The sequence below is a fragment of the Rhinichthys klamathensis genome, unplaced genomic scaffold (genome assembly GCF_029890125.1).
Source record: "Rhinichthys klamathensis goyatoka isolate OS25496 unplaced genomic scaffold, OSU_Roscu_1.1 h1tg000029l_1, whole genome shotgun sequence".
Lineage (NCBI taxonomy): Eukaryota > Metazoa > Chordata > Actinopteri > Cypriniformes > Leuciscidae > Rhinichthys > Rhinichthys klamathensis.
Genome location: NW_026606579.1, coordinates 5,091,794 through 5,230,000, shown reverse-complemented (window position 1 = coordinate 5,230,000; position 138,207 = coordinate 5,091,794). Strand labels below are relative to the sequence as shown.

The window sequence follows — 138,207 nt, the reverse complement described above, 5'->3', positions numbered from 1 at the left end:
CACTCTTCTTGTTCGGGCTTTAGTTTGCAAATGCCGGGAATATTCTCCACAACAGCGAATTGCATCCCGTATCTCCATATCCGCGGTCGTTTTCGATTTCCCTAACCTAAAATACAATCTTATGAGAGCGTCTACGTCCCGGCTCTCAGCCCGCCCTCTGTTCGTTGATTGGCCGGCTGTTTTCAGGCCGGAGGAAAACTGAGAGACATGTCGATGTCTCAGACTGAGTACAGAAGCGAACTGAAATAGAGCGGAAGTACGAAGTCTGACGCAGTCAGGCTACACAAAACCAGTCACAAGGGTCAATTTTTTTTAAATTGAGATTTATACATCATCTGAAAGCTGAATAAATAAGCTTTCCATTGATGTATGGTTTGTTAGGATAGGACAATATTTGGCCGAGAGATGTAACTATTTGAAAATCTGGATTTTGAGGGTGCAAAAAAAAACGAAACATTGAGAAAATCCCCTTTTAAGTTGGTGGATGGTAAATGGACTGCATTTATATAGCGCTTTCACAGACCCAATGGCCACCAAAGCGCTTTACATGTTGCCTCACATACACTCATTCATACACCGACGACGGTGTCAGCCATGCAAGGCGCCATCCAGCTCGTCGGGAGCAGCCGGGGTTAGGTGTCTTGCTCATGGACACAAATATTGCCACAAATACACCCGTCTGACTTGTGACTGGTTTTGTGGTTCAGGGTCACATATAATAGTTAATTGTGTCGTTAACAGGGCAGAGACAGGAACTCTGGAGAGAACGCAAGATAAAAGAGCTAATGCCAAACAGAAATGCCACAGAAAAGGTATGTGCTTAAATATTGATTCTTGTCTTGTCCATCAGTTGCTTATGTTGATATTTCAATATGAAAGGTTATTCCAGGTTAAATTCAACTTATGCTACAATACAATTTGTATTTCTATAGCATTATATATCAATATTAGCAATATAATATTGATATATTATATTGCCTGTAGAAACGACTCTCATTCGATTATGTTTGAGGGAGAGCTGCATGATTAATCACTTAAAAATTGAATAATGTAACTTGATGCTTCGAATAAAGATTGCATCATTACATTGTTACTCCAGTAAGTGGAGACGAGTGACTGTTCAAATGTATTTGTCATTGAACCAAGAGATTCGTTCAAAAACGCTGATTCATCCAGTAATGAAACAAGAGGAGTCATTGAATCATTCACTCAGAGTTTTACATTTTTTAATTCAAATGAATTAAATAATCTGCAGCAATTAAAATTTTGTCAGAACTTCTAGTAAATTACATGTTTTTTTGTGTTTAAACTGTTTATTCAGAATCGTGATCTCTATTTTAAACATTTATCCAGAATCGTGCAGCTCTGGTTTGAGGTGTAAGAGCTTTTCACACAGATTTGTTTAATAGTTGGTTACGTTTTTGAGCTTTGTATAACAGAACTGATAAACATTTAGCGAATTAAGAGCTTTCCAAAATAAATGTCTTTTTTTCCCCGGCAGGTGACTCGGATGCATCTGTGGATGAACACAGAAAGGTTAGTATTGCACTGTTGTGTTCCTCCTTTTGGTCTTTTTTTTTTTTGCATATGAATGCCAGGGTAAATGTGTTAAGCAGTGTTTATGTGTGCAGGTGAGTGGAGACTCATGCCACTCTCTTCTGCTCACTCAGCATTTTCACTCATCACTGCCAAGCCAACAGGGAGCGACGCTCGGCACGCTCACACAGATCATGTAAGTGAACACCATGTGTCTTTCTGTTTCTTTGTTGACTGGACATTGTCTCTTAAATTGACCTATTATGCTTTCTTTAGTGTGTAATGTTGCTGTTTAAGTATGAAAAGCTCTGCAAAGTTACAAAGTAATTCCCTGAAACTCCATTGTAGTCTTGAGTTTCTTCCGGGAACGAACACGTCACAATATTCCTCGTTTAAATAATTAATACGCAGAATGAAGGTCTTTTAATAAAGGAAACAGGCTTAGTTGAGTTAGTTAGTATTGTGTTGAAACTGGCGGTTATGGTAAGGGGCGGGACGTTTCCCAAACACACTTATAGGAGAATATATATACAGTTTTTTCCGGACTATAAGTCGCTTCAGTCGAAAAATGCGTCATGAAGAGGAAAAAAAACATATATAAGTCGCACTGGACTATAAGTCGCATTTATTTAGAAATTTATGACATTTAATCTGGAAAGGCAAGTTATTCAACTACACAATAGCACACTGAACAACAGGCTGAATAGGTGGGAGAACATTAACGTAACACATTAACAGTTATTCAGCTACACAATAGCATAAAGAACACCTGGGAGGCCTAGGCTAAATTAACATAAGCCAGCGAGTCCAACAAGTAAGTGACCGGTAAACAAGTTCCCCAAGCTCCCGATCTCATTCCACATCAGTGAATCCATTGAGTTCTTCATCCTCTGTGTCGCGTTTGAACAACTCCGCCAAGTAGAGCGCCCTCTGGAGACGCTAATGTTTTCTCTTGGTTCATCTCAGTCTGAATTAATTTTGATATATAAGTCGCACCTGACTATAAGTCGCAGGACCAGCCAAACTATGAAAAAAGTGTGACTTATAGTCAGGAAAATACGGGTATATGGAGAATATGGGGAAAATAGTGAACATTCAAGGAGGAAAACCTGTTATACATAGTTCCCACAGGCCAATTAATGTCACGTGACCTCCCCGGAGACGCCATCTTTGAGGGCATAAGCTGCTCTGTTTACAAAGTTTTACAAGCAAATTTCGAATATTTCTTTGTTTTTATAATTTTACGAAAATCATGAAAAGACAAAGTGACAGATTATAAAGAGACTATTAACACAAGACAGAGAGAGGTACAATGCGAAAATTTGTGTAATAAATGGTGTGGATCCGTATGCACTAACGAAGGAAGCACTGAGCACTGATTATGCAGCTTTGCCTCATACAGTATTATCATGTGTAACGTTACCATTATCTGGTATTTTTTACACATGTGAGCAATTCCGAGCCTGAAAAATCACTGGAGGCGTACAATCAGTTTGTCGAGGGTTGGGTTGGTGACGTTTGCTCAAGTGCAATCAATGGAAAAGTAGTCATCATAGCGAATGTATGTAGCATGATGCTAGACTATCTGTCTATTAAAAAGCCATAGCCTGCACAACTTAATTCCTGTTCCCCTTAAAACAGTCATCGGTGCTTTCTGTAATATGCATACTTATATGAATAGGGTTGGAACGGTACATTTTTCGTATTGAACCAAAACTGTACTGGCGTCACGGTTCAGTGCATGAATATACACGGTATAAAAATAAATAAAACTCGCGTGCAAATTAATTAATGTTTTTAATACCTCGTCATTTTGTTCATACAGGACATCATTCAAACTGCAAAGTGTTAACTTGTTTATCCTCGCCAGCCATAACATCCGTCGTTGTTCTGACAAAAGCTTAGTCTTCTCACATTCATGAAGTCTAAAGACGGGTATACTGTAAAATCCAAATTTAACTGAACCTCCGGCACGATTTGAACATCCATTGACCCAGCAGGAGATTCACTTTTTATCACGAAATTAACTCGTTTCAGCTTCTTCTTCTTATATTCTGCCCGCAACATGCCCACAGAAATGGCGCCGGGTCGGCAAATGCCCGTATGTTGTGACGTCATGTAGGAACTATGTATAGTAGAGCCTGAAAACATCAAGACTTTGTAAAAGGTTAAAGTGTTTTGTTTGTCATTTCTGTCTTGCGCTGTAGGGCAGGATCTGTTGAGGTTTGTGAGGAGGGGCCAGATGGCGTTCAGTGGAGGAGATTAGAGAGAAAACGCAGATGGCTTTCTGCCTCTGTACCTGTCCTCTCTACAGGTGTGCCCAGGTGAGAAGCATGTTTCAAACAGTCTGTTCACCGACAATCTGATGGATACTGCACTCAAAAATTGTGAAACGGCCAGGTCGAATCTCATTGCACGCATGACGTTAAGATGATCTCTTCCTGTTTACTAGGGTAGTTCAACTTTATTCTGATTCAGATTTTGTTTTTGAAATTACATACAAGTACCAATTATAGTACTTAGTCTATGGGTGTAAAAAAAAATTGGTACCATTTTCTTAGCTGCAATTTCCTTTGTGTGCGTGTCTCTTATTTTGTGTTATAAACATTTGTTTATTGACTTTTAGGGTGTTACTCCACTCACATCTGCTTCTGTCAGCGGTCTCCTCCTCTCTGAATCTGCTGCTTTCTGAACACACAGGTGAGGTCACTTGTTTGTTAGTTGCGTTAAAAGACGTGTAATAATCTGGTTATTATTTTGAAATTTATTTATTTTTCCTTTCAATTTGACTTACAACTTAGTTTATTTAATTTATTCCATTTCATTGTTATTAAATTTCATGTGCCCAGATGTAGGCTTTTAAAGTAGTTCGAGCATTTTTAATTACTCAAACTCATGTCTCGCCTCCCTCTGCCATTGTATGCTACCGCGACAAAGCACACACGTGACAAATGACGTCAGAAAAGCGTCAGTACATTATAATCGGTTATGGTCTATTACTGAACCGATACGATTCATTTCGACACCCCTAGTGCTAAATAGTGTTCTTTAAAAATTATTAACGCTCTTAAATTTCTCAGGTGGGTTGTAAAGCTTCCATAATTATAATAGTAAAAGTTTTATTATATATTATTATTATTATATCAAAATGTAAACTCAAATGAATTTGTGGCTGGGTTTATTTTCAGTTTCTCATTTTTCCTCCCTCAGTTATTTATTAGTTTTTATTTTCATTACAGTTAACACTTATTTTATCTCCTGTTTCTTAGTTCCTCATGGCATAGTTTGTGCCGTCACCTGTCCCAAAGGTGAGGAGAGAAAGGGAACCAGGGGTTCTGGGTCAAAGACCTCTGTGAAGCCAGAAACTACTGCGACCAGACGTTCCTCTCGTCACAATCGCGCTGAGGCGGAGGATTCCTCATCTGCGCAGTCGCAACCGACAGACTCGGACACAACCTCTTCTACACCACAAACCATAAACGACACTCCTGCTTCTACGAGCAGAGGACAGCAGGGGAACAACCCGAGGTCTGGAGCGAAGAGGAAAGGACGTGGAAAAAAGAAGGTTGTAGAGAGACATGAAGATGAGGAGGTTGGGAATCATGAGGAAGATGAAGTCAATAAGGAAGCAGAATCTGAGGAACCAAAAACAGACCAGAAAGCAAGTCCTGATCAGATTGATAGCGACCAAGAACCACTGGATACGGAGGAGAAGATGGAGGTGGAGAATGAGACGAGTGCTACAGAGGCCAATAACCAGGATGATGAAACGGTAAAAGTAGAAGAAATGGCAACTGAGAGTATGGTTGAAGATGAAGACGATCAGATACTTTCACGAGATGATAGCGAGAAAGAAGTGGAGACTGATGATTCAGACCAAGTTGAATTGGAGAATGTTCCACCAATAGTGGAGGACGATTGCCAATCTCGTTCCTCTGCTGAACTGGGAGAGTCTCAATCTGATTCCCAGGACGTTCAATCGCCTCTGCAAGAGGAACCAACAGCTGAACCAACTTCTGACCAGATTGTGGATGTGAAACCGGAGCTTGACACCGAGGAAGACCAATCCGACAAACAGGAATCGAGTTGCTCTCCACCTTTCCAAGATATTGTGGATCTGAATTCGGAGCCGGATACCACAGAAGACAATTCTGACAAGCAGGAATCAAGTAGCTCTCCAGCTCTCCAAGATATTGTGGATCTGAATTCGGAGCCGGATACCACAGAAGACAATTCTGACAAACAGGAATCAATTGGCTTTCCAGCTCTCCAAGAGTTTGCGGATCAGAAACCGGAGCCGGATACCACAGAAGACAATGCAGACAAGCAAGAATCGAGTAGCTTTCCAACTCTCCAAGAGATTGCGGATCAGAAACCGGAGCCGGATACCACAGTAGACAATGCAGACAAGCAAGAATCGAGTAGCTTTCCAACTCTCCAAGAGATTGCGGATCAAAAAACGGAGCCTGACACCACGGAAGACAATGCAGACAAGCAGGAATCCAGTACTTTCCAAGAGGATCAGAGCGCTGGTCCGTCAGCACTTGGAGAGATAGCTATTCCAGAAACTAAGGAGACTAATGCAAGGAGTCCTCAGGACAACACTGACCTCATTCCCATGGAGTGCGATTCTCCTGCATCCGAGAGTGAAGCTCATGCTGCTGAAGCTGAAATAAATCCCACTGCGAACGCGGGTCAGACTGCCGATCAAAAGCCCAAGATTGACAGCTGTAAGGAAGCGAAAGGCTCGGACAAGAGGGACCGGGATGGGCGATCCCGCAGGTCTCGCTTTCACTCGCCTACGACCACTTGGTCGCCTACCAAGGAGTCTAAGAGTGAAGGGTCACGCAGGTCAAGGTCTCGATCACGGGACCGTAGCCACAAGACCCGATCCACATCTCGGAGCCGCGAGCAGCAAGAGGAAGAGCGGGAAGGGCGGCGGAATCGAAGCCGTAGCCGTAGTCGTAGCCGGGAGCGAAGTCACAGGCGACGTAGCCGTTCCCGGAACAGAAACCGAGCCGGACGCCGGAGCCCGTCCCAGGAACGCTCGGATCACGGCGGACACTCTCCTCGCAAGAGGGAGTCTTGGGGAACGGATGGATGGCGGAGCACAGGTGGTGGACGAGGTTGCCGCAATTCAAACTGGAGGAACAATGCGGAAAAACCTGGGAATTCGTCAACAAGAGAGCATGTTTCATCTGACAACGGCAACTTCAATGAGGCGTCGCCTGATCGGAGCAGAAGCGAGAACCCGGACTGGGTAAAAGACAGGGAGAAGCTCTACCCGGATGCTGATGCTCGAGGGCGTGAGCAACGAAAGGATGAAAATTTCGGAGATCCACCTTCCGATTCCTGGTGTCGGGGGGGCTGGAGCGCTGGACGCGGGAGAGGAGGTTCAAACTGGTCGGCCAGCCAGCAGAGCGAGCCAGCAGATAATTGGAGGCAACGCACTTCTTTCTCAGGGACCGCGAATAACACGGATTCTTATAGCCGCTTCAACGAAAACAGAGCCGGAGGAAAGAGAAAAGAGTCTGATGGTGGCGAGACGGCGATGGATCGGTCGGGGTGGTCGTCGGCGTCGAGCTGGGCCGTGCGGCGAACTCTTCCCGCCGATGTGCAGAACTACTACTCGCGCAGGGACCGAGGCGGCGGAAACAATACCTGGAACAGACAAGAGGAGGATCAAGGTGCACCAGGTGTCCCAAAACAAGCAGGTCTGTCTTTATACAAATAATGGCTTGTTTCACCAACACAAACGTTTTTCACATAGGATTTGTATGTGACACCAATGCGTAAAAAAACAGCCGATGGGCTGAATGGAAATGTACTTTCAGTTTCTGATAATAGATGTAGGGCCCTATGAAATCAGTTTTATTTTATATCAAATTCAGTTTTTCCTATTTGAATTTTTCTGGATTCTGGCTTTCTCAAGCCAACATCAAAGTTTGTTCACAAACTTTAGCTTCTAGTTTACATTTTCTGGATTCCATTTTAACTTTAGTAATCAGAAAGCATGTCTAAGTTATTGAAATCATGAAACATCAAACAAATTATTAAAGGTTTAAGAAAAATGACATTTTTAGGGCCTTATAAATTTTTTTTTCTTTCAAATCTGTTTTTTTTTTTAGTTTACTCAAATTCATTTTTTTCCGCTTGAATTTTTAGATTCCCTTTTAGTGGTTACATTTAAACCTTAGCAATCAAAAAGCATGTCTAATCCATTGAAATCATAAAACTTTAACGATTGAATTATTTGTTTAAAAAGAATGCTCTGTTCATGAGCGCCACCAAGGCATAGTTCATTCCAATCAAAACATTTCGATTTTTTGCATTAGTGTGAATATCCTTAGTTTTATCCTTAAAGCATAAATATGCTAATTTTCAAAAGTGCATTAGTTCAAGTTCAAGTCTTTTTATTGTCAGATGCACAGAACAATACAAGGGCACTGAAATTCGCATGACAAGACACCGCATAGCAACCTGACATAACATAACATATAAGTACACAAAAAATAAATAAAAAAAAAGTCAGGGAGGGGTAACAACAGTAGTGCAATATTGCTATTTAAACATTATGAGTGTTCTTAAGCTCTTTTTCTCTAGTCATGTAGCATAAATTTCTATTACATAGACAGTCAAGTTTAAAGCAACACTAAGTAAGATTTTTTACCTTAAAATTTCCAAAATGGTTTCAGTGGTTCATTAAGTCGTAACAGGGTGAAAGGCACTTATGCCTCCGCTTTGGGGTCCTGTATCTGCTATAGCCACGCTATGTAAGATTGCCAGATCGGGTCGCGTTTCTGTAGTTCTAATGAGACATAAGAAAACTACAAATTTGACTTGCTTTACGTCAAGCGTTACAATTGTCATTATTTAGTTATGTCGCAATACATTATACTTTCATGAAATCATGCACCATACTCTACCTTGTCTGTGGACATCGTTCATTCCAAAGCCGGTGCTGGATAAACAGCAAGCGTGCGTGCGACAGTAGGATGCGCTAGGCTAAATTATTTACGACAGCGGTAATGGACAATTCCGCTTCCAACCTGTAGGGCGACCGCAGAGGAAAAGTTACTTGGTGTTGCTTTAAAGGATTAGTTCACTTCAAAATGATAATTATGTCATCATTTATTCACCCTCGTTGTTTCAAACCTGAATGAATTTCTTTTTTCTGCTGAACACAAAAGAAGATATTTTGAAGAATGTCGGTAACCAGACAGTTGATGGACCCCACTGACTTCCATAGTAGGAAAAAAAATATTGGAAGTCAATTCTTCAAAATATATTCTTTTGTGTTCAGCAGAAGAAAAATTCATTCAGGTTTTAATTTTAAACGACTTGAGGGTGAGTAAATAATGATGGAATTTTAATTTTAAAGTGAACTGTTCCTTTAATTAAAAGCCCATCTTTCCAGTGGTGAATTTCCCCTTTAATATGATTTGGTCACATTTACATTCATGTCCGTTTTCTGTATTTCAGATCCCCCACAGAATGAGCCAAATGCACCCCTGCCAACCGAGGCTGTTCCAGCTCTACCCCCCACCCTGATGCCCCATCAGCTCGGTGTGATGGGGGTCCTGCGTTACCCCATGGGTCCTCTTCTGCCGAGACCTCCAGCTGTGGGTCTACAGCCTCCTCAGTTCAGTTTACCCCCTCCGGGTCCAGTACAGCTGCACCCCGCCGGCCCGCTCCTTCAGGTCCCATCCATAGCCGTGCAGGGACTGCCTCCGCCCCCTCCACCTCCTCCGCCAGTGCAGACCGGCTTCACCATAGTACCGCCTGAAAGCCACCCATCTCAGGTGAGCACCAGGGTTATTATCGATAAAGCCGAGTTCACACTGCAGGATTGTAGGCCCGATTTTCATTTGCGAAATTGGCGACAAACGCCCGAAATCATATGCAAATCGATGCTCGTTCACGCTCGTCACACTGTGAATTATCAAAGACTCGATCTGAGAGAATCGCCCGATGAGTCGCCCACGCCCGTGAGATATTTGGCGAGTAATATAGAGATGGAGTAATATATTGTTAAATCCGAGTTCACACTGCAGGATTTTAGGCCGGATTGTCATAAATTGAAATCATAGATTTGCCCGAAATCATAGGCAAATGCCCGGGCGTCGGCGACTCATCGGTACTCATCGTCTTTGATAATTCACAGTGTGTGATTGTCGTGAACGAGCACCGATTTGCCTATGATTTCGGGCATTTGTTAGCCTGGGAAAACCCAGACAACTTCCAGCAAATGTAGATTTGCTCTTAAAAAGTTAGTCTGGCAAAGAGCTCATACAAGCCCATTTCCAATCCGTCGAAATCGAGGCACCAATCAGAAGCGTTGGGGCGGGCTTTACACGATGACGACAGCGCTGGGGTTTTGAAGCAGATTTTGTAGCCTACATTACAAAGATGGATGCCGGCGTCGAACATCACTCGTTCCAATCAGCTATCGCGTGTGTTTTAAGCCATTTGAACGTTTCCTTTTTGTTAAAAACCGAGCAAAGAACAACACTCGGCTCTGCATACGTCATCTCCTTCATCGCTCTGATTGGGTTTAGGTCTATCCGCGACGTCCGTTGGTGACGCCCCTCTGGAAATGATTTGTCTATGACGCTTTGCCAGACCATAACTCCGTTACAACTGAGAATGGTCTGGTTTTAACCCGGCTAGGCATTTGTAGCAAATTTAGCAAATGAAAATCGGGCCTAAAATCCTGCAGTGTGAACTCGTTATTAATGAGATATGCTAAATATCTGGACCTGTCAGCGATTCAAAATCCTGCTGTGTGAAATGTGTTCTGACTGACAATGACATCGGCGATGACCTACAGCCAATGAGAGAGCGAGATACAGAGGAGCGGGATGTTCGGGGAGGAGTTATAAACCAGTATTTTAATATATATATTTACAATTATATAGAACAGAAACAAAGCACAAACATTTGCTTGACCAGCAGCACATTGCAAAATGATTTATTAACCTACAACTTTCTTTGCAGAACACACAATCCTTGCTGCCCTCGTCTCCCCAACCATTCCCTCCTCCATAATCTATTTTCTTTTTTCTCCTTTTAAGCACACAGACAATTCTGATCGCAATGATCTTGCAGGCTTTAATTTTTAATAACAATTCAAGTCTCGCGCGAGAAATCTTGTATTATTTCCTTATCACTTCTCGCTTGTGTTAAAACGTAGTTTGCGGACCAGACAATATTGTCGCTATTCTTCCTATTTTAAAGTAATGCAATGTGAAACTCTCTGTGGCAGCATTCAAAGAACTGTGATCTGAAGAGTGTGAACTCGGCACAAGTAAAACTAAAACCATAAAAATTACATTACTTAAAAAAAAAAAAAAGCACTGAATTAGGCACCATTGTGAATATCAAGATTTGTATGTTTTGTGCAGTTTTAGTTGATTTGGTTGTAACATTTCCATATTTTACAGCAGGTGATGCCCAGTTTTTCTATACAAGGCAAAGCTTCTTTCAAGCCCATGCCAACCAAAGTAGTTGCAGGGCCACTTCATCCTATCGGGACGGTCAGCGCGTCCCAGCCGTCCTCCACCACCCAACCAACTCACAGCAAGGCCCACGCCGACAGCTCAAAGAAAGAGAAGGCAAGAGCTCATGTTCAGGCTAACGGCTCCATGCTAATGTCCATAACCCTGCGCTGCACCTCCTAAAGTACATGTTCCCCTTTCAAGCAGAAATTGCAGATCCAAGAGCGGGCCGTCAATGAGGTGAAGGCAGCGATTAAGCCATATTATCAGAAGAACGAAATCAACAAGGAGGAATATAAAGAGATTGTACGCAAAGCTGTGGAAAAAGTAAGTTTGGATTTTGAGTAGACCAAATAGGTCACACTAAAATAATATATTATTGTTCAATTTGGTAACACTTTACTTGAAGGGGTGTGCATAAGACTGACATGACACCTTCATAATCATGACATGACACGTTATGAATATGAAGGAGGGTTTATGCATGTTTATGACAACTGTCATTAAGTGTCATTCGTTCAATTATGACATTTTTAATGCAAATATGACATTGTTTGAGATGTCTTTGTTATGGCAACTTGACATAAACCAATACATCATAACCTGGCAGTGTCTTGGTAATGACAACTTGACATTACCAAGACAACATAAATTGTCATAAATATGTCATAAACATGACATAGCAGATTATTTATCAAACTTAAGAAACCACTTAGCTTTATAGGTTAACATTATATTAAACTGTCATGTGGTTGGTTTTGACATTGGCTGTCATAAGGCCATTATAACTGTGTCATGAATATTTTTCTTGACCTCAACTACAGTGGTACAAATTGAATTTGTCATTAAAATGTTATAATGCCTCATGACAGCCAATGTCAAAACCAACCACATGACAGTGTAATGTAATGTTAACCAATAAAGCTAAGTGGTTTCTTAAGTTTGTTAATTAATCTGCTATGTCATGTTTATGACATATTTATGACAGTTTGTGTTGTCTTAGTAATGTCAAGTTGTCATGACAAAGACACTGCCAGGTTATGATGTATTGGTTTATGTCAAGTTGTCATAACAAAGACATCTGAAACAATGTCATATTTGCATTAAAAATTTCATAATTGAGCGAAAGACACTTAATGACAGATGTCATAAACATGCATAAACCCTCCTTCATATTCATAACGTGTCATGTCATGATTATGAATTTGTCATGTCAGTCTTATGCACACCCCTTCAAGTAAAGTGTTACCCTCAGATCACAGTCGCACCTCTGCATATTCAGTTTGATTTTAGTGTATCTATTCCTTGAAGTCATATTCATGTGCATTGAAATTATGAATTTTGCACACGTGGCTTCAAAAACGCACCCAGCAAATGTCTTGCTCTGTCTCTCAGGTGTGCCACAGCAAGAGCGGCGAGGTGAATGCCGACAAAGTGGCCAACCTGGTGAAAGCATACGTCGACAAATACAAGCGCACCCGCAAAAACAAATCCGAGTAGAGCCGAGGGTCTCTGTTCTGCTGATGCACAAGTGCAATTCCTCCACCGCGGCGTCACTGACTGGAGCCGTTCTTAACACATTTGCATACAAGAATGAAGATTTTTCTAGAGATGACATATTTTGTTTAATTTGGATTTGATATAGTGCAAATGCCCTTTATTGGATTGTGTCTTATGGGTATGTGTGTGTGTGTGTGTGTGTGTGGGGAGGGGGGGAAGGTTATGGTCTATAATGGTGTCGCTATTATTGCATTTTGCTTCTAAGTTTAAAGAAGCAAAAAAAAAAAAAAAAATTAAGGCTAATGATTCAAGTGGTACGACTGGACCTGTCCTGTCTCTCTCTCTCTCTTTCTCTCTCTCTCTCGCTCTCATTAGTCATCCTTTAGACCTAAACTCCTTTTCTTTTAGAAGCATAGAAACAATCTTGAGTACATGTGCATTAGCTTTATTATTCCCAGCTGAATGTGTGCGTGCCTGAGTGTGTGTGTGTGTGTGTGATTCAGTCGTAATCTTACGTGGAAAGAACACGGGTAGTTTGTTGGTGAGCTGAGATGATTCTGTTGTCATATCCAGGTTTAAGTCCTGTACTTCTGTTTATGCAGTTCAATCACTGTGTCTGTTTACCCTCCCAGAAGCAATGAAATAAACCAGCTCTGAATCCCGTCCTGTGTCCGTTTACTGACTTCAGGTCAGAGGATCATGTCCTCGGCTCTGTGAACTTATTAAAGTGGAAACTTATTAAAGCTCAGAAATGTTGGAAAGACGATGGCTGCATCCGAAACACATATAGTAGGTATATGCACAAATTCACAGTACTCATAATTGTTTTTAAAATTCTTTAATATCTATACTTTATATTTATTTTGATTATATTATATTTTATTTATTTTAATCATGGTAATTATAGTAAAATCTATTAATTTATATGTATTTTTATTATGTATGTTTATGTTTTTTAATATATATTTTACACAATACTCATAAATATGTCCGGATTACATCCATAGGACACATTTTATATTACATAGAACATACTTGCATAGTCGCAAAGTACTTTCTCAAAACAGTTACCTGCAGTTTTCGGATGCAGCCTAAACATCAAATCAAGAGAAGCAAATCCTTCAATGCATATTAAATGTTTCCCGTCAGAAAGAAAACCCTCGTTGATGCTCATGAAAGTGATTCTTAATTACGAGTAAACCGCAATCCCAGCACTCCTATGATGGTGTTTCTCTAGCCACACACAATCATCCCACAGAAAGACTGGTGTAACTGCTTATCCTAATCGATGTTACCTATATACTGGGAAATCACAGGTCACATGACATCACTGTCACTCATGAGTCCCAGCCAGACGTCTAGGCTGAAACAAGGCAACATTTGGGCTGTCTGTGAAAGTTTAATAGACGTCCGGTCTAACCATCGCCCAAGAATAGACTAGTCATCGATTAGATAAAGAAATGAAACCTTGTAACCACTGTTGACTTTGCTTACATGATGGAATATCTAACATCTCGCACGTTATTCTGGCAAAACCGACATGTAATCAAATGAAGAGAAGTGTGTTCCTCATAGCCGGACTATATCGGGTCTATAGTTGATCTAGACGGTGACGGCTGTTGCCCTCTGGGAGGCTGTGACGGGCTGGTGGTTAAACACACGAGCTCGAGTCTCGCCCTGTTGTGTCGGGATGATCCTATAGTGAAGTATAAGTTCCAGCGAGTGAAAGCTAAGAGATCTGTGGCTCACTGGTATGAGCGCTGCCTCACGGTTACAGAGGTTACTGGTTTGAACCCTGGTCAGAGCTCCATGAAATGAGTGATTGGTGGATGAGTGATTGGTGGATGAGTGGATGAGTGGATGAGTGGATGAGTGGATGAGTGGATGAGTGGATGAGTGGATGGAGTAATGAGGAGGAGATGTGGCCAAGATCCTGGTGGAGCAGTGGCTTATCCAGGAAAAACAGCTGACTTAGTATCAGGACATTTTAATAAGTCAACATTTTGATGTAAAACAACACCACTGCTGGTTATCTTCCCAGAAATCCCCAGGGGGAGGAGTTAGGATATTCCCTCCCCCCTTCGTGTCCGACCATCTCTTGTCCTCCTGTCTGATCCGTTTTGGATCCAGATCTGGAGACTGTTCCTCAACGCAACCATGCTTCAGTGTCCAGCCCGGTTTTGAACCAGGAACCTCCCGATGGGAGTGTGTGCTCACACCACTGAGCCACTGGACCTTCCACTCTTACACTTCTTTTTTTTGGGGCATGTCTTTTTTCTCTCTTGGACAAACCCGACGAAACTAAAGAATCATAAGAGCGAGGTTCGAACCCGGGTTTCCCACATGGAACCACAACACTCACACCACTGAGCCACTGGAGCGTCCACTCTCACACTTGTTGTTTCTAGGAGCATGTCTTCTTTATTTGGACCAAACCGGTGAAACTAAAGATTTTTACCACCAAGAGTCTCAAACCGTGATCCTCCACACGAGAGAGCGACACTCAGACCACTGAGCCACTGGAGCTTCTGCACTTTAGTGTTTCTGTTTGACTCAATTAAACAATCAAACTAAAGTATTTTCCACCGCAAAAGTGCGATTTGAACCAGGATTTTGAACACAGATGAGCAACGCTTTTACCACTGAACCACTTACACCTCTTTTTTGAAGTTTGGTCTTTTATGTGGACAAAACCAGTGAAACTAAAGCATTTTTACCACCAAGAGTTGGATTCTAACCGGTATCCTCCACATTACAGAGCAACGCTCACACCACTGAGCCACTGGAGCTTACACACTCACTCTTCTTTTTTTGGGGGCATGTCTTTTTTCTCTCTCCGACAAACCCGGTGAAACTAAAGAATCATAAGAGCAAGGCCCGAACCTGGGTATCCCACATGGAACCACAACACTCAAACCACTGAGCCACTGGAGCTTACACTCTTGTACTTGTTGTTTTTGGGAATATGTCTTCTTTTTTTGGACCAAACCGGTGAAACTAAAGATTTTCACCAACAAGAGAATCAAACCTAGCCTGGGAAAACCCAGACAACTTCCGGCAAATTTAGATTTGCTCTGAAAGTTAGTCTGGCAAAGAGCTCATTCAAGCCCATTTCCAATCCGTCGAAATCGCGGCACCAATCAGAAACATTGGGGCGGGCTTTACACGATGACGACAGCGCTGGGGTTTTGAAGCAGATTTTGTAGCCTACATTACAAAGATGGATGCCGCCGTCGAACATCACTCGTTCCAATCAGCTATCGCGTCTGTTTTAAGCCATTTGAACGTTTCCATTTAGTTAAAAACCGAGCAAAGAACAACACTCGGCTCTGCATACGTCATCTCCTTCATCGCTCTGATTGGGTTTAGGTCTATCCGCGACGTCCGTTGGTGACGCCCCTCTGGAAATGATTTGTCTATGATGCTTTGCCAGACCATAACTCAGTTACAACTGAGAATGGCCTGGTTTTAACCAGGCTAACTCAAACAAGGATCCTCCACATGAAGGAGTGAGACTCACCACCACTGAGCCACTGGAGCTTCTCATGAACAAGCTTTTCTCTTTGGGAGGAGTTTTGTCTTCTTCTTTTTAGCACCAATGAAACTAAAGAAATCCTGTTATGAGGAATGGCATGGGACTCAAACTGGGATTCTCCACATTACGGACCGACCCTCAGACCACTGAGCCACTGGAGCAGACATGCTCAAAAACTGTTTTTTTTGGGGGGCAATATTGTCTCAGTTGATCATTCAGAGACAATGAAAGAAAAGCACTTGCCATCTCTGAAGTGAGATTACTAAAGCCTATTTAGCATCTAAACTAAAGCCTTTTTACCATCGAGTGAGATTCGAACCAGGCTTCTCCACGTTATAGAGCGACGCTCAGACCAATAAGCCATTGGAGCAACTCTTGTTTTTTGGGGGACACATTTTTTCTTAATTGATCATTCAAACCAATAAAGCATTTTCCACCTCAAAAGTGAGATTTGAGCCAGGATTTTCCACTTGAAGGAGTGATGCTGAAACCACTGAGCCAGTGGAGCTTCTCCTCGTCAATGCTTCTTTTTGTGTGGATTTTAATCTTAATCATTCAGAACCACTAAAACTAAAATAAAAATAAACTAAAAAACGAGTCTCAGAGCAGATGAAAAGAGACTATGATGTGTGACGATGATTAAAGCTTAATTATTTATTCAGGATGAATCATGTTCAGTGGAGTCAGAGCTGCATGTGACTTTGCAGTGGATTGTGGAGGACTAGTATGCAAAATAACAATAATAATAAATAAATAAATAATAAAAATTCAAAAGAACTCGCGTTAGCGGAATGCAAATGCACGCCCTCCTGTGGTGAGTCTAGGGAATTACATGCGGCAACATTATCCCCAAACACTAGTCTTTTTTATCCTTTTTATCTATGATCTGAACCATAAACTGTGTGTCAGAAGGCCATCCAGTGGTGAACTGCAGGAATGACACAAATGCAATTTATTTCTACATCAGTAACTCGAGCCACATTCAAACCGTGCATTAATTCAGAAATAAAAAATAATAATGGGATAAAAAAATCTATACAACAAGAGCACGGAATTATTTTGCTTTGATTTAATATTATTTAATAAGTTGTTCATGATCATAAACATCTGTCAAAGTACCAGTTGTGAAAAGTAGAAATATATTCTTATATTTGTAATATATACATTTAAAGACTCGAGTCTGACCGCCCTCCTGTGGTGAACTGTGTGAATTACACTGCTCTAATTTGCTTCTACGGTTAAATCGCTATAACCTGGCTATAACCTGAGTAAATTCTTCTATTAATGTATAATTTTACATTGATTCACAATTATTTAACAACTCAATGAATGTCCTGTGCAGTCACAAAACATCTGGAAAACATGTATTTTCAAAGGAAGTATGTTAGATCTGTAAATTGAGGAAGTAAATGACAAAAGTCCTTTCACGGACTGTATCGCTGTGTATTGTTGTGTTCAATCACCTATTTTGTTAATAATAAATAAATAATATATTTTTTAAAGAAGGCAAGCAAGTTGAACTTAACCGTGTGTGAATGTGTGAATTACACTGCTGTTAATTATTTCTACAGTTAGTTATAACTCGAGTCAGAGGGAAATCTTGCATTAAATTAATTTAAATGTATTTAATATTTGATAAATTATTCACTACCTCGTGAATCAGCAAAACATCTGTCAAATTACACCCTTTATTTAACAGAAATATATTTTTACATCTGTAATACATTTTAATTTCGAGTTTAAACGCCCTCCTGTGGTGAACTGTGTGAATTACACTGCTGTTACTTTTGGAGGAAAACCTGACATTAAATTCTTTTGCATTAATTCACACTATTTAAAAAAAAAAACGATTGATTATTCTATGCAATTAAAACATTCATATTATTGTAAAAACATCTTTATAAAATATATATTTTTAAAACTTGCAAGTCAAAAGAACTTAACCGAGCGCCCTCCTGTGGTGAATTGTGTAAATTACACTGCTTCTACAATAATCTTGATTTTAAATATTATTCTTATTATTAGATAGTATTATTAGATAGATAGATAGATAGATAGACAGACAGACAGACAGACAGACAGATAGATAGATAGATAGATAGATAGATAGATAGATAGATAGATAGATAGATAGATAGATAGATAGATAGATAGATAGATAGATAGATAGATAGACCTATAAACTGAGGGGAAAATATGACAAATTTAATTGTATCATTCTCTTGTGTATTACCGCGTTTCATCTCCCGATTTGTTAAAGGGGTGGTTGATTATGATTTCACTTTTCTAACTTTAGTTAGTGTGTAATATTGCTGTTTGAGCATAAACAACATCTGCAAAGTTACAACGCTCAAAGTTCACAGCAAAGGAAGATATTTGCTTATAAATAAATAGCTTTTTAAGGCCTACAACAAATGGCTGGTAGAAACTACAAGACATTCCTCCCGAGTTTAGTGACATCACCAACCCTAGAATTTACATAAACCCCGCCCCCCGGGAAGCGATATTTTTTTTCACAGGATGGTAGGGGAAGACTCATGAATATTCATTAGGGAACTCATCCCTGATTAATGAATAAAAGATAGTTAACTCCACATCAGCTGCATACATTCTTCAACTAACCATTCAGAAATGTCCCTGTTGCTTCTGAAATTACATGTTGTCACTTCTTCTTGAGTCTCGCCATCCTTGTCTGACTCCAGTTTGAACATAAAAGGCTAAAAGTTTTTGAAATGTTCAGTGTGTGTCTGTGTGAGGTAAAGCATAGACTGTAAAAGGGTAAATTTTAAAAGGACACGGGCTCTTGAAGCCCCGCCCCCAGCTCATTTGCATTTAAAGGGACAGACACAAAAACGGTGCATTTTTGCTAACCTAATTTTAACATGCTATATAAAAATATCTGTGGGGTATTTTGAGCTAAAACTTCACATACACACGCTGGGGACATCAAATACTTATTTTACATCCTGTGAAAAGGGCATTATACCACCAAGAAAAAGGTGGGCGCCCTCCTGTGGTAAATTGTGTGCATTACAATCTCGATTTATCTTGCATTGACTTATTGTTGATGACCATGTACAGTAACAAGACACCTGGCATATTACTTATTTTGTTAAGTAGAAATATAGTCTATCAGTAATAGACGTTTAAAAATGCGAGCCTGAACGCCCTCCTGTGGAGATTTGTAGGCATAACACTAATGCAATGTATTTCTGCAACAATTTCGAGCCAAAGGAAAACCTTGCATTAAATAATTGTGCAATTATTCAATATATTTTAATAAACGGTTTATGATCACGTGTAGCAATAAAACATCTGCCATTTATTTTTAATTTTTTTGTAGAAATACATTCTTGTTGAACGTCCTCCTGTGGTGAACTTTACGTCTACGGGAGGAAATCTTGCATTAAATTATTTTATATCAATTCACATTTATATATTATTAATTATTTTGTGCAGAGGCAGAGTTTATTTTTATTTTTAGTGGAGTGCACGTAATTTTTTTTAAATTTCTTTCGGATAAATTCTTTAAACACGGCAATATTTCATAACAAAATATGAACTGTCCATTTTAGTTACCTTATTAAATAATAACCTTTTTTAAAGTTATAATGAGTCTATTTAAAAATATTTAGTACAACGACAAAAAATATGTGGAAAACACGGAAGTGACGAGAACGAAGCGGCGTAATCACGTGGACCTGCCAACGACCAACCGCATCACGTGACATGTATATATCATAAAACAGAAGCAGCACCAGTTTTAATCTAATATCTCTGTCCATTCACTTTACAATATGCCTAATCAACCTTTATGAACTTACGTGTTTCCCAGACTCGTGCCTCATTCCTCCTGCAACAAAGTAGTTTTGACATTGTACATTCTTTCTGCTCGAACACCTTAAATGATAATAATGCGCGTTTGAGTGCAACTATTGTGTCTAAAATGTTGTCATGTCTGCTCATTTTCTTCATCCAAATCACTTTGAAAAATTCTGAAAAATGGTCAGATTTGGATTTGTCTCATATATACATGAATGAGATATTTTACAACAAAACCATGATATGGACCAGTAGAGAAACATTTGACCACTCTCAGTAAATCAAACATTAGAGCATCAATATATCAATATTTCATGGTTTGTGTGCACTATATTTTTGGCACAGCTGTTTTTGCACCCGAATTCCCTCCTTATGCATAATAAAAGTTAGCACTCAGTTTAGCTCCTGGAGATCAAACACACCTGAAACAATGATTTTTGTGTGTGTGTGTGTGTGTGGGGGGGGGGGGGGGGGGGGGTCTGAAGAAAAAAAGGCATGTCAACAGTGTGTCAAAAATGTTCAGTCTTTTATTTAAAAACTATAAACAGTCACCAAAGTAAATGAAGCCAATCTATATCAGACTGTTAGATATATGTATCATCGCACACCCTACAGACACTGCAGAAATGGTGGTGGTGGTGGTGTGGGGGGGAGGGGGGGTCACGACCCCGCTGGGATGCTAAACACAACAGGCAGTAATAAATGTTACACAACACACAGCAGAGAGGACAGCCTGGGGTCCGGGAGCCGGAATGTGGCGTGGTCGTAAGAATGGATGAAAAAGAAAAAGAAAAATGCAAAATAGTACAATAAAATCCCACACTATATTAAGATAGAAAAAAGGTCTGGAGGAAAATATCATACCTGCACGGAAAGCAAAGAACACAGGAGAAAACCTGTATAAAACTCCATGTATTTAAACCAATTTACAAATACAAAAAGAATCACGTACGGGCGGGCGGCTCGTACTCTGACGGTTACAGTGAATACAGGTTGAGGGGAATACCTTCAATATTTGTTTTTTGTCTCTTCTACAAAATGACATATGATATATTATTTCATACTCTTTCAGCCAGCAAAATGAGTTCTACAAGTTATAATAGTACAAAAAAGGGGAGAAAACAAAAAAACAAAAATCACAGTTCCACAAAGAAAAACTTGTAGCCCTCAGCCAGCCCTCCCAAAACTTTACAGCATCAGTACCTTCGCAGAATATTTACAGGGTTTAAGTACATTCATCCACTGCTGAGTACAGAATCACATCTCAGACAAGTAACCAGGGGGTGGAAATAAAAAAAGTGAGTCTGAATCTACTAACGTGATGCTTCTGATACCAGTGGGCAGCAGCAGCAGCAGCAGCAGCGGCATGAAGGAGGGGGATTTAACTTTATATCTATTCACAAATATTTACACGTTTTTTTTTTTTTTTCTCATTTACTCATATTGGTATTTATTTCAATAATAAATAAGTGAAAATATAATCAGCTCAAGTAAGAAAACCAAGCTATCAAGTTACAAAGAAAAAGAATCTAGCCACACCTCCGCCGCCCCGCCCCGTTGTCCACTTGCCCCGCCCACAACCCCCCCTCGTCCAATCAGAGGCGCTCGTTCGGGGACTATAAAAATGTGCTCGTTGGGCCAGGCGTGAAGAGGCGGTTAGAAGAGTGAAATGGGCGCTGGTTTCTGAGTGGCTGGTGGAAGACCCGTGGCAGTTTGAGAGGGACTGGGAATGGAGAGAGAGAGAGAGAGAGAGAGGGAGGTGTTTTAGGGAGACGAGAGGTATCGCCCCGTAACCCGACAACGCTGAACGGGGAAACCGGATTCTTCTCATCTGCTTCCCAAGGGGTTTGGGTTGAGCTGAGCTCAGGCCTGCAGAGAGCGCGTGAGTTCGTAAAGGCATTTAGCGAGCGTGGTGGAGACCTCCATAGTGCTCAGCGCCAACACACACAGATGATTCTCATGCCGCCTCACCAGCCTGAACACAAACACACACACACACACATTACACTCATCAAGTCTGCTTCGTGATGCTGGAATACATGTACATGCTGGAACAGGTGCGTCTTCAACATCAAAAATCACATTTCACACCAAAATAGGAAAAAATATATATATATATTATTATTATTATTAATAACATTTCTTATGGTATTATTAATAATAATACAAATACAGTAAGACTAATTTTGCATTTTGACATTATGGGTAAAACTATACAAGTACTTGTTTGTTAATGCATTAATGAGTAATTTGGATTTTTTAACAAAATGTCTGCAAACAAAGTAGTAATTTTGTACTGTACATAAAATGATCAAATTCTCTATATAGTAAAAAGTGAATGATAATTCAATACTATAGTTAAAAAATTTATTTTGGCTATGCATTCAAGAGAATTCGGAGAACACTTTTCTAGGCTCAAATGCAAAACGCAATTTCTTTTCACTTTATTTTAGTGTGAATTATGACCCAAAATGTACTTGACACAATGTCTACATAAAAAGAAAATCGAAACTTTGATCTTACAGAGTATTACATGATTATGCTTTTATGCCACAGAATGCAAACGGTTCACTTACTTCCGCCCACAATCCGAGTACTTGGCGATGCTCTTTAATGTTAAGGCAGCAGTTAGTCTAATGTGTTTGGTCATTGGTCCCTCTTTATCGTCCTGAACAGAGGAAACACATCATCAGCTATAGTTCCTGTCTACACACGTGTGAAAGCAGCAGAGACGCCCCTGTTGTTGTACTCACTGTGAAGTCCCTGAACACAAGGTTCCTGGAGCCTCGACGTAAAGCCATCAGAGCTGCGCTGGGGTGGTTGACGAGAGCTTTCTGTGGTCTGGGAGGAGGAGGACTGCTGACCGCCGCTGGAGGAGACCTGCACACACACACAGTGAAAACGTCTGTCACAATCATCTACGACCATAAGCTAGCATGAAAGAGCTAAAGTAGTTGTACACACTTGGAAGTGTTGGGGTTGCTGCCTTGTGTTTGCTCCTCCAGTTTGAGTGCAGCTATGAGCGCTTCCCTCGAGCAGTGCTTATCCTGCAAAACACACTCTCGGATTAGTAACACACACACATATAGTAACTAACACACACAGAGTAACTAACACACACACATAGTAACTAACACACACACATAGTAACTAACACACACACAGTAACTAACACACACACACAGCAACACACACACACACACACACACAGTAACTAACACACACACACACACACAAACACACACATAGTAACTAACACACACACACACACTAACATAGTAACTAACACACACATAGCAACTAACACACACATAGCAACTAACACACACATAGCAACTAACACACACATAGCAACTAACACACACATAGCAACTAACACACACATAGCAACTAACACACACATAGCAACTAACACACACATAGCAACTAACACACACATAGCAACTAACACACACATAGCAACTAACACACACACACACACACACACAGTGTAACTAATACACACACGCACACAGACAGAGTAACTAATACACACACACACACAGAGTAACTAATACACACACAAACAAACAGAGTAACTAATACACACACACACACACACACACACACACACACAAACAAACAGAGTAACTAATACACACACACACACAAACAAACAAACAGAGTAACTAATACACACACACAAGTTTGTAATTATTGAGATTTTTTAAAGTCTTTTATGCTCACCAACACTGCATTTATTTGATCAAGACGACAGTAAAAACAGCGATATTGTAAAATAGTACAATTTCTAATTGAATATAGTTTTAAATGACATTTAAAATGACATCATCCTTCAGAAATATATTTCTAATTTGCTGCTCAAGAAACATTTCTGATTATTATCAATGTTGAAAACAGTTTTTCAGCTTCAGATGTTTCTGGAAACTCAGCATGAGTATTACTTTAATACTGACATTACAGTGTTATTATAACTCAAGATTCTTCAAAGTTCAAGAGAACGTTTATTTGAAATGGAAATCTTTTGTAACTTTATAAAAGTCTTTACTGTCACTTTTGATTGATTTAATACATTCTTGCTGAATAAAATATATATATTTTTAAATAAATCAGTTTCCACAAAAATATGAAGCAGCAAAACCATTTTTAACACTGATAATAATCATAACTGTGTCTTGAGCATCAGATCCTCATATTAGAGTGATTTCTGAAGGATCATGTGACACTGAAGACTGGAGTAATGATGCTGAAATTCAGCTTTGATCACAGGAATAAATTACACTTTACTGTATATTCACATAGAAAACAGCAGATTTACATTCTAATAATATTTCCCTGTTTTTACTCTCTTATGAAGCCTTGGTGAGTATAAGAGGCTTATTTCAAAAACAGAAACCCCTTTGACCGGTAGTGTGTGTACATCCAGCAGGGACGGGATGTCCCGATCAGGTTTTTTTGCCCTCGAGTCCGAGTCATTTGATTTTGAGTATCTACCGATACCGAGTCCCGATCCGATACTTATATAATACATAAAAAAAGAATAAAGAAGAGCGAAAAAACAGATCCAGGATATTCCTTATTTTTTATTTAATTCACCTTATTTTAACATTCAACAACTGTTAACAAACAGAGCACTTCTGTGAGGTAGCTTGAACAATCAAGTAATAAATAACATAAAATCTTCACTTTTGGACTTTAGTGCAACAGTAAATATAGAAAAATTCTAATATAAAAACAATAGCACCTCAACTTAAAATACCCGGCAGGCATGTAAACAAAAAATAAAAAGTCTTTTAAAAATAATAATGAGAATATATATATACATTAGGGGTGTAACAGTTCACAAAATTCGCGGTTCGGTTCGATACGATACAGCAAAAAGAAGGAAATGCCAGAGAAATTTCCTATTTATTAAAAGAAAAAATATTTTTAAATAAGTTTGAGTTTTCCTACATCTTGAAACTTTAAGGTTTATAAATGGGGGTAATCTTTGAAGGATGAACAAATACTGTTTTGGTAATCACATTAAAAATAACATTTAAATATATATTTATATAATATTTGAGTTTTGAAGTGCAACATTAAATCCATGTTCATTCACGGCACAATGTTTCTCCTGGTGTCCACGTCAGCGCTGTTTGATCTAATAGAGATCTACGGTTAATAACAGAGAAATGTGAACGCTTCTCACTAGATCTCGCAGCGATGTTATTACTTCAGTGGCGAATTCAAATGTGTTCTTCACTGGATCTCTTAGCACAGTGTCGCTTGATCTCGCGCTGCACAGATGTTGCTGGTCCGAACTGATAAATGCTCCGTGAAGCACAATATAATGAGTAGCGCAGTTTCGTTCCGCTTTCATTACGTTTGCCATTGATGTTGCGCAGCGTTGTGGTGGTCGCGCCAGCGCTGATTTTGTCTGCAGGAAAAATGGTCCTAGGAATCGTTCGGTTTGTATGCGTACCGACCCGGAAGCCTCGTACCGAAACGGTTCAATAATTACGAATACATGTACAGTTACACCCCTAATTTACATATATCCGAGTCCTGATCGGGAGGTAACGTCCGATTCCGATCGAGTCTGAAACCACGTGATCGGGCCCGATTTCCGATGCGTGATCTGATCGGGACATCCCTAGATATCACTACATCAATAAAAACAGAAAGACCGGATCTTGCCTGCAGGTGTGTGATGAAGGATAGTCTCTGTCGAGGAAAAGGTTCACAGCCCTCCCATTGGCACTGCCCTGGGTACACGTCTTTACTGCCATGTTGGGTAGCTGCATGGTAAAACACCTGTGATGGCGTGTCAAACCACCTGACACACATCATGTTAAAGAAAAAAAGAAAAGTGTTAGTCACATTAACCATCACTGACAAGAACAGCGTCTCTAAAACAAAGCACATCACACATTTTCCTACCGTTTGCATGCTTGCCACAGACATTTAAAGTTCTGTCCAGGTTTGCGTGCTTGCTCTGGAGAGAGGGCGGGTGCTGGAGAACTCTGATTGGCTCCCGGTGCTGGAGAACTCTGATTGGCTCCCTGTGAAGCCTGATCCACTGGAGGCGGAGTCTGAACTGACACAGGCTGCTGTACAGCGAGTAGAAGGCTTCAGGTTAAACTATAGCACATAGTTATAACAATAATAGACAAGCATGCTATAAACTTGCATGTTTTACTTTGCATTATCGCTCTTTTTTTCTTCTTATATTTAAGTGCAAGAAATAGGAAATATAGTGCTTCGCAGACCCGAATTATTCATATGTGCGTCGGATAAAAATCCAATATAAACTCGAGATGTATAAATCCACTCAAACTGCGCGCTTCTTTTTGTACGTAGATTTAAACTTTTTCTTTTTAATCAAATGTAACGGGTGTTTTGAAATTTGCAGATACTTTTGCATGATTTGCAAACCTGAGAAAGGTCGATGACCGAAGCATTGCTGATAAAAATTCATGATGATGCAATTTTAAGTATTGTGCAGGATTTATACATTAATAAGTGCAAGAAACAAAAAGGTCCAAAAAATAAAATAAAAAAAAATCACATCATTCTAAAAACAGAAAAATAGCTAAACTACATTTTGCATATAGAGAATAAAGCCCATTTATGAATGTTTGCATGATGGCCCATTGCCCCAGCAAGTTCTCATTTTTCTGCAATGTGAAAAAAAAAAAAAAAAAATCTCACTGCCATTACAGAAATTGTGAAATTCACCCAAATATCCCCACATGGAAAAATATATCAACAAGCAAGCATCTAAAATCAACAACTTGTTTCTGTTCCGGCAAGACACTACAGGTGAATATGGTAATCATCACACTTCCACCAGTTGATTAAGCACATTCAGACACATTAAGTTGTTTTGTATTACAAGTTGTCTGAAATATTATATCTTGAAATATGCACTGATTTGCATAAATTTACCCAGGTAAACGTTGTTTTCAGATTAAAACGCATTACCTGAGCATTGGTTTCAGGAAGCGGCGAGGGCACACTTGGTCTCTGCTGTGCTGCATTCTCTATTGCTACTTTTGCTACTGTGCTTGGGTCTGCGCCCGCCGGCACGGCCACCATGGTGGCGCTGTTGCCAGCATTGTTGGGGTCGCTGATGGTCACTATCCGTACACCCATTTTCGCGGGGATGCCGGAGTTACCTCGCTCCCCGTCCTCCAGCGGTCTCTTCAGCGGCCGGCTCTCCATGGTGCCGTTCGCGGGAGCCGGCTCGGAAACATGCGGAGGTGGGGAGTGGTTATGAGGTGGGTGCTGTTGCCTCACGCCCAATGTCTCTGAGTTCGGGCCGTTGGAGATCTCAGCGCCGTGGCTGGGCCCGTTGGCCAGGCGTTCTGCCTGCTCTGCTTTGGCAGTGTCCATGAGAGAGTCCGTGAGCCCGTGCGCTTTCTGAGGCGACAACACCTCACCGTTCCCCATGTGTTTGGAAGCCTTATGATTTGGAATGTTTTTGCTTGGATGGGAACCAGCGTCCGTTCGCTCTAAGTCACACACCCCGTTCACCATTAGCTTTTTAGGGTCGCAGGGCGTCTGCTTTCCAGGGCCTTCGCTGCCGCCCTGGGGGCCGTTCGGCGCCTGTGTAGCCTCTGCTTGGCTGTTCCCTGAGTGATATGGAGGTAGACTCGAGTCGAATTTCCTCCCGTTGAGCAGCTTCGGTCCGTCCACCTCTGCCGATTCCCCATTGCTGGCTTTGGCCGAACCATCGGGGACCGAATTGTTCTCCATGACCTCGATCTTGCGTTCATGCACGTGCAATCCCGTGGCATCCTTGGCCTCCTCCTCCTTTTGGCAGATGATTTTGTCACCTCGGAAAGGTGGAATGGGCGTGGCTCCCGCGATTGGCAGAGGCGGAGTCAAATGCAGGCCGATTGTGGGCGGAGTCTGCGCTACCTGGCCGGGGAAGCCAGAGTTTGGCACAACAGTGAAGGTAACTTGGTTGTTGGGCGCAGCCTGCAGGAGTGTACCAGGAGTAGAGGTGGAAATGATCTGGCCTGGTAGGATTGAGATGGGAACGGCACCGGGACTCTGCATGAGCTGCACGTTCAACTGCGGTTGAGGTGGCACCGAACCGCTGTTGGTCACCTGGTATACGACTTGCGGACTGGGCGCCCTGGTGCTCGCCGGAGTGGGAACTTGCGGAGCGGGGAGAATGAGTTTTCCGCCAGGGGTGGAAGGACCACGTTTCGGAAGCAGTAATTGTTTGATCAGACTGGATTCTGTGGAGGTAGGTTGGGTTGGGGGTGGAGGAGGGGGCGGAGCCTGCTGAAATTGCCGTTTGACGGACAGCATCTGACTGACTGTGTGTGGCTGGGCCGGGGCAGGGTTGGGGATCGGTGTGTTTGGAGAAGAGGGAGATGTCTGGATGGTCTGAGAGGTGGGGTTGGTTAGCACAATTTGATGAATGGCTGGGGCGAATGCGGTGTTGGGTTGTTGATTTGGACTGACAATGACTAGGCTTTGCTGTTGCGTTTGCTGTTGAGGTTGTGGCGACTGCGCTTGAGGTGCTGGTTTGGGGGCGATGTTTTGAAATGCGACACGAGTGCTCGTCACGCCTGCAACGGTCACTACCTGCCCTCCTGCCATTAGGGAAGTGCATGGCGCACTCACATATTGAGGCGGTGCAAGAACCACAGCCTCTTGGGAGCGTTGCTGTGCCAATGAAGGACAAACTCCTTGCACTCGACCTGTAAATACATGTCCCTGGGGCGCTGGGCCCTGCTGGATCAGTGTAAGAGGGGCGTGATGGAGCAAGGGCTGCTGGGTAGGTGTGCTGCTGTGGTTGGGAACTGCAGATGCTGTTGGGATGGAGCTCTGGATCATGGCTGTTTTGAGGATGTCATTGGGTCGTATGGGAACCGGGGTTGTGGCTGGAGGGCAAGGGGGATGTGTTGCCATTCCTGGCGGGTTCATCGGGAGTCGTGGAACAGTCAGGGATGGCGCAGGAGCACTGGCGTGTGACGATCCGTGAATGGTGAAGGCCACCTGTGGTGATGCCGGGCCGGCAGTAAGGCTTGGTGCTGGTGCCCGGACAAGCTGCACTCCCACACCAGGGGGCAGCGCTGCATGAATAAACAAGATGCAATTGGGTTATCACATTCAACACTACAAGGGCTTTTGTTTCATTCTTACAATTGGGTTAACTAGGGGCCTGTGATTTAAGCAATGGAGAAGTGGCAGAGCGAATTCCGGGTCCAGTCATAAATAGTGGAATTTAATGTATAACTTTCACACAATTGTCATCAGTGTTTTAATTTAAACCATAACCCTGTTGTGCAGTACTTGTTTAAATTTAATTTGATTCATTTTTAAAACAATTGTTAAAGTTATGCATTTATCATTTTTATAACCCATTTTTTCTATTAAATCAAACGCGAATTCCGAAAAAAGTGCAAAAATAAACCATTTCATAGGGAACTACCAGTGTTAAAATGTTAAATATATTAATGAATTGTTAAAATTTGATTAATTTAATTGATTTCACATCCTGTTTGATTTTTTTTAATACTAAAAAGGAACCCAGAAAAATGAAAATATAAATAAAAAATAAAAAAAAATTCACAAGGCCCTATGTTAACATTCTTTTATACATATTTACAAGGTTAATAAACATAAATTGTTGTCTGAAGGCTTCTGAGAAGTAATACTCTCTCTGTATCACTGGCATCACTATTCTGAATTTCAGTTTTTCCTTAAAACACTGAAATTAATGTGTGAAAGTTTTTCTGACTGTTCAAAGCCCATGAATATTTAATGAGTTTAGCACTGAGGCAGTTTATGATTGGCTGTCTGTTGCTAAGCAACTCACTATAACATTCTAAAACGTTCATGTTGTACAGTTTTGGCACCAAAATTCTGTGTTAACTCCACAAAAACAGTGCCAGGTTGTTGCCAGCCACTGCAAAACGACAAGTATGAAATGTAATTAATCCAGTTAACTGTATATCTACCTGACTGGGCCTGAGGGGTTTCTGAGGGGGCTTCGTGTTTAGGAACTGGTGCAGGACTGGCCTGCTGCTGATAATAAAGCTGGACGGGAAGAGGAATCGACCTCTTCCTCACACCAACCACGTGTATTTGAGCCTGCCCACTCAGCCGTGTGTCCTCAACACGCTTCACCGTGTGATTAGGAAACAGCGTCCTGAGAAACACACAAGCACAGCGTTGATTTTCTGTCCGAGTTCAATATATACCATTTAGGAGAGGATCGTCTGCCCACAGGTCCATTAAATCTCACCTCAGGCATTTGTAGAAGTTGTTGGATGTCAGCACACCACCCCGCGCCATCTTGCTGCAGGTCGCCAGATATTCAGAGTACATCTCAGAGCGAGAGACCGAACAGTCTGGATGAACCTCGAAATGAGCATTTAGCCTACCAAGAGCAGAAAGCATTCATAAATCACCCGAACATTTAACGGATTAGAGAAGTGCAAGAACGAGAGACATGCAGTCTTACCACTGATTTGTGAATTTCTCTCCATCTACTTCCACAATCCCAGGCGGAGGCGTAGACTGCACAGGTGCCCTGTTCACTGCAACGAAACAACCCCAAACACAATGTAAATACAGATTACATTAACTCATTTACACAGTTACTGCTCACTGTAGGAGTATTCCTCAATTTACTAACTCACCCGTTTTTGTGGGACATTTTTAAACTATCTTAAAGGAACACTCATTTTCCATTTTTTTTCTCTCTCTCGAGTTTAACATTTTCGAATCCATTCAGCCGATCTCCGGGTCTGGCGGTAGCACTTTTAGCATAGCTTAGCATAGATCATTGAATCTGATTAGATTGTTAGCATCTCTCTCCAAAAAAAAAAAAAAGACCTAAGTTATTATTCCTATTTAAAACTTGACTCTTCTGTAGTTACATCGTGCACTAAGACCGTACCAGCAGGCACAATATTACAAACTTAGTGCCGGTCACGTTGGAAGTTACCTAGCTGGGGGACTATTTTCAGGTGCTGCGTAATATCATTGCGCCTGCTGGTATGAGAGTATAGTTCCTACCCATATTGGCCTAGAAAATGGCACCTTTTCATTTTCTGTCGGTCTTAGTGCACGATGTAACTACAGAAGAGTCAAGCTTTAAATAGGGAGAGAGTTTTAAAAATGAGAGAGATGCTAACGGTCTAATCAGATTCAATGATCTATGCTAAGCTATGCTAAAAGTGCTACCGCCAGACCCGGAGGAGATCGGCTGAATGGATTCGAAAACGGTGAAACTCAACATTTCAACTCTAGAGGAGTTGGAAAATGAGCCTATTTCCAAAAAAAGTGGAGTGTTCCCTTAAGACTTAAAAAGAGCACTAGTTCACAATGTTGCGCTTCAAATCAACACTACATCATTATTACGCCAGGTTAAGACTACACGATTTAGGCACAATGTGTTTGATGTAGTGTCATGGTGATTCGTAAACAACAATGGGCATCGGGATGCAAGAATCGATCATTTTATCTCGTAAAGCATGTCAACCGACTCCGTCTCTGTATCACGACACCCCTAAAGAAAGACTAGCATGTTTAATATTTTTTCCGGTCCTCTGCGACTGGTCACATTAGTGACATTGACCAATAAGAGAACAGAAGCTCTTCCACACAGCTTTCAAACATGGCAAAATGAAAGAAAGTCCATGGTCGTGGTGCTTCTAGGTTGAATTATGGAATGGAGGAAAGGTTCATGAAGCTATGGCAACAATAATCCTGCCTTTATGAGGTTTCCTTGAGGGACAACCATGACAGAGTGAAAACTGGTGAATGAAAGTGCAGTGCTGGAATTAGCATTAAGCTAACACAATTCAACCTACCTCCACAATTCAGTAGCTATTGTTTTTTTACTCTATTGTTTACAGAAGTCACTAGTTCTGCCTTCTTAATGGCATCACGCACGTCATTAAAGACGGCAAGCGATGATTGGTTGGAAGCAACATGAAGTCAGACATGTTTAATGTCCATGACACGAATTTAGGAGGCAAAAATCACATAATCTGACACAGTGAAGTGGATTAGTGGACTAGTGACTATCTGTCTAGTTGATTTTAATATGCATATTTGATATTTGTATATTTTTTGATGCCATGCCAGCTTCTTTGAGTTATTAAAAAACAAACTTTGTTTGTTTTGTCACTGTTGTACGTTTCATTATGTAAATGACTTGTTCCCAATGGTTATAAAAAAAAAAAAGGGAAATTTTTTTTTAAATATCACAACATATGATACGTACCAGCGCCAGGAGTGCCTTGCGTAGGAGGGGGGACGTGCTCTACGAGCTGCGGTCGAACCTCTGAGACCTGACAGCTGGAGGCCTGATGCTCGATGAGTTTGACTGCCGTCAGGGCGTCGGGTCCGAACGTGTGCAGGTCCACCGACACCAACCGCACCAGAAGATCTGACACACATGAACACACACTAGTCAGTTCACTGCTCATCATGGTTAGTGATGCAACTAAATTTCTGCAACCGAAATTGTTTTGGAGGGCTGAAATCACAGACCGAAAAAGGGAAGTTTATTTAGCACTTCTGGCTAGGTTAATAATATCAATTTCTCATATTCAATCGATTCTCATTTTGATGATTGGATATTGAGATTTAAATCTCATTCTCAAGGTTGATTTTTCAGTCACTGAAAATTATTTGTAGCACCCGTCATCCAATAAATCCCAATAAGCTTTGTAACTTTCGGTCTGAAAAGGGCTCAGCTTTGTCAATTTTATGTAAAAAAAACAAACAATAAATGTTTTCATGCTCTTTAATGTTGCGTGACGGATCACTGTAAGCGCCTCAGTTCAAGCTGCAGATGAACCAATCGTTTCTTCCTCTTTATTTACTGTTAGTAACTCGAAATAACATGATGTACTCCCTCAATCAGCCTTTCAACCGCAGAAAGATGTAAAGCTTGTAAAAAATGTCATGTAGCATTGCATTTACCTCAGGAAAGCCATTCAATTACCATATTAAACTAAAATAAAACAACTATAGAGGATCATTTTGCTAAATAAATGCACTATTACATATTCATTTTAGTGACATCCTCACAATTTAATGTATTTTTTAATAAATCTGTCATGAAATCAAGTTATTACAGCCACCATTTAAGTTTATATATTTAAAAGACAGACGAACTGGAGCAGAAACATCATTATATCATTAAAAATGTGATATAAAACTGCCTAATGTGCAATTTAAATGAATGTTTATTATTAAATAATCTTGATTAATTTAATTTTTTTTCCATATTTCAATGCATCACTAGTGATGGTAGGCTGAATGCATTTCTCATATTTAGCAGGTAAACGTGTACCTATGCTTCTCTCCACGGAGGAGATTTTTGAGCATGTGATCTCCCCGAGCTCGGCCAGCTGGTACAAAACCTCGAGAGCCGAGATGACCAGCATGATGTCCGGCAGCGTCAGGAGGGCAATGACTTCTCGGTACGACTCCTGATCCACATACTCGCAGATCAGGACGCCGTTATCCTCCACTTTGCTCAGATTCCCCAAGATTTCCATGGCTGCAGGACGCAATGGAAATATTCAGCATCTTTCACAGAAAACCACAAGCTTTTCCGGGACGAAGGCTCACCCAAAAAAGATACTTACCCCTCATTTTGAGAAACCGATCCCGTGACAACAAACATTTCGTGATGGTGTGAAACATCAGATGTGTTGTTCGGAAATCAACTGGATCCAACTGAAGCTGAAAGAGGACAAACAGAGCGTTTAACAAAAGATCCGATACAAACGGCCTACAAAACCACAGAGTCACGGCCCATTTGTATAGGCCAAAACCTAGAAATGAGCATTTTAGTAATTCCGGTTCCATCATCCTGAAGTCAATGTTGTTGTTTTTTCCATTAATGCACCTGGGATGTGTTAACCTGTGTTCGGTTGGCTTACTGAAGTGCGCATATGTAAATACAGGTGAAACTTGAAAAATTAGAATATCTTGCAAAAGATAACTTAAAAGGTGAAAGTAATATATTACAAAGACTCATTACATGCAAATTTGAATTTGGGGTTTTCATAAGCTGAAGCGATAATCATCAAAATTATAACAAATAAAGGCTTGAAATATCTCACTTTGCATGTAATGAGTCTTTATAATATATTAGTTTCACCTTTTAAGTTGAATTACTGAAATAAATGAACTTTTGCACGATATTCTAATTTTTCGAGTTTCACCTGTATGTGACACGCTGCGGATTTAAGCTCATCCAGACAGAGTGGGCCTTTGCACGGTAGGGGAGGTGGAAATATATTACAAACTCTGACTCTTTCTTGACCCAAGAAAAATTAATAAAAATGTGTGCAGTCAAAATACTGCTACATTTTTGAACACCACATCTCACATAAAAAATGCAATACTACACCAGGTTGTCAATAATGACAAGGTTGACATCACTACCAGGGAATATTACATAAAAGTTGTGTCCCACATGATGCACTATACACTCAACCATCTGTATGCATTTTATACAGTTATTTGTTATCCAGCATCAGAGTCTGATTGTTGAGTGCATGAAGTGTCCAACATGCCACACTTTGTTTTTTCAATTTGTTAAGTGCATTATCTAGATATTTAAAGTAGGGGTGTAACGGTACACAAAAATCACGGTTCGGTACGTACCTCGGTTTTAAAGTCACGGTTCGGTACGTTTTCGATACAGCAAAAAGTAAGAAATGCCAGAGAAATTTCCTATTTGTTGAAAGAAAAAATATTTTTTAAATAAGTGTGAGTTTTCCTACATCTTGAAACTTTCAGGTTTATCATCTCAGGGTGTCATCTTTGAAGGATGAACAAATAATGTTTTGGCCATCACATTAAAAATAACATTTAAATATATGAAGAGTTCAGATGCAAAAGCCATTTGAAATTTTCTTCTAGAATGATCTTTTTTTATCAAGCTTGTATATTTAAGTTCAGTAATTTCACTTAAATGGCAATGAAGATTACCTATGAATTGTCATTTGAGTGAAATTACTGAACTTAAATATACAAGCTTCATAAAAATGATCATTCTAGAAGAAAATTTCAAATGGCACTTAGAGGCTTTTGCATCTGAACTCTTCATATATTTATTTATATAATATTTGAGTTTTGAAGTGCTGATAAAAGATGTGTGAAGTACTTGAAAGCATTTCACTATTCCAGCCAAACTGGTTACATTTAGTGTTACTATATTAAATCCATGGTGAATGTTGCTGGTCTGTGGACGTAAAGTATTACTAGTTCATTCACGGCACAATGTTTCTCCTGGTGTCCACGTCAGCGCTGTTTGATCTAATAGAGATCTACGGTTAATAACGGAGAAATGTGAACACCCCTAATTTAAAGTGCAGTCTTTTGGGTGTGAACACACTACTCGCATTATTTATACTAAAACGCCTTCACGCACAAGTACGCGAATTGGGACGCATCTAAACTCGTTAACGCCGTTTACTCGAGTTGCCGTGTTATTTGTTTGCGCGTAAACCAGGACAAAAGGTTAATTCAATAAGCTGATTTTTGAGAGTTATCATTTTATGAGTGCATATGTAAATGTGCTCATTATCTGGAATAATGCAAAAGTCAATGAAAAAAAATCCTATTAGGTTTTTGTTGATGGAACCAGCATGAAACTAACTTCCGGTTTTGGCCTACAAAAATGTGTCATCACAACAACACTAGGATAGATGGTGAACTCTGACCTCTCCGGCGACGTTGCCGAGCGTGTCGAGACCCAGCTGCCGTAGCTGGATGAAGGAGCAGTGCGCACACAGCAAGAGGAAGCGCAGACATGTGCGATTAGCTGCCAGGAGTTTGATGTTAGCCTCCTCGAAGGACAAGTTCCTCAGGATCATCGCCACCTGCAACACCCGCTGGCCCTCTACGTCTCCGATGCCTACGCTTCGGGCCGGGTGGAAGAGAGAAGTGCAGACGTCCCTCGTCTCCGATCCTCCTGAAAAAACAACTACGCACGCTGAGTGTGAAGTAATGCTTGGTTAAAACATCACGACTAATCAAAGTGAAACTACGCCATCACCACATCAAAGGAAACAAGAGTAGCCGACACGTGAACAAACACATACTTTGGGGCGCGCTGCTCTTGTCTGAGATGAGATCTTTGACTTCATTGTCTTCAATGACATCTTTCCAAAACTACAAAGACAGGACGACAAGAGAGTTAAGAGCACAAGAAAAGCAGCGCAATTTATACTGTAAAGGTGATGATACACAGGGCAACTTTTTGAGCAATGTTGCTGGGCAATCTTGCCGAGCAATTGTTGCTTGGGTACTTTCCCATTGAAAATGGCCAATAAATTTCTATCTGGATAATTTAGGTCAGTCGTGGGCCCTGTGTCTCATCTGGTTGCCCGTTGACGGCAACATTGCCCAGCAACATTGCTCAAAAAGTTGCCCTGTGTATCATCACCTTTACAGTATCAATCAATTAGCAAATCACCATCGCACGACTGTAGGAGAAAAGACCAAATGAGTCAGGTAAAAAAACCAAGGAAATCCCACACACTATAAATACTTGCAAACATTTACATTTAGTCATACAGCAGACGCTTTTATCTAAAGCAACTTACAACCGAGGACTAAAGCAAGCGAGTCATCGTGAAGAGGCAAAAACAACGCAAGAAGTGCTCAAAATACAAAGCTCAGGCATTGCTCAGAGTAGCATAAACCAGACAAGGGAGGATTTAAAGGAAAAAGCTTGTAAAAAATTTTTTATTATGAGGTTAAGTGCTCACGGAAGAGATCACAACGAGTATCACAACGTTGCTAATACAATTTTGATACTCGTTTGCAAGTATTTATTAGAGAAGTTCCGATACCCTTTTCCCCTTCCCGATACCTGGACTCAGGGTATCGGCCGATACCGAGTACTGATCCGATACCCGAGTGTGTATCTATACAGCTGCAATTCATACCAGCCCTGTATGAATTGATAGAATTATTTTATGGTGTGCTTCAGACTTATCCCTTAATAAAACATGAACAAATACATACAGTGAACTGTTTATGAGTATTTTTATTATCTGACATACATTTCACAGCAATATATTATTTATTTTTCTTAAGTGAAAAAGAACTTAAAATGCAGCCACACATATAATACTTTAAACTGAAAAAGATATTTTAGATTTACAATATGACTGTATAAAAAAGTGCAACAAATAAATCTAGGAATCTAAAAAATGATATATGAATAATATAAGAAAATAACCTCTTTATAACTTAAAGTCCAGAAACAATTTTGTTAAATACACGGCATTTCAGTTTTAACAGCGGCTGGTCATCCAGAACAATAAACTCGATAATTTTGTCAGTTATATTTATCGCTCGTTGGCTGTCTTTTAAAACCTTTCTCTTCGTTTGAATGAATCGTGTTCTGCGGGGTGACGCGTCTTAAATCACTTTATTAAGTGTTGAAGCTGCTAATCTTGTGCCACCCCTCGAAATTGCAGTATGGCATATAAAACATGTCGCCGTTTTACGGGCTGGTTGGTCCAGTCTTAAATACTGCTAAACAGCGGAGATACTGCTAGCAAGCGCTTTCTTCGCTGCTCTAAACAGTGGTTGCTTGTGGCAACATCACAACTTCCTGTGTTGCCACAAGCAACCGCTGTTTAGAGCAGCGAAGAAGAATTGATCTCCGATTTGCAGCGTTAGTTAAGAAAAGGGTATCGGATCGGTACATGGGTAGAAGTACTCGCAGATACCGATGCCAGAATTTTTATTGGTATCGGCGGCATTTCCGATACTCCGGAAACAACTCTAGTATTTATAGTGTGCGGGATTTCCTTGTTTTTTTAATACTGTTACAGTAAAAAACGCAAAAAAGCATGCATCCCAATATGCAATTCTTACCCTCACAAAGTCTCGTGACGTTTTCTCCCGCCAGTCTGTCCCAAATACAGCTGAAAAGCTGCCTAATGCTGAAAGACAAACACACACGTAATGTTAAAACACACACAGTCCCGAAGCGTAGACACTCTAGTAAGCGCAGAAGCAAACGTACAGTCGTCGAAGACTCCTGCGTGCGCCAGCAGCAGCGTGACGAGTTTGGGCTCTTTTTCGAGCTGCATGGCATGCTTGCTCTCGTTGGACAGCAGCGTACACACGTTAATGGCAAAGTCCACCTCGTTCGGGAGACCGGACAGGAGAGACAGCACCAGTTTGTTGTAATCGGATGGAGGGATGAAATCCGTCGACAGCCCGTAGCTTTGGCGGAGATAGTCTGGCAAGAAGAAAAGGCAAAAAAGAGGTGGTTCTCGTTCTCAGAGATTCAAGACTTAGTCAAGTCGTGTGAATCCATCAGGTTATTTAGACATAAATGTAAACTTCACTCCTCACTACATCAGAATATGGAAGTTAGGTGTTTGTTTGGACCCTAGAAATTTTTATTTTCCCCCAAAATCAGTTTTCTGTGTTCATTTTGCTGGATTCTGTTTAAACAGTTTAATGAAATCAAAAAGGATATCTAATCAATGGAATTCATAATACATTACTAATTCATTTTAACAATAAGTTGCCCTATGATATGTTTATTTTTTCAGTAATTCTATGTGGTCTTTTTACATTTTACAGATTTTGTTCAAACATTTATTTAAAAAAAAAATGATGGTAATCAAATGAATGCATAAAACTAACAATTTTATAAAAAATATTATCAAATGAAATCTGAAAAATTCCTTTCGGTTTTTTTTTGCCAAGCAAAGTGAACTACATTCTGTTGTACAATAGTAATATATTTCTGTCATAATTTCTTCAAGTAAAACCAAACGTTTATTCTGGCAGGTTGTAGTGAAGCTTTGAGTTTGTGTGTGTATGTGTCGTGATGATAGCTTCTCAAATGAAATTGTGAAATGCTGGAGAAGTGAGATGAAGTTCTTATGTAGTTTCCTCATACACGAACGTCACACGTGTAGTAGACCAAACTGCACCACTCTTCTCATTCGCACAAAGAAAGAACATGCAAACTTCATACCTACATAGTCTTTTTGCGCTTTAATATTCACAGAAACTAGTCCATAGTCTAAGTTTGAGTGGCTTAGCAAACGACATTTACAAAGGGTATCGAAGAATAGAAAATTTGAAAATGTACAACAAGAAAAACATTCAAACTAAACTACAACCTACACCAGTTGTATAAAGGGAAATATCAGATCTGTCTGTCTGAAATGAGTGTGGTGGCAGAAGTACTATTTCCCTTGTGGCATTCAGTTTTCACAGGTGCGGCTTCAGCTCACACTAACTGTGTGTGTGTGTGTGTGTGTGTTATATATAAATCTAAAGCCTCAGAGAAGCAGACAGGGCTCATCTGTACCTGATACAGTGTGTTGCTGGTAGTTGTATGACGTGGGTATTGCACCAATCGGAAGCAAATGTTTAGGATTCCCCGGCTGCTCCTCCTCATCTTCCTCTCCAAAGTGATGCACCTTTTCATACTTCTCTAAATATCTGCAGAGAGACCAGAAAAACACATCAACACACTGATTGACAGACAGATAGATATACGCTCATCATGATCCCGGGGGAAATTCGAGAGACATGAAGACTTTAACATCCAGACACATATTTGCTGACCAGTGAGAACCTGTTAAAAAGAGTGAGCGGTTATAATAGTATCGTATACATTTCATAAGATGTTTTAAATATGCAGATGTCGGTTTCTGTACTCAGACGTGTATTTGGAGGGATAGCTTTTACTTCAACTGCAAAATCCACACAACCAAAAAAATATTGCTCCAAACCTGCATATATAAAAATATGTGTTTGTTATTGATGCCAATAAAAGATATTTAGAGAGCAGTTGGGCTGATTGCCAATGTAATAACCACATATATAGCATAGAATTTAATGATAGTAAATAAGATGCATTTGCACAATATTTCTTTTGACAAGATTTGGCAAGTAACACTCAAGGCAGAACGGCCAAGCTTGCACAGTTGTTGGCAAAGACAATGACCGATTAAAAGGCCTGTCAAATGCAAAGAGAATATGCAAACGCAAATGTCTGCACCATTCCTATTCTAACATAAATCACACTTTAAAAAGACTCAAGAAGACAATCACACACTTTACCATATCAGACAGCTTGCATACTGTATGGCGTTCAGAAGCACGAGTGGTTTATTCCAGAGAACCAGGGATCAAATGGCATTGTGAGTCTAATAGTAATATTCACAGTCCAGCGCTGCGTGTTTGAGTGTGACTCATGAGTGGTTTCCTCAACTGAATGAGCTTTCACTTTTAGGCACACACACACACACACGCCTCCCACGTGCTACAATACAAACACTATAAATAGACATCTGCTCACCATAAACACTAGACAACAACAACACACACACACACACAGGACTGTGTATTAGGATTTTAATTAGTGATAGCTGATATTCAAGACAATCGGAAGATAAGAGTCAATTCACAAAAATTTGATTAAAGAAAGAAATTGAGTTGATATGCATAATATTATTAGGGGTGTAACAAAACACTCATGTCACGATTAGATACAAATCGCGATACTGAGTTTATTATTACTATTACTTTATTATTATTAAAATTATCTTATTCTCAGAACCCAAAAATATTCCCCCATTGCATTGTACATTATATTCAAATATGTATTGAATATGCAAACACACATATTTGCATATTATTGCATATCAGCGTATATCTAATGTTGTATCTAATGATGATGTTGTGATTGGTTTCTTATTGTTGCTTGTAATTTGTTTAATCCTGCTATCTGACCCTGTCTTGATTAGGTCTCACTTGTAAAAGAGGTTTTAACCTCAATGTGACTTTCCTAGTTAAATAAATGGTAAATGGACTGCATTTATATAGCGCTTTCACAGACCCAATGGCCACCAAAGCGCTTTACATTTGCCTCACATACACTCATTCATACACCGACGGCGGTTATAGACCGAAATAAAGGTTAAGATATATATAGTAGTTTAATGTAATATTTCACTGAAACAAACAAGCATTACTCGCACTTTTAATGCAGACATTCGTTGGATCTCTCACAGATTCTACCGCTATTATTAATGCACCATACACTAAATATATACCAAACCATCTGAAACACTTACAATATTTATACTACTAAAACTAGGTGATTTAAATGATGATTTTTGCGCTTTCACTTTGTGCCGTTCCAGCGTATAATACGCTTCAGATGATCAATGCAATCAATCCCAGTTCTAATCACAAGAAAGTGTGTCCAAATGACTATTCCTAAAATGTAAATAGTTAGTTCATCCAAAAATGCACCATGTCCCTCATGTCATTTAATACTTGTATGACTTATTTTTTTTCCTGTGGAACACAAAAGAAGATTGAGGAATGTTGGTAACCAAAGAGTTTCGGTTCCATACAATGTAAGTCACAGGGCTCCAGACTAACTTTTCCACTGGTTGCACTGGTGCTACCAACTTTCTCAGTTGGTCGCACCAGCATACGATTTGGTCGCACCTTTTTTCTTTCTTTTTTTTTTTTTGCTACATGCCATGGGATTAATCAATGCATGCTGATGAATAGTGGTTTTAATGGACCAAGGCTAGCAAAGGCTTTCTGGGTTGCAGCAGAAATACCTGTAATATATTAATTATCATTGCCAAATTTCAGGATTTTCATGGATTTTGGACAGTAATTTTAATCTGTAATTTTAAGCATTTTACATTTGAATTATATACAATCTATCTATTTACATTTGAATCATATTCTATCTATCTATCTGTCTATTATCATCTTTCTATCTTTTAAAAATCATTAAACATTCAAATGTATGCATTACATTTTAAAAGATTAGAGTATTATAATAAACTGATACAGATTTTTCGTTATCAAAGTTTATAGTTGTAACAAAAAGCAGAAATCTCACTCCTTACCTACTGCATTTTATAATAATTTCCTTTTCCTCTGTCGAGCGATCATGAGTAATTGCTCGACAGAGGAAAATATAACCGCTGAAAAGATGTAGGAGGAAGGGGCTCTGTGTTTCGTGAGACCATTTTTATATGCCTTAATTCGTGAATTCGTAATTGGTGCGTTTCACCATCAGTGTGCAATGCGCGTGACGTCTACGTTCGTCAATAAATAAACTGCACGTGTCTTGCGGAAGAACATTGTAGACGGAACTTCTCTCCGTTAATGTCTATGGCGAGTCACGCAGGCACTGGGCTACTCCGCAGCCGAGACGACCCCGGGATAAAATAGTCCGAATATAAACACTTATTATAGGCGTACCGTAGTGATTCAGAATAAGTCAAAAACACAGTGGATTCATGACCAGATTCATGATGTAGCCTACTCGTTCATTTTGAACATAAGTTACGGACTGCAGCAGCTGATACAACGGCGTTCTGTTGCTCAAGCGTCCACTCGCACAAATGCGACCACATAACATTTTAACTCGCACATTCTCAAAAAATGGTCGCATATGCCACCAATTTGGTCGCAGTCTGGAACCCTGAGTCAATAGGAACCAAAATTATTTGGTAACCACCAACATTTGTACAAAATAACTATTCCAAAGAAGAAAGTCACACAAGTTCGGAACAACATAAGTGTGCGTAAGTTTTATTTGTATATCGGTGTAATTTTTTTTCACCACCTGCAAATATATACAGCATTGGCCATTGAGAAATTAATGAATGAATAAAAAATAAAAAAACTGCAGACGCTGATGATTGTACGGTTGCTCAATGTGAGTTCAGACAAACCCACAGCTGGCTCATTACAGGCTGATGTTTCTCGAGACACTAAATGAGGACCTTCTGAAAGCATCAGACCTATTCTGTTACAATTCAAGTCAATTCTGCTCCTGGAGATCTACCTTCCTGCAAAGTTAAAGGGATACTTCACCTCGGGAAAGATGAATGTGTATTTAAAATGGGTCATTTATGTAGAAGAAATGTGAAATTATTTTTGAATTTGGAGCTTTCTAGACTGAGAAAAGCCAGAAAATGTATTTTTGGCTTATGTGGATGAAAGACAACAACTCCCAGAATGCACTTGCTTCGCTGCCCTAGGAGGCCACGCCTACCGGTAACAGAGCGCAGTAGTTAAACAACAAGTCTAGGCTAATAGTGAGTCTCCGTGATGAGTCTGCCCGAAAATGTGTTTCAAGATTGCCCAAAATGTCCGGGATCCGGCTTTTGCGTTCTACAGTCGCCATTCATCATGTTTACTGTGGCGAGCAGGACGAGGCCGATGGCGTGATTACCGATGAGCGACACCTGTGAGACGCACCGGTCTCGTATCTCTCACGGAGGAGCGGGAATTTTCTTAGCAATGTTAAAAAGCACATCAACCGATCACTTGTTTAGCGCTCATGTAAACACTGCATTCAGATTCACCAATCGGAATGAATTCAGTTAGATTGAAACAAAAGGTGTGCATGCAAACAATGAATGGCGACTGCAGAAAGCAAAAGCTGAATCCCGGACATGTCCGGGAAAAAGAGGATGGTAACCCCTACTACTCAGCTTTCTCCACAGAACAAGAGCCTGCTAGCTTAGCTTAGCTTCCAAAAAAATATGTCTGACACTATGTGTACATTCTGTGAGTGAGATCCCAGCCTCTATGGGCGGGTTGGGAACATGCGGGACAGCCCCTATACTGACTGTAGTCTTTAGCCTCTGGCCAAAAAATCCTCCGATGACGCAAAATGACGACTTTTGCGTCATCGGAGGATTTTTTTCAGACAAAAAAATACATAAATCTCTCGTCTCAGGGGGATATGAGGGTGGAAAGCACGGTAATTCGAAAATACTACAGGTTTTCTACTAATACAAAGCTTAATGCTAAATCCTGAAGTATCCCTTTAAGCTCCAATCCTAATCAAATACACCTGAACCAGCCAATTAAACTCTTTAGTAGCACTCGATAATTACTAACAGGTGTGTTGGTATGTGTCAACATTCATCGAGAAGCCCTGGTTTCAGAAATCTCTTTTTCATTTACAAACCTGAAAAGTAATAAAGCAGATTCAGTATCTGCTGTCCAAACCAGACAAGTAAATACAGAAATGAAGCTGGCAGATCAGGAACTATGACATTCAGTAAGCGCTCACGTGCACGGCCCCGGATCCAGACAGAGATTTACCGCCCCCTCCTGGAGACACAGGGGGGAAAGGTCAAGTTTCACCTGCAGGAGCTGCTGAATACATGCTCGGTGTCTGGCAGAAAATCAAACAGGTCACTGGAGACAACAACAGTTCAACTAATATATCCTGAAAAACAGAATTAACCTGAGTATATGCAGTGGCACCTAAACACTAAAACATTGCAGGTTATGGATAAACCAGAACAAGTTCGAAGTCTCCATATTAGATGAGCATGAGGGTTCACAGATTTACATGCAACTTCCATCTAACTATGTGAAACGACAACAAAATTGAGAGCAGACTGACCACCACAACACATCTGAGACCAACGACTGTTCGGCTTCACACGCACACGGAGAGAGGAATGAAACCGTTTATGCATATAGACACTCGGTCTGCTTTTAAGGGCTGTACAATATATCGAAATATCGCTATATGCATATCGCAACGGCTTCATCATGAACAAAAGACAGAGAAAAATCACATAACTTTTGTAGCTTTAATAAGAATCAGGATATATTTAATTCATACAGTGAAAACTAAGCAGTTTTATTTTTGCATTTGATTATTCAGTTTCTGTTGTTAAATAAACGTAATGTAGGATAACCTGAACCCCTAAACCCCGTAGCTAAAATAACACTTCTTATGCGACAGTAAAACACTGCCGTTCACTTTCAGAAGTTGTAGGGATGTTTTCTTGTCATAAAAAGAATGTGAAACACTTCATGTAGGTTGTATAATTTTACATATATTTTAAAGTTATTTAAGTTTAGTTTACACACTGCATTATTGTGTCGCATTTCGCATTATTTAATGAGTTATTATCGCATTTTTCTTCAATATCGTACAGCCATATTCTTTTGTATGCAATTTTAAGAGTAAGTGACGTTCAATCTGCAAATACACATTCACAAAGCATTTATAAATCACTTGACAAGGAGGAACAACTTTGTTAGGGAGTAAAACGTGTGCGACAAAAGCATAAAGTTTCTATGCTTATTTGAACACCGCAGTATAAAAAAAAAAACATGCTAAATGTTTCTGGGAATACTTAAATTATTACTCAAATGAATAACCAGCTCATTGACATGATGAACTGAATCAATTGATTCACTAAAATGAATCAGAGTAACAAATTACTAGATGGTCTGTAGAGCACAACGAATAACACACACACGCTCAAATACGCCGAGCATAAAAAATAAAGCTTCCCTGTGCTTTAAAATGGACTATTTGCCAATTACCAAGGCATTGACATGTGCTGGTTAGTTCTCTCCTCTCTTTAGTTGGCAGACAGAGCGCCTGAATGCAGATGCCACATTTAAATGACTCATTTCACATGCTCCGGTTCAGCAGAAAGAGCATCACACCACGAACCCAAAGACCCAAGTTCAAATCGCTCGCCAGCTCTTCTTCAGCTGTGACGGTGAAGACACACAAGCCAACTCCTCTTTTCAGCGTGTGCGATGAGACTTAGACTGTTTCCTAATGGAGACACCTGTCCTACTACAATCCATCAAAAGAAAGCACATGAAACTCCTTGAAAAAACATCCAGAAAGCATTTCTCAGCGTGTGTGAATTGGACTAAGTGATATCCGACAGAGTCCCTTCGAATGCAGAATGGCCTGGATGACTTCTCCTCATTGGATGTGTGTGTGGGACGCTCCCAAGGTTTTCCGCGGCTTTGGGATAAACGGTTCTGGGAAAAGGTCTTTGTAAATTACATCTGTAATTAAAACATTCAAACATCCTGATCCAATCAAAACACCTGCAGCTTAACACACAGGACTCAAATCACGCAACTAGTCGAGTGTTTATACTTGCATAAACAGGGATGCTTTATTTCCACTGCAAACACCATACAGATTTTCACTCACTTGAAGTTTTGAGATTCTCCATCATCACAGGTATTGGATTTCCTCTGAACAATCATAAGTGTCTGAACTCGTAAAAGCTTTGGATCCGCTTCCAACCGTGCGCTCTAAACTCCCTAAGAGACGGATACACCTCAACATGACACACACCTCTCCAGGATTTCAAAAACTACCGGAATTACATCAGAATTGAGCAGCACTAAGACCTTATGATTATAAAACTAAAGGCAAAATGCTACAAATATAACCAAGTTAAAGCTCTGAGACACTGAAACGCACTATTCGGTCCTCATGAGGAAGACACACAGGAGAATGTAGTTTGCATCCCTCGGCGTTCTGTGATCATCTCACACAATGACTGAAGGACACTTTGCAGAATGATAATTACATTTGGCATGGCAGGTGTACGTCTCGTCACAGCCTAAACGCTCCCTGCTGCCAAGTCCCTGTCTCACCCCCTCCATAACCTACTAAACTAGAGAGAAACGCACGTGGAAAACCAGCAGACGCTCCTCGCTTCTGATACTACATATCTATAAGAACAGAAAGATTCTGCATGTGCAACAGCTGGTGACATATTTGGTTGTTTACACATGAATCAAGAGTGTGCATGTGTTGTAAAACACCATTAACCACATTCATAAGCATGCAGATGATAACCTAGAAAGCACAAAACAAGAGCAAAATAAAGCGACAGTTAAGAGTCTGTACACACCAACACAGATCCATAACAATCATCACATCAGCACATGCATGTTGAGAAACTTCTTATCAGACCACAAAACCCTGCCTCGAAAAAAGCCTATGCAAGTGACAGATGCATCCTTAAAAGTGGCCCAAATACAAGTCCAAAAGAATCATCTACGACAGTAAAAACATGCTGGTTTAGGTTGCATTTGCCATGTAATGTTGCATTGGGAAAAATAAGTAGAACACAAGCCTGAATTAAAGTTTAAAAAACAAAACTCAAATACAGGAATCAGCAAATGCTTATCGTGAAACAACAAAAATACTAAACTTCAAACCACATAAAGCACTAAGCCCTCCCTCCAAAATTGACAGATACATCCTTAAAAGTGACTTAAATACAACGTCTACCACTGTAAATCTCCCTGGTTTAGATTTAAAATCCCACATATTAAAACACCAGAAATGTTGCATTGGGACATTTAAGAGAATCATGTGCAAAACACAAGAGGCAGAAAAATGGTTGAAACCTAAGTTTGTGTTTCTTCTTCTTCAAATACACAGGAATTAGCACATGCATGTTGTGAAGCTGGTATTAAAAATAAACTTCAAACCACATTAAAAAAAAAGTACTATATGCCAATGCAAGTGACAGAAGCATCCTTAAAAGTGACCCAAATACAAGTCCATATAGAACCAGAAAACTCACTGGTTTAGGTTGCATTTGTCACTTAATGATGCATTAGGACGTCTGTGTAGAACACAACAAGACGAAATAAATAAGAGTGTAAAACCTAATCTAAAGTCTCCCTAATGCAATCAGCAACACGAACACACGATCCCGCAAAACACAGGCGTTTGAGTCGGAACCGAGCCGCGTGTTTGAGAGCCCGAGAGCAGAGAAGCGTCTGTAAACATTGAGCACATGTGCCGGAGTTGATCAGAGAGAGAGAGAAACTGAATAAGAAAGACTCACCGAAGGTAGTACTGTTTCAAAACAAAAGCAGCATTCGAGCAACTCCTGGGGAAATTGAAATCCTCGCCCAGTTCGGTCCACTGGTTCTTGTCCGACACCTGTAGGGTGATGGGACAGATGAGAGAGAGGGGTTCGGTTCAGTTGCAGGACCGTGTGTGTAAAGAGAGAGAGAGAGATAGTGTGTGTGTTGTGTATGTGTGTGCATGCTAACTCCAATTAGCACTCCGGCTAACTTACACTTTCCAATGTGAAATGAATAAATCAGACCCGCTGTCGAAAAACAACATGCTCCGGGGCGAACCTGTCCGAACCCCCGCGAGTGGACCGGACCAGGTCGGTTTGCGAGTGTATTTACAACGCGGAATACACAGGCCTGTGTGCGGCCTACAGTCTCGCAGTCCTCCGCCACACGGGAGACATAAACCCGCTGATGCACACGGCGGGTCCGGACGGGGTTCGGTGCCTCGGCTTCGGTTATCTTAATCGATGTAAAAGCCGCCCGGTAATTTTGAAGTGAGAGTGTGTGAAAGTGTGTGTGCGCCAACACACACTCACACTCGCTCACATACACACACACACATACTCATACACAGGCCGATGCTCGGCAGAACCGCAGGCAGATCCGCCGAACCGGGCTAGGGAGTTGAGTTAGAAGAGTGTGTGTGTGAGATGAGAAATGTTGAGTTTGAGGTGTGTGTGTGTTTGTAAGGAACTTACCTTCGCGAAGCCCCCTAAAGACACCACTCTCACATAGAGAGCACCCAGGTCCAGCTCCTTCCCACCCACCACGGGAACCTTTTTAAACGGAGATCTGTGGAGAAAAACAACCGAATGAGCACCCGTGATCCGTCCGGACCCCCTCACGCGCCCGGCGCGGGTCACTCAAGTTAGAATAAGCGCGAAATTCCCGCTCACCCTCTGCTGTGGTGAAACTGCCGCAGCTCGTCCAGGAAAGCCTGTCCTTTCCTCCGCGGCTCGGGGAGGTTTTTCCCCGTCGAGTTCGCCATCGTTTCGCTGAAATTCGGTCAAACCCCCAGCTCAGATTCGGTTCCTAAGAGTCCGGGGATCCCATGCTCCGGTCCGGCGCGGCTGCGTGTTTTGAAAAGTTAAAGAAATGACGGAGGATGAGAGTGGAGAAACCCGCTCCAACGGCAGCCCGAACGGACTCGAGCGAGCGAGCTCAGCCCAACCGCAGCGCGGAGCCGCTCATGCCTGCACGGGAAAACAACGGTACCGGCTGCGCTTGTGTAGGGGTTTGGAGTGGGTTTTTTGACAGTGCGGGACGGACGCGGCTCCGGTTTAATCGCGCACACTGTGAAGCGGCAGCGGGATCCAGTTCAGACAAAAAGACCCGAGGCCGCGCGGCTCCGCGACGCCCCCAGCAGGCGAGCGTCGGTATTGCAACGCCACAGCGCCACTCATGAACAATAGACGGAGCTCGATGAAGGAAAGGGGGAGTCGCGAAACTCTTCCAAACCGTTAAAAACGGAAACCGGCCATGAGCGTCGGCGGGGGGAAGGGAGCTGTCAGTTTAGACTAGCGTCATAAAAATCATAAAACATAAGTCAGGCAAAGTGTTGGCTATAAGGTTATGAGGAAGGAGTTTAACTTAATGTATTTGTATTTAAAACTCAGTCATGATGTGTCTGAAACCTACTTAATAACTTCCATTTGCTTTTTGCATCCAGCTCTTTTTATGCAAATTTTGGGATATTGCATTAAAAAAATTGGATGGAAGCGCTAAGATGTGCATACATTACAAAAGTGCATAAAAAATGTGTTTAATAAAAAAATCTGATAAAAAGACATACTATGCACATAAACTACGATGCAAGAAAGACGCAATAATAATTCCAAACACAAGATAACATGATATTTATTGCGTTTTGTCGGTGTGCTCTGCAGGTGCTAGTAATTTATGATGGCACATTGCAGCAACTTCCTTTTTTATTAGATATTTTGCCCCAATTTTTCAGGAAGTGACGATTTTGTTCTCTTGAACACATGGGATGGAAATGGTGCTTTATTCGTGAATGTTTTATTGCGATATTCCAATTTTATATCCAATATATTTCATAATGAATATATCCAATATATTTCATAATATGTAATATAATGACTTCTGAACTTCTGAAATGCGTAAGTCAAAGTCTTTCAGTCTGTTACAAAACATCACATATCTATGACTATATCCAATATCATAATATAATGACTTATGAACTTCTGAAATACATAAGTAAAAGTCTTTCAGTCTGTTACTAAACATCACGTCTATGAATATATCCAATATATTTCATAATGTGTAATGACTTATGAACTTCTGAAATGCATAAAGTCTTTCAGTCTGTTACAAAACATCACATATCTATGAATATATCCAATATATTTTATAATATGTAATATAATGACTTCTGAACTTCTGAAATGCATAAGTAAAAGCCTTTCAGTCTGTTACAAACATCACATATCTATGAATATATCCAATATATTTCATATGTAATATAATGACTTCTGAACTTCTGAAATGCATAAGTAAAAGTTTTTCAGTCTGTTACAAACATCACATATCTACGAATATATCCAATATATTTCATAATATGTAATAAAATGACTTATGAACTTCTGAAATGCATAAGTAAAAGCCTTTCAGTCTGTTACAAACATCACATATCTATGAATATATCCAATATATTTCATATGTAATATAATGACTTCTGAACTTCTGAAATGCATAAGTAAAAGCCTTTCAGTCTGTTACAAACATCACATATCTACGAATATATCCAATATATTTCATAATATGTAATATAATGACTTATGAACTTCTGAAATGCATAAGTAAAAGCCTTTCAGTCTGTTACAAACATCACATATCTATGAATATATCCAATATATTTCATATGTAATATAATGACTTATGAACTTCTGAAATGGATAAGTAAAAGTCTTTCAGTCTGTTGCAACACATCATCACATATCTATGAATATATCCAATATATTTCATATGTAATATAATGACTTATGAACTTCTGAAATGGATAAGTAAAAGTCTTTCAGTCTGTTGCAACACATCATCACATATCTATGAATACCGTATATCCAATATATTTCATATGTAATATAATGACTTATGAACTTCTGAAATGGATAAGTAAAAGTCTTTCAGTCTGTTGCAACACATCAAATATCTGGCACTGCGCACTGCTAGCTTAAGTTACATCGTGGTGTCTGCAATTAAAGTAGTACAATCTGCGCTTTGTCGCAGTAAATGGACAGTTATTTACTCCCGATCCCTTATAATAACCGCCGGGCGGATATAAACGACACGGGGTGACTACATTCAACCATTACACGCACCCCTCTCGCAAGTTATTCTGCCACAAAATGGCGGAGCTCGACGCGAAAGACCCCATTTTGTCAAGCTGACGATAAGAACCGTTCGAAAAAGCGGAATTTTATTTTTCTACCGATATTTTGCGCGAGTTTGTGATGCGTTTCGCCGCGCGCGCGCTGATATGTTGTGCCGTCGCGCGCCAGAGTGGAGAATAATGTCCGCGCGCTCTGGGTTTGACGCGGCGCGAGATCTGCGCGAGCGAAGGCACATATAAACTAGATTAGATTTATATCATATTTTAAATAACACCTAATAAACTTGATAGGGAGTCATTGTATTTAGAGTATTTGCTGTTTAATGTTCTGATCGGTTAGAATTGTTAACGTGCATTAATTTGTTATATATCAATAATCTGTTTTCATGTTTTATCATCTGCAAAAATGGTGTACTCATATCTGTTAAGTAATCCAGCTGGATATGCACATCCGCGCGAAACATGCATTTATACGGGATTTTCAAGGCGATGGAAAACCTAAAAATATCGGTATTTTAAAATGGTGCTGTTCAAAATGTGATGGAAATGGATAAATATGATCATCTCATAGTCAGATCAGTATTTCATCTGCTAGAAATTGTTCTTTTGTGAGTGCAACTGCTTTAAAACGATTTGTAAAAATCCGGAAAGTCATGCAACCATTGCACATTGAAATGCATAGACGAACTACATGCAGCTTTACTTCAGCAAACTCAAAACCTGCTTCATCTGAGGAGTTATTAGACATAAGCCACTGTACCAGATTGTCCACCTAATCTGTTTAGTATTAGTCTATCATCTGAAGGATGCACGACTAAAACAGAGTTATTATATCTCAGTCTTTGCTAAACTGAGACAGTAACAGATATTAAGCAGCATAAGAAGGGTTTGAGGAGAAAAGACAGTAGATATGAAGAGTGAAAGTGGGAAAGTGCGCCTTCTTGTGGTTAAACATCGAAAAATTCTGTTAATAACGTTATTAAAATATATAAAAATGTTATTAATAACCTTTGAGGCTTTTGGCCTCAATTAAATCTTTTTGCATTTTGCACAGGAGTTTTCAAACAAAAACTTCGTGGAAAAGTTTAAGCACTAAAACATTTTAAAATAAGATTCAACATTTTTTTAATATATACAAATTATTTAAATAATTAATACATTAGATTAAAATTAGTTGATTTAAATAAAAATATTAAATAATACTAAATAAATTAACAAATAATATATATATTTGATTAAAATAAATAACTACATAAATAAAAACATTTTATATAGTTAAAAAAATATTTAAATAAATACATTTGATAAAACTAAACAAATAAATAAAAATAAGAAAAGCAGTGTAAAATGTAAAACAAATGAGATTAAACTAAAGTAAATCAATAAATAGATTAAAATAAATATAAGAAGGTTGATTTAAATAAATACATTTACAGCGAGTAGAAAAAAATCGCAATGATGTTATGTACGGTAATACAAACTAAATCTTTTGCACATTTCTAATATTATTTTTGTTTTTTAAATATAAAAAACAGGAAGTTGAAACCCTCAGCTTGTAGTTTTGTCTTTTAGCCACTAGGACGCAGCACTTTCACACACATTATATATAATAATCTCATTATATCAGGAAACGTTATAGATTTAAGAGGTTAAATAGATTATGCCAGAGAAGAGAATGGTGTAGTTACTGGTGTAGTAAAACACATTTCACTGCAATATCACTTTAAAGGGGATTTTAAAATTGTGATGTACAGGCCTGGAAATGTCATGGAAATTGATAAATATGTTCATCTCATAGTCAGATCCTCCTGACAACCATAAATCTTTTTTATTTTCAAAGTTAGTTTTAAATATAAATATTTACATAAATAAATGTGTGTGTGTCGTTACATTGTTTGGAGCATAAAAAACAATTGGAGATTTTTTATTCATATTTTATGCTATGTCCTCTATAGAAAACACAAGGACTGGGTTATTAAGAAAATTAAATGCCATGATAAAGCATGTAAACAATGTTTCTTTTTTTTCCCCGTTTACCAATCAATTTTTAGGTTTGAATAAAGATGATTCTCAACTATGTTATGAAAGATGTAACCGAATGATTTGATACACTATTTTACTTTATGCTATATGTGTGTAAAATGACCATAAATGTATTTTCCCATGATATACAATGTATTCAATTTGCATATTGTGTTCTTAGGGCAACATGTAATGAAAAAAGAAGTGTAATAATGGTAGTAATAACTTTGCAACATGTTCATAGGAATATTGATATATAATTTCTTTCTATATTCAATTTATATATATCATTTCTTTCCTTATTCACTTGTGTCTAAGCATTGTGTCTCAACAGTGGATATGTATTGATGTTTATTTACAACAAGAAATTTGAAAATTAGTCAGATTTAAATGATAATTACAAAATATTATCATAAAACTAAGATGTATAGAAATTCACTAAAATATAAATGTCCTCTACAGAGGAAAAACAATAAAAAGTCTATGCCTGGGTCTCAGGATAATATAGATCAATTATGAAAACTTGCTTCGCATTGATTTTTTCACTGTAATATTATCCTGAAATTTACACAATGCCAGTATTAAGATTAAAATGGTACTTTCCTGTTATTCTGAATGAATTATTCGATGTTCAAGTAGGGCCACGAATGCAGGAGTTAAACACTTATAGACCTTTATTTGAGCACAAACAAACTACATTCAAAACAAACATTTTCTTAAAGTGCTGGAAGAATTTCTCATACACAATCTGACACAAAAATACAAATAAAAGAACCATCTGATAACAAACCACACGTACATATATATTCCAACAAACAAACTTAAGGCACAAAACCCCTAATACTCTAAAAATGAGTTTAAAATGTGCTCTAAAAATGAAGCAATTTGAGATTCAAACATGAATTTCGCTTCGGTTGCCGTAGAGAGGTGTTCCTGCATATTATGGGCTGTCATATCGACATATGTCTCTTATGGAAGGCGATTTCAATGTAAATATGACCTGGAAACAACACACGTGTATTTCAGTATTGCCCACAGCGCATCATACATGAAGACACACATCAGTCTAAACACACACACACACACACACTTACTGCAACATTCTGCTGGTTATGAGCGCAGACGGAAGAGATGAACATACAGTGAAAAAATGATCAGTGGATCACCATATGATATTAAACACAAATATGAGTTTGTAACCATGCATAATTTGAAACAGACTTAAACGAAATCTATAATCTCTTAGCTAAAATAATGACAATTACAGTAGCAAAAGAAGAAGAAAAAAGTTGATGCAAGATGTAGGCTATCCGAGGCGGTGTTTAGTATGGCACAAATGAGGCGAATGTTTTGACAGATGCAAAGAAAACAAAAAGGTTATGACATATTAAATTTTGATGTGAATGAAAACGAGGTGCATAAAAGTCTAATTTTCATGTTTTCCATCACTAGAAACTAGTGCTGTCAAACTGATTAATCGCATCTAACATAAAAGTTTGCTTATATAAATGTGTGTGCGGCTGTGCGCATGTAAATATACACACATATATATATATATACACATTAATACATATGTGTGTGTTTATGTAAGATGCAATTAATCAATTTGACAACCCTAATAAAAACCCATTTTCAATCTTTTAAAAACATACAACCAGTTAAATTTACAACACACACACACTTTCATTCAAATCAAATTAAATATGATATTCGGCTCCATACGATCCATATGTGAAGCGTGACTCTCAGCCCAGATAATAAAAATAATAAAAAGACTACATATCCCAGAATTCTCAGTTCTTCACCCTTCTCTTATTGTTCATCTCAAAGTAGGGCTCCTCGCGTCTGCCGGCTTTAGTCCGTGTCGTGTGTTTGTGGGAAGTGCTCGCGGGCGCCGGTTTGAGCGGGATGCTAACAGCAGGCGGGTTACTGCTAGCTAAAGGTTTCCTGTGGGCGGGTTTAACATTGGCCGACGGGGCAGGTCCGGCTGAGCTCTGCTCTACAGATTTACTCTTAGAGGGTTTTGTGAGAGGAATCGTCTGTTTAGGGTCGTTTGAACGTCCCTTTCTGGGATCTAACGCAGGGGAAGGAGGGCGTCTCTGTGCGAGGCGCGAGCGCACGGGTCCGGTGGGAGGTTTCTGAGGCGGCGGCGCTGAAGGTTTGGGTAGTTTGCAGGTCGGTTCGGGGCAGACGGGACTGCGAGGTTGAGATGGAGATCCACGCGGACGCAGTTTGGACTTTGAGCCGGGGAGTTTCTGAGAAGTTGGGATTGGGTTTCTTTTCGGGATGGGTGATGAAAGAGGGGAAGACGCAGGCGTGTGGAAGATCTTCTTGGGTGCGGGAGTCTTTCGAGGCATGGAGGGCGTGGATGCTGGCGATTGGGCGTTGACACGCGGTGTGGGCGTGTTGCGTTTGGACACTGACGTCGTGGAGGCTGATGATGACGATGCTGATGATGAAGAGGACTCTGGTAGGAGGTTAACGGCTGCGATGGGATCCATCGTGGGTGGCTGTGCGCTGAGGGCGGGACCTGAGCCTGACGGGCCTTTCTGATAGGCCAGAATCTTCTGCTCTAGAGTCGTGAACTGCAGCACGCGGTCCGGGTCGTATTTCAGCAGAAACCCTTTCAGAGTGTCCCAACCTCCACCGACACGCACCATCACGTGCTTCCCATGGAGCATCTAAGAGAGAGAGAGGGAGATTTTAAGGTGCTGTATGTAACGTTTTCAAGTCAAGTCATCTTCATTTATATAGCGCTTTTAACAATGTAGATTGATTCAAAGCAGCTTTACAGAGATAAACATATAATTTAAGGTAACCGAGATTGGGATGGTTTTATAGCGGTTCTTGAATAATGTTATTTTCCAGCTAAAGTTAGTTTTGATTGATTCACTTCCGTCGAAATGATCATTTGTTATTAAATTAGGAGCCGCTAACAAAGTCCTTTTAGGCAAGTCATGCCACTCGGCCGCCATCTTGGCAACGCCTCCGGGCAGCTATTTCAGACTAACAAGACCAGGCTCCTATCTAAATGAATGGGCAGAGAGTCAGAACTGCAGTTTCACTGGTCACCGGGACATAAAAACTGCATGTATAGAAACAGCAGTAAAATATGACAAAAATCGCTGAAAAGGTTTGATGACTTTGCCTCAAAATAAGGTTTAAAAGGTCTTTTTCCCCACAGGTTATACTTTTACTACGCATGCGCAAGGGTTCTCTCCCTCGGTCGTGTGCGCGCTACACAGTTTGAAGCACAGTATGTGTGAGCTCTTGCTCGCGAGCTCTAGTTTCCGGGAGATTTGAACTAATTTGGGGGCATCAGGGAGCCGCTACCAATCTGCGGGAGACTTGGGATGTCTGATATTACACAACTCACACATACACAGCATATCAAATCTGCCGCCTTTTCAAACAGTAACGTATTTTGCGCTGTCGCAAACCTCAACTGTGCGCATGCGTCAGTGGAACCAGACGATAGGCTTAAATGTTTCCCGGCTTGACTGTTAAAAGCAGACGATTGGCTTTCCAGTGGGAGGGGCGGGGCATGTGCATACAACCGCCATCTTTGGCGTTACGGGTTTTCCCTATATAGTTGTATTAAGGATTGAGGAAGTGGCATGTCTCTATATAAATAGTCTCTGCCGCTAACCGTTAATAAACTGCTGCACAGAACCAAGTCCCGCCCTACATTTATTCTTTTTCAATAATCAGTCACACTCGAATGTATTTCACAATACGTCTGTTTCGTCACGACTGTAAAGATTTGTAACTCTTCTAACAGTCCCTAAAAGCTGCTCTTACCCTGATGAACAGGATCTTGCCCCCGAGCCTGTAGCGTCCCTCAGACAGATACTCAATGGAAAACTTCTGCGAGCAGTTACAGGGAGGGTCGTCCTCGTCCCCACGATCCTACAAGCAAAAAGAGGTTGTTTAGGGGAAGAAAAAAAATCACTCATCACTGCAAGATGGCGTCCCACTGGTTATTTGGCCCAGACACAGTGAATTTGTTAAAGTTTAAAGCAAAAAATGTCCCTGTGTGAAGCATGAAGTCTCTAAACAACAGCTGCTGTTTACACACTCAACAAACTATAATACACTCAACAGAAGATGTGTGATAACTGGAGACGCCGAGCCTCATCTCACAAATCTGATCAAAATCACAACATATTTACAATATTTCAGATTATGCCAGTGATATTATAGTTTTTGGTAATACTTTCAATCAGATTTTGTTGACTTTTTTTGTTTTCATTTTAATTAGTGCTGACAAATCGATTAATCACATTAACAAAAGTTTGTTAATATAATAAATTTTTGTGTGTGTATATATATATATATATATATATATATATATATATACACACACATATAAACAAACATTTATGTTAGATGCGATTATTCGATTTGACAGCACTAATTTTAATTGGAGTTAAAGTTTTAGTAATTTTGCCGTTTTTGTCTTTTTATAAAAAAAAAAAAGTTTTTATTTAAGTTATTTGGTTTTAGTTATTTTACAGCATCTACTTAAACTAAATGAAAATGAGAAATGTTGCCTTGGCAAACTAGCTGAAATAAAATAAGTTTAAAAAGTTTTAAATTTGTTTTTATCTCGGTTAGTTCATTTTATTTTAATTACGGTAATGAATTTTAATGATTCATTAATAGTTAATGATAATAACCCTGGATTGAGCCTACAATTAAACTGTGAAATGGGAAATGATTTTCTACAGAAAACATAATAGCATTAACGTTATATTATATAGCATGTGGAACAGAATGCAATAAGAAATATTTTAGCAAATTGTAAAATCTCGGTTATTTTGGATTCTTAATACGATTTTAGGAAAAATAGCTTGAGTAAAGAAGCAGTGGTTTATAATCACTTCCAGTTCATTCGTTGGCCTCACTGTTGAGTGCATTGCATTGTGGGAAACAGTATCACAGTGTGCGCTGCGGTATACTGCACATTTTCCAGGTATTATCCGGATAATGCATGCATAGAGAAATTTGCCATTTTATGCACAGAATACAAACTATAAAAGACGATTGAAGACGACGCTTCAACTCAAACTCAGTAAATGTTGGTGGTTTAATGTGTGTGATACTCACGGCGTGATACAGCGCTCCGTGCTGACAGCACACGGTGAACGTTTTCACCGGAGAAGAGTGATCCGTTATAATCAGACTTTCCTCCAGTTCAATTTCCTTCTCCAGTTTAACCAGAACCGGAGGCTCCACCCCGTACCTGAACCAGTCACAACACACCCCGTCAACAGACTGTCCTAACAGCAAACACTGCATTTCTAAACGTTTTTACCAGCTGATCACAAAATAATTGTTAATTATGCCATCATATACTTGTGTATAATTACCATTAAATGGTGATTTTCTCACATAATAAAAACATGTCAAACCCAAATTTAGAATTTCAAGGTAAGTAATAAGTAATCTCAACAGTCAGATGATAATTATCCCAAAATAAACCCTTTCACATTAGACATTATCCTTGATTGTTGTGTTATTCTTGAAACGCTTTGTAAATTCAAAACACAATAGCTGCTCTAAGCACTGAACCAACCCACTTTAATCCTGTAAAATCCACGTAAATTTGCCCCTGACCTCTGACCCCAAAGCACAACCAGACATCTGTCACAAGTGGGATCATCATCATCAGAGCCGCTCGACTTACCTGGAGACGATCCGTCCGATCTCCAGCAGGCACAGACACACCTGCCGAGGGTCTTTATGCAGAACTGTGTGTGTGTGTGTGTGTGAGAGAGAGATAGCAGTCAGTTTACTTCAGACACTGCAGGTCAATAGGGTCACATTTAAGTTGATTCATCACAGTACGTTAAGAAAATTGATTTGTATTACAAGTTTTCTGAAATGTTATTTTTAAATAGGCAAACAAGGCTCTTTATTCATTTAAAAATTCACAATTTTTCAGTCTCATTTTTGTTTTGTGATATTCATACAAAAATAATCATGTATCATAGCAATCAGATTTTGCTATGATTCTTCCCAAATTCCATTTCTTTATTTTATTTGATGTTTTCTGGTTTAAATTTTCTGGATTCCATTTTAATACTTTAAATTATAATACTCATAAAGCATGTCTAATCAATTGAATTCATAAACGAAATAAAGAATAATTCATTAAAATTGAATAGTGTCCTATTAAACGCCTTTTATTTTTTTCAGAAATTCCACACTGACTGTTTTAATGTGTCTATTATGTTTTAAAAACAAATTTATTACCAAAAAAAAAAACGGTGGTAATCAAATGCATAAAACAAAAAAAATATTTTGACCATGTTTTTAGTAATACAATTTTATTTAAACGAGTAGAATGATTTATAAACAAAGATATAAATGGGAATAAAGTTTGGTGAATGTAAAGGTGCTGAAGTGAAGATTTCTAACTCAAAACACAGCATTTAAAGAGATGTATTAAAACTTAAAATCTAGACAAATAGATAAAGTGCAATAAAATAAACACTTAAATGTCTATTTTGCATGTTTTCTTTGCAACTAATCTGAAAGAAGACAAATTATGGAAGCAAAATAACAATGGTTTTGCCTGTACGGTCTTGCCTTAAAGTTTAAAATCGTTTAAAAATGTAAAAATAAGTACTATATAATCATACTTTCAGGGCTTGAAACTCCAACAAGACCATTTTTCGAAACAAAAAACTTGATTTCAGCCACACTGAATTCGCTCAGTTCCCGTCCCATAATGCACAGTGACACATGGACTAGAAACTCGCACTCCTCAGGACACAAAGTCTCAGGGCCGTCAGGTTAACGACTTACACCCCAGATCCCTCACACTCATTAAGATCGGGGATTTACGGAGAGCCGAGGACGTTCGGGGCCGCAGCTTAACTGACGTACAGATCCTCTGAAACGATTACGGCTCATTAAACAGCTCAGAGAAAGACACACTGGCACAGGACGGACAGAAGGACGCTGGTCTCTGTTTAAAGACATTAATTTAGCCAACATGATTAAAGTCCTGTTCTAATGGACTACAGCGAGAGACTGACGGACGCTGGCAAACACTCAACACAGTGGTTCAGTCTCATTTGTGTTACAACACTCATATAAAAATAATCATTAACGATAGCAATCAGATTTATTTCTGCTAACACTTTACTTAAAGCCTTTATGTATAATGCATTATAAAAGGTATGTTATAATCATAACCAAAGTTAAAAAATGCATTGTAATATTTGCAGATTCCTTGTTACATCTGAAATATAGGTTGTTCGTCATGCATTTTAATGAATTATACTTTCTAAAAGTGTAATAATGAATAAATACATTAAGTATTAGAATGTATTATAACTGTGGTGACAATTAGTCATGAGATCCTATAATGCATTACAAAGCATAATTACTGCATTAAAAATATTTTACAATGCATATATATAAAAATGTAAAGTGCTACCATTTTCCCGCAAAAAATTCTATTTTGTTTGTATTTATTTTTAAATTCTGTGTTTTCTGGTTTAATTTTTCTGTAACATACAATTTAAGCGCCACAAGTAAATTGTGATGATAAAGTAATAAAAAAAACCTGTTGAAATTAAAATGTGGATGAAAAATTATGATACTCATTCAAAAATTATGAGTAATAAATTGCTATTATTAACTATTATTATTAAAGTTAAGAAGTACATTCTACAGTACAATATCAATATTTTTTTTTGCTGTCATAAGTTCTTCAAGTCAAACTGACCTTTTATTTTAATTTTTATTTTAAGTGCACAGGCCTACTTTCGATTTTTTCCATTTAAATTTTGCCAAATTCGGTGACATTCTGTATCATACTGTAAATTAGTAAAACATAGGACCTTAAGCAGAGTATCGCTTCACCTCATAAGGTTTCGTTGCAACAATGTAAACAACATTATATTTAACACAATATGTTTAATGCACCGCTATCTGGAGAAGATTTTGGATCAATGTGGCTGGAGATATCCAGCATGACAGAAATATAAACCAGGCGATGCACAAACTATTTAATTCTTCTCTTGGCTGAATAGGACAATAACCTGTTGTGAAAACGTACATTTTTCAACTTTTTTGGCACCTGGTCAAAAGTTCTCAAACAGGTTTTCTTACCCAAACCCTCAGACTCAAACAGGTACGTCTCATCCACTCCTATATGACGACACCAGGACAGAAAATTCGCGGTGTTGTCCCGGGCGAAAAACGATCCAGGGGAGGCGCTTTTCTTGAAGTGGATTTTCTTTGAGGGAAGCTGTTGTTAAAACAGAGACGGGAGTTACAACCAAACAGGCCTGCGGTTATGAGAGCTGCACTGCCAGACAGTTTTACATGTTCCTCACACACCTGTGTGTCTGAATCCTGTGGGATTTTACTCTGAAGAACTCCAACCAGACGACACAGTTTGACGCCGTTGTCCAGCTCCTCCATGAAGAGTTCGGCTTTCACCTGCTCATCTGTAAAAACAGAGATCTCTGTGTTTCCATGTTGATGACTTGAGAATTACTCACCCATGTGATGTCCTTCAAAACCTGTACGACTTTCGTTCATCTTCGAAACACAGATTGTGTCTCTTCAGAAAATTTGGACTAAACCGCTCAATTCATATGGATTAGTTTGTATGATCTCTTTTTGAAGCGTCAAAGTGGTAGTTGCGTAGACTGTCAATGGAGGGACAGAAGTCTCAGAAATCAGAAAGTCTTACAGCTTTGGAATGACATCTGATTGAGTTGCGTAAATTAGTTTTTGGGTGAGCTATTAGCCTGGTTAAAACCAGACCATTCTCAGTTGTAACTGAGTTATGGTCTGGCAAAGCGTCATAGACAAATCATTTCCAGAGGGGCGTCACCAACGGACGTCGCGGATAGACCTAAACCCAATCAGAGCGATGAAGGAGATGACGTATGCAGAGCCGAGTGTTGTTCTTTGCTCGGTGTTTAACAAAAAGGAAACATTCAAATGGCTTAAAACAGACGCGATAGCTGATTGGAATGAGTGATGTTCGACGGCGGCATCCATCTTTGTAATGTAGGCTACAAAATCATGTTCAAAATCCCAGCGCTGTCGTCATCGTGTAAAGCCCGCCCCAACGTTTCTGATTGGTGCGGCGATTTCGACGGATTGGAAATGGGCTTGAATGAGCTCTTTGCCAGACTAACTTTCAGAGCAAATCTAAATTTGCCGGAAGTTGTCTGGGTTTTCCCAGGCTAGTGAACTATCCCTTTAAGGCCTCAATATACTCCAAGCTAGGGCTGTCACTTTACATTCGAAAATCAATTGCACAATCGATCGACCAACCAACACAAGTTTCAAAAACGAAAATCGGGAATCGATTTTAATGGCCTTTTTTCTTTTTTACCAAATATGTGTTTTAGGTGGACAGATCAATACAGTACACAGAACATGTTGAAAAATAATAATGTATTTTCTGTTAACCAAATGCTTTTTAATATTCGCTATTACTTCAATGCAAGTGAACGAGCGCGCCGTTATTTGTTGCGCAGTGACGTGTGTGTTCAAGCAAGCCAGAAATGCGCAGATTCTGCACAATACTCTGTATTTGATATATCATGAGGATCACGAGTTGCGTATTTGCGCTAAATCCGCGCAGATTTGGCTTATACGAACTTCCCCAGCAAAGTGAGTAAACATAGAAACACGCCAAATTGGCTCGTGATTTGACAGCGTTTCCCGCCAAAGTTAATTTTTACCCGCATTTGGCGAGTTGGAGGGAGTTAATCTCAATCCCTGAATGTTGCGCTCCTGTTTGTCATTGTGCACGAAACTTCACGCCAATAAATCATCAGGAATATTGCTGACTTGTGCGCGTCTCAAGCGCCCTCTTTACGCTCGTCCTAATGCCTGTTAGGTGTCCGTGGATTTGCCTGTATTTGGTGTAGAAAATGGGAACGTCTTTAGTAGGGGTGTAACGATATTTGAGCCGAACCGAAAAACCGCGATACACCCCCCACGATACGTATCGCGATACTCTCATGGCGAACCGAACATGCCCCGCCCCCTGCTGCCCCGCCCCCTGCTGCCCCGCCCCCTGCTGCCCCGCCCAGCCCTGGCTCATTGCACCTCATGTGTTGTGTACACAACGAATACAGGGCTGATGCCTAACCACCCTTAACCACATATAATCCCAATAAGCTCAGTGTTTTGTTACTTTCGATAATAAGCAAGGTGTAATCTTTCAAATTATGTCTATTTGATTACGAAATGCAAACAATAAATGCCGTTTTGGCGCTCTTAGATGTGGCGTGACAGATATCACTGTATGCATGCGGCAGCGCGAAGTGCGATAATCTCTTCCTCAGTTACAGAATAAACATGAATGGACACCCGAAGGTATGTTGAAAGATACAGTATACTTACTGAAAGGCATCATAACTCGTGTAAACACTCAATCAGTGTTTCAACAGCGGAAATACGTCAATAAAACGCTTAGTTTTTCACATAGCTTTATATTTACCTCAGGCAAGTCATTCAGTGTCCACAGCTTGCTGGTTTGCTAACTCTTTCACTAAATAAATGCTATATATTATCCTTTATATTATATTTTACTTAACCTGTTTATGATATCTTGATTATTTAATGTATGTTTAAAATAGTTGTCATGAAAATAACAGCAACTGTGTAAATTATTATATAACAATAACAAATTAGAGTAAAAATGCCTTATGTGCAGTTTACATGTTTTCATACAATTTGTTATTTTGAGTGTTGATTATTATTATATAATTTAGGCTAAAAGTCTAGGCTTGTTAAGCTTTAATGTTATAGTAATGTGCAAGTAAGGGCTGTAGTTTACAGCATTAGCAGATAATTTTGTTATCCTTGAGAAACGTTTACTTGTAATTGAATTAATTTAAAGACAAGGACACAATTTGTTCATTAAAGCACTGTTTAATAAAAAATAAAAGCAATTTTAGCTTTCTAAACCCCCCCCCACCCCACCGAAATGAACCGAACTGAACCGAACCGAGACCTCAAAACCGTGGGACGAACCGAACCGTCAGGTTTGTGTATCGTTACACCCCTAGTCTTTAGACATGGAAAATCGATTTTACAATCGATTCAACGAACACTTATGTCTCAAAAATCAAACAGGATTTACTCACAAAAGTGACAGCTCTACTTCAATCAAAAATCAAATAACGAACTGTTGTGACATCATTTCGAACAAAATCAGGCCAAAACGTTTAGTTTGGAGTTTATTTAGGGGGAGTTCGAAACAGCTTTCCAAAGCGAACTTTCTGGAAAAGTTTACACTAGCTGGTAAACGCCTTCGCACTACCATTGGTCCATGTGGCGATGACATCATAGGTAGGTGTGGCCCTGAGGCTCCGCCTACTTCAGTTCAGTCCGTCGACGTTCGCGAGTATAAACATGAACACACTCGAGAGCAGCTTTATAGTAGAAGCTGAAGTTGTAATTCTAATCAAAAGAGACACTGACACTGTTTTTCATGTTCAATAACGTAAAGCTGCTGCTTTAAAGCTATACGTTGTATAAATGTTGCTATATAAATAAACGTAACGTGACTTGACATCCACATCACTATGATCAGATGCTTTCTTAACTGCTGAAAAGGCATTTCGAACTTCTTTTTAGCCCCAAGTGAAGAACGAAAAAGAAACAGGCATTAGGATATATTGGTCAATAAGCAAAAATACCCTTTAATTTAATTTGCATCATTATGCCATCATGTGCTGGTCAGAAATCAATATATAACAAATTAAATTCACACTTATGACAGGGCATTCACATTATAGTATTTTGTTCAAATTCCTCACTGAAAGAGGACTATGGGATTACAAGGACTTAATCTAACAAAAAAAGCAACAGGTTTACGGGTGAACAAGCTTTTCTGGGTGACACTTTTTCTTCTGGCCCACGTAAAGCATGTAGACAGACAGGTAAGGGCAACACCCTCTATTATCCTACAAAGACTGAGAGATTGAGTTCTTGTTTCGGAGGTCGTATGTCACCGTTACACAGAGCATACGTCGTTTCCCACACTTCTTTGCTTGATTTATAGGGCTTTAGGTTTCAGTTATTTGACAAAAGGAAAAGACGTTTAAGCTAATAAAGGCAGTAGTTCTTAGCTTTGATGCACTGAGAGCGAGTCACGGACGTCTTATTTTGCGTGAACATATTTACCCAGCATGCCGCTGAGCCAGATGGCGAGATCCTCCTGCATGGGCACCAGTGTGGCTTGGTGACGGACAGACAACCACTGGTCAAACCTGAAGACATCAACCAAACTGGGGCCGGGACGGGTCGAACGCAGGCTCTGTAACGGGACATCGAACTTCTCCCCGAACCATGCCGGAGACAGAAAGAGGAAAGGCAGACAGATCAGTATGCACACACAGAGAAACACACTCAACTGAGACCAAACACACACACACACACACAAAACTGTCACAATGACCCCCTCACACGGATTCCACGCTCCCTCTCCGGAAAGAGGGCGACCCTGCTGAAATCAGGACAGTTTTGCAAACACTCATTCATCAAAGTGAAGCTAACAAGCATGACTAATCAAATAACACACTCACACAAAGAGGAGAGAGATTCAACACAATAACATTTAGACAAAACTAGTGATTCACAGAATTTTTTGAAACAACAACTAAAAACAAAAACCCTGAATCTTCGATTTTGGCGGAAACAGTTTTAAAGGGCTGACCGAAACTGTAACGTTTCATTTGCCTTTCCGATGGAGCGTTTTGGCTATCATTAGTGATGTTTCCATCTAGCTATTCCTATGCAAATTTTGGGATATTACATAAAAACAAACTGCCGGATGGAATGCCAAGATGTTCATAAGTTAAAAAAAATGCAAACAATTTTTTTTTCTTCTTCGTTTTATCCGATAAGACGCACATAAACTATAATGGAAACACATTTACCAAATAAATCCCTTGATGCGCATAAAAAAACCCTAAAAATTAAAATTTTAAATAACTGGAAACTACTAGGCCTATTGGATAACTGGACTAACCAGCAGATCAATTCCATTGCACAGCATCTTAAATGTTGTTTTAGCTATTCTGAAATGCCTGAGCCAAAGTTTGGGTAATGACCTCGCTCCCAATGAGTCTTGCAGGACTGCGTTCCCAAACACAAGGCATCCGAACGCAGGATTTCATGACAGAGTTTATTGCGTTTCGTCTGCGCACAAGTCATTTATACGACGTATGATAAACAAGGGATGGAAACGGTGCTTTGTTCGCAAATGTTTTATGCGATATTCCAATTTTGTTCCGCATAAGTTAAATTTGCAACTTTGGATGGAAACAGCTTGTGTCTATTTCATGCAGTCAACTTGGATAAACTACAACATGTAAACATGCCATCATATTGGTTTCCGATTTTTAATCAATCTTCATTTTGATGAACTGAGATATTTTAGTGCTTTTCTCTCTCTGTTGCATAAACAAAACTTCACTAAACATTATTTGTGGTGCGCCTGCCATCCAATGTTACTTTTGATATTATTAAACAAAGTCTGAGCTTTCAAATTCTGTCAATTTTATGATGAAATTCAAACAAATGTGGTTTTGACGCTCTTTAAAGTGGCAGATCGCAGCAGCCACGTCACGAACCGATCATCTCATCTCTTTACTACTAGTTACAGCACAAAATAAACATGTATGAACATCAGAGTGTGTGTTGAAAGATACAGTACAATTTAGTGAAATGCATTATGTCTCGTAATCATTCAAACCAGGAAAAGATGTCAGAAAAACTGCTTGTGAACAATGTCACGTTACATTTACCTCAGGAAAACCATTCAAATATCCATTAAAAGGTTGAGCCTTCTGTGCAATTTAAATATTTATATACAACTTTTTATTTGAGTGTTGATTATATAAAAAAAACGGATTAATTAATTGATTATTAAAGTATTTTCAGCTAAAAACTTGTGTTTTGGTATAAAAAACAGATGCATCACTAGAAAAAAACAATGTGTTTTGTGACCTTGTGGTAAAATCTCTCACAGACTTTATTTGCGCTTCAAGTTAAATACTTGGGATTAAGCATTTAAAGAAACCCTGATCCTTGAGTATGAGCAATATTAATAGTAAGTGATGCTTTAGCAAATAACCACTAATAAATCTCATTTCTGTCCCACATTCATGCGGCCCCTTAGAGACTGAGGCGGAACATCTGTTTAACACACACACACACACAAACGCGCGCACACATCTTTGTGGGGACTCTTCATAGGCATAATGATTTTTATACTGTACAAACTGTATTCTATCCCCTTACACTAACCCTACCCCTAAACCTGCCCATCACAGAAACCTTTCTGCATTTTTACATTTGCAAAAAACATCACTTAATATGATTTATACGCTGTTTTCCTCATGGGGACCAAAAAAATGTCCCCACAAGGACAAGGATTTCAGATTTTTCTATCTTTGTTGGGACATTTTGTCCCCATAATGTAGGGTTTGTCAGACCACACACACACACACGCACGCACGCACGCGCGCACACACACACAGTATCATTCACCAATAATCTGGACGAGCAGATCTTTAAAAGAGCCTGAATCACACCTCTGTGCTGGGAGTGACTGCAAAACGAAAGCACATTTTAAAAATCACACACACAAGCATGCCAGTCCAAGAGAAGTCCCATAACCTCACTGCTACTTTAATGAGCATGAATCCTGCCGTTCCCACACATGCATCAAACTCCCAGGAGGAACAGAGCGAGCGAGAGCTTCGGGCTCCTACTAACACACATATGGAGCGTTTCTTCTGCTCGTGCACAAAGCCGGACTAATTAAACAGGGAAGTGTTTGCATGTGGGGTTGTTCTGTTCATATTACATAAAACATACAAGATTATAATTCCATAGCAGATTACGGTCAGCTCAACTCTGCTAAAGTTTTATTGAATTTTAATCTTAGCTTTGGTTGCTAACTCAATGCAAACACCCTGTGTGTCTGGTGGTGTGTTCAATCTCACATGCACAGTTTCAAATGCATCCGGCATTACATAATGTGGTCAGTTCACACATGAAATCAGATGTAATATCAGATGCACACATGCTGAATTACCCATCAGTTCTGATTCAGGCGGGATGGTGTAAAACAAACAATACAAATCAGTTTGGGGAGGAAAAATCTCAAACTATCTGAAAAAATTAATAAATGTAAACATTTAAACTATGAGCCAGAGCATAAAAACTGTGTGTGGAGATGCAGGATCTTGTCCCGCCTTTTCATAAAGCATGCAAAAGCACATAAATATAACATAAAAAGGCATAAAATTGTACCTGCAAACCAGCCTGAACCGCCATCATTAGTTACAAGCAAGATTCACGTCCACATTCTGAAAGAGAGACAGATAGAAACAGACACACAAGTAATTTCCTGTAAACACACACACACACACTTCAGTTTACTTGTCTTAAACTCTGTTGGACAATCATCAAAAGCAGCTTATTGGTCAAATATGTTTTAATACCCCCTCCCTAATAAAAAACAAAATCAAATAAAGAATGAGGATAAACCTAATCACTGTGACCAAATACCAGAGAGGAAAAACTAAGAGAGAAAGACGGAGAGACAGGCAGCAAGATTAAGACAGTTCAGTCAACATAAGCACAGCTAAGGAAACAAAGCAAATGCCTCCTTTCACTAAACACACACACACACACACACACACGCTGTCAGTGACAAGCTCATGTGAATCCTAAAACCTCCATCCTCTCCATCAGACCACAGAGACGCTCGCTCACCTGAGAAACAATCCAGTGCAGAAAGTCCACCTGACCTGACACACCTGGTCCTGATCCCAACACACACTCCTGCAACAACTCACTGACAGAGGATATGAGCACGGGCGAGTGAGAGAGAGAGAGAGAGAGAGAGAGAGAGAGAGAGAGAGAGAGAGAATGAGAGAGAGAGAGAGAGAGAGAGAGAGAGAGAGAGAGAGAGAGAGAGAGAGAGAGAGAGAGAGAGAGAGAGTATGAGAGAGAGAGAGAGAGGGATTGACTAATGAAGTCGCTCAGCAAACCCCCCATCCAATCCCAGCCAAGCATTTACAATGGCCCTATTGTTACAACCCCCTCGATCAAACACACACACACACACACACACACACACACACACAGTCCAAGGTTCGATCGCTCGGGAAGTGCACAGTCCTTCACAACAAACTCCTCCATGACAGCACACAAAAGAATCTGAAAATGTTTTGAAGGGCACCAAGAGAACAAACAATCGCTTTCTCTCTTCGGCCAGACATAAAATCCCACAGAGAGCGAGAGTTAATTACCGTAGGAACAGCACGAGCGCTTGAATCGAGTCGGTCTTCTGTGCACTTCAAGCCCACAAAATGTCACGCAGCGGAGGAGAGGAGAAACAGCACACACACACACACACAACACAGAATTGATGGCTGAGGCTTATGAAGTGGGTGGCAATGTGGCTCCGGGTCTCAAGGGCCACATTCCTCTGTCAGAGCACAACGGCCAGTGGAAAGAGTCCGTCACTAACGGTCACGCGTATGTGTGTATTTACAACAGAACGTGTTGTGAAAATCCACTGCGTCTCTTTAAAGGAAAAGGGCTGTTCAAAAAATCTGTCATCATTTACTCACTCTCATGTTGTTGTTCCAAAACATGCAATTATCTTTTTCAGACAAGCAGATTTAAGCAGATTCATAAAAGTAGATGGTGACTAAAAAGCTGCCCGACTTCAAAGTCTCATAACAAATGATGAAGATTCCGAAAATGTTTAAGGCAGAACATTTAGAACACTTCAACTGAAAAGAGAGTGTGAACATTCTATTCTTTCTGTTTTATGTTCCATGGAAGATCAAAGAAAACTTTTGAAATGATGCATGATGAGAGGATTCTAATTTTTTTACTGTTTTTTTTTTTAAGACGACTAATTGAAGTTTCAGCCCAAATCTCAAAACAAATATAAAATTTAACAATTCTCAAAAGCAGACACTGACAAACGGATGTCAAACTTCTAACAGAACAAAAAAAAGGTATGAATTGTGAGTAGGGGTGTAACAATATATCGTGCCACAATATATCGCAATACAAAAATGCAACAATACTTATCGTGGATAGTGACAATATGTATCGTGGATAAAAATTAGTGTGTGAGAAAAAATTCAAGTTTTCAGAGTTTTAGTGTCAGTACTATAAACTTCTATATTTTGATTATAATGTATAATAATGCAACGGGGGAATATTTGTGTACGTCCTCATAAAGCCAAATATCTTGTTACCAATAAAAAGTGTCCTACATTTATTTTAAATACATCTAGTCAGTGACAGAGTGATAGCATATTCGTCTAAAATAATTCTGTATTTTCAGCTTCAGAATCATGAATATTGTTATTCATAAGTCCAAGCATTTTATTAATTTAAACCCACAATGTAATATCAAAGTTAGCATTTTAATCAACAGTTTTTGTTAACCTTTTATTATGTCTTGGAGTATCGCAATAATATCGTATCGTGAGTTCAGTATCGTGATATGTATTAAATAGTGACATGAGGGTATTGTTACACCCCTAATTGTGAGTGTTAAAATTTACTTTTTTTTTATTATGTATACATGAGTTTGGATTGGTTTTGAAATGCACTTTTACATAGCTTGACAGTCCCTGGACACTTTGTTGGAATTTGAAAACACTGATGAAAAGTGCATTCAAATTCTATTAATAATTTCCTTTTTTGTTCCATTTGAAACAATATTACATAAAAGTTACCTAACTTCTAACTTTCAGTCCAAATCACAACCAGATAAAAACATGAGTAACCTCTCAGCAGATCTCGTATAAACGGCGACACACCCACAAAATAAAGACAGTGACTTTTCCTGCAGAAATGAGGCTGGGCGGAACACGTCGTAATCCCACTATAATGAACGTCTGTGTGAGTTTCAGTCGATTTGTCGCTTTAATTAAATGCGAAGAAGACACAAAGGGAGCGAGGGCTGGGGTGTCCACATGGTTCCTCAGGTCATCACATAATCACGTAAGAGGATCACGCTTCAGACGCCGCTCCTCCTCCCTCGACACGTGGCACATGCATGTTTGTTTGTATACGTGCACCAGTGGCTCGCACATGGGTCCCAAAAAAAGCCGGCCATCAATCAAAGACCCTCCCCTTCCTGCTCTTTTGTGGTTTTGGTTGTGATCTTAATTGGCCTGTCAGTTGCTTTCATTAGTAGGCAGACCTCTCAACACACACACACACAGAATTAATGGCCCCGGAGAGGATGGGCGTCCGATAAAACATGGGTCAGAAGCCCATCCCCCGTAAACCAGATTAAAACCCCTCTTATACACCCGTCACAGGCTCCGGATCAGTCTAAAACTGCACACACTTCTGCTGAATAATAAAATAAGGGTCAGGATTTGGGTAATAAAGCCACAATTAAACAGTGAGACACAGTGCAGTAAGACAAATTCAGTATATTCGGCAAGAGACACCGGCTGCGTCTTGAAATCTAATGCTATGGAAGCATGTTTCCGCCACAGAATAAAAAATTAAAAAGGTACTTGCGACTTTTTATCTCACAATTCTGACTTTTTTCTCACAATTGTGAGTTTACATCTCGCAATTCTAACTTTTTATCTCAGAATTGCGTGATATAAAGTCAGAATCGTGAGAAATAAACTCACAATTCTGACTTTTTTCCCTCAGAATTACGTTTAAATCTCGGAATTCTGACTTTATAACACGCAATTGCGAGTTTATATCTCACAATACTGATAAATAAAGTCAGAATTGCAAGATGTAAACTCTTTGTGAGATTTGTGAGATAAAAAGTCGCAATTATGTTTTAAATTAAAATGCCGGAAACAAGCTTCCATTGTTCCAAGACACATGTGATGCCCAAAAAATGTTCGAACATACTTATATTACTCCAAATTCTGTCTAGTTAGGCAGGTTTTGAGATCATGCAACCATTTGGTTGCCAAGACAGGGGTCAAATACTTGACACAACAGGCTTTAGAGAATCATAAGTGTAATCCCTGTTGAAAAGAAGAGAAGAAAACTACTTTCTCATGCTTCTACAATTACAAAACAAAGCAGCATTTGACCAAAACAAAGCTGACTGTCCAACCATAACAATGACCTCACCGCAATGATTCAGAAATAAAAATTCTGAGTCTAAAACATAAAACTCTTCAGGGCTGCATTTCCCCAAAGCATCGAGGAGTTCGTAGAAACCATTGGAGCCAATGGTTTGTATCTAGATGCTTTTGGGAAACACAGCCCGCCCCAGACTAGTAGTAGTATAGACTATATTTATAAATGTCTAATGCTGATGTTGTTATTTTGAGAGCAGGGTAGCTGATGACCAATATTAAAATGGCCAAATATGAGTTTATTACTAGTACAGGCAGCTCTCTAAAGAAGTCGATTAACAAGGAAACAGGCACTTGAAAACAATGGTGATGCTCTATGACACATAATGCAAACAGAAGCCGATGTCATGGTGATGCAATGACACGTTATAAGACACTAACAATTAACCAGAGGGTCTGCTGCACCCCCGTCCCACTAATCATCTGCTGCCGGGTCATTAATAAACGAGCAGTAATCCAAGATTCATAACAATGACCAGCATGTGCACCAGAGATCATGGGAAATTAATCCCAGCATTCATTTATTTCAGGATTCCCCCCCTTTCGCCCTCCTCTCGAGCTCAGGAACCCCCTGATGCCACGTATCAGGCAGATGGCTGGTAAAATTGCAGGAAATGGGGTGTTTTTGGGCCGGCTTACATGTGCACACACACACACACACACACACACACAACAACCAGAAATAAAGTCGGCATGAAATTAAAATTCACATTATTTTCTAAATGCATTTCTTATTGCGAACAATGCAAGGTCTACGGCCGTTACCGGAAGCCAGTGATTATGGTTTATAAAGTTTTAAATATGAATATCTTTCTTACAAAAACACATCGCTTCGATACAGACAGCCTTTATTAACCCCTGGAGCCATATGGGTTACTTTTATGATGGATGGATGCACTTTTTTGGGCTTTAAATTAAAATATCATTCTCTATCATTATAAAGCTTGGAAGAGCCAGATTTTTATACAGGTGAAACTCGAAAAATTAGAATATCGTGCAAAAGTTAATTTATTTCTGTAATTCAAGTTAAAAGGTGAAACTTATATATTATATAGACTCAATACATGCAAAGGGAGATATTTCAAGCCTTTATTTGTTATAATTTTGATGATTATGCCTTACAGCTTATGAAAACCCCAAATTCAAAATTAAAATATTGTGAAAGCTTTTCATAAGCTGTAAGCCATAATCATCAAAATGATAACAAATGAAGGCTTGAAATATCTCACTTTGCATGTAATGAGTCTTTATAATATATTAGTGTCACCTTTTAAGTTGAATTACTGTAAAAATAAATGAACTTTTGCACGATATTCTAATTTTTTTAGTTTCACCTGTATATATAACTCCGATTGTGTTCGGCTGAGAGAAGAAAGTCACCTCGGATGGTTTGAGGGTGAGTAAATTGTGGGATAATTTTCATTTTTGGGTGAACTAACCCTTTAATATTATAGTGATGTACCAACTGGGGTTATCCAGCCCATGTATTATCCATTGATATGGTTTTAAACGTCCAAATATCAGTTGCATAATACTGTCACTGTAAACTGCTTAAGATAAAATGTCTACTCCATAAATAATGTTATTCACCAAAGAATAATTCAGCTTCCTGAAATGCTTTTCTGGCACATTCAATCTGTTAACAGCACTTCAGCATGGCCGAGAAAGTCTTTGGTGATAAACAGAAATCCCTGCCAGAGCTCAAGGACATGCTGAAATCTTTATGGCTGTAGTTCCCATCAGGAAACACCTGCAGTTTTCCACTCCTCTGTGTGTATCCAGCACACATCTCTAAGAGCAGAGAGTATAATACTGAGATGAGCATCATAATGAGCAATATTAATGAGACTGAATATGGGGCAGTGTTTAACATGTTTGGGCAATTTCACTGTCCCTGCAGAAACATGTCTATCTGTCACTCCCCACTGACACATACAGAGACACACAGCTCTATATTTTTAAATCATAATAAACTCAAACCATTTAAGATGTTTTCTTAATCTCAAATATGCGAGTTGTATTTTTAAATGCAGTTATTCATTACGCACTTTCCATGGAAAAGTCATGTAACTTCCTTCAAACCTCCTCTTTTAGTATAACTGCCAAACATAAACAACACCGTCTTTTATCACTTAAGTCTGGTTTGTTGACATTTTATTTCCTTTTCTGAGGAAATTATCTTATAAAACAAGCACATAATCTTCAGGAAAAACAAAGTCACACCTCTCACTAACTTTACTCCGGACTGGTTTCGAGGGTTTGGATTAAAAAACAACAACAACACGATTAAACTCACCAGGGTTAAATGTGTTTGTTTAGTTGTCTCAGTAACTTAGTTGTTTCTCTTCAGTTGACTAAGTTTGTTTGATCCACGTTTGGCTCCGCGGATGCAGGCAGGGGGGCGCGCGTGGGTACGTGGACGCGCATCAGCTGAATCTCTGTTGCTTTTCCTCCACGCGACTTGGAATGTTCAGTTGAGAGGGATTCGCGGTTCAAAACAGCCAATCAGAGCGCACATCAAAAGACTCAATGGAAAGGGGCGGGGACATGAGAGCAGGTGGGCGGAGCTTCTTTCAACGCAGTACTAAAAGGAAAATAAGAAATTAACACAAATGTCCGCTATTTTATATATTTTTATAACTCAAAATCAAACTTTATTTGCATTTTATTCAGTACAATAATGTATAAAAAATAACAATATATAGCTAATAGTATAGAAAATGTCAATGATTAAATAAAATAATTTTATAACCCCTCAAATAACTAGTTATTAAATAAGTAGCTTACACTTTTGAAGAAAACGATATTAAAATGACATGTAATTCTAATATTAATGATATATTAAAATAATTTGAGATTTGCCTGTGCCTATGGTTAAATAAAATACGTACTGAATTATCCATCTCACTGCTTTTGTGTTTCTGTGTGGGAAAGTGAGCCTGAACAACCTAAATGCTTTAAATAACTTTAGGCAGCAGGAAAAAAAAACTTTGAAAAGATTCCTCTTAGGTTAGTAAATTGGACCTTGGATATAAAATTGAGTCATAATCACAAGGCAGGATTAGTTTGCACAGGTAAAATCTGATTACCCACTCTGGGTCACATTGGGGATTAAACTGGCCTCTCTGCACTTATAAAACCCCTCAAACTCAGTTAGTAAAAGAACATTAGCAGGAGCTTTATAAGGGAATTTTGAGGCCAGAGACATTTAGAGAATAATACAGAATATAATACGTCTCACCAAAGGGATTTGCTTATTTTACAGTCAGTAATACACATTCATAATATTACTATTTGCAGTTTAAACATTCAGTAAATGTGTCCATTGCGCCCTCATGTGGACGGTGTACTCTGTAATAATGCATGAAGTCGGCGCCTACATTTCCCAGAAATCCTTGCGCGTGACGTCACGACCGCGGCAACAGGAAGTGTTCAAACTGAGTCGTTGCTGTAGAGAAGGTAAGATAGGTTTTTACATACGTTTAACATTATTCACGGTGCTATTAGTAAATACAACAAGGCAAAAAGTCTTTCTGGCTACAGGTCAGTGTTTATTTACACGATTTAACATTTTATTACTACAATGGTAGGTTTGTATTCGCAGATGCTAATGCTAGGCTTCTACCAAAACATTTGACACTTACCTTTCAGTGTTTCTGAAATCAAGATGTATAACGACTACGTTTAAGGCAATAATGGCAGTAAAAGAGTGTTTGATACGTAGAGTATCAGACTTTGTTCACTGGCTCTTTTTCTGGATTTATTAATGTAATCATGACAGCTAGTCAGTCCAAGTGTGTTTCTTGTGCTCCTCAGGAATGACCTGTACACTTGAGAAGGTGCTGGCCGATGCCAAATCACTGGTGGAGAGACTCCGAGATCATGACAATGCTGCTGAGATCCTGATTGAACAAACCACACTGCTGAATAAGAGAGTGGAGGCCATGAAGCAGGTATTATTGCTTGTTCTCAGTCTGCCCAATGAATTAAATCAAGTCTCATCCCTATAATATTGCTTGTTCTCTCAGTATCAGGATGAGATCGAGGTGTTGAACCAGGTGGCGAGACATCGGCCACGCTCTACTCTGGTCATGGGAATCCAGCAGGAAAACCGGCAAATACGGGAACTGCAGCATGAAAACAAAGGTGTGTTTGGAGGGTTTGCAACTGAAAGCTCAAGTTTTGTATCTAAATCCTCACCTGTCTCTCGGCAGAGCTGCGCACGTCGCTGGAGGAGCATCAGTCTGCGCTGGAGCTGATCATGAGCAAATACAGAGAGCAGGTGTTTCGCCTTCTGATGACCAGCAAGAAAGATGATCCTGCTATAGTCACTCAGCTCAGAGAACAGCACACTAATGTCAGTCCCGCAGACGCCTTTGCTGAGATTTACCCTATAGTGCTGGGGCTCAAATAGGCATTTATTACTGTGTTTATGTTGCAGGAGATGCAAGCGCACATTGAGAAAATAAATGAAATGGCCACGGTGATGAGGAAAGCCATCGAGGTGGATGAAGGGCGACTGTGTGAGGATGAGGAGAGAATCAAACGTCTGCAGGTGAAACGCACTCAATTTCACAAAATGAGAAAGAGAAAATATATTCTATTCTTTGCGATCAACAACATGAAGTGCATTAACCATTAAGTCACACAAGGAGTTCACGAAGGAACTGCAGGGGTTGCCGTTGTGTGAATATGTAATCATGTTATCAATAACAAAAGAATAACTGTAGTCTGATTACGAGTATTTTAATAAAAAAGAATCTAATTTTTGATATATATATGATGATATATATATCGTCATACCAGGCCTATACCGCAGTTAACTAAACACTTGTAGGCCTAGTTTCACAGACAGGGTTTAGATTAAGCCATAATTGGCCTTAGTATAATTAGGGCATTTAAAGTCCCCCTGTAGTAAATAATTTTATCACTTAAAACTCACTTTTGATAACCAAAATTACATATATTTAAATGTTTTTTCCTTTAAAAAATGTCTCCATGCCTTAAAATATCTTGAATGTAACTCGACACCCTTGCCTTATTTAGAATACAGGGTTCTATGAATATGCAAATGAGCCCTGCCTCCACTCACTCACTCAGCTCAGAGATCCACTGGTTGACGATCACACGTTGATCTGATTGGTTACAAGCTCGTTTGTGACGTCAGAAACACCAGCGATTTCAAACCGTGTTTTTGAGACTGTCTTTGGTTCACTGCAGTTTTAAGCAGAAAATACTCAGCAATGCTGTCGACTTATGAACTTACGTATGCTTTGTCTTAAAGCATATTAAAAACACCACATAGACATGTAAACAACACTAAAAACTTGATTTTTACCACAGGGGGGTGTGCATTTTGAGACAAAAAAAGGCATATTTTAAGATATTCTTTCAGTTAAAACGTGCATTTTAGTCTGGGACTGTGTAAGCGGGGGACTGTGGAGTTGTGATATTATGGTTTATATGTTGCAGCTGGAGAACAGCGGTTTACGCGAGCTGTTGGGAATCAGTCGCGAGGCGTTTCTGGTGCTGAAGAGAGACGACTCGTCTGACAGCACGTCTCTGTCTCCACTGCTCACCAGCACAGATGTCAGTCTGAGGAAGAGCTAAAGGCCAACAGAGACTCCGAGTTTACAAACCATCATTCAGACAGAGCTGCCCAACAAATCCCACAATCCTCCATTACAGGGCCGTGATGACCTCACACGGCTGTCTGTCATGAGGGGTTTTGCAGGAAGAGCTTGTGAAATCTGGGATTCCATTACTTTTCCATCTCTCCATTATCATGTCTTCAGGCTGGAAAAGTGCAATGACCAAATTGACTGATTCAGCCATATGAAAACAATCATTTGTGGAATGACCTATAGGCAGATTGTGAATGATTACTTTACCTGAACACGGGACTTTGTAAAGGAAATGTCACAGTGTGTCATATTGTTTCTTTTTGCTTGTTGTGTTTGTAACCGTGTTTTATTTGAGTATGAGTGGAAGTATCATTGAAAGTGATTAAAACCGTTGTTGAATGAACAGTGGCTGATTTCATTCAGGATTCAGAAAGTATGTTTTAGTGTAAATTAAATTATAGTTTAAATATAGCAGTGCATGTTATTCCAAAGAAAATATAATAACTTGTTCCACCTCTGAAACGAATGTGCTTTTCAGCTGCAGTATTAATCCACTGCAAACCTGGGGTTATTATAATTGGAGAAATCCTAAAAATGTTTCTGTTAATTGAAATAAAATATAAATATTAGTTGGAAAAAAAAACTAAATATTTAGAAATGTTGCCTTGACGATATGAAGTTTAATATAAGTTTAAGCATGTCAGCGTGAGTACCAAAATTATTAACTGTAAATAAAGCAATAGAATGACAAAAGTGCATACTCAATTTTACTCAAATTAACAAAAATATAAAAATAAAAGCCAATTCAAAATAATAATAAAACTAAAACACTTGACGTTGGTCTCATTTACTATCTTGATTCACTCACAATTACGTGACATTATGCAGAAAATCGATTTTATTTAGACTTGAAAGGCATCAAAGCAGTGAGATGATCAGTTCAGTGTTAATTAATACGCCAATAAAGCATTAATTATTAAACATTATTATTTCAGCTAGATGCCAAGACAACACCGTACATGCGTGTTACGTGTTCAGTCTATAGGCGAGTAGTGTTTGTTTACAAAGTGACATTGCCAATTACTCACACAAAAGAAAACCTTTTCCGTTTTAAGTACATCACTGTCGTGTAAACGTGCTGTAAATATTAATAACTATAATAGTATCTCAATATACTAATAACATAACTCTGATTCTTGGAATAGAAAACAATATTATTTAGGTATTATGGCACAAATAACAACTTTATTAAACATTTAATTATTAGACAATTTTATACAAAACAGAAATAATACACTGCTATCACTTAAAAACAGTTTCAACATGTAAAGTCTTCAATGCACGTATTAAATGCTTTAGAAAAAGTCAGTTTGCTTCTGTGAGAGACACAAAGATCACATGAAGAAACCCTGAGGATGCCAGAAATTAATGAATAGGCTCATATGCCACTGTATTGCATAATTACCCATCATACAGAGCTGGAGTCTGTTAGAGAGAGAACACATTGAACTTGGGTTCGTGTCTCCATAAGAGCTACATATTCAGTTATTATAAAGCACATCTGAAAGTACATACACTTTTAAACTCCACAGATTCTCAATATTCCTCTTACACTCAAAATAAATGTGCATTTAAAATCCTAATTTCCGAGTGCAGGAGTCAAAATCCCACAGGAACTTGTTATTTCCATCATCTGCGAGGATCAGCAGGGACTTAGACACAGAAAACACACACAAACACCAGTGGTTGCTATTGAATACCTGTTCATTCCGTCGGCAGTCATACATTCATTTTAGTGGTGAACATGAAAAATAAATTGCATGTCTTTTAAAAACCCTTACTCGTTCGGACAGGCACATTGTGCTGAGAGACCCTATGCTAAGTAGACACAATAAAAAATATTTAAAAAAATCTCCACCGGATAGGACTGAAGATGTGCACCGAGTTTAATGTTTCCTCTAAGCTGCTAAAATGCATCTAAAAATCAGGCTGAGGCAGCTGCTGTATATAGCAGAGGTTATTAACATGACTAAACCTGGTCAGAGAACAGCAACGGGATCAAACACAGCATTAGTGCTTCATGTGTGAGTTTCTCCACAGTCGTCAGGCTCTTAAAATCGAGCACGATCCGAGTGTAACGCTTCTCCACGAGTTTGAGCAGGAGGATCTACAGTCAAAGGTCAAGGGTTAAAGCAGGAGAGGTGTGGTTTCGCCGGCCGGTTCCGTGCGCCGCGTGAGTTGCCGGATACGTCCCAGGACTCGAGTGGACAGAGATGGCTTGTGGTGGCTGGGATCCAGAACGTTGGTTTTCCGGCGCTCTCGTTCTTGCTTCCACATTAAGTACGGGCTCGGCGGGAAAAACGCGCGCGTCTTCTCCCGATAAAGCTGCACGACGATTCCCGAAACGCCCAGAACGACCCACACGGTGATCAGGATGAAATCTGGAGAAATATCAATTCAATTCACATTTATTTGCATTGCGCTTTTCACAATACACATCGTTTTAAAGAGTCCACGTTACAATTTAGAGTGATCTGTTATCAGAGGTAACGGTGTTATTTATGCATTTCAGAAATGTAGATCTACAAATCACAGTTAGCTAAAAAAAATTTTTTTTTACAATGTAATAATAAGGCTGAAACAATGAGCTCACATGTTGGTTAACAAATGATTATGAAAATTGTAGCATTGGTTGCAAATCAGACATGACAAACTTCTTTAGTGGTAAACGGAAACTACAACACATATATTTTTGCGTTCCCATTTGCGCCCTGTAAAATCAGTTTAATTTTTTTCCAAATTCCATTTTATTATTTTTTTTCAAATTCCATGTTTGAATTTTTCTGGATTCCGTTTTAGTGGTTTAATTAAAATTTAATAAAAAAAAAAAACATGCCTAATTAATTTAATTCATGAAAACAATATATATATATATATGAAGAGTTTGGTTCCAAAACGCAATAAATCCATTTAGATTAATTTGAGTAAAAATGTGTTTTCTTTACCAAGAAAGTGGAAAGATGAAAACCACTATTTTCTGTTTCAAACTTTCACATAGCATTTGTAGGTCATAATAACAAAAAAAAATAAAAATCCAGGTTTTGATTTTCAAAGATTTATTATAAAAACGGATTATTTTCCCCCCAAAATGCAATAAATCAAAATGCGATTAATCCATTGAATCAATATAAAAGTTTTTTTTTTCATATTGAAAGTGTTGAAAATACACAACAACATAAGTTTATTAGTATAATATTTTTATTAAGAACTGTAAAGAAGATTGAAAACATTTTTCCTCCTCCCGAGTGCCTCATCTTCTTAATCTCCTCACGTAAATGATTCGATTTTGATGCCTTACGTTTCTTACCCACCGCAGAAACAACCACAGGTTCATCAATGCCGTCAAAATTATTCATTTTTTTGTTTGTTTGTTGATCGAAAAGTACAAAATAGATAAGAAGAACTAGGAAGCCGGGTGTATTTAAGGCGCTGCCGTTACTGTTTACATTGCGTGGAAGGGTGCGTTGTGATTGGTTGAGAGCGGATATATCGCATTCTGCAGAGAAGGGAGACTGGCGTTTGTCACGGTTTGGAAAGAAAGGGAGAAAACATAACAGAATAACATGGCGGATATCGCATTTTACTTCAAATTAAACATTGACTTTTCAATACCATGCAACCAGATACAATACTGATTTTTGCAGTAACTATTTTTTTTTTTAAATGTCGTTTATCACGTTTTGGAACCAAACTCTTCATATATATATATATATATATATATATTTTTTTTTTTTCTCCCATAGCTGTTGTGTTACAAACACTCACACATCAGCGTTAACCAGTTAAGGTAGAAAGTATAGTGTTATAAATGTACAATATATTTAAAATGACATACATCAGTTTAAGTGACCTACCGATATCCTGCAGTGGGACTGAGATAAACGCTCGGCTGAAGTTGTTGTTGAGGAAGCGTTTCAGGACGTCCAGCGTGATGTAGGACAGACTGGTGTAGGTGTAGGCATTGACGGACAGGACCACCGCATACGCACCAACCACTCCACATGTAACTATATTGCCCTAAAACACACAGATAAACGTGTGCGCATGTTGTTTAGGTGTCGGATGTGAACTCTTAAATATCATAAATATACACTAGTGGTCAAAGGTCTGGAATAATTAAGATTTTTAAAAACATTTATTTGATTAAAAAAAAACAGTAAAAGTTGTGAAATATTATTACAGTTTAAATATCTGTTTTCTATGTGAATATATAGTAAAGTGTAATTTATTCCTGTGATCAAAGCTGAATTTTCAGCATCATTACTCCAGTCTTCAGTGTCACATGATCCTTCAGAAATCACTCTAATATGATGATCTGGTGATCAAGTATCATTTATTATTCGAATTGAAAACAGTTACTTTAAATTTTAATAATATTTCACTGTACAAGAAACTTCTTTTAAAAACAGAAACCTCACCTCTCTGGGCCACCTGATGAAGAACAGAGGAACAACTACCATTATGCAAGCAAACACCACCCAGAACACAGCATCGTTATGGAATATAGGAAGATCACCTGGAAAATAAATAAATAAATGAGATAAACAACTAATAATGAACATTATTGGCAACACATTTGAATTGACGCTGCTGCAGGAGAAGCCCACGACTTAAGTTATCATAAACATGAGACATGCTTTCATGTTTTAGTCGGCATGGAATTTAATCACCCCATCTTTTTATCTAAATGCATGTTATAGATCATACTGCAAACAACTCCTTCAAGCTAAAGAAGAAAATATCAGTCGCTACTTGCGTTTCATTGCTTGTGTTTCCATTTCATTGGATTAAGTGTGGCTTGCCCTGTCAGGTGCTTCGACAGATCTACGAGCCGTTTAAACGCATTTAATACATGTTTTAAAACATTTTTCTGTTTTATAATACTTTTCTTTGAAACTCACATGAGTATTTGCATTTTGTTGTTTTGTTGTGCTATCATAAATATGCTTTTTTTGGACATTAAATGTATTAAATGGCAGCAGGTTTATTACCAATAACATTTCTGTTAAATGAAATAAAGCTTAAATATAATAAAAGTATAAATATTAGTTGAAAAACTAAACTAAATGAAAATTAGACGTGTTGCCTGAGCAATAAACTGAAAAAACTGGAAATAAATAAAAACTAAAACTGAAATAAACATAAATCCTAAATAGAAATAAATATATATATAAAAAAATAAATAAAATGACAAAAGCACATAAAAATGTAACTAAAATTAACATGAAAGCAAAAATATTAATAAAACTAAAATAAAACTAAACTAAAATAACTGAATAACTGGGACTGTTTTAATGAGGTATAAATATAATGTATTTACTATTTCCAGATAACTGAATGCACATGTTTAGTTTAGTCTGTGATTTTGTTTTACTTTGTTATGATGGGAAAGTTTTAAAATCTAATGTTTATATTTTTATATTAACCGTTTTGGCACATAATGTATAACATATAGCCTACATAGATATATTCCTCAGTTTGCAGACTGTTTGGAGGATGTAATAACTTACTTTAAAAAAATATATGCTAAAAAAAAAATATATTTTTCGATTATTAATCGATTTTCAAAATAATTGTTTGTTTGCATCCCCGCATTTTACCAGCAAGACTATAAAGAGATGATTCTGAATAAAAGATGAAGGTTTTGAACATGATTTCTTACCAAGTGGAGTGAAAAAGGCAATAGAGGAGATGAGAAAGCCAAGTATGAGTCCGACCACCAGCACGCAGGCCATGACCGAACCGAACCGCCACCAGCTCATCACCAGGGCCACGCCCCCGACCACGCCCATCAGCGCTGTCAGAGCCAATCGGACTGGGGAGAGACGATCAGGGTCAAACAAGCCGTTTAAAGGGCTAGTTCACCCAAAAATGAGAATTACCCCATGATTTACTCACCCTGAACGCCATCCTAGGTGTAACTGACATTCTTCTTTACGAATACAATCTGAGTTATATTAAAAATATAAAAACTTAATAATGGGAGTGAATGGGTATATTTTTTTAAGAGCCAGGATATTTCTTAATATAACTCCGATTGTATTCGTCTGAAAGAAGAAAGTCATATACACCTATGATGGCTTCAGGGTGAGTAAATCATGGGCTAATTTTCATTATTGGGTGAACTGTTCCTTTAAGCCAAGACGCTAAAGGTGAATTTTAACTAATAGATATAACCACAGTACATTGAGATGATAGTTTTGTATATTTAAATATGCTAATTTGCATACATTTCCATAATAGAAATTTGAACATTGGATAAAGCCTGGTGCAGAATTATTGTATCATTTTACTGACATATTAGAGTGATTATGGATCTCTTTTTACCCATCCATGGATCAGAAAATACCGTCAACAGTCAGAAAAAAAACAATTTATTAAGAATAAAATCAGGTGAATGTCTTATGAACAAAACCCTAAAAAACCTTCAGATATAGATCAAGTTTGGTGTGTGTGTGTGTAATAAAGCTGCAGAAGTGGAGCGTTCTGACTCATAACTTGTGGCCTTTAAAGAGATGTATTGATAATAAAATTTATCTACAGACGCAAATAGATAACACTTAAATGTTTTCCTTTCACTAGTCTGAAAGAAGACATGCTATGGTAGAAAACTTTACCAAAATTGATCAGTGCACGAAACAAATTATGCTTTTGCCTATAGTGTCTTAACTTAAAATGATTTGATTACTCAGAAAGCAACTAAGGAGTCAACTTACAACTATCTCAGAGAATTAAAAATCATTTAAAAAAATGTTCTTCCTCGTTTCAACAACGCCTGTCCTGCAAACACACAAACATCTCTGCAAAAAATGCTTTCTTACTTAGTATTTTTGTCTTGTTTCCAGTCCAAATATCAAACATTTCTTAAAACAAGATGCATTTACTAAAGTAGTAAAATGATATAAGATATTAAGTCTTGTTTTCCGGGAGAATTAATCAAAATTAAGCAAGCTGATGCTTAAAACAAGCAAAATTATCTGCCAATGGGGTGAGAAAGATTATCTTAATTCAAACAGAAACAACATTATTTTTCTTACCCCATTGGCAGATAATTTTGCTTGTTTTAAGCAAAAACTCACTTAATTTTTATTTATATCCCCCAAAAAACAAGACTTAATATCTTATATCATTTTACTACTTTAGTAAATGCATCTTGTTTTAAGAAATGTTTGATATTTGGACTGGAAACAAGACAAAAATACTAAGTAAGAAAGCATTTTTTGCAGAGATGTTTGTGTGTTTGCAGGACAGGCGTTGCTGAAACGAGGAAGAACATTGTTTTTAAATGATTTTTAATTTTCTGAGATAGTTGTAAGTTGACTCCTTAGTTGCTTTCATTTTAATTAGCTCAAGTTTGTTCTTAAAACACTTTTTAAAGTTAAGACACTACAGGCAAAAGCATAATTTAAGAAAAAAAAGCATTAACTAAGTAAGAAAAGCATTTTTTGCATTGCATTTGATAGAGACGGACTGGTTTTACAGCTCCAGCTGAAATCCACGGCACATGACTGATCTTCAGAGAGTTACGACAGAACAATAACCTCAATCCTCTGCGACGCGAGCTCGTGACGCATAATGACACTCACTGCCGGCTAAACCAGTTTGTGTAGCCAGTTTCAGTTATATTACACGCAAAAAACACAACTTCTGTGTCATATTTAGACATCAGTTCACCACAAATCATCCAGAATGCAATGAAACTCTGAATATGAGCTAAAATACATACAGATCTAACAGATGATCAGAAAGCTAATGCTAAATGTTCAGGCAGACACTAGCAGTTTTGATCTAATTCTACAGTGACTCGGTACGTCGTGTGTAACGACTCACTGTCGTATTCCAGCGTTGTGGTTCTGGTGATCAGGATGAAGAAGAGAAACGCCATAAACCCGAAGCCCATGCAGAACAGCTCTGAAAAACACAGAAATTAACATCTTACTGGTAACATCCGGTGTGTTTACTTTATATGCATTCATTTTCATCAATCTCAATCAGTTTTATTTTAGTATCATTGAGATATTGTTACAGTTTTTATTAATATTTTGACTTTTCAACTTTTTTTTTCTATAGATTTTAAATATATGTGTTTTATGAGAAGCTACTCTGGTATATCCTATTGGTATAAGAGTCATGTTAACAGATTAGAAACCTTATCGTATTATTTAGCTTCACCTAATACATTAACCCGTAACAAAGCACTAAAAGTTACAGAAAAGTCTTAAAAACCAGCCATTTATTTCTAATGGAGAGAGTGTTGAAATGGTAATAAAACACTGAATGGACTGTTTGTTGTGCAAGAAGCCTTGACTAACATTTCAAGTGGAGAAATTATGCATCTTATGACCTCTTTGAAAACATGCTATCCATTTCAGTGTTCAGTAACTATACTATATATATCAGTAAGTATAATATCTGTCAAACTTTGACTCTTCAAAACTGTGGCAAAGACTTTCCCAGACCTAAAATACTTGGGGTCTCTCTAGTAGATCCACAGATATGAATAGCAGTAACGTGGTGTGTTTCTAAATAAAGAAAGAAAAACATCACTTACCACATTTGAAGAAGCGATGGCCCACAAAACACACAAACAGCCCAGCCAAACCGATCAAAGTGAAAAACACTTTAGTCGAAACTCTCCCTGCCAAAAGGAGAGAGAAAACAGATTTCAGCTCTTCTCACTTTCGATATAATGCCATATAATCATATCACAACAATATGAAATCGTCACTCAACGCCCTTTTAGAAGCACATTTAAAAAGAACTCAAAGTCAAAGAGCTTCACAATAAAAGCAATATTCAATAACTTTCTAAACATGAATTCTCAAACATTCAATAGCCCTATAGATATAAAAAACAATAAATGAATAAAAACACATTTAAATACTCAGTCAAACCATAAACCTGTCACAGAAACTATTAAAGAACAATGTTTTCACGTATGATGTAGCTGAAGGAGCTGACCTCACATATTAAAGTCCCCCTGTGGTGAAAATCAAGTTTTTAGTGTTGTTTATATGTCTATGTGGTGTTTTTAATATGCTTTGTGTGCACCATGTGCAAATTCATAAGTCGACAGCATTGCTGAGTATTTTCTCTTTAAAACTGCAGTGAACCAAAGACAGTCTCAAAAACACGGTTTGAAATCGCTGGTGTTTCTGATGTCACAAACGACCTTGTAACCAATCAGATCAACATGTGATCGTCAACCAGTGGATCTCTGAGCTGAGTGAGTGAGTGGAGGCGGGGCTCATTTGCATATTCATAGAACGCGTATACTAAATGAGACAAGGGTGTCGAGTTACATTCAAGCTATTTTAAGGCATGAAGACATTTTTTTCCAACATTTAAAAATGTAATTTGGGGGATCAAAAATGAGTTTTAAGGGGACTTCATTCTTAATTTATGAATAAAATCCCGCAGCACAAATCTACAGCGAATCTCTGCGGGGATTTGTCGGTCTTCTAACCTAAATCGCTGCATCCGTCCAGCGAGGAGTTGAAGCTGCAGGCGTAGGTGTGAACGGGGATGTAGGACGCCGAAGAGTTGAGCACTGGATCTCTCACAATAACAGAGAAAATCACACCCTGACCCGGCAAAGAGTTAAAGGAGAACTGCGTCCGGTCGTGAGAGGATAAAGTCACCACCTGAAAGAGTAGAATAAACTAATCAGTAACACTTCTCATTTGTTAACATTAGTTAATGCATTACCTAACAGGAACTAACAATGAGTGAACACATTTTACAGCCGTTATGAAACTTTACTTAATAAAAATATTCATATTCATGTGAGTTCACAGTGCATTAACTAATGCTAATCTTTGATCTTTAAAATGTATTAGTAAATGTTGAGATAAACATTGTTGTTTGTTAGTTCATGTTAACAAATGAAACCTTAATGTAAATTTACAACTAAATAAATTAAATAAATGATAAACTAAGGGTGTTTTCAGACCTGTAGATCATTAGCTTTGCTCCAAAAAATGAACTTAAATTGTTACAATGTTGCATTTTGAAAGAAGTCTCTTCGGCTCACCTATCCTGCATTTATTTGATCAAAAATACAGTAAAAACAGTGAAATATTACATTTAAAATGGCAGTTTTCTATGTGAATATATTGTAAAATGTAATTTATTCCTGTGATCAAAGCTGAATTTTCAGCATCATTACTCCAGTCTTCAGTGTCACATGATCCTTCAGAAATCACTCTAATATGATGATTTGATGCTCAAGAAGCATTTATGATTATCATAAATGTTGAAACAGTGTGACTGGCATGTTCATATTTGAATAAACAAACAAAACTAAGGGAAAAAACGCACTAAAACAACATAACAGAAAGTTGTGAGTAAGAACAGAGAGAGATTTCACACACTTTTCTGCTGTTGTCCTGCAGGTTCTGCACATTGGCCACTCTCTCCATAGCGCTGATCAGACTCCGCTCCGATTGGTCGCCTTCCGGGAGAAAATACTGATACACCTCATAAACCAGACGCCAACGAGTACTCAAGCCCGTGTCCACATCACACGCTGGAGGACTTTCCCCTCTGAAAAAAAACAACAACATGATTTAGATTTTTTTTTTAATGGAATATTGTAGCATTTATTGTAAATGATTGATCTGTGCACATCTTTTTTTTTTTAAATTCATGTGCTTCGTAATCTTGAATCAGAATAACTTCCCCTCCCTCTTGCAGCGAGGGCATGATGAGGGTGGAGCTTAACCTGTCACTCACATGAGATCAGCCAATAGCAAACCACAAGCATCCAATCAATTCCCCACAGACAAAATCAAGCCCCGCCCACATTCGTTCTTCTTCCAGAGGCCGTTTCACTCGGATATACGGCACAATAGACTAGCGCAACTTCAGTTTCATGCCGAATTTAACAGAGGTGTTTGTGTTGCACATCACAGAAGACGATGATTTTATCATCCATTGATTTTAATTATAGGAGAAAGCTGGTTAGGGCTCCGTTTATTACTTTTTAGCTTTTTCTGCGCTATTTTTGTCTTCTGGCTTTAAAATCACCAGGATGTGAAGTTCTCTCACATTATAGTACATCGATGACTCATCGGCCTCTAATTATTAATGAGACTTCCTCATCCTTATCCTATGAGAAGAGACGCTTCTCTTAATTATTTACGGGCAAAATGTGTTGCTTTTCATGTGATAGAGGCTTAAAACTGTGACATCAAGTACAGTAGAGGCATACTTGCAAGTTGTACGTTCCTGTGTGGCCTATACTGTCTCCCTTTTCTTTTTTTTAGTATTTTTCAACTAACTGGTACTGAAACAGAGGGTTTCATGACCCTTTATAATGCCCTGATAAGTTCATGACTTTATTCAATTTCTCTCACCTTTCATATCCGATGTTAGCAGGTGCAAAGGTAATCGTGGTCTCAAACAAGTTGTATAGCAGGTAGATGTTTGGATCAATCTCCAGTGCAAATTCCAGATTACACGCTCCTGGAACGGGATCTGCACACAACAAGACATTGCACACACACACTGAATATTCTCTGTTCCAGTCATTAGTCTGTTAATGAGAGTGTTTGTGTTGTTCTCTAACCAGTGCTGGTGTATGGCAGAATCACACCAACTCCTGCTGCGCTGCTCCCGTCGGGTGTCTTCAGGAACCAGGAGAGAGTGGTCTGGCTCGGTATCAGGCTGGACAACAGTCCAGCATCCACTGCTGTGACCGAAAAACCGTAAAGAGGGACCTGACCAATACACACATACACAAACACACACACATATATAATATATATAAATATACACTCTATATATGGAAGTAACATCGGTTCCGAACAGCGTTTCATGTTGACTTTAACTACGTGTCTGATCTTGTGTTCAGTGCACTACAGCTGCGTGACTGCTGACATTATGAATAGAATGCATGGAGGGGTGTGTGTGTGTGTGTGTGTGTTGAGATCAGAGCTTGTGATTAAACTCTCACATGTCTTGCTCGCTCAACCCCCATGCAACTGGGTCAGCAGTGTGTGTGTGTGTGTGTATTTCTTACTCGTGTATGTCAGTGCTGTGTGTGTGTGTGTGTGTGTGTGTGTGATAACTTACCTGTGTGTATGAGAGTGTAACATTGCTGTGTTGTGTGTGAAACTGCAGTGTTATGAAGGAAACGTCAGCAGGAATCCGGGAAACAACAGCTTGAACCGTCCCGTTCACTGGGACACTCACATTCTGGAAGGTTCCCAAAGAAAACACCACGCGGTCTGCAAAACATGATTGTATCTGTATCTGATTTTTCCAATATTATAATAAAGGTGCAATATTTGACCCCTGGAGCTGTTTTACCCATTTTTCAAACATTTTTCTAACCATAAAAAACCCTGTGTGATTTTTTATGTTAAAATCCTTTTACATATTATATGTTTAAATATTTAAGAAATAATTATTTATTCATATATATTTTTTTTTATAGCATATCATCTATACACAGTTAATAAATTATAATTTTTTAAAAATCTAAATTAATTTCACCTCTATTAATTTCTCGGTGCAAGAAGTCTTAAACGAAATTTTTTCTACAGTTCAAGTATTAGAATTGTATACACTAATATAGCTTAGGTTTATAACATTATATCTAAATAAAAAAGGGATGTTTTTGCCCTCGATATAAAGAGTTCTTGCACAGAGCTTCAACTCATTAGACAGAGGAGAGATGCCACTGAACACTTCAAAAGAGGAAGTGGCTTTTGACAGTTTATGTGATTTGGTGTAGAAAGAAGGGTCACGGTTTGCTCTGACTTCCTGTGAAATCTTTTTCACAATGACTCAAACCTGCGGTACGTCAAAACACAGAAAACCTGAAAGCAAATTAGAAATATGCTACCTTTACATGAGGTGGGAAGCCGCTAAACATGTTCGTTTTTCTCTAAAACTTGCTAAATTGGTTCTTCTACATCATTTAAAAATGTTTAACAAACAGTTTTAATGTCCGCAAAGTCTTTGTTTTGAGGTCTGTAGAGATCTTGAAGACGGAAATCACTTCACTGCTCTGGAAGAATCTCTCTCTTTCTCTTTTAGGAATGTGGAAATAGTTTCTAAATTGCATCTCATAGATTGTTGCTCTGTTTCATTGTTGTCGGTGCTTCGTAAGCAGGAATGAAGTTTATTAAAAGAGAAAAAAAAGGGAGAAAAGAGAATGCAACACTGCTACAGTCTTTCAGTATAATTCTACAAATGTCTTTTTGCTGTGAAATCTTAAATGATAAACGTAATATTTCAACTGGACTGAAGCAACTTAGCTTTACTTCATTATCCATGCATCAATTATTAGAAAAATCTGTGAGTCTCAAATATGATCATCAGGATTTTGAGGAAGGTTTGTTTGTTCATCTCTCAGTCATCATTGTATTTCATTGCATTATATGTTTATAATAAGACATATTATTGGCAGATATTTCACGACTGATATTTATATGCATTTTATGGAAGAAGTCTGTTATCTTACTGTTATGAAGATCTCAAGATTAAGATTTGGGGCTCTGAATTAAATGTTTTTACCTCCTCCATCTTCTCACTATTTCATACTATGAGATATAAAAGCCTGATGCATGTAACAGAAACATAAAACACATATGCAAACTTTTTTTATATATATATTCTGCTTACATTTTCTATAAATGTCCCAGATTTTTCTGCCTAATATTGCATAGGTCATACTGCATGCACCACTTGCCAAATTTTCTGTATATTGTAATCATTATGTTCACAATTATGTAATAATTACTTCAATTAGCTCATTGTTTCTGCCTACAATTAATACATTGCGTGATTTGTATTATCTTAGACCTGTACATTTCTGAAATATGGACATTACAGATTAGAAATGCAAACGATATACACATAAATGTGAATTAAATTGAACATAATATACACTTGGTCTTACTGTGGGGACTTACTTGGGTTTAGTGAGCTCTCAAAACCTCCCGTACATTAGTTTAGTCCAGTTCATAAAGAATACAGGTGTGAGACACCTCAGAAAACATAAAACAGCCTAGAAAAACAAGCTTTTGTAGCATTATGTAGTACTAATAACGAGGTTAATTCACGGGGAATTATTTAAGTTGGTAAATAATGTCTCTGCTGTCTCATACTCCAACCAAATGTCATTTGTTAAATGTACGCGTTTGTATCAGTGATTATGATAAAGATGTTTAATGTTTGTTTACTCACTTTCATCCTGCGCGCGCACAGAACTGACCCACGACAAGACGAGCAAAACCAAACATTCTCTCTTTAGTGGCATTTTCACGGATCAGTCCAGTCTATAAACACGCTTTAGCAGCGATCAGATGCTCGACTCATGTTGAAGCTTCACATTTATCCTCCGGAAGTGTCACTCACTCCTGTACTGCGGTACAGTGCAACAACTTTGGAGAAAAACGAGCGTTTCGCCTGCAGTAGTCTGGCTGTAGTGCGCACTGCGCAGGCGCGACTGAATGGCATCACGTGATCTCGCTTTGAACTCTGCGTCGGCGGAAACGGAAAAGTAACGAGAACGCGCCAACATGGCGGACAGGCTAACGCAGCTTCAGGATGCTGTTAACTCCGTAAGACTAATTTAAACGTTTTTTTCATGAATTATAAGTTGCAGAAGACGGCAAATATCGTCAAATCATATTTATTCAGTAGTCTAGTTCATGAAGTCATATTATGTGGAAGAAGTCATATTAATATACTGCAGCGCATGAAGGTTTTAGCATAGCATTCAGTTGAGAATGAATAAACAATTAAAGTTTGCACATTAATTTGTACAGAAAGAAGACAATACTTTAATTAAATTAGTAGGTGTTATTTTAAAGTATGTTTTAATGGGACATTTAAATGTAATAGTAGCTCAAGTGCCATTCTTAAATTTACATAGAGTTAAATAAATGCATACCGGCATATATAAAATATATGAAAGTAATTCATACATTTTCCCGGTATACAGTCTGTTTTGAATATACAATCATTTCGTTATTTATTATTATTATTCGTTTGTGACATGCCAAAACATTGTTTCTTTTCTCAGAGTGTTCTTTAAAGTCTTTTGTCATGTAACGTTACTCTTGTTTTTACATATTTAAAAAAAAAAATTATTAATTTTTTAAACATGGGAACACCTTACAATAAGGTTCCATTTGTTAACTTTATTTAACATTAACTAACAATGACAAATATTTCTAAAGTGTTTATTAATTTTGCTTCGGGTTATTCAATTGTAATTCCAACATTTACCAATACACATTAATAAAATCAAAAGTTGTGTCTGTACTGTATAAATGTATTGTTGATGTTCGTTTAGTTAATGCATTAACTAATGCGGCATTATTTTAAAGTGTTATCAAAAACATTCACAATATTAGCAGTAAGCAATGAAGTTTTACAACTTTTCACCATGTTTATTGAGCAAAGACAAATACCCACATGTGTGTTGTATGCTTGCGCTGTGTGTTTGATTTATGGCTGTGATGTGTGTGTTTCAGCTGGCTGATCAGTTCTGTAATGCGATTGGAGTCCTGCAGCAGTGCGCACCCCCGGCCTCGTTCAGCAACATACAGACCGCCATCAACAAAGACCAGCCCTCCAACCCCACAGAAGGTGCACACATCGAGTAACCCCAGAGTGCAGTCTGGACGATGGACACATTTAGTCTATTGGTTTATAATACAGCAATATTATTGGCGTAGACGCTTGAGGCATGAGCATTCGCATTCCTTATGTACAAACGAGTTTATGAATGATCTACAACGCTGTTTGGCCGTACTATAGAAATATTAAGTGTAGGGGTGTAACAAGATATCGTGTCACAATATATCGCAATACAAAAATGCAACAATATGTATCGTGGATAGTGTCAATATGTATTGCGTTTAGTTCACCCAAAATAAAAATTACTATGTGAGAAAAAAATTCACATTTACAGAGTTAGTGTCAGTACTACATTGAACTACTATATATAATGCATAATAATGCACTGAGGGAGTATTTGTGGGTCCTGATAATGCCAAATGTCTGATGTTGCCAGTAAAACGTGGCCTACAATATTTTAAATACAACTAGTCAGAGTGAAAGCATGTTCATCTAAAATAATTCTGTGTTTTAAGCTTCAGAATCATCAATATTTTGTATTCTGGTGTCTCTATTGTCCTGTGCTTTGGGTTTTCGGCACCAAGTCCAAGACTATTCATTTACACACACAATGTAATATCAAATTTAGCATTTTAATCTTTAACCTTTTATCATATGTCTTGGACTATCGCAATAATATCGTATTATTGTGAGTTCAGGATCGCGTGATATGTATCGAATCGTGACATGAGGGTATCGTTACACCCCTAATTAAGTGGCAATTTCAGTAACGATCAATTGGATAATGTTTTGATGAACGTACGCATCAAGTTAGATGAAGTTACTGTCAAAATTTATTCGTATAGCGCTAAATTCACATCGTTTCAAAGCAGCTTTACAAAAAGTCATAGTATTATAAGCTTTAATATTGAGCAGTTTTATGGCTAGGCGATATCACGAAATATGTTGCTGATTAATGATACACTGTTTGAGATTTAGCCTAGCTATACTACTATATTAATTTACCCTGCAGATAAGTCAGTGCTTTTAGTGGGCGATAAGCATGACTGCATGAAATTACTGGCATATCAAAGGAGAGATCATTTCTAAATATACTGATATAGACAATATTTTTAGGGCTCCGTAATTTTACATCATTTGTTTATGCTTCTTTGTTTTTCCATTAGGATCAGTGAATAAACACAAACTCGGGATTTTACACAAATGATGATAATTCACTGTATTTCAGTAAAACATCGGATAAATCCGAAAGTGCGTTTTATTTTATTTTAAAGCAAAACCACGGTGATAAATAAGACAATAATTGGCTACCAAATAGCATACAAGCCCTGGCCATTGGGTTTTTGAAAATTTGGGAATAAAAACCGTGCAGTGCTGAAATGTGAAAAAGAAAAAATATTTTTTTACTAAAACATGTTATTATGTCGATCTATAGAAAATATAATTATTTATTTATGATTTTTTTTAATATATATGTTCATATCACTTCTCTGCTGGACATTTTATTTATTTTATTATATTATAATTGCACAGATTTACAGCAGTGTTTTTTTTAATGGTTATGCAGCTAGCCTATATGTGAGTGTTAAAATTTAAAAATATTAAATTTTTTTATTCTTTACAGAACCAATATATAGCCCCTCATTTTATTAACAGGTAAACAATGACATGAGCCATGATTAAACATTGTATTGCACTTTGTACCAAATAATGCAAGCATTGGACAACAAATCTCGTTAAAAATGACAACAAAAAATGGTTGTGCTTTAGAATTTAAAATCAGCTGTTTACGTTCTTACAGTGAATTATCATAATTTGCATAAAAATCCCGAGTTTGTGCTGATCCACCGATCCTGATAGAAATATGAAGAAGCGCTAATGTAAAACATTTCCCTGAAGTACAGGTGCCGTCACCAAGTGTTCGTTTTTAAACAATAACTTCATCTAATAAAACATTAGCCAATAGATCTTAACTAAAATTACCATGGTAAACCGATAATAAGATACGATTAAAGTTAGCATTTAATATTTCTTTAAAGGATTAGTTCACTTTTAAAAACACTTTTGCTGATAATTTCCAAGATGTCCATGTCTGTCTTTCTTCAGTCGAAAAGAAATGAAGGTTTTTGATGAAAACATTCCAGGATTTTTCTCCATATAATGGACTTCAATGGGGTCCAAACGGTTCAAGGTCCAAATGACAGTTTCAGTGGAGCTTTAAACGATACCAGACGATGAATAAGGGTCTTATCTAGCAAAACGATCGGTCATTTCAAAAATAAATACGTTTACGTTTTATAAGCACAAATGCTCGCCTTGCTCTTGTTCTGTGATGACTCTGTTCTGTGAGACCTTTTCAATGTAATTGCGTATTACGTGATGTCACGAACTTAAACTCTTTTATTTATTTTTAAAATGGCCGATGGTTTTGCTAGATAAGACCCTTATTCATTGTCTGGTGTCGTTTAAAGCCATTTGAACAGTTTGCAGTTTGCACTGAAACTGTCATTTGGACCTTGAACCGTTTGGACCCCATTGAAGTCCATTATATGGAGAAAAATCCTGGAATGTTTTCATCAAAAACATTAATTTCTTTTCGACTGAAGAAAGACAGACATGGACGTCTTGGATGACATGGGGGTGAGTAAATTATCAGCAAAAGTTTTTTTTAAAGTGAACTAATAATTTAATACGGCCAAATCATTCACAAAATCGTACATAAAGGAATGCGCATGCTCAGACCTGAATCGTCTACACCAATAAGATTGCGGTATAATAAGCCAATTATATTTGGGGTGGGCGGAGCAACACGTGTTGCCCCGCCCCATCGCCCAGACTGCACTGGGGTACTTGCACACATCTGCACCAAACATCAGGGCTGAAGGGGGTGTGAGGAGATACTGTGCTGTTGTTTAACGGACATGTCTGTCGTGTGTTGTTCTAGAATACGCTCAGCTGTTCGCCGCACTGATAGCAAGAACAGCAAAAGATGTTGACGTGCTGATCGACTCTCTGCCTAGTGAAGAATCGACTGCTGCACTGCAGGTACATTTATGTTTCAAAACGAGCCTACTGCATTTTAAAGGTGTCTATTCTGCTGCATTTTCATCTTTCTTTAGTGTGTAATGTTGCGTTTTGAGCATGAAAAAGCTCTGCAAAGTTACAAATATTCTCTATATCAGTGTCAGTGTTTCTGAACTCCATTGTAGTCTTGAGTTTCGTCCGGGAACGAACACGTCACAATATTCCTCAGTTAAATAATTAATATGCAGAATAAAGGGGCGGGGCCTGGTTGAGTTAGTTAGTAGTGTGTTAAACTGGTGGTTATGGTAAGGGGCGGGACATTTCCCAAACACACTCGAAGCGCTCGACCAATCACAACACACTGCTCCAGCCGACCAATCAGAGCACAGTGTGCTTTCAGAAGGAGGGGCTTCATAGAGACAGGAAGTAAACTGAGCGTTACTGACAGACTGGGAAGAGAGGAGCCGCAACAATGGAGAATAATGTTTTAGTTTTTTTCTCCTCTACCTGTTTTCACCTGTTGTGTTTTTCAGACTTTGTAAAAGGGCATAATGAAAAAAGGGTTGGCACTAAAACAGCTAAAATAAATTATTTTTGATAATAAGGTTGCGCTACAGATAATCCTTATGCATCTGTTTGCCTGGATGTGCTGTCATTTTTTCACCATACTCTAATTTTATCCGTCAGGAAAATAATTATAGATCGACCGATATCGATTTTTTAAAAACCGATACCAATTATCTGTATGTTTATGTTCCCGATAACTGATATTGAACCGAATATTTATTTGTTTAATTTCTGTTTTTGACAATTATAACAATGGCATTGAACTGAACAAACGGTTTTAATACTTTTTAAATACTGTAATTTATGCAATTTAATTTCCTCCGTCCTTACATACAAAACAAAACACACTTCTACATCAATAAATAGAGTCTGAAAGAGTGCAAAAAATAAAAAATACAGTGCACCGTCACTAAAATGCCTTTTTTAATAAAATCTTTGATCAGATAAACAAACCGGTAACGAATATAGCATGTAAAAATAATTATAACAAAGTATAGTAAGCATAAAACATTCTAAATCGCCTGGATAAAAAAAAAAAACCTAATTAATTTAGTGTATCTTAATAATTCCAGTTCTTTTTACTTATAATAACAGCACTAAACAACAGGCAAAATACATTTTCAAAGTCTAATGGACAACATCAACTCCCCATAAATATATGCATTAATTTTAAACTACAGTTTTAAAAGGTTTATGTGTTGTTTGATAGAATAAAGAGTGAAGAGAATGGAATACGCAAACATTGTCAGAAAAATAAACAAAAAAGCAAATACATCAGCGCAATTACGAGTCCATTTCATCTGGCATGTTATCAGAATTATTAATAATGTTTTGGAATATGAAATACCTGCTGACAGAGCGCTGTTTTTATCAGTGCGTTTACGTTTACATAGAACTTCTCTCGTGGAGATAGTAATTTCCACAGAGCTGTGATTATTTAGATGTTTATTAGCTAAATAAAGGTTATATAGTAGATGTAAATATAATTGAATGAGTTTTACAAAGGCCATACTGGAGCATCTGATCATCAACAACATCATAGACAACAGATAGAGAATTAATTTCAGTACTTTTATTTCGAACATACACTCATTTATGGCTGTTTTATTTAATTCATGTAAATTTAAGTCTTTTTTAACTAGGACAGGATTTGATGGATTGCGCGCACTTCTCAAAATGTCCACAAGATGGCGCCATTTATCTGTGAATATTAACCAAATTGACCAAAGATTGATCAAAATATTAATCTTTTACATACCAGGGTATCCGCGGGGTCTTGAAAAGTATTAAAAGGTGATAAATCAATTTTGGGAAAATTAAGACCCTTAAGTATTAAAGTCTTATCACGGCTTTATAAAGTCTTACATTTTGAAAGTATTTTTTCTGAATTAGCTGTCCAACAGTTTGAGTCCCAAAAACATCGTAAAAGTGTGTGAATTTAGTCATTTTTATTAAAAAAAAACTTTACTTTGATTTACTATCCCAGCCTATTTGATTTTTTTTTTTATCAGAGTGGTCTATAGTCTTTATCACAAACTAAAACTGTTAAGTTAAAAGTATCACTGATGTAAATGGTTACAGCTTGAAGTGGCGGTGAGGTATTAAAAAATATTGAGAAGGTCTTGAAAAAGTCTTGAAAAGGTATTAAAATTAACTTCAAGATTCCTGCATATACCCTGTGTAAATTATTATTAAATGTATTTAGGGCAATGAACTGTGGTTTGCAATTGATGTAATCAAATAAAAACGACTTTATAGTATCATTGAGTTAAGCTTGTTTAAAAAAAAAAAAATTTATTTATTTTTTATTGGTATTTAACAAGACAACACATAATGAATACATTCAATTGAAAATAAGAAATTACAAACTGTCTCAATTTAAACCCTTCCAGAACCCTCCCACCCACAAAAAAAAAAAAAAAAAATAATAATTGAAAATAAATTGATTAGAATAAACATTCCTCTCTCTAGTATTGGTCCTCGTTCCAGTAGCAGTCAATTATTGTGTAATAGCATTAGTGTCAGGAGAACAAAGTAAACCTTTTATGTAGTCTAGGACAGGTTCCCAGGTCTTCTGAAAAGTTTTAAGGGATAAGCTTTTTTTTTTTTTCATTTCAAGCATATAGTCTTACGTTCATGCTGTCTTAAAACTAAGGTTGTACAAATTGTTGTTGTTTTTTAATGGAAAACGAACAGGTGTTTTACATCCAGAACTCAGCTGTTGTATTCTGTTGGACTTTACTGTCATTTATTTAAATGCTGCTTTGTGCTTCTGGCTGTGTACTCTATTTGTTGTTGAGTCCAAGACCAATAGAGTTGAATCTAGTCGTTCCGTGTCAATTCAACTAGAGGTCCTCTGCGAAAAGGATTATTATTATTATTTTTTTCTGGTGAAAGAAATGCGTAAACAAATAAAAAAGTAATACATTTAATATTTTGGCTGAGTATTGACGTATATTCTATGCAATTGTGTTGATAGAAAAAAACAAGATGCATCTCTATTTTCAACATTATTTGTTGTTCAGATATTCCTCTTTAAAATAACGTATCAGCTTGTATGCAACCTTTTTTGACCACTGAAAATGTGTACAATTGACCAATTTACTCACAGAACCGTATTAAGATCTCCATAAACAAGATCTCTGGGATTGAGCCATATAGTGTCTACCAAAAGAAAAGTTTTAGAGCTAGAATCTAGAATTAAATGTAATGTAAAATGCTATTAAGATATCTTAAATACTTCTCGAGTCACAGGAATGCAAACTTGGGGCAGAAAAACACAAAAAGTGCTTTTCTCCATCTTTGACCGGTCACTGTTGGCATATAAAGCAAGAAAGATGGCTAAAGTCAACAGATTTAACTAACACACCTACCAATTTCTGTGTAAAAAAATAATAATGTTGCCATCTTTTACCATTATGTTGCCATAAGTCATTTTTACCCCCTGTAATTTGGCCCCAAATCTCAGGCGAAAATTGTAATTTTGACCCTCCTGTATAAAATATTGGATTACTCAGTGATTAAAAAAGCCAAAATATTAAAAGTCATGGATGTATATTTACTATTTATGTTTGTCTGTCTTCAGAAAAATGGACAAAATCTAAAAATTGTGTCGGTTTCTGTAATTTGGTTGATTTGACATGGAATGACCCAATTTTATACCTTTTCTCTACATGTCATGTGATCCGTCGTCTCCCTCTTGTTTGCCAGGCTGCCAGTTTGAGGCAGTTGGAAGAGGAGAACCAGGAGGCTGCGGCCCGTCTGGAAGAAGTGGTTTACAGAGGAGACATGTTGCTGGAGAAGATCCAATCAGCGCTCGCAGACATCGCCCAATCACAGCTTCGCACACGCAGTGGTGCCCCGAGTCAGCCAACACCCCCAGAGTCCTGACACTGACCCGCCACAACCAAACATGGACTATATCATCTGTACACAGCAGGGATTTTATACTCCTCCTTCAGCAACTGCAGGAGATCTTGTGTTAAATGTACAGTTTGTTTCTGGACTGAAGAATGATTCTGATTTCATTCTGTATGGCAGAGTAAGTGCCCACTGTTTCCCATCGCACATGTTTATTATGTGACATCCGGCATTGTTTTTTACCTGATAACAGTATATGTTCAACATCCATCAAATAGCCCCTTTCTGCAATTAACAGTCAGCGGCAGGGTAAGTTGGTTTTTTGTATATTTAATGATATTTTCTTGTCTTTCCGGGATCATGCTGTTTGTTTTGTTTTGAAAGGAATTTTGTCTTTGTGTTTAACCAATAAAATATTGTTGTATAAAGGGCTTGTTATTCATTGCTAATTGAATTGGGAATGTGGTAATTTGTTGCATGTAATGCCATTGTCACTGAATGAGTGAAGAGACTATTCTTTAAAAACAAGAAATGATGTCTAACACACGCGCACACACACACAACAGATCTAAAACCTTATATTCTTATTTTGTTCCTATCACTATTTATCCAACTGAAGTTATTTCGGGAACAAATGTTTTGGTTGCTTCTGAAATTGTAGGTGTTATATACTTTCCAAAAATTGGAAATATTACCTTTAATATATTTTTTTAAGGTGTTCTAAGGAAATATTTTTTTTACTGTATATTACTATTAGTGTGAGTGCTGCCATTTACCGGTCATATAAGCGAATATAATGTGCTGAAACAGACTTTGATGTCGTCTTCGTGGTGATGGAGAGCTTCAATAGTTCAACAGTTTTCTTTTCCAGTAAATTAAAACTTGCAATAAAGTAAAAATTAAAATAAAAAAAGCGTGTGCCGCAGCCACGCTGATTAGCGCATGACGTTTACGTTTTTTCATCCAATAAGAGCTCGTCTATTTAAGAACGTCAGTTTGGCGTCTTCGTTCGCGAAGTGGGGAATTTTCAGGGAATTTTCCAGAAGACTTATGAAAATGAGTCATTGACGAGGTAAGTCTACAGTACAGAATATTATTATTATTACCATTTAGAACTAGCAAAATATTAAGAAAGAATTTCTGACGAACATTTAAAACATTCAAGCCTGGAAGCAAACAGATCGTTCCTTCTAAAACATTTAACTATTCCTTTCCAAGCCATAATCAATTTTAAAAAAATCGACGAAAACATATATTAAACTTTAGAATGTAAAAACATGTAGATTTATGACTTTATAAAACATTTAATTTAATCGGAATACACAACTTTTGAATTTGAATGGTCGTTAATTTTGAATCACGTGATGTAGGCCTAGTTACAGTTAACGGGTCAGTCCACTTTGGCTGTCAGTCAGGTGATATAAATGTACCTGAGACTAACATGTATTTATACTTTATGTATCGTGCTTCACAATTGTATTGTGTTTGCACAATGTATACTGATTTATGTTGTATTACTTCATGCTAAATGCTGAATGTACTGTGGTAACTGCCATAAAGTTAATACATTTTATGTAGAATAAACACCAGGGCCTATACATCATATCATATGTACTCATTAAATCTACACACAAGGTTGAATGACTGTAAAAGCTGACTTGACTTGAATGTACTTGGATAATTAAGGGTAAGCAAGTAGGCTATTTAAAGCTGTTCTTTTTTCCTACCTCATATTTACATTATTGTTTTGTATTCATATTGCCAGAAAATAACTTTTGTAATAGTGCTGGAGACGGTCAGCTGATGGCATTCACAATCTCTGCATTGGTCGTGTCTGTAAATCCTAATTTGTAATTTAGACTTTTGAATAAAAGCTGAACTTCTTAATTTGAATGTTACCTGAAGCTTTTTCTCTCAAGTTTCATCTAGATTTTAGTTTTCTCTGTCAAATGGGTTTGCGGACTCATCAATAAATTGTGATTTTTTTAGAGCATTATTTTTATAATGATAAGCATGTGGGAATGCCAATTTCCACAGATCAAACATTGAGATTTTATTGTGAGGGACTTGGACGGGAGATACACAGTACTCAAAGGGTTTTGCATCCACTCATTGCAACAACAACAACAAAAAATTGTGTTAAAGTTATGAAGCTGAAACAAATCTTTAAGGGTTTGTAACGCAGTATTAATCACCTGTCTGAACTCATTGGGTTTTTCAGGAGCTTGTTACAGTGATCACAGAATTCCCTGAAGTTCGAGGTTCAGATCATTGGGCGCTGGTTCGAAGTTTTTGGAGAAGTCGATCCATGTCAGTGAGCTCAGTGGTCCTCCTGATCCGGGTTCGAATCCTGATTCGGGTTTGAAAATCGAGTCCTAGTCTGGTCCTGGAGTTCCTTTGGTGGGTGTCTTTGTAGGTGTTAAAAAAAAAAAAGATATGCCCCCCAAAAAAAGCATGGTGAGTGTGAATGTGCCAGTGGCTCAGTGGTAATGAGCACATCCTTCTTGTGTGTGGAGGACCTGGGTTTGAATCCTGGGCTGGGTACTGAAGCAAGTGATGGTTGCAGATGGTTAGGATCTGAAGAGAGGAGAGGCCAGCTGGATGAGGACTGAATAGTTTGGGGATGCAGTGGATTATCCAATAAAAAGTGGCTTAAATGTTTTGGAGTTGTGCCAAGATTGGATTTTAATAAGTAAACATTTTGATGTAAAACAACACTGCTGCTGGATATCTTCCCAGAAATCCCCAGGGGGAGGAGTTAGGATATTCCCTCCCCCCTTCGTGTCCAACCATCTCTTGTCCTCCTGTCTGATCCGTTTTGGATCCAGATCTGGAGACTGTTCCTGAACGCAACCATGCTTCAGTGTCCAGCCCGGTTTTGAACCAGGAACCTCCCAACAGGGGAGTGTGTGCTCACACCACTGAGCCACTGGACCTTCCACTCTTACACTTCTTTTTTTTGGGGCATGTCTTTTTTCTCTCTTAGACAAACCCGACGAAACTAAAGAATCATAAGAGCGAGGTTCGAACCCGGGTTTCCCACATGGAACCACAACACTCAAACCACTGAGCCACTGGAGCGTCCACTCTTACACTTCTTTTTTTTGGGGCATGTCTTCTTTTTCTCTCGACAAACCCAGTGAAACCAAAGCATCATAAAAGCGAAGCTCGAACCTGGGTTTCCCACATGGAACCACAACACTCAGACCACTGAGCCACCAGTGCGGTTTCATGCTTCCTTCAAAACCTGAAAGTCACGTGTCTTTTCACCCTGAGTAAGACTTCGGCCACAAACCGATGATTTGAAGTTGGGAACATACTCTGAGATCTAATGTTTATTCATTTCAGTTGCCTTTGCATGTGTTGCATGTGAATCGAACCTATAATCTAATCTTGTTGACCTTATTGTTATTATTAGTGCCATGCTTTATCAGATGAGCTACAAAGTGAACATTTCAAACAACCACATGAAACACTGAACATCACAAGTGTCAATTGATTGTGTTCAGTTTGTGAGTTATTGCCTAAAACCACCAAGAACTTCTGACATCTGAGCACTGCAAGTTTGCTGATGAGTCATAGAGCTCAGTTATTTAGTATCCATATTCATATTAATGTCCATATATTATTCAGAGACTCATATGTCTCATATGAACTATCTTTCACAGACTCCCATAAAAATCCAAACCTATTAGCCTCTATTAGCATATATTAATTATTTGTTAACTTCAAATTTAAACTCTTTATCAGAACAGTGATAAACTACGGCATCATTCAGACCTTATGGCCCTTAAAATGGGTTGACAAACTTTGTAATTTCCAGCAGAGACAAACATTTTTGATTATGAAACTTTTATTAAAAGTACAAAACACATTCAGGCAGTTTAGAAAGGGCATATCCAAGGCAAGTTTATTTATTTAGCACATTTCATACACAATGGTAATTCCATTTTTTTTTTTTAACTAGCCAGATAAATATGACACTAACACAAGCTTAATATGCACAATGACAAAAATATACAACATATATTTTCAGTTTTGAAAAAGTGATAGTCAGACTTAGTGATAGTTAAGTCTATGACAGATGCTTGTGTCAAATACCAATTTTAAATCATCTTATATTATTAATGATGATAAATCGCTTCAAGTGCCAAATAAATGCAATTAACGTTAACATATCACGTGAAGTTGGCGTATGTGTATTTTTATCTTTTACTCAGAGCTGCCATCTGATGGTCAAATAAGTGAACTTATCCTGCATTTTTAAATTTCTCCACTAGACGGCGTAAGAATAACAGGGTCAAACTGGAAGGGATGATAGCGCTTATTCATGTGACCTAAGTTATTATAAAATTATCATAATTAATCTTGTGTGACGCAGCTGCGTTGAATAACGCATGACGTAAGTGTTCTTCTGTCCAATCGGAACTCGTCTTTTCAACAACGTCATCCAGTCGGTCAGTAAACATCATGGCGGCGTCCGTGCAGCGTTTCGGCGCAGCCGGGAGACACTTTATAAAGAATTTATTGAACACAACAGTCAGCAAGAGGGTAAGAGATTACAAACACAACATTAATGTCATTTAAAATGTCGAAATATTGAAAATTAAGTCCTCGAAATCGTTTTAAACAGCCAGGCTGAGACTGTGGTATGAACCCTGGTCTCAATGATGCAAACTTGCATCATAATATGAAGGGGGGAGAAGACTTTACTCAAACATTTAATTTTATTACCACTCAAATCCGTTTTGCTATTTACCTTTTATATGCTGCTCAGTAAATCGTGTGTATATAACATGCTTTAAAGTGTTGTCTGTGTTTCAGACTGGCTCCACTCAGGCTGTCAGTCACGTGGTTTTAAATGTACCTGAGACGAAGGTCACGACCCTTGATAACGGGCTCAGGGTGGCATCTGAAGATTCTGGCCTGTCCACATGCACGGTAAGTTAACCCTCACATCTAAGTGAGCTTGAGATTTCAATCTCAGCCAGGTGTCTGATGAATTTGATTATTAAACATTAAAATTAGAAAGGCAATTTTATTAGTGTTGTTTAAAAAAAAAAAAAAAAATTCTCAAACTGGGACATTTGGTGATGTCTCTTTTTTGAGGGAGGAGCCACACGGCAGTGTCTGAAATAATGATACGATTAACAAAAGATCCAAACGATTTAGTTTATTTCATTGAAACTAGAGAAAATGTCATAATGCATTTGTTGCATATTGTAGTGTCACAACTTAAAGTCCGCATGGAACTGAAGTTGTGCTAGTCTTTTCTTCACAATTGTGATATCTGAGTGAAACGGCTTCTCAAACGAGAATTTATTGGATGGTTGTGGTTTGCTATTGGCTGATGTCATGTGAGTGACAGGTTGTCCCTCCCTTGTCATCAGAGAAGAGAAGAGATGTCGCTCCAAGAGGGAGGGGAAGTTATTTTGATTTGAAGATTGAGGCTCATGACTTAAAAATAATTAAAATAATGGATAAATACTGATAAATAATTTATAATGCACACTGCTGCAATATTCCATAAAAAAGAATAGGAGAATAGGAAAAGGAGTAGATTCAAGATATTTATTCGTCATATACACCATTATATACAGAATACAATTTGCAGTATGATGTAAACTTGGTCAGCTACTTAGACTGTGAATTAAATGTGTAAATAGTAGATAGAAATGTATAAGTAGTAGATAATACAAATGATTACATTTTATTTTGATGGTCCTCTTTATGTTTTTGATTATAACATTGCACTTATATCAACTAACACTCGTTACGTGTCAATTAACACACATTATATGTCAACTAACACTCGTTACATGTCAATTAACACACATTATATGTCAACTAACTCTCGTTACATGTCAATTAACACATTATATGCAGTGTTGAGCATGTTACTTAAAAAAAGTAATTAGTTATAGTTACTAGTTACTTCTCACAAATAGTAACTGAGTTACATCATTATAAAAGTAACTAATTACCAGAGAAAGTAACTATTGCGTTACTTAAAAAAAAAAAAATTCAAATAGGCCTATGTCAAATAATTTGGATGCCCCTAGTATTAAATATGTTAAATTAATGAAATGGACACTTAATAGCCTGGGTTCTCCCAAGGTTTTTTTTTTCTCCATTGGGTCATCTGATGGAGTTTTAGGACACCATCGGGTCACTTGATGGAGTTTTTCGGTTCCTTGCCGCTGTTGCCTTTGGCTTGTTCAGTTGGGGATATTCAAATTAAATGACCCATCATACCACTGATCAGCTCTACCAAACTTGGATGTCTTTTTCCAGTAATAAACAAACACTGTTAAGTTGTTTTGATTGATACTGTGAAGCAGCTTTGATACAATCTGTATTGTGAAAAGCGCTATATAAATATATTTGACTTGACTTGACTTGACTTATAGTCAACAGAATGTCTCAATGGGAGTAGTCGACCATCAAAATAAAGTGTTACCAGACAAATATAACAAATACTAATGAAAAGGATTTTTGAGAAGGATTTAAAAACAAGTCCCGTGAGGGCGAGTAAATATAAATAATCATAATATCTAAATTGCAATCACATGATCCAGGTTGGTCTGTGGATTGATGCTGGGAGCCGGTATGAAAATGAGAGCAATAATGGCACGGCCCACTTCCTGGAGCACATGGCATTTAAGGTAAGAGAAATGAGTTGCAAAATTCTGTCTAAATATTAAAAACAGTTTAGTACAATTTAATACAGAAATCATTGAATTGTTTCAGGGCACCAGGAAGAGGTCACAGCTCGACCTGGAACTGGAGATCGAGAATATGGGCGCTCATCTGAACGCTTACACCTCTCGAGAGCAGACGGTGTACTACGCTAAAGCTTTCACCAAAGATCTGCCCCGAGGTAAACACCAAACACCAGTCCGTCGTGACAGGCAGAACAGCATTATGGGTGAGCTGTAAATCAGTCTCTGTTCCCAGCGGTGGAAATCCTGGCTGACATCATCCAGAACAGCACGCTGGGAGAAGCGGAGATCGAGCGAGAGCGTGGAGTTATTCTCAGAGAAATGCAGGAAGTGGAGACCAACCTACAGGAAGTGGTCTTCGATTACCTGCACGCTACAGCCTATCAGGAAACACCTCTCGGGAGAACCATCCTGGGCCCTTCGGAGAACATCAAGTATGTGTCACTAGTTTACGTCTTCAATTAAGGTGTGAACAACAGGGTACAAATTTTAGATATCACCATACTTTCGCCAGTTGATTAAAGGTGAACTAAGTAACTTTTTTACCTTAACCGAACAGCTTTGGAGTCATTGTAATGTTTATAGTACTGATTTCGTGTTGAATGGTGGTCGTCTCGCACCCCCCTGGTGCCTGTGAGCCGCAAAACCACCCTTGCAACTTTGGGCCGGCGGGCCGCCCAAAAGTGTTAGGAAGTATCGTGTGATATCAGGTCTCGCGAGGTAACGAATTGCTTTACGGCAAAAAACAGATCTGATAAAATGAGCATCAAACAGAAATAACCCGGCGCCGTATACATGTGGTGTTCGAGGCGCACATACAATACAGACTGCCGACAGTTAAACAGGGCGCGCGCAGCTCTTAAAGGGGCCATACCTTATTTCCACTCGTTACAGCGTCCATCCTACTGAACAGGTACCGGTGTACAGGGGGAGGGGATCCGGCCGTGAGTGCGAGCCATCTCTGCGTGAGTGCTATTCACGACAGTACAAGTACTCCACATCGACTCTAGGGGTCGCTGTTTGACAAAAACGGAATTCCTACTTAGTGCTGCTTTAAAATTAAAGGGGTCATCGGAACCAAAATTCACTTTTATATGGTCTTTGCATATAAATGTGTCTTTGCAGTGTGTGGACTGTATAAAAAGATGGACGACACCCCTTCGCTCTCTTCCATTGGTCAGACCTGAAGCCGTCAGTGTCCCAATATGGCGCTGACATCTTGGAACTTGAGTCTGCGCAGAAGCGATCTCGGGACCAGACCTGCGCAGTCGTGAGCAGGAAGTAAAGCCGTGAAATCAAGGCCCCGCCCTCACTCTCACAGAATCAATCTCAAGCACACGCCCCTACACTTTTTAAAAATTAATTATAGAAATTTAGATATTAAAATTAAAGCTCCAATCTCCTCAGTCCTACGAAGATCCTGAAAAAAAGTCAGTTGGTGCTTCTGTGACTTACTTCGCTCAGAGTCAAAGCTGTCAATCATGACGTCACACCACTGCATTAAATACCTAACTAAAAACAAACTTATTTTAAAAACAAACACTTGAAAATACATCAGCGTGATTAAAAACTACAGTAAATGACAGAAACCATCTTTGGAAAAACGATATTTGAAGTAATTTAATTGTTTAGTTGGTCTCACGTGCTGTTGAATAATACGGGGAGGCGGGGTTTATGAGCTATACTGGGACCGGCCACCGGGGGGGCGATCAAGACGCTTTGGCTTCACTTTTCAGGGCTTGTGCGGCACGCTAGGTGTGGACACAACCACCATACAATGAAAAAATCCATTCACTCCTTTTTTTATCCTTTCTCCTATCCTATCCACTTGCTCATTATCATATAAAAGAAGACATGCACTGAAACGGGTCGCTGTGAACACCGCTGTTTATGAGGAGTTAAAACGGGTGTTGTTTTACACAATCATTGAGAAATTTTAAGCAAAGTATATTACAAACTTTACATGAAGACCCTAATGAATCACACCAACTTGTGGAAAATGGACATCCGATGACCCCTTTAAGACAGTTCGGTTCGCATGTAGGGACCCTCATTATGCTACCGTGTTAGTGCGGGGCTATTTTGAGCCTTGTTAGTGGTATTAACTAACGATTTTTATTTTTACTTACTCTACGCCCTATATACTAGCGTTATAAGCTAATCTGTGGTTCGAGCTAAAACTGGGTAAATTCAATTATCATGAAAACGCATCCCAGAGAACGGTCGACTCGGTACCCATGTGTTATTAACCCCTAGGTTTATTTTGCGCCAGAATTGTCCTTTAAAACAGTATGAAGAATCTGATGTTCCTAATTTTGATATTTTCTTTTCAGAACTATAAATCGAGGGGATCTGGTCGAATACATTACAACACACTACAAGGGGCCACGAATTGTATTAGCCGCAGCCGGAGGTAAAGCAACAGAAACAGTGGCTGCGTCCCAAATCACATACTTGTTTTGAATAAGTACTTTGCGAGCACTAAAAAAGTATGTTCTATATAGTAAGAATGCGTGTATAATCTGAACGTACTACATTGTAACCTACCATTCGCTTCACTGGCATTCACAAACCCTCTCCCGTGGCCTCATGGGATAGTAAAGTGTCCATCGTATGTCACTTCAGAATCTCACAGGAAGTAGTAGTTCATCCAAGTACTTTTTGCCGACTCTTTTATGAGTACTGTGAATTCAGACATACTTTTGTCACATACTGTACAGTTTTTCACCTATTATACAGTAGGGAAGTATGTGATTTCGGATGCGGCCACTGTAGCTCAGCATCACTGAACATATTCATGTAAGTCATTTCCTTTGGTTTAATTGTTGACATTAGTTACTGGCACAGATTCTGACCATTAGTAAGCCAGTATTGTTTTTCTGTCTTTAAGGAGTGTCACATAATGAGTTAATTGATTTGGCCAAGTTTCATTTTGGAAAGCTGCCGGCCAGATACAGTGGAGAGACTTTACTGCACTGCCATTTCACCGGGAGTGAGGTAAACACATCATTATTTACACTAACAGAATTATAATTCAGATTAATGGTTATTATTACACACAGGTTATGTTTCGTGCGCTTTTCACTCACATTGTTTCAAAGCAGATTTACTGAAAATCATGATGTTAATGTTTATAATATCTTACTGCCTTACAGGGCTCCAGACTAACTTTTTTCACCTCCGTCCTGAAACCGTCCTGATAAACAATTTGAACCGTCCTAAAGTGAATGTCAACCGTCCCAAAATAAAAATGTTGTTTCTGTACTTTATTATCATCTATAGTTGTTAGTTGTTAGTCACATAATAAAAACACCATTAAAGTGTTTATGATATATATTATAATATTTAGTTAGCTCCATTCAAAGTAGTTATCTGTAAATAGGTAAAAAACAGATTAAATAAAAAATAAAAGGAGTTAAATGCTTTTTTGTATTCATGCAGAACAAATCTTTTTTTTTTTCCTTTTTTTTTTTTTACATGGTTGGATTAAACAATAACAAATAAATACTGGTGACTACTTCTCAAAGTGGTAATGTGTCATAGCTGATCATCTGGAAATGTGTTATTAAGAGAAAGGGCTTTAAAAAGTGTAATATGACTTCTCTAGTCTAGAACACAGAATTTGGGGAAAAAATCTGTCTCTGTCTCAGTCTTTGTACTGACTGAGGTCTTTGTGCCGGAGAAAACATTAACCTGTTAATATGAATGATTTTAAAGTTTGAACATGCAATACAGATACAGATTTAACTACTGTGACTTAAAAAAAATATCTTAAAATTAAATAAAACCACTTTTCCTAGAATAGAACAGTCTTCTTTCCAATTAATGATATATGCATTCTTTTTAACTTGCATACATCATTCTTTATTTTTTCAAGCAGCAGACATATTTATTTGAATGAATTAAATATAATGAATCCTTATTAAAGCTATTAACGAGCAGTGAATGATTTTCTCTTTTTCTTTTGTTGCTTGATCAATATTAAGGACACAGACCGCATTAGGTTTATTGCCCACTGTCACTTTAAGACGTCGGATCATGTCCAATGACATGCTGATCCAAATCCACTGATGCACATCCGATACACTCACAACTGTTTAAGACATAACCGACATAGTTTAAGTTAATACTCTCCAAAACGGACATTTAGACATAATGTTGTGTGTTTTTTGTCCATTCAGACACGAAAGAGAGCTAAATTCAGTCCTCGCGTGCTGTATTGTGTCTATGGCTGGACGCTTCGGTCGTGTGTGCGCACAGAAAACCGCACCGAATAGAGCTTTTTTTTGCGTCGTCACTCTTATTCAGATATATGTGCGCTCTACTCATTCTCCCAGACGTTTACATGTTTTAACGTTTTATGAGACATGCAGTGCATGCCAACTCGTGTGCCGCTGGGTAGATAAGCACGTTAATACAAATGTGCGCATCTACCACAAACGCAGGACATCTCTGACTGGATCTCTTCCTAAATCGTCACTATCTAACATTTGTCTATTTTTTATTCATTGAATATCCGTTGTTTAACCAGCGCAACATATTTGCGATGTCATTAAGCCATTTGATAGATGTACCGCGGAACAAGTCTCCGGGTGAGTAGCCGGCCAGTGATAGTAACTATAGTAACAGCATGAGAAGACGCGCTCCGTTGTAGTCAGCGCTTGGTCGGTTAATTTTGGCATTTGGCATAAGAAGTTAGCCTAATAGGCTAGTAATAAATGAACACACATACAAAAATGTTTTTCGTCCTGTAGGCGTCCTGGAAAATATTTCTGTTCGTCCTAAACACATTTTCTATCGTCCCCAGGACGATAGGACGCCGTTAGTCTCGAGCCCTGCTGCCTTATAGTGATTAGAGGTGGATAATAGTTACATTGTGTGACAATCAAGCTGTTGAGATTTGCTATATTGTACATATCGCTTATGCTAGTATACTGACTTGACTTGATGAGGTAAATTTGTAAAGAAGGATTACGCACCTGCGCATATATATATTTAAAACGCGCATACCTATGGACTAAACACGTGATAGGCATATGCACGCCGTCGCCGTTTTCATAGATTCATGTTTTTGAAGTTTACATGGAGATGATAGTTTTTAACATTTTTTTCAAAAAAACCGACCAAACACTGTTGTCGTACAAATGAACGGCCAGAACACATTAAAAGTTTTCTGATTTCAGTTAAAACTCTGTCGTGTTAGCGGCCCCTAATTTAAAGGTGCAAAACGCAAGTCTCTGAGTTTTTGCAGAACTACGCCCCCTCTGGCGACAAGCGAAACTGCAACCAGAGTTGTGCACGCTCATGGACCACACGCATCTTTTATTGGATATGTTTTATGTTTCATGTTGTACTATTCTTCCGAACACAATTCCTAGTTTATGAAACTGTTCACTAACAATGGTAGTAAAACCAATTCTGATTATACATGTATCTAGCTTACGCTAAAGCATTACACATTTTACGCATCGTCATTTGTTGTCATACATAGATTGGCCGTATCAAACATTAGAGACTGGGCTATATCTTACTGTTTTATCAAGAAGAAAGCCAACTGAGGATCCCGTTTGAGACCAAGAGCAGACCGGAGATCTCTCCATTTGTTGAATGCCTTCCCGAGGTTGACTCTCGTCTTACTCCGACGCCTGTCTGACTCCAATTTGGACCTTTTGGTGGCACTCTTTTCTTTACTTTACGTGGAGTTTGCATTGGGGTTTGGAATGGACTACAAGCCAGTCTCTTTGAATCCATCTTCTACCTTTGACGCACGAGTTGTCTTCGCTGATGCGGAGAATGGCGGCGCCGGCGAATACACAAACCTGCGAGACATAGCCTGGTGAGCGTGAACGCGCATGACGTCACGCCCAGTCTCAAATTCGAGCCCGAATCCCTCTTATATATTTTACTGTACAGGATTATAGAGGCAATCTCAGTGCGCAGAGAAGGGCTCATTCAGCCCATCAGGCAGTTCTTTAAGCATGTATAGGATAGAAAAACAGGTATTTTTAACATGAAAAGTTGCGCAATGCACCTTTAATAACCATGTTATTTATGGTAACTTTATTCTAAAGCTGCTGTAAAGCCAAAACAATCTGTTACTTTAATTTCCTATTATCACTGTAAAGCTGCTTTGAAACAATCTATATTGTTAAAAGCGCTATATAAATGAAGGTCACATGACTTGACTGTATGTATGCAGATAAAGTTGGATCTAACTATATAAAGAGCTGGTCGATATTACATTTTGCGACGAAATAAAAAAAAATCAGGCAGTTGAGATTTGCTATATTATATCACTTTATGACATTTCCCAAACATGCTCGAAGCGCTCGACCAATCACAACACACTGGTCCAGCCGACCAATCAGAGCACAGTGTGCTTTTCAGAAGGAGGGGCTTCAGAGAGACAGGAACTAAACAGAGCGTTACTGACAGACTGGGAAGAGAGGAGCCGCAACTATAGAGAATATGAGGAAAATAATCAACATTCAAGCAGGAAAACCTGTTCTAGTAGAGCCTGAACACAACAATGCATAATAGGTCCTATGTGTTCTGCTCTTAATTCCTTACAGATTCGTGTCCGAGATGATAAGATGCCTCTGGCTCATATAGCCATTGCCGTTGAGGCTGTCGGCTGGTCACATCCAGACACTATTCCTCTAATGGTGGCAAATACGCTCATTGGGAACTGGGATCGGTCCCTCGGTGGCGGGATGGTAAGATGCTCTCACTAAACTCACTTTACACTGGAAAAAAAATCATGTAAGTCAACTAACCAGACTTCGTTTTCTCGTAGAACTTGTCCAGTAAACTGGCACAGATGGCATGTCAGGGCAACTTGTGCCACAGCTTCCAGTCCTTTAACACTTGCTACACAGATACAGGTCTGTGGGGGCTTTACATGGTGTGCGAGCCGGGAACCGTCGACGAGATGATGCGCTTCACTCAGCTGGAATGGTGAGAGCTTGACTTTACTCGGCTTCTCTGTTGAGCTGAAAGCACGGATGAGTAATTAACACACGGTTTGCTTTAGGATGTCTCTGTGTACGAGCGTGACTGAAAGCGAAGTGAACCGAGCTAAAAACTTGCTGAAGACAAACATGCTGCTTCACTTGGACGGTAAGTGTAGCGTCACATAAATCACGAACGCACATGTAGAGCTGGTTTAAGTCATGAAACTCGATGCGTTAGGCCTTGTCCACACGGCACACGAAAACGCAGTGTCAGGTCACTGAAACCGAACATTTTTGAAAACCCCTGCCAGGGTGAGGATTTTCAGAAACGCCGGTTACAGTGTTGTCGAGTAGACAGTGAAACCGGGGGTTTTGCCTTGCGACGTCAGAGTGTGCGCCGTTATCCGCCTACCGGAACCGGTTATAACTTTTTGTTAGGCTTCTGATTGGCCAACGTGGCTTTACGGTTAGGGTTGTATCGCTGCCTGCTGGTGTGGCATGCTCTTGACAGCGCTTGATAGCGTGTTTTTGCGTTTTCATGTAGACGGAGATTTTTTTTAAACAGAGCATGTGTGGACGGGATTTTTTTTTTGAACACAGGAGGAAAAACTCCGGTTATAAAAATAACCGTGTCCATGTGGAGAAGGCCTTAGTCTTTTGTTCCCTATTGTGACGTATATCCGTGTGAAACGGCTTCTTGAACAAGAACAAATTTAGGGCGGGGCTTCATTTTGATTCTGTGGGGAATTGATTGGATGGTTGTGGTTTGCTATTGGCTGATCTCATGTGAGTGACAGATTGCCCTGCCCTCATCATCAGAGAAATGAGCTGCAAAAGGGAGGGGAAGTTATTCGGATTATGACACAGATGAATCATAAAAATGACTGCAGTAAAAAACAAAACCTGTCGATTTTGATTTAATGGTGACTTTAAAGTGTTTGTCTCGTCTAGGATCCACTCCCATCTGTGAGGACATCGGGCGGCAGATGCTGTGTTACAGTCGCAGGATTCCCCTGCACGAGCTGGAGGCCAGAATAGATGTGAGTAAACAAACATGCTGACGTTTGACCCACTTTTAAATGCGTTTCTCAAGAGTTCAGCGCTTTATCCCTATTCGGACGGGAATTATTTCTCATTGGGATGTCTGTAAAATTACATTTGCACCTTTACATTACTCGGATGGTGATTTATTCATGGTGGATTTATTTCATTCTGTTTTAATTTTTATGGATTCCATTTTAAAAGATGTGGACTCCATTGTACTGGTTAAATTTAGTAATTTAGTCTTATTAGTGGAAGTCATGAAACTTGTACAATTTAGCAACAATTTATTAAAAGTTTAACAAAAATTACATGTTCAGGGCCTCATGAAATACGTTAATTTGAGTTAGATCATTTCTAGGCAAGGCCTTAACATTAATGCACTATGAAATAACATGAACAAATGCATTTAACGAACATTAACAAAAGTTAATAGACGCTCTAAAAAAAATATTGATCATAATTAGTTCACGTTAACTAATGCATCATCTAATGTTATTACATGGCTCTGTGGAATACTTGATTCTGATTGGTCAATAGCGCCATCCAGCAGTGTGTTATTCCCATATAACAACCGCTCAAAACAGAAACAAAGTCAGCAGTGCTATACGCCTGCTAGGAACTGTTTTTCATGAAAGTTTTGCGTTTGGTGAGCTAATAAAATAATAAAACTCAGTCGAATTAATATTGTGTAGTTATTTAATTATGCCATCCAGTATCGTGGACTCGCTTTCTCGTTTCATACAAACGCTGCTGCCATCTTGTGACTATTATGTGATACAAACAGGTACGATTTTAAAACGGTTTAATCTGAAATCAATATATCTTATCCCCATAATTTTTTTTTTGGTGAAATGCTGTATAGTGATATGAATGACTTATCGTATCTCTTAAATGTCCGTTTAGTTTGAACTTTCCGCGCAAGCTTTGCGTTTAAAGACCTAATAAAATATTTAAACTCAGATCAATATTTCGTGTCTAATTATTTACTTATGTGGTAAGTAGCCGTGTAATTAACGGGATAATGTACATCCAGCCGGTGGTTCTCATAATAAACCCCTTCAGGCTGATCAAGACCCGGTCGTGGGGTATTATGAGAGAACCACTGGCTGGATGTACATTATCCTTTACTTAAATGAGACCTTATTGCAAAGTGTTACCAAAAATGTATTGCATACCATAATAATGACCCATTTTGAAAGTTTAAATGACTTAATAGGTACCATCATTTCAGTTTTACAAATATTACCATTTAAAATACGTGCACTTTACTGCAACGCACAACAGTTAGCGTACGGTGCTTGGCAGTGGTCAAAAAGAATTTACAAAAGGACTTTTGGATTGTTTCCTTCTTTTAAACTTGGATTTTGATTTCAGACAGCAAATAAATTACGACACACACAAAAAAAAAAAAAGAATTCACCTTACGTCCCATGAGAAACGGTTACTGTTCAAATAGGGTGTGTTCACACTTGGCATGTTTGGTTGGATTAAAACGAACCCTGGTGCGATTGCTCTATTAGTGCGGTTCATTGTAAACGCTGCCATCCGAACTCTGGTGCCACCAAACAAGCGGACCGAGACCGTACCGCTGAAAAGATGAGTCTCGATCCACTTCCAAATGAACTCTGGTGCGGTTCGAATGAAATATGAGCGCAAGACGGACCAAAGTCATGTAAACTAGACATGTCACAACCATAGACTGTAAAAAAAGATGGACGACGCCCCTTCGCTCTCTTCCATTGGTCAGAAGTGAAGCCGCCAGTGTCCCGATATGGCGCTGACATCTCGGGACTTGAGTCTGCGCAGAAGCGATCTCGGGACCAGACCTGCGCAGTCGTGAGCAGGAAGTAAAGCCGTGAAATCAAGGCCCCGCCCTCACTCTCACAGAATCAATCGCAAGCACACAATCCTGCACTTTTTAAAATTAATTATAGAAATGTAGATATTACATTTAAAGCTCCAATCTCCTCAGTCCTCCGAAGATCCCGAAAAAAAGTCAGTTGGTGCTTCAGTGACTTACTTCGGTCAGAGAACCTGTCAATCACAGCGTCACACCACCGCATTAAATACCTAACTAAAAACAAACTTATTTTAAAAACAAACACTTGAAATTACATCAGCGTGATAAAAACTACAGTAAATGACAGAAACCATCTTTGGAAAAAAGATATTTGAAGTGTAATTTAATTGTTTAGTTGGTCTCACATAAAGGTGGGGTTCACCGGGGGGGCGATCGAGACGCTTTGGCTTCACTTTTCAGGGCTCATGCGACCCTAAATAAACCAGAATGCTCAAGCTCAAGATCTGGGTTTGTGTAACGGAGGGATTCCTGCCCCCGTTTTAACATTTTATAAACTCTCCACGAGTTCTCAACTGGTCAAAATACCATCATATATGGCTACGCACATACAGCGAGCGCATTTATCCCAGAACACAACATTGTTTTGGATGTTCGGTCGGAAAATATACATCATAAAAGACGACCAATCAGGTTTCGAACATATATGCCTTTAGGTTCGGTGTTAAAAATGCCAATGTGAACGCTAAGCGGACCAGGAATACTTTTTTGTTTTGGTCCGGACCAAATTAACCAAGCAAACCGAATTACAAGTGTGAACACACCCTAAGTCTTAATGCTTCTGTCCTCAGGCCATAGACGCCACAACCATCAAGGACGTGTGTATGAAATACATCTACAATAAAGCTCCTGCTATTGCAGCTGTTGGTGAGTATCCACCTTTAACTCTGTTATGATGAAATATTTTAGGCTACGTTTACACGTGGCCGGCTATTTTCATAAACGGGCATTTCAATCTCCGTTTTCCAACAAAAAAAAAATAAAAATCATGCACACCGGTCAGTTTTCTGAAAAGTGTTTGTTTACACGAATGTCGTCAAGAGCATGCCAAACCTGTAGGTGGCAGTGTAACGAGAAGCTCAAGCCCACGTTAGCCAATCAGAATCCCCAAAATAGGAACAACAGCTCCTTGACATAATAGAGCAGCTGTATTTGCAAATGCAAACAGACGAAAAGGGTTTGCACTAACATAAATGCATCCATAGCCAAATGTAAACACTTGGTCGCACTTTTGACGCAGTGTAAACTCTGTTTTTCTCAGTTTACATGCAAACGAAGTTTTCCAAAATCTCCACTCTGGCCGGAGTTTTTTTTAGAAAGAATCGTTTTCAGAGGCGAATTCTCCATTTGCGTGTAAACGAAGAGAAATGTCTCCGTTTTTCAAAATAACCATGTACGTGTAAACGTGGCCTTATACTTCCCCTAATTAAACACACCAGGGGGCTGTTCCATAAACCTAGAGTATAAGCCAGACTTATTTCGGTTAGTCAGGCTTATTTTTGGTAGATTCGGTTTCATAAATCAAACTTAAAAAAGTTCAAACTCAGTTACCCGGGCAACTTATGCTGGGAAACTAGCCTGGTCCAGGGCAGGCTAACTGCCAGGCTAAGCCTCAGTTGTTACACAGATCCTCAACACTGACCGGCAAGAACACAATGATATTACCACTAACAGTCTCTAATACCATTATTGGACTTTATAAATACACAGTATACAGAAATCAACTTAAATAAGGCTACAATATAGACACATATATAAGGCGTTTTAAAGTTGTCTGTTTAGGACATGTCATTTTTGTAATAAAGACATTTTAATTAAGGAGTGCCTCGGTTATCAGAAAATTCTCTCTCTACACTGTCTCATATATATATATATATATATATATATATATATATATATATATATATATATATATATATATATATATATATATATAATGTACTTTATTATGTCTTTCAATTCGAACACATTTAACACAATTATACAAATGGACAGTTCCTTTAAAGGCATCATATTTCCCCCCAATAAATATTCCTTTTTTTTTTCCTTCTACTTTTTTTTCTTTTGTGATAATACCAACACATACATATAAATAAAACAATAAATAAATATTAATAAAAATATAACATTCACATATATCAAACTCTTATAATGAATGACACAATTCCTAATAGTTATTCAAGTAATATTATTTAAATATCAAATATTCAATATTAAATAAGTAAATAAATAAAATAACAAATAACTAGAAATCAAAGGGAAGGTTACATAAAAATGTAGTTATGTAGGCCAATATATATTCCTTTATTTTATGGAATATTCTTTGATTTTAGAGTTGCACATATCTTTTCAAAATGTATACATTTGTTCTTAATTTAATGTTATCCTCTCCATAATGTACTTTAGAAACTAAATCTAACCACTCATTTAAAACTGGGGATTCTTGCTTTCTCAAAGAAATTATTGCATTAAAAGCTGTAATTCTCAGCATTCTAAATAAGTATATTTCATCTTTATAAAGTAGCATAGGTCCTATACCCAAAACTATATTTTGTATCTTTATACATTTAGTTTCTTAAAAAAAATCTTCCCTGAATTAGGCTACTTCTGTTCAATTTCTTTTTTTTATTAGAAGTATAAAATCTATGTGTAATGAGCTAGAAGTTCACTACAACATATCCAACATCCTAAAGAGAAATTATTATAATTAGAAGATATTTCTAGTGTTATAAAATATTGCATATTAATTTTCCAAGCAAAATGTATATTTTAGTCAGAATTATTGGGTTCAAAATGAAGATTAGCAGCAAAATGGATACATTTGCACGACTTTCTAACATTTACAGATGGAGAATATAACTGTAAAATGTCATTTTTGCACTGAGAGGGAAAAAAACATGTCACAAACGCATAAAACAGCACAAAATATATGCTGTTTGATGGTGGATCGATTTGATCCACGATCGACCTCTATGGCTGCTTCAGAAACGCGTGCACACGCAATTATCTAGACTAGGATCAAATTAGTGAGATTGCGTGAACTTCAATTACCTTTTATGGAACCACTTTAGCCCCAACTTATTTGTTAGGCTCATTCAAGTCCGGTTTTGGAGTTTAATCCCCGCTTTTCTAAGCTTCATTTATGGAACAGCCCCCTGGTTCAACTCATCAGCTCATTAGTAGAGACTCCAGGAGCCAGTTGCATAAACAGTGGCTGCGTCCCAAATCACATACTTCCTACTATATAGTGGGTGAAAAACAGTATGAGACAAAAGTAGTATGAATTCACAGTACTCATAAAAGAGTCGGTAGACAGTACCCGGATGAACTACTACTTCCTATGAGATTGTCTGTCCCATGAGGCCACGGAAGAGGGTTTATGAATGGTAGTAAAGCGACGTAACTGATGCAGGTCACGTGATGACGACAACTTGGCGAATGAAGTCTAGATTACACTCATACTAAATAGGATGTGCTTTTTAGTGCTTGTTCAGAATAAGTACTTATGAGTGTGATTTCAGACGCAGCCCGTCTTAAAAACTAGCAATCAGTTAGCACTAATCAGCACTGACATATTTAAAGATATGCTTTGTTAAAACAGCTCAAACATGCATTTTAGTCTTGGACTAGCTTAAGTGCTGTTAAACTGGCCGGTTGCATAAACTGCTAAGACTAGTTTTACAATTTAATCACATTTCTTTAAGACTGTTCCGAACTGTTTTAAGTCAGTTAGATAAAAAAACGTATAAATTTGATACTTAAAAAGTAAGGCTTATTCCCCCTTAACTAACCGCTAGTTGTTCATGCTAGTACTTAAAGGGATAGTTCAAGTTATGAAAGACATCGTTAAAATAGTCCGAGTGACTACAGTGGCTCAACCTTAAGTTTATCAAGCGGCGAGAATACATTTTGTGCGCGAAAAACAAACAAAAATGACGACTTTATTCAACTATTCATTTACTTCTCTGTGGGCCTCGAGTGAGTTCACGTGTGTAACAGCGCAGCGCTTCTGTGTTGTACGTCACACGCAGGCTCACTATTGGCTGACGCTGGTCATGTGTGTGATGCGTGTGACGTACAACCTAGAACCTGTTGCGCAGTTTCACTACGTGAAATTTCACGGCTCACAGAGAAGGAAATGTATAGTTGAATAAAGTCGTTATTTTTGTTTGTTTTTCCGCACAAAAAGTATTCTCGCCGCTTGATAAACTTAAGGTTGAGCCACTGTAGTCACTCGGACTATTTTAACAATGTCTTTTGGGCCGGCCAGTTTCGATCCCTTAAGAAGCCTATGGAGGAGTGATCCAGCTCTCAGATTTAATCAAAAATATCTTAATTTGTGTTCCGAAGATGAACGAAAGTCTTACGGGGTTGAACAACATGAGGGAGAGTCATTACTGACAGAATTTACATTTTGGGGTGAACTATCCCTTTAAAACAGTCTTAACATAATGGCTGTTCATGCAACTGGCCCTGTCGAGGGTCGATGTGAAACTTGTAATGCTAGTCTAAGTACATGACCTGAAATAGGCGTCGGATAAGAGGACCGGAGAAGCGCTGCTCTAAATGACTGATAACCGAACACTTGTTGGTGTTTGCAGGTCCGATCGAGCAGCTTCCAGACTATAACCGGATCCGCAGTGGCATGCACTGGTTGAGGCCGTGAGGACGGAGAAGTGAACCAGTGCGCCGTCTGCAGAAGTCACAAAATAAGACAACTTAATGTGCTTTTTTTTTTCCATGTTTATTTTATTATAAAATAAAGAACAACACAATAAAGTTAAAAGACCACGTTTTGTGTGAGTGTGTGTGTTTTCTTTCCCTGTGGCACGTTTGTCATTTTTTGTTTTTAGCAGAGACCTGCTCCTGGGCGGCTTTCTTAGCCTTTATCATCTCCACCAACTCCTTGAGAAACACAGAAAACAGTCGCATTAATATTGGCATTATTGCTTCTTTCTTCTTTTTTTTGGTCATTATTTGTTCTGTGTGTCAATGCTTTAGCAATCAGCTTGCATTATTATAATAAGTGTTACAAATATTATAACATTTATATAATAATTAGTAGTATTATTTAGATATTTGACATTTTATTATTAAAAAACATTTTCATTTGTTCTGGGTAATAATGCTTTGGCAATTAGCTTGCAATACAACAATTTATTTTATTCAGATATTTTAAATTGTATTGTTGTTAATCATATTAACCCTTTAAGTGTTTTAACTAGATGACAACCAGACTCCATCACTGCCCATATCAGGGCGCCTCCATTTCCATATGTGTTTAGAGTGATATGAACCATTATTTCCACAATTTTCATACAATTTATGAAGTAGACATCCTATTCAGAAGTAATATGAGAAGTTTGGCAGATTTTGATATGAATTCAACCTCTCAGAACCACAAAAAGAACAGGTATGTGCGTTATAGCTCGCTGCCACATCACAAATGGTGAATCTATTATTTTTTTCTTTATATTTAAAACATTTTCAGACCTTTTTTTCTAAATAATTGAATGGATGCTATCTTTTGAACTCCTGGCATGAAAACAAAACTGAGGTTTCTACCCTTCTTTCATAATTTTCATGTTCATTGCCAATTCAAAATAACGGTCTGACCACGCCTTAGGAGTATGAAAATATTCTTGTTGCAAATTGATAAATTATGGCTCCTCTGTAATTTATTTTGAAAATCAATCACTTGAGAATTGGAAACTAGAGATTGTAAGCTTTCAAATGATATATAGTTTGTCAAGATTAGTATAGGATATTACTGTTTTAAAAATGTAATGGATTTGGGCCCACGACATAATTATTTAAAAAGATCTTATTTTAGTGCTTGGCACCTTATTCTACCTCTAATATTTGTTTCATTTGTTTAATAGTGTGTAATGCTTTTACAATAAACTTGCATTATAAGAAGAGTGTCTCACAGATTTTATATCATATATGCTACATATATTTTTAGTAGTAATATTTATTAAGAAAAACAATTGGTAGCTTCCAATTCTACCTGATTAATATGTTATTGCTCGTTTCTTTTTCTTGTCATTATTTGACAAAAAACCCATTGGCTGAACATTCACGCCCAAAAAAGCCTTACTTTGTATCTCTTCATGCAGTCCTTCTTGGAGCGCCCGGGCACGGCGGCGGAGATCCTCTCCCAGCGCTCGGGGGTGTTCACCGGGTAGGTCTTCAGGGCCTGTTCCAGAAGCTTCTGCTCCTCCGTGGTCCAGTGTGCAGAGTTGGCCTCGGCGCTCTGAGCTGCAGGACACGAGAAGTGCTTGTATTGTAACGCTGAACTGTTTTTGCAGTGTGTGAACTGTGGCAACTTACCGTCAAATCTCTCTGACGGCACAGCGTTGTCCACGGTAGGAGGAACGGCTGAATGCTCCTTCTTAAACTTCTCGAACGCCTTTCGGTTAATCTCATCTTTCTGGTGAGGATCTGTCTCAAATTAAAGAGGACATATGCTTTTTACATCATCTCTCTTTAGTGTGTAATGTTGCTGTTTGAGCATGGAAACGGGTTATTCTCAATATCTGAACTCCTGAAACGCCTCCATTGTAGTCTTGAGTTTCGTCCGGGAACGCACACGTCACAATATTCCTCGTTTAAATAATTAAAGAGCAGAATAAAGGGGCGGGGCCTGGTTGAGTTAGTTAGTAGTGTGTTAAACTGGCGGTTATGGTAAGGGCGGGACATTTCCCAAACACTCGAAGCGCTCGACCAATCACAACACACTGATCCAGCCGACCAATCAGAGCACAGTGTGCTTTTCAGAAGGTGGGGCTTCATAGAGACAGGAACTAAACAGAGCGTTACTGACAGACTGGGAATCTGGGGAATCAACATTGTATGAAAAAAACCTGTTCTAGTAGAGCCTGAAAACATCAAGACTTTGTAAAAGGGTATAATATGACCTCTTTAAGCAAATTAAGCATACGTCAAGCCCATAAAACAACTGTTACCTACCAAGTTTCTGCAGTGTTTTTGCTTTATTAATGACGTCTTTGGCGGTCCTCTTCGCCCCGCTGCTGGAGTGCTGGTTCATATAGTTGGCGATCACCTCCCACCTAACCAATCACAGCACAGCTCAGTCAGGAACACCAGGATCATCCGCACCATCTGCCACACGGATGGTTAGCATGGAGACTCACCTGGCGTTGGTTCCGGCGGGAAACAGGTTGACAGCTTTGATGAGCAGCTGCAGATCTTCCTCATTCCAGCCTCTGTTGTTCAGTCCTCCTCCTCCTCCTCCGCTGGCGTGTTCAGCGCCGCGAGACCCTTGCTGAGCCTGGATCTCGGCCTCCTTCTCCTTCTGCATCTGAACGTTCACCTCCTGCACCTGCACACACACACACACACACACAACGCTTGAACCAGGAGGACTTCAGGAAAACAGCAACATTCAGGAGTTTGGGGTCGCAAAGACTATTTTTCCCAAAAGAAATGAATACTTTAATTCAGGAAGAACACATTAATTTACTCAAAAATGGCAGTAAAACTATAACAAGAGTAGGTATTTCAGATATTACAATGATAGTTATAATAAGAAGCTATTTTTAATTTTATTATTATTATTAATAATGATTATTATTAGTAGTAGTATTTGCATAAAGTAGTCCTGTTTTATATTTATAAAGGTCTTTTTAACATCATATTCCTGTAAATCTGAAGCAGCACAACTGTGTTCAACACTGATAATAATCATAAATGTTTCTTGAGCATCAGATCCTCATATTAGAGTGATTTCTGAAGGATCATGAGACACTGAAGACTGGAGTAATGATGCTGAAAATTCAGCTTTGATCACAGGAATAAATTCTATTCTAAATAAACAGCTATTCTAAATTGTAATAATATTTCAGTGTTTTTACTGATCAAATAAACACAGCCTTGGTGAGCAGAAGAGACTTCTTTCAGAAACAGTAAAAAATCTTAACCCCAAACTCTCGTGTGTATACGCACTAGGGGTGTAACGATATTCGAACCGAAAAACCGCGATACAGAACACACGATTCGAATCGCGATACTCTCATTGCGTACCGAACACGGCCCTCCGCGCCCCCTGCTACCCCGGCCCCGCCCAGCCCGGCTCAATGGACCTCATGTCTTGTGTACAGTACACAACAAATTCAGTTTTGTAGCCTAACCACCATTAACACCAAATAACAAGCTCCGTGTTTTGTTACTTTCGATAATAAGCAAGGTGTAATCTTTCAAATTCTGTCAATTTGATCACGAAATTCAAACAATAAATGGCGTTTTGGCGCTCTTTGATGTGGCGTGACAGATCGCTCTATGCCTACTAAGCTCCTCATTTCAAACGGCAGCGCGGCGCGCGGGTAAACGCGATCATCTCTTCCTCAGTTACAGAATGGACACCTGAAGGTATGTTGAAAGATGCAGTATACTTACTGAAAGGCATCATAACTCGTGTAATCGCTGAATCAGTGTTTCAGCAGCGGAAAGACGTCAATAAAACAGCATAGCTTGTCACTAGCATTATATTTACCTCAACAGGCAAGTGATTCAGTGTCCACAACTTTGGTTCCTATAAATGAACTCTTGCACTAAATAAATGCACCATGTTAGCCTTTATATTATATTTTACTTAACCTGTTAATGATATCTTGATTATTTAATGTATGTTTAAAATATCTTTCATGAAAATGAAAACTGTGTAAAGTATTATATTTCAATAACAAATTAGAGTAAAAACACAAGTTAATGCAAAAACTGCCTTATGTTCAGTTTACATGTTTTCATACAATGTGTTGTGTGTTGATTATTATATCTAAAAAATAAATAGCATCTGAATTTAGGTTAAAAGTCTAGGCTACAACCTTTAATGTTATAGTAATGTGCGGCTCCCTATATAGTTTACAGATTTAGCAGATTTTTTTTTAATCCTTGTGAAACGTTTAATTGTAATTGAATTAATTTAAAGAAAGACCATTTTTTTCGTTAAACCACTGTAAAAAAAAAAAAAAAAGAAGAAGCAATTTTAGCTTTCTAAACCGAACCGAACCGAGACGTCAAAACCGTGGGAAAACCGAACCGTCAATTTTGTGTATCGTTACACCCCTAATACGCACAGATTAATTGCGGAGAACAAAAACATGAATGAAGTAAACCGACCTGTTTCTCCAGAGCTGCTTTACTCTGTTCTTTATTCCCAGAGGACAAAGCTTCATTCAGACTCTGCAAACTACAAATCACACCAAAATAACAATTATTCTCCTACATTTCGATAACACTTTGATAATAAAAGGTGTTAAATGACATTATGTTTAAAGGCTTTCCAGTGTTTTCACAACACGACTCCTTCACCTGGTCAGTTCTAACCGGTCGCACAGTTTCTCCACTTCCTCCATCATCCTGACGCTGTCGGCTTCATTTTCTGTGAAGTAGTTTTGTGTCTGAGAGAAACAGAGAGAGAGAGAGAGACAGAGAGAGAGCTGAATGTCAGTAGCCGCGTTTCCATTACCCTTCAAATTGTTTTTATCGGTTTTAAGTCTAAAGGAAAAGCACTATATTTTGAATTTAGTTTTATTTTGAATTTTGATATTGTTAGTATTATGATAATGTCATTTATCATTTTACTTTATTTCATGCTATCCACTTTCTGCTGTAATGTTGAAATTTCTCACTTGTGAGACAAATAAAGGCTAATCTAATCTAAATTGCGCAAATTGAAATACGCCCGATGGAAACACGTCATTTTCACAAAAACTCCCATATAATGGCAAAAAAAAGTCTACGCTCGCAAGATGTGGTTTTTCAGGCAATTCGAAAAAGGAGTATTTCGCAAAACTGCAATGAAAACAGTTTTTCGCGCGTTTACAGTCACCTGACGTCGACGGAGCGGTGCGTATGGACAGAAGACGAGACATTAAACTCATAAAAGACAAAAGTATTACGGGAATACTGGATTCTAAACCTCAAAGAAATGCCACAATCAAGAGCTTGAAGCGGATACGAGGGAGAAACACCTCACATGTGCCGCTCCCAGTATAAGGGTCTTTCCTTACCATTAAAGGGATAGTTCGGCCAAAAATGATATTTAAACCATGCATTACTCACCCTCAAGCCGTTCGAGATGCATATGTCAATCTTGTTTCAGACGAACACATTTTCAGTTATTTTAGAAAATGTCTTAGACCCTTCAGTGGATATAATGTGAAGCAATGGGGTCCACCTCCTTCAAGTCCCAAAATGTGCATATATCCTTCACAGAAGTAATCCATCCGGCTCCAGGGGGATAAACGAAGGCCTTATGAGGGTAATCCGTGCGGTTTTGTCGTAAAAATATACATATTTAAAACTTTATAAATGAAAATATCTGACTTCCGGCAACGATCGACGCACGTTCACGGGTTATGTTTTCCTCTGCTCTCTGGCTGCGCGGGCGCGTTCGTTCTACGTCACGACGCTACGTCCTACCTCGTACGCCGACTTCCATCACCCGTGGACGCGCGTCGATCGTTGCAGGAAGTCAGATATTTTTATTTATAAAGTTTTAAATATGTATATTTTTACGACAAAACCGCACGGATTACCCTCATAAGGCCTTCGTTTATCCCCCCGGAGCCGGATGGATTACTTCTGTGAAGGATATATGCACATTTTGGGACTTGAAGGAGGTGGACCCCATTGCTTCACATTATATCCACTGAAGGGTCTAAGACATTTTCTAAAATAACTGAAAATGTGTTCGTCTGAAACAAGATTGACATATGCATCTCGAACGGCTTGAGGGTGAGTAATGCATGGTTTAAATATCATTTTTGGCCGAACTATCCCTTTAAAGGCAGGGAAGGCAGTTTGTTTCTAAAACACTTTTCCCCAAATTTGTTTAAACTGTCTTTATATACCAATACACATCTAAAATGTAAGTACTCTGAAAAGGAGAGTGTCTGTGGTCCTCTCAGGGCTGCAATAAACACAGCTACTCTTTCCATTCGGAACGAATGACTTGATTGGCTGGGCGACTGTCACCATACCTGTCAAGTTTTGGATTTGAAAATAAGGGAAATTTTCCGGCGCCCACCGTGAGCAGTCCCACCACTCCAACCAAGCTACAGTATCCCTTACATTTTAAGACAGGTGTTATAGCCTAAATGAAAACACACACACATATATATATTATATATATATTGTATATATAGGGTATATATTTAGAGCATTATTTAAAGGCTTATTTGCATATTTTCTGTTCATTTAACATTGCTTGTCTTTACATTTTATTTTCATTCCACACATTATTTTCATTTCATATTGCTTTTGTTTTACAGTTTTTCTTTTCATTTGCAGTTTTTCTTTTCATTTCACATAACTTTTGTTTACTCTTTTAGTGAGTTATTGAACAAATTTGTTGCAGACTTTGTATTAACTGTTTTGGAAGGAGTGTATTTGTGGGCTGGGCCAGAGTGGTTCATTTTACATGAGAGTAGAGCAAACAGTTCTGTTGTCTAACGTCATCCTATTCTCTGTAACAATCTTTCGTACCATGCTAAACACCCTTTCTCGTGCTGACATACATCATTCCTTCCCCGTGTGAGATGCTAAAGTCGCAGTTACTAAAACTTACAAAACGCGTGACTGTCCCCCACCCTGCTCGTCTTCAGAAAAGTAAATTCGCTATCCCATTGATCGCGGTATTTAGTACATGAGGGTTTTGTTTTTTTGGCAGGAGCCTTGCTCTGTCATAGCGTCCATCATCTGACTCTGTTTTTGTTTGTTTTTTGTTTCCCCCACATTGTCACTCATCATCTGACCTCACACACTAACCTCGCGACAACTGCCACCTACAGTACCTGTAGTTATCGCGAGGCTAGTGACAGAGCTCAGATTGGGAACGTTTTTTTTTTTTTTTTTTTTTACTCCGCCCGGGGTATTATTATTTTTCAATAACGCAGGTTAAAATACGGGAGATTTACGGGAAAATCCTAATACGGGAGGACGGCGGGAAAGAAGGGTAAAATACGAAACTTTTACCGGCCAAAACGGGATACTTGACAGGTATGTGTCACTCTCCCTCGCTACCATGGCAACCCCCCTGCTTCTACAGGAGCCGCCCACACGCGCACCCGGTTGACTCGCTCGTTACCGAATCAAACTCAACAGGAGCTGGAGGACGCGTTCACCAGCGCCGGGCGGAGAGGAGCGCAGTGCATGTAGTGACACGTAAGAGCTTCCACGATGAGAGCCTCCTCTTTCGAAATGAGCAAGTCAACCGGGTGCGCGCGTGTGGGCGGCTCCTGTAGCAGCGGGGGGGGGTTGCCATGGTAGCGAGGGGGAGTGACAGGCGCCCAGCCAATCAATTCATTCGTTCCGAATGGAAAGAGTAGCTGTGTTTATTGCAGCCCTGAGAGGACCACAGACACTCTCCTTTTCAGAGTACTTACATTTTAGATATATATTGGTATATAAAGACAGTTTAAACAAATTTGGGGAAAAGTGTTTTAGAAAAACCCTGCCTTTAATGGTTGGATAAAACGCCCACGTCTCCTTCGGCTAATAATAATGGCTAGTGCGGGGGCTGGGAAACATGTAAACCCGTACCAACATCAGCTGCCATAATCATTGGAATGAATTATCGTGAGAGGAAAAAAAATATGTTTAAGTCGCATAAGATCAGTTAATGGAAACGCCGTCCTTTTGCAATAGTAATATTTTACAAAATATCGCAAGTGTTTTGCGCAGATGTCCTGGAAACGCAGGGAAGGGGTCTCGCCTTGCACGTGGTCCTGAGCTTCTGCCGCTCTTTCTTGAAGGCCTTCTTCTGCGCCTCCTTCTCTTTCTTGGCCTGTTGTGCCGCCTGTCGAGCCGTCTCCTCTTCCTTCTCCTTCAGCAGTCGAGCCGCGGTCGCCTCGGCCTGACGCGCCTGCAGAGACACACACACACACACACACACAACGGCAAAGATAGCGTTACAGCAAAAATCACATTCCATATTTGGGGTATTTGACTTGTGTTAGTATTTTGATTTTCTCTCGCCATCTAGTTTGATTTTATTTGTGAAATTAGTTTACTGCTTTTGCTTGTATTTATTTGACCCGATGTCGTAAAGCACATTGGTCAGCAACTGCTGTTTTAATGGTGCTATATAAATAAACCAAACTTGAAACAAAAATGATAAAAGATGATTTAGACGACAGGGTTGCTGATTGCAAACAAGTATATTTTCATGGAAGTGAAAAATATTGCAGTTGAAATTAATCGTACAGTATGTGCACTTACAGTGAAGTACTGAGTAGAGCCCGACCGATATATCGGCGGGCCGATATTATCGGCCGATTTTAGGCATTTTCCTAACTATCGGTATCGGCATTTATAATGGCCGATAAATTAATATTTTAAAAAATGCAGGTGCGGTGATTCATGTAAGGGTGCGCTGCCAATAAAGCATCTAAAAGCTGTCACAAGAACTGGCAAAAGTAATGATTATGAATACAACAAATATAGCAAGGAGACATTTTAATTGTTTATTAATAAACAAGTGTTTTCAGTCAGTGTCAGCCAAAGATGAAGTTGACGATGCTGACTCGCGATCTTCAGTGAACGCGTGCCAGAGAGAAATGCACATTTCATTCGATTACATGAGTCTGTCTGTCTTTCGTTTTGAATTGTTCTGTTTAAAAGTAGACATTTCAATATAGATATATTTCAATTCTCAGGTCTATACGCTGAGTTTCGGTTCATGAGACGAGCTCCAGTTCACCCGCAGGCGCCTCCGTGTCGAGATTATCTATCGTCTGCTATATTTACTTCTTATAAAATAAATCCAGGCAAATGGTTGATGAAACATTGATTAAAATTAAGATACAATTAATACAAAACGAAATTCACTTTGAAACGAAAGGTTATGTGCTTTCTGTTTGATGTCTATGTGAAAGTTTCAAAGCATATTTTAGTGCCGCTTTCAGAGCGCTCACGTCCGTAGTGCTGAACTGTCGCGTCTGTAACATTGTTTTTTTCCTCATAAATGCGAACACGAAAAATAAAATAAAACGAATATTTTATGTAGCCTGAGGAGACTGAGAGCCAACCCTTCTTCATCCGGTGGGTAGTAGCCTACTTGTGATTTGCGCAGTGTAAGTCACAGAATTGATTTCTCTGCTACCAGTCTCTGTCACGTATTGTGTGAGCTTGTTGTGACTATTGCAAGCGCACAGCTGAGAAGTCCTGATTATATTGTCTGCTATATTTAGGCCTACTTCTTATTTATTAAGGTAATTGGTTGATGAAACATTGATTAAAATGCGTGGCGCGAGCGATCTCCGACAGTAAACTGATTCTGCTTTGTCTCGGGTAAACAGCTGTTGCGCCGCGAGCAATAACGGCCGCGTCCGGTGTAGACACCGTGTTAAAGCTCATTCTGCCTAACGCTACGTTACAACATCAAGCAATATTCCAAAAATGTATATAATTATAACACTTTATATAGGGCCATTTTGCATTAAGAGTAGCCTAGTTTCACGTTTAGTACATTTTGGTTACTAATTATTTAAAATAGTATAAAAGTACTGTACATATGTAATTAAAAACGTTTTCATTATGATATTATTAATTTTACTTTAGTAAAAAAAAACTGAGTTCTTCCTCCACTGGTAGAGATTAGAGGAATTAAGAGTAAAAATAGAAGATAATAAGGTTTTGTCAGTGACACTTTTTATATATTTATTGATACAAGTTATGACTAAATTAAAAGACAAAGTCGTTAGTGAAGATTATGCAACAGTATTTAGAATATAATATAATATAACATGCAATGCAAACTAGTTTGGTTACAGCTCAGCTGTATAATTCTCATTCTATCATTCCCCCTGCCTCCATTACATATCTGTGTCACACAAGTGTTTGATCACCACATTTGAGTGATCATTGCAAAACGTGTTTATAAAATATATTTATACTGTTTATAGCTACTGTGTATAGTACCCATCAAAGGTTTGTACACACCAATAGGAAAGTGTCCAAACTTTTGACTGGTATACTGTACTATAATACACATAAATAATATTGCTACTGTATTATAATATACACATAAATAATATCGGCCGATATATCGGTATCGGGCTTTTTTTACTCCCTAATATCGGTATCGGCCCCCAAAAATCCATATCGGTCGGGCTCTAGTACTGAGTCATGTAAAGTAACTATTATATATAACTACCTACCCGGGAGCTTAACATGAGTTCAGGTTAGGTTTAGTAAATTAATCAATAGCTAGTTATTGTAACTACTATGGCAAGTACAAGGTACAACAAGACTGTAAAATAAAGTATAAAAATATTACTCAATTTATTTTTAATTCAACTATAAATTTTTTTTTTTTTTAAATCACATGGTTACTGATCAAATGTAAATACTGTATATTCACACAAACACATATACAGTTTATATATATATATGTGTGTGTTATTTATATACACACACATATATATATATGCGTGTATATATGTGTTTGTGTGTATATATACAGTATTTACACTTGATCAATAACCATGTGATACTTTTTTTCTTATAAATTTGTATGTGCGTGTGTGTGTGTGTGTGTGTGTATATATATTAGGTGTGGAACGGTACATGTATTCGTATTGAACCGAAACGGTACGGGCGTCACGGTTCGGTTTACGAATTTACACGGAGAATACACGGTATAAAAATAAACAAAACTCACGTGCAAATTAATGTAATGCGGAACTACTGTTAGATACGCGGGTTCTTTAGGGACACATAATCTGTACCATCGGCTTAGCTCTGAACGCACGTTCGCTTCAAAAGTTGGCTTAATTTAGACGTCCTATTCGCTTTGGACTAGCGTCGAACTAGACGCGAATTTGACGCTCTATTCGCGTTTGGTGTGACCACATAATGAACAGGCTGGGATGTCAAGATTGCAATGCTGGAGTGTGTGTGTGTGTGCGCGAGAGAGAGAGATAGAGGCGCGGGCGCGATCGAACTGTGTGTGTGTGTGTGTGTGTGTGTGTGTGTGTGTGTGTGTGTGTGTGTGAGAGAGAGAGAGAGAGAGGGGCGCGGGCGCGATCGAACAGTGGAAACATAAAAAACATACTCCGTCATTTTGTTCATACAGTTCATTAAACCTGCAAAGTGTTTACTTATATTTGTGTACACTCGCAATAAAACACAACATTGTGCTTTTTTCACACTGTAAAACTGTAACCTACAACTGTCACCCAACCAAAATCACACACACACACTGTTTTAAAAGCAAAACATATTTATCCAACTCCATTTCAAAACAGTCTGTGGGTCCCATCTTTTGGACATTCGTCATATTGCATTGGTTTTCATTTCTTGTCCTCAAAGCACTAATCTTACAATCTCTACATTGATTAAAAAAGAAAATCGAATGTGTTTTTAATGGTAGTATTATTTTATACAGAAATCAATTATTTATAATTCAGATGAGAATAATGTTACATTGTTAATTGATAATGTTAATTAAAATTAAGGAAAACAAATATATTGATCTGAAATATAGCAAATTAATTTTAAATTCAGGTACAATTACCAAACATATTGCAAGGTCTTTTTGTCTTTTTATTAATTTAATTAATAAACTAATTATATTAAACTATTATCAGTTCACTACAAATAAACTGGTTCTATGCCTTTATTAATAAAACTTATTTAAAAAATACAATGCCTTCTGCATTTTTGTTTTGCTTTTCCCTCCATTGTACCGAAATCGTACCGAACCGTGACTTCTGTGTACCGTTCCACCCCTAGTATATATATACACTCACCGGCCACTTTATTAGGTACACCTGTCCAACTGCTCGTTAACACTTAATTTCTAAGCAGCCAATCACATGGCGGCAACTCAGTGCATTTAGGCATGTAGACATGGTCAAGACAATCTCCTGCAGTTCAAACCGAGCATCAGTATGGGGAAGAAAGTTGATTTGAGTGACTTTGAACGTGGCATGATTGTTGGTGCCAGAAGGGCTGGTCTGAGTATTTCAGAAACTGCTAATCTACTGGGATTTTCACGCACAACCATCTCTAGGGTTTACAGAGAATGGTCCGAAAAAGAAAAAACATCCAGTGAGCGGCAGTTCTGTGGGCGGAAATGCCTTGTTGATGCCAGAGGTCAGAGGAGAATGGCCAGACTGGTTCGAGCTGATAGAAGGGCAACAGTGACTGAAATAACCACTCGTTACAACCGAGGTATGCAGCAAAGCATTTGTGAAGCCACAACACGCACAACCTTGAGGCGGATGGGCTACAACAGCAGAAGACTCCACCGGGTACCACTCATCTCCACTACAAATAGGAAAAAGAGGCTACAATTTGCAAGAGATCACCAAAATTGAACAGTTGAAGACTGGAAAAATGTTGCCTGGTCTGATGAGTCTCGATTTCTGTTGAGACATTCAGATGTTAGAGTCAGAATTTGGCGTAAACAGAATGAGAACATGGAACCATCATGCCTTGTTACCACTGTGCAGGCTGGTGGTGGTGGTGTAATGGTGTGGGGGATGTTTTCCTGGCACACTTTAGGCCCCTTAGTGCCAATTGGGCATCGTTTAAATGCCACGGCCTACCTGAGCATTGTTTCTGACCATGTCCATCCCTTTATGGCCACCATGTACCCATCCTCTGATAGCTACTTCCACCATGTCACAAAGCTCTAATCATTTCAAATTGGTTTCTTGAACATGACAATGAGTTCACTGTACTAAAATGGCCTCCACAGTCACCAGATCTCAACCCAATAGAGCATCTTTGGGATGTGGTGGAACGGGAGATTCGCATCATGGATGTGCAGCCGACAAATCTGCGGCAACTGTGTGATGCCATCATGTCAATATGGACCAAACTCCCTGAGGAATGCTTCCAGCACCTTGTTGAATCTATGCCACGAAGAATTGAGGCAGTTCTGAAGGCAAAAGGGGGTCCAACCCGTTACTAGCATGGGGTACCTAATAAAGTGGCCGGTGAGTGTATATATATATAATATAAAACTGAAACCTGAAGAGGTACAAATTAGTGACGTGCAAAATACTTTGCTTAAATGTGTGGTTAGTAACGGCTACAGCAAAGCACACTAATTAAAGTGCCTAAAATGATCACAAAGTAAAAAATGTAAATAAAGTTGACACCCATCCGTCATTTGAAACAGGAAGTGTTAGTGGGACTGACCCGCTCCTTCTCCTCCTGCTCCCGTTTCTTAGCCTCGGCTTTGGCCTTCTTCTCCGACTCTTTCCTGGCCTTCTCCTCCTCTTTGAATTTCTTGATTCGCGGGTCGCAGTTGTAGGCGGTGTCTGCAACACACACACACACACTCTCTCACACAGCCGCTCACAGCGAGATCTGTCGTGTCTGACCCGATGACACTCACCAACAAGAGTCCGTATCCGGTTCATCTCTTCCTTCTTCCTCTGAGCTCGAGAGGCTCGGTTCTGTTTCTCAATCCACCTCCTCTCATCTCGACTGCGGGAATACAAATACAATTACATAGTATTTCGTTTTATTTCAATTTAAATCAAGTTTTTTTATGGTTTTAGCCGACTGTAACAACTAGGGGTGGAAATCTTTTGGACCTTGTTGCAGACCACAGATGTGCCGTATATGTTGTCCTTTTTCATACTTTTACAGCGGATAGCAAAGGAAAAAATAAAAATCATCACGAGGAAAAGATACAGCGACTGAAAAGAGCTCTCGCCGTAGATATTCTTGTTTTAACATGTCACGTTAAAATACCAAGTAAAACGTTATTCTCATGATGTCTGAAAATAAATCATGAAGGAAAATTGACGGATCAGCTTTACTTGTAAATTATTTGAAATGATTCGTTTTAGCCTTTTTGAATGGAAGTTCCCCAGGGGTTAAAGTGAAAAAAATTCCTGAGCCTGAACTTTTTTTTGGGGGGGCAGATGAACTTATCTTCAATGGCACCAGTTATTTTCAATTATTACAGCTGTATCTTAATGCCGTCTTGTTATGAATGAAAGCCAGTGTCACTCATATTATATCTACTGATGTCTCGATGAAAATGATTTCCGCCCAAATTTTAAACATTAGGCTTAAAAAAAATATAAAAACCTTTAATTTAAATGAACTTAAAACAATCCTCACTTAAACCCATTATAAATGTCATTTACCTGTACCATACAGAAATTGAACAAGGTTATAAAACAGTCCGTACATACATTTTAAATGAAATATAGATTAATCCTTATCAAAGCTACAAGCGTTCTTTAGTCGAGGGCAGTTAGTAATTTTCTCTGTTCTTTAGGTTAACTTCACTGACCGACAGAATTAATGGCTCCTGTCACTTTAAGATCTGCCGCTGCTGACAGGATCTCATTCTCTCACTACTATTTACTTCCATTTAAGATTTTATTTAACTCATTTAAGACTGTTCTTGTGAGGATACTCGACAAAACTGACATTTTGGCATAAATGTGTGTGTTATTGTTCGTTCAAGCGCGAAAGAACTCAACACTGGCGCGCGTCTTTCTGTGCGTCTCGTGCGTGTGTGTGTGTGTGTGTGCGTCAGGAGGACATTCACTGAAAGCGCGTTCTCTTTTGTCTTGTCACGCACGAGTGGTTTAAAGCATTTGCGTGAATAAGAGCGTGATCATAACCCTAGCTAAAGGATGACAGAAAGAACGGATGCTGCGTTAATTGCTTAAATATTTTAACACGTTAGCTGGACAAAAATGAATCGCATGCGAAAATAATCATTTTTTCCCTCACGGCCGCACGCCGGAGATCCGCACGGTGCCGGAATACTTTAAGCCCTGGTTCCCCAAACCGGAAGTGCCACCCATAATTCAAAACGCAGTGAGCTCGTCAGGAATAAGGTGGAGAGCATATGAAGACAAAATATAATTTACCATTCAGCTTTTTCCTTTTCCTCCTCGTCTAGATATGAAAATTCCCTCCACGAGTCAAAGTTGTACCTTCAGACATGAAAGGAAAAGGTTTGATTATTTTCCACATGAATTAGACATCATTTAGGCTCAATATATATTAGTTAAATTCACGTACCAAAAGGAATAGAAATTATCCACGTCTTCAAAAGAAGCGTCCATGTTCCCCAGACTCGGGCTGTGTTTTTTAAGAGACCACCTGATTGGAGGAGACACGGCGGAGTGATTTCTGTGCACTGAATGTGTCGTATGAATCAGTTAGTTTGTTTTTTACCTTGCGTTCCTCTCGAACACCGGTGCAAACACCACAAAAAACTTTTCTTTGCCTTCCGCCTTGGAAGGAACCGCATTGTCGAACGTTGGATCCACGCTGTCGAACGCTCTGCGCTTCACAGGATCTGACAGGATCTCTATCGCTGCAACCAAACATGATCATTCAGAAAGCATCATGACGATCTTAAAGAGCTCTGCTTTCCCCATGTTCATCTCTCTTTAGAGTGTAATGTTGCTGTTTGAGCATGAAAACGGGTTATTCTCTATATCTGAACTCCTGAAACGCCTCCATTGTAGTCTTGAGTTTCTTCCGGGAACGAACACGTCACAATATTCCTCGTTTAAATAATTCATACGCAGAATAAAGGGGCGGGGCCTGGTTGAGTTAGTTAGTAGTGTGTTAAACTGGCGGTTATGGTAAGGGGCGGGACATTTCCCAAACACACTCGAAGCGCTCGACCAATCACAACACACTGATCCAGCCGACCAATCAGAGCACAGTGTACTTTTCAGGAGGAGGGGCTTCAGAGAGACAGGAACTAAACAGGGGTGTGTTTCCCGAAAGCATCGTTAGTCAACAATGGTCGCAAGTTTCGTCGTTATCAGCAGTTCAACGAGTCGGTGTTTCCCGAAACCATCGTTCCAGCGAAACAGCATCGCAGAGTTGTGTGTTTGTAACGACAGATCTCGACAGATCAGATCTCTGTCGTAAGTGAAAAACAATATTGACCTTGTATTTGAAAAAGGATCCTCATATAAGAAACAATACTAAAATACAGAGTCAGTTCAGTTCGCATTCGGAGATCGACTATTTTTGACTGACAAAATGCGGGTGTTACTGTTCTGGCTGACACAGACACAGTGAGTTGTTCACTATCTTTCTTTTTAGAGAACTCTGTGTACACAAACAATGTTCTCAATGCTCGAGTTTATGTGTAGAGCCCCTGGTGATACTTCCATGTTGTGTCGAGCCTTCTTAGTGTTTTAAAAATAGCGATTTTTGATGCTATCATATCACGTATATGATAGCATCAAAAATCGCTATTTTTAAAACCCCTAGCTCTCCCATTCAAAAGGCAATTTGACCGAAAACGAAAATACGGTCAAACTTAA

The 138,207-nt window shown here is 38.6% G+C and overlaps 8 protein-coding genes across 12 annotated transcripts in view; 4 read left to right on the top strand and 4 right to left on the bottom strand.

Moving 5' to 3' along the window:
- Positions 1–13,196, top strand: part of scaf11 (SR-related CTD-associated factor 11) — a 16,049-nt gene extending 2,853 nt beyond the window's left edge. The window contains exons 6-15 of one of the 2 annotated variants that reach the window (XM_056245374.1): positions 742–812; positions 1,502–1,536; positions 1,632–1,732; positions 3,744–3,860; positions 4,163–4,236; positions 4,806–7,250; positions 9,019–9,338; positions 10,983–11,150; positions 11,241–11,360; positions 12,429–13,196. In XM_056245374.1, coding sequence (XP_056101349.1) covers positions 742–812; positions 1,502–1,536; positions 1,632–1,732; positions 3,744–3,860; positions 4,163–4,236; positions 4,806–7,250; positions 9,019–9,338; positions 10,983–11,150; positions 11,241–11,360; positions 12,429–12,533 — 3,556 coding nt within the window. In that variant the 3' untranslated portion in view covers positions 12,534–13,196. Of the gene's footprint in view, positions 1–741; positions 813–1,501; positions 1,537–1,631; positions 1,733–3,743; positions 3,861–4,162; positions 4,237–4,805; positions 7,251–9,018; positions 9,339–10,979; positions 11,151–11,240; positions 11,361–12,428 lie in introns of both variants that reach the window. The other variant, XM_056245373.1, reaches the window with a different exon arrangement.
- An 8,055-nt stretch (positions 13,197–21,251) lies between these two features.
- On the bottom strand, positions 21,252–48,950 carry arid2 (AT rich interactive domain 2 (ARID, RFX-like)). Of its 4 annotated transcripts, none has more exons than XM_056245367.1 (21): positions 48,465–48,950; positions 48,267–48,360; positions 47,550–47,647; positions 39,221–39,354; positions 37,913–38,131; positions 37,762–37,829; positions 35,973–36,042; positions 35,592–35,854; positions 33,504–33,600; positions 33,206–33,415; positions 32,129–32,293; positions 30,359–30,434; positions 30,140–30,274; positions 29,853–30,043; positions 26,857–28,964; positions 25,813–25,979; positions 25,570–25,708; positions 22,855–22,937; positions 22,644–22,770; positions 22,467–22,558; positions 21,252–21,865 (listed from the first exon to the last, which is right to left on the bottom strand). In XM_056245367.1, the coding sequence occupies exons 1-21, from the start codon at positions 48,554–48,556 to the stop codon at positions 21,754–21,756; spliced, it is 4,740 nt and encodes a 1,579-aa protein (XP_056101342.1). In that variant the 5' UTR covers positions 48,557–48,950; the 3' UTR covers positions 21,252–21,753. The 4 variants fall into 4 exon arrangements, with proteins under 4 accessions (XP_056101342.1, XP_056101344.1, XP_056101341.1 ...); XM_056245369.1 differs by having other exon boundaries at positions 35,592–35,842; XM_056245366.1 differs by having other exon boundaries at positions 25,813–25,982; positions 48,465–48,949.
- A 5,617-nt stretch (positions 48,951–54,567) lies between these two features.
- On the bottom strand, positions 54,568–65,990 carry gas2l3 (growth arrest-specific 2 like 3). Its single transcript, XM_056245408.1, has 8 exons — positions 65,964–65,990; positions 65,117–65,438; positions 61,298–61,407; positions 61,067–61,205; positions 58,629–58,692; positions 58,049–58,184; positions 56,741–56,848; positions 54,568–55,620 (listed from the first exon to the last, which is right to left on the bottom strand). Exons 1-8 carry the CDS (start codon positions 65,988–65,990, stop codon positions 54,733–54,735), a joined length of 1,794 nt encoding a protein of 597 aa, XP_056101383.1. The 3' UTR covers positions 54,568–54,732.
- A 9,488-nt stretch (positions 65,991–75,478) lies between these two features.
- fgfr1op2 (FGFR1 oncogene partner 2) lies at positions 75,479–78,032 on the top strand. The gene is made up of 6 exons (XM_056245371.1): positions 75,479–75,558; positions 75,916–76,052; positions 76,128–76,245; positions 76,314–76,456; positions 76,541–76,654; positions 77,572–78,032. The coding sequence occupies exons 2-6, from the start codon at positions 75,918–75,920 to the stop codon at positions 77,707–77,709; spliced, it is 648 nt and encodes a 215-aa protein (XP_056101346.1). The 5' UTR covers positions 75,479–75,558; positions 75,916–75,917; the 3' UTR covers positions 77,710–78,032.
- Positions 78,033–79,430: 1,398 nt separating this feature from the next.
- tm7sf3 (transmembrane 7 superfamily member 3) lies at positions 79,431–92,200 on the bottom strand. Its single transcript, XM_056245370.1, has 12 exons — positions 91,980–92,200; positions 89,859–90,013; positions 89,353–89,503; positions 89,141–89,261; positions 88,157–88,328; positions 87,250–87,427; positions 86,335–86,421; positions 85,614–85,694; positions 83,446–83,598; positions 82,202–82,299; positions 81,638–81,800; positions 79,431–80,164 (listed from the first exon to the last, which is right to left on the bottom strand). The coding sequence occupies exons 1-12, from the start codon at positions 92,050–92,052 to the stop codon at positions 79,911–79,913; spliced, it is 1,686 nt and encodes a 561-aa protein (XP_056101345.1). The 5' UTR covers positions 92,053–92,200; the 3' UTR covers positions 79,431–79,910.
- A 15-nt stretch (positions 92,201–92,215) lies between these two features.
- On the top strand, positions 92,216–100,762 carry med21 (mediator complex subunit 21). The gene is made up of 4 exons (XM_056245372.1): positions 92,216–92,356; positions 93,275–93,389; positions 96,325–96,425; positions 100,182–100,762. Exons 1-4 carry the CDS (start codon positions 92,315–92,317, stop codon positions 100,359–100,361), a joined length of 438 nt encoding a protein of 145 aa, XP_056101347.1. The 5' UTR covers positions 92,216–92,314; the 3' UTR covers positions 100,362–100,762.
- Positions 100,763–104,689: 3,927 nt separating this feature from the next.
- pmpcb (peptidase, mitochondrial processing subunit beta) lies at positions 104,690–121,711 on the top strand. Its single transcript, XM_056245365.1, has 13 exons — positions 104,690–104,882; positions 105,156–105,272; positions 106,910–106,996; positions 107,082–107,211; positions 107,289–107,487; positions 109,387–109,466; positions 109,944–110,050; positions 113,626–113,769; positions 113,850–114,010; positions 114,087–114,172; positions 114,958–115,046; positions 117,700–117,775; positions 121,510–121,711. The coding sequence occupies exons 1-13, from the start codon at positions 104,802–104,804 to the stop codon at positions 121,572–121,574; spliced, it is 1,422 nt and encodes a 473-aa protein (XP_056101340.1). The 5' UTR covers positions 104,690–104,801; the 3' UTR covers positions 121,575–121,711.
- The window catches only part of dnajc2 (DnaJ (Hsp40) homolog, subfamily C, member 2), a 22,098-nt gene continuing 5,592 nt past the window's right edge, over positions 121,702–138,207 (bottom strand). The window contains exons 5-17 of the mRNA XM_056245364.1: positions 137,096–137,237; positions 136,940–137,020; positions 136,786–136,851; positions 135,285–135,376; positions 135,086–135,207; positions 129,648–129,797; positions 126,242–126,330; positions 126,050–126,119; positions 124,066–124,253; positions 123,881–123,981; positions 123,242–123,352; positions 123,009–123,169; positions 121,702–121,813 (exon numbers count right to left, since the gene is read on the bottom strand). Coding sequence (XP_056101339.1) covers positions 121,745–121,813; positions 123,009–123,169; positions 123,242–123,352; positions 123,881–123,981; positions 124,066–124,253; positions 126,050–126,119; positions 126,242–126,330; positions 129,648–129,797; positions 135,086–135,207; positions 135,285–135,376; positions 136,786–136,851; positions 136,940–137,020; positions 137,096–137,237 — 1,442 coding nt within the window. The 3' untranslated portion in view covers positions 121,702–121,744. The remainder of the gene's footprint in view (positions 121,814–123,008; positions 123,170–123,241; positions 123,353–123,880; positions 123,982–124,065; positions 124,254–126,049; positions 126,120–126,241; positions 126,331–129,647; positions 129,798–135,085; positions 135,208–135,284; positions 135,377–136,785; positions 136,852–136,939; positions 137,021–137,095; positions 137,238–138,207) is intronic.

Bases quoted from the DNA above. Each gene is read 5' to 3' on its own strand.
- arid2 (XM_056245366.1), bottom strand. From the start codon at position 48,556: ATGGCGAACTCGACGGGGAAAAACCTCCCCGAGCCGCGGAGGAAAGGA. The intron at 48,361-48,464 runs GTGAGCGGGAAT...TTTTCTCCACAG, and splicing joins CAGTTTCACCACAGCAGAGG to ATCTCCGTTTAAAAAGGTTC. The intron at 47,648-48,266 runs GTAAGTTCCTTA...ATCACCCTACAG, and splicing joins CTTTAGGGGGCTTCGCGAAG to GTGTCGGACAAGAACCAGTG.
- gas2l3 (XM_056245408.1), bottom strand. From the start codon at position 65,990: ATGCTGTGCAATGGAATTGATCTGCTG. The intron at 65,439-65,963 runs GTTAGTCCAGTT...TCCTGATTTCAG, and splicing joins GCAATGGAATTGATCTGCTG to CAGGGTCGCCCTCTTTCCGG. The intron at 61,408-65,116 runs GTAAATATGTTC...CTGTTTTTACAG, and splicing joins CTGGCTCAGCGGCATGCTGG to ATGAGCAGGTGAAAGCCGAA.
- fgfr1op2 (XM_056245371.1), top strand. From the start codon at position 75,918: ATGACCTGTACACTTGAGAAGGTGCTGGCCGATGCCAAATCACTGGTG. The intron at 76,053-76,127 runs GTATTATTGCTT...TTGTTCTCTCAG, and splicing joins GAGTGGAGGCCATGAAGCAG to TATCAGGATGAGATCGAGGT. The intron at 76,457-76,540 runs GTCAGTCCCGCA...TTTATGTTGCAG, and splicing joins TCAGAGAACAGCACACTAAT to GAGATGCAAGCGCACATTGA.
- tm7sf3 (XM_056245370.1), bottom strand. From the start codon at position 92,052: ATGCCACTAAAGAGAGAATGTTTGGTTTTGCTCGTCTTGTCGTGGGTC. The intron at 87,428-88,156 runs GTGTGTGAAATC...CTACTCTTTCAG, and splicing joins TGCAGGACAACAGCAGAAAA to GTGGTGACTTTATCCTCTCA. The intron at 86,422-87,249 runs GTTAGAAGACCG...TCCTTTTGGCAG, and splicing joins GGACGGATGCAGCGATTTAG to GGAGAGTTTCGACTAAAGTG.
- med21 (XM_056245372.1), top strand. From the start codon at position 92,315: ATGGCGGACAGGCTAACGCAGCTTCAGGATGCTGTTAACTCC. The intron at 92,357-93,274 runs GTAAGACTAATT...TGTGTGTTTCAG, and splicing joins TTCAGGATGCTGTTAACTCC to CTGGCTGATCAGTTCTGTAA. The intron at 93,390-96,324 runs GTGCACACATCG...GTGTTGTTCTAG, and splicing joins GCCCTCCAACCCCACAGAAG to AATACGCTCAGCTGTTCGCC.
- pmpcb (XM_056245365.1), top strand. From the start codon at position 104,802: ATGGCGGCGTCCGTGCAGCGTTTCGGCGCAGCCGGGAGACACTTTATA. The intron at 104,883-105,155 runs GTAAGAGATTAC...TCTGTGTTTCAG, and splicing joins ACACAACAGTCAGCAAGAGG to ACTGGCTCCACTCAGGCTGT. The intron at 117,776-121,509 runs GTGAGTATCCAC...TGGTGTTTGCAG, and splicing joins TCCTGCTATTGCAGCTGTTG to GTCCGATCGAGCAGCTTCCA.